This window comes from Stenella coeruleoalba (assembly GCF_951394435.1).
Source record: "Stenella coeruleoalba genome assembly, chromosome: 11".
NCBI lineage: Eukaryota > Metazoa > Chordata > Mammalia > Artiodactyla > Delphinidae > Stenella > Stenella coeruleoalba.
Genome location: NC_137157.1, coordinates 19296332 through 19440510, shown reverse-complemented (window position 1 = coordinate 19440510; position 144179 = coordinate 19296332). Strand labels below are relative to the sequence as shown.

Sequence of the window (144179 nt, the reverse complement as noted above, 5' to 3'; positions counted from 1 at the left end):
AAAGGCATTCCAACCGCAGAATCATGCCAGTGCACTGGTTATCAATTACTTCGTTGATCCTTTAGCAAATCCTCAAACTGATTTTTCTGCCCTCCTGGGACACAAGTCACAAGGCTGACCTTAACCGCTTTGGCATCCCCCCTCCACTCCCAAGGCACACAAAAGAGCAATGTGGGGCTGGTGATTTATTTTTTTCCCACGCAGGTCATGCTTGAGCCCAGACAGATAGAGAAGATCTGTCTTTAATGAGAGAAATGTACCATTACTTGGTCATAAATTCAACTTAATGGTAATTTTGGTAGGGCAGCTTGCCCAGGGTTTGTAGAAACACAAATCAAAATTCCCAAATTCCAGGCATATCCTCCTAGAAACTCTTTTGGCAACTCCATTCCCTTTGCTTTTTAAGGAAATCAGTTTCCCTAGTTATGGTCCCTAGTTGCTTAGGGTAGATTTGCACAAGGTCTAGAATCACTGTGGCAGCAGAGAATAGAGTGAGTGGCATGCTGCTCAAATTATTTTTGCCAAGCATTAGGCCTTGACTTCAGTCGTCAAGGAGGCACAAATGAATTGACACACAGATTCGGTATACAGCCCAGAAAAGTAGTTTGCAGTAAGAACATTCAGACAGCTCCGTCTAAGGAAAGGTTTTATTATTTTTTTCAAATCCTCATGTCCTTGGCCAATTCTAAACCGATTAATAATGGCCATTACCACTATCAGATCTCAGAATAAGTTTTTAATCCCTGCAGAGTTGACTTTGAGTTGCTGGGTTAGAAGGATATGCAGAGTATATTCAGGCACAATGCTACCAGATACCCCGTCAAACTCTTAGAAATAGACTTGAATGTACCCTCTTGTCTTGTATCATATCCTGTGCTCACTTCCATCATAGCAACTAGCATCTCCTTTTGGGCTTAATTATTCGTATGTGATGCCTTCTACTAAACTGTGTGCTCCCAGGTGTAGGGTGATATCACATCTGAGTGTGTTTCTCTAGTTTCTTACCCCATGCCTGACATGTGACAGATGCACAGTTGACATTTGTTGAATGAACAGAAGTGTGAATGAATGGAGTTCATGCTGTTCTGATAAGGTCTGACTTTTTTTTTTTTTTGGCCGCACCGAGCAGCTTGTGGGATCTTAGTTCCCGGACCAGGGACTGAACCCTTGCCCTCAGGAGTGAAAGTGAGCAGTCCTAACCACTGGACCACCAGGGAATTCCCAAGGTCTGACTTTTAAGTCAGGGAACCTGGTAATGGCCATTTCTTTCTATTTGGTATGGCATACATGGCTAGGTGAGACAGTGCTCTGGAAGACAGCAGAGAGAAAACAGAAGTGAAGGTAACTGCCTTTCATGGTAGAGCAACTGGAGTCTGTTAAAAATATCATTTCATTCATTTGAACAAATATATGTAGATTGCCAATACAGCCAAAGCATTAGTGCCAGGTACTGAAGAATATTCAAGACGACTAGAAATCAAAGAGCTTGCAATTTAATTCTAAGATCCAATGTATAATCTTACCATAAATTATTTTTTCCTAATAACATAGATCTACCCGGATAAAAGACATGAAATTCTAGTTCTCCTCTCTGATTTGGTTTTATAGGTGGGCCTACCTGCACTGCTCTCTTCAGGTGTAGAGGGGAGTTTAACTGGCACTTTCTTTGTGTTGTTATCCACACATTTGGCATGTGGGAACGTCAGGTTTAGAGCAGGAAGGGAGGCCTGGAACACCCAGGGGTTGGTATGTTTGGATCCTTATAATCCTGTAGCAAAAGTGGAGGGCTATCACACCTCACCTTCAACTAACACAGTATTATATGTCAATTTTATCTCAATAAAACTAGAAAAAACAAGAAGTTAACAATAATAACCAACAGGCAGTGGCTTTCAAGCTTGAACAGGTATGAGAATCACCAAGAGGCCTTATTAAGACACGTATTTCTGGCCCCCACCTCCAGAGCTCCTGTGTCAGTAGGCCGGGGTTAGGATTCTGGAAGTTGCATTTCTAACAGCTTCCCAAACAATGCAGATGCTTCTGGTCCAGGACCAGCTGATCTAAGGTGAGCCCTAACAATTACCTGCTACCAAATCTTATTCTCCCATTCTCTTATATAACCCCACAGAGTGATTCTATTTGTATGGTTTTTGTCAGGGCAGCCTTGGACTGGGGTAGAAAATCAGTTTGAATTATTTTGTAGCCATTTGTTAGTGACTGGGCAGATTTTTCATGTTGGATATCTTCCTTTTACCATTTAGCCCATTATTTATGGGCTGCATCTCCTACCATTAACTGGGAATAAGAATAATGATAATATGAATGAATGAAAGCAACATGTAAATGTTTTGTTAACAGAGGGATGCATACACGTGAAGTATTTTACTCTTGCCATTGGCCTTGCGTGAATAACTATGTGAAATGATGAATTTAACATTAGCCCTTGGGTTCTTGCTTCTTTCCTTCACCTGCTCTGACTAGGAAAATAATTGTAGCTTCAGTCTGAATGGGGATATATCAGCCAGGTCTTTCTGACTTCTAGATAGCTCATGTAGTCCGGCCAAACTATCTGGCTTTCTGATTACACAGCTTTTATAAAGAGAAAAAAATATTTTCCTAAGAATCATTTTAAATTATTTTCTCCTCTCATAATGAAAGGTTTATCTAAAACCCCGAACTTCATTCAGGATTCTTCCCCACTCTTTGTCGTTCCCCATCCTTTCCTGACCCCACCCACCCCTCAGACAGCCAGGGATTTAAAAATATGTTGGAAGATTTTGATGGTGTCTGCACAGTAGGATTACACTCTTCTATGTAACGTTCGGACACCAAACAGAAAGATAGCACAGTCTGTCTAGCTCTTTGTAATTAGCTTCACGATACTGTTTTAATTGTGGCGCAGCTTAATCACTGGCTGTGCACAGATTATGCCATATAGTTAAAACAATTATGGAGATTTGATAAGATAATGCTTTGAATTCATGTAATGCTTCTTTTCCAACAGGCTCCACAATTTAAAAGGAGAGAGAGCAAAAAGGACAAAGGACAGGCATTCGATGCCACCTTTGGTCATTTTCTGCAACTTGTCAAGGCTGGCCAGGGTAACACACACACACACACACACACACACACACACACATATTTATTTCAGGTCATCTTCCACCTGCCCAAGGAAGCATTTTATCCAGTACTCAAAGATGCTGAAGATAGTGTGAAATAATACATACCTTGTTTGCCAGCAAATACTTAATACGGACTATACAACTAGTAACCTAGGCAAGCCTGTGTGGATGCATTAGTTCTAAATCTAATTGTTTACATAACTGATGGCTACTGGCTCCATTAGCAGTTCTTTACCTTCAAAAGAGTGCAATCTGGTCATAAACCTTTCTTAGAACTACTATACAATTTGTATGGTTTATTGAACATTCATTCATTCATTCAAAGTAGCATGCCTACTATGTGCCAAATGCTGTTCTAAACTCTTACAGTAAGTTAAGCAAAATTCCTACCCTCATGGCCCTGACATTCTAGATATAGGGGAACTGACAATACACAAACAATAAAATAATGATTTCAGGTATGATTAGTCCTGTGAATAAAATAACACAGGGTTGGGGAACAGAGTGGGGAAATTTTAGACAGATTAGGAAATACCTTTTTCAGAAGATGACATTGAAGAGGGTCCTGATGGTGAGAAGGAATCAGGTGAAGATACGGGGAAGGGAATTCTAGGTGTAAGGAAGAGAAAGTGTAAGTGGCTGAGTCTATGATGAGGTTAGTGGTTCTGGGAAAAACAGGTGGGGCAGAGGGGCTGGAGGAGAGTGAGTAAAGGGTAGAGTTGTTGGAGCTGAGACAAGGCAGAGGCCAGGTCAGAGGACTGTGCCCCATGGCATAAAGATTAAATTTTAAGGTGATGGTAGGTCGTAGAGGGTTCACATTGCCCGATTCACATTTTAGAAAGATCATGCTAGTTGAGATTAGACTTTATAGGCAAAAATTGAGATGGGAAATACTAAGGGATGCAAGACTTTTTTAGACATGTTGAGTTTGAGTTAGGTATTACACATACAAGTGTGGCGTCTAATACCTGAAAATGTAAATCTAGAGCTCAGGGGATAGGTCAGAGTTGGAGATGTCTATGTGGGAGTCCTCACTGTATACATATAGTATTTATTGCCTAAGCTGGATCTTGGGCAAGTGGGGAGATGAGGTGATATAAAGGAAGTATACATCGTAGTCCTACCCTAAAAGAGATTTTTAAAATGTTATCTTTCTTATGATGTGCATGATGAATAATAGAAGGTAACACAGAGTGTGACTTTAACACAATTTTTTTGCTCATTTGTTTGTTTAATAGCAAACAGACCAAAAATTAGATATTCAAATAAGTCTTATCTTTCAAAGGAGCCACATGGGAGGGCTAGCCAGTTGGGCCAACAATGCTGCCATTGCTTAGAACTTTCTTGAAGTGATTGGGGCTCCCTTTTATTTTATTTTTTTTAATTAAAAATATTTTTTAATTGGAGTATAGTTGATTTACAATGTTGTGTTAGTTTCAGGTGTACAGCAAAGTGAATCAGTTATACATATACATATATCCACTCTTTTGGGGGGCTCCCTTTTAGATTTGCTTTCACCACACAAGAAAGTCAGCCTAAATTTTTTGTAAAATTATATCTCATTTTTGGATAAAAAAATGAAACTAGCTTGAAAATTCATCTGCTATTGTACTTATAACAAAAAAAACACACAAGAAGTCCTAAATATTTCACCAGAGGGAGATGACTTGACACCACTGATGATTTTAAAATGACTTTGTCATTTGCTTTGGCAATTCTCAGAATGGTGTCTGGATATGTTTAGAGCAATATGGAGATGACTGGAATAAGTACACAACCTCCCACGTGATAACTTTGAAGGAAATACTATTTATTTCGATTTGAAGTTTTAGTTTTATTCATTCATGAAAAAAAATTTATTATCTGCCATGTTCCAGGTGGTTTTCTAGGCAGTGAAAAGGCAGTTACAAACAATAAAAAGAATAAAACAATGCTAGCTTTCAGGACTTCATCTTTGACCTGAAGAATATCTTAGCCATCAAAAATCCCACTTTTGCAAATGGCTCAATTAATCAATTTACTGAAACTAAAACATTCAAATGAAGGAATAAAATTTAACTTTGCCTTTACCTTCCTCATCTGTTTCTTCTTCCTGTCATGTTTCCAGAAACCTAGCTCTCAATCTCTGATTTTTAAGTCTAAAGTGATCTGTTCCTGTATGCTATAAAATTCCCCTCAGACATGGAGAACACTTTTATTTTTCTTTCTCCCCCATTTTGTTACTAGAAGGTGTTGACAAATCTCTGGGATAAGATTCTAATATGTTAATTCGTAAGAAGGTGTAAATGATTTGATGCTGATTTACTACAGCCTGAATTTTTATTTTAACAACAGAACAAAACAGATCAAAGAAATACATCTGTCATAATGGAAATTAAAGCATTTGCAAGTAATAAAGTGATATATTTCTTGGCTGAGAACCTTCTCCCTGTTTCTGAAGTCACAGCTATACAGCTTACTTATATTGCCAATCATAATCTCTAGGAACAAGAAACTTTCAATTTCCTTCGATGCTACTATTTCTTTTTCTTTTTAAGGGATATTCTGCAGCTCTCCTGTTCCATGTAACATACTAGCAAGAGATCATAATAGTTTTGCTAGAGCAAAGGGCCAAATTTTTCCTTGGCCTTTGTTTAGCTGGAAGGTGCCTACCACTGAACTGGGGCTCTCCACCACCATAGCTCCTTCAGCCTTGTGCAACATATTATTACAATCAGCTTCACTTGTTCCCAGTTCTTTCAGCATCTGTAGTGGCAGCTGGCACATCTCCCACTTCATCAGGAAGTGCATTCAAGGGTATCCGGCTAGAAAGTTCCCCCAGCAAGCATTTCTTCATATTGCAAAATGAAGAAGCAAGGTTTCAGTTGGAGGTATTCATATCTGGGGTCAAGTAAGGTAGAGTAAAGTGGGGAGATCTTCCATCATCAAAATATCTTTATCATGGATGAGACCAGTAAAAAAAAATCCATTCTTTTTTTCTAGTAGACTGGCATTCCTTTGACCCTGGTTTTAATCAGAAAGGCAATGAGCAGAATTATGCGATTGGCACTGCCCTTGTTTGTTTTCTAAATTCTCAGAGAGAATTGTTCTCATACCATAGGTTTCCCTCAAGATCTACAATTCTGATTTCCATGGTTCAGTTTTATGTGGAGTTTTCTGTGTTTTGCCTTTGGATACCCATATTTCTCTTTCCAGCAATTAATAGGAAAATTTCATTGTGCCAATTGTGGTTTTTTCCTGTGAAAACAACCTCTATTGTCTTCCACCTCTTTTTACCTCCAGTATTCTGCACTAATATGTAATTGCATGTCAAAGAGGGTGGTGACGATGACCAGCATATGTCGCAAATGTTTGAAAACTGTTCTGGTTAACATAGAAAGAGCTATGGTTTAGGAGATTTAGCTCATGTGAAAATAACTGTGGTCCAGAGATCTAACTCCCTTCAACATTTACTCCCTTTGAGAAGAAGCACTTTGGGGCAGTATCTCTCAAGGTCATTCATTTTTATCTTTTAATCTATTAGTATGCCTGGTGTCTTGGTAATCAGCATTAGAGCCAGAAATATTGCTAGACTTAAGCAGTCTTTGGGAGGTATTGAAATAGATGTGTCTCTTGGAGAAAAATTAATTGAAGTCTGGTATGTGTAAGGAAGCTAACAATTACTGAGTGCTTACTGTGTGCCAGGCAATATGCTAAGAATTTTTGAATGTATTATCTCATGTCATAAAGTCTCAATTTTTCTGTTTATTACAGTCATCCTTTGGTATCTGTGGGGGATTGGTTCCAAGACCCCCACCTTCCCCAGCGATACCAAAATCTGCAGATGCTCAAGTCCCTTGTGTAAAATGGCATAATATTTGCTTATAACCACACAATCCTCCAGTATACTTTAAATCATCTCTAGACTACTTATAATACCCAATAAAATGTAAATACTGTGTAAACAGTTGTGAATTCAATTTAAATTGCTATGTAAATAGTTGCCTATGTGTGGCAAATTCAAATTTTGCTTTTTGGAACTTTCTGGAATTTTGGAGGGGGAACGTTTTTGATCTGCAGTTGGTTTAATCCACGGATGTGGAACCTACAGAAACGGAGGACGATTGTAATTGGAATATAGATTTTATTTAGTTTTATTCAAATCTTACTTTTATTACTTTGGTCTAAAATATTACCTATGTAGTTTTGTGCTTGAGGGAAAGTGTATTTAGTGTTCTAGAAGAGCAACAGCGGTAGTAAATAATTTGGAATTAAACTTGTTCATGACGTACACAAATAAATTTAAAGTACACCCACAAATGTAAATTACAAAATTAGGGCTGGTCAATACAACCAGAGTGAAGTAAGCTCACAGGGTAGTTTCATGGATTTGGTACTATTGTAGTCATTGGGATTATTCCTCAATATTTCCAGGCAGTGCTCTTCTGCCATATAATGCGTTAGCAAGCAATCCTTGTAGTTAGACTGTATTTTCCCACATCTTTAAAATTATGTGTGGCCATGTAACTTGCTTCAGCTAATGAAATGTGAGCAGAATTGATGAGCATCACCTTCAGGTAAAAGCCTGTAAGGACAGTGCACAAGTCCCCATCTTCCCATTCTCTAGCCATAGTGACCAACACTATTTCAGATGGGGAGGCTCTGCCAGCCTGAGTCCTGAGTAAGGATCACGTGAAACCAAATTCAGTACTGACTTAATATAGCATGAGTGAGAAATAAATTTCTGTTGTTATAAGACATTGAGATGTGGGGATTGTTTGTTACTGTAGCACAACCTAGATTATTCTAACTAATGTAGAATGGTTCTAACATTCATCCAGAAAGTAGAAACCCAAAAAGTCCTTCCTAAATGTACCTTCTTTCATTATCTGCATAGTTTAACCAGAGGTTGAATTGACCAGACCCTTGTAATAATGAGATAACGTAGAGGTTAAGAGATCTGCGCAGTCAGGCTGTTTCTATTCAAATACTGACCTTGCTGCTTTCTACCTGTAAAGATTTGAATGAGTTACTTAATCTCTCTGAGTATCAATTTCCTCATTTGGAAAATAAGGATAATAGTAATACCTACCTTACAGGACTATTGTGAGATGAAATAAAATAATGTATAAAAAACACTTAGCAGGGAGGATAATACTTTGTCAGGTCTTGAGGAGAGGAGAATATGGACAGTTCCTAATCAACAGGCATAAAGTTTCAGTCAGGCAAGATGAATACGCTCCAGGATCTGCTGTACACCATCACACCTAATAATACATTGTATACATAAGCATTGATTAAGAGGATAGATCTCAGGTTAAATATTCTTTCTACATAATAATTAAACAATAAATGTTAGGTATCATTCTATTATTATCCAGTACATTTGACAATGACTATGGAGCTTATCTTTTTCAGTCTAATTGTTTGGATAACTGATTGTGAAAGTCCCTTCCAGCTCCAAAACTCTATGCTTCCATGAAATACCTTGCTTTCTGGTCCCTACCTTTCCTTAGAGTAGCTGTAGTTGTGGTTTGAATTTTGTGGTGCATATGAGAACTGATGCTAGCTTAGCTGGCTTAGTGAGAAATGTATCTACAAAAAATCAATTTATTCTGCCTCGACTTTCTCCTCCTTCTCCTACTCCATCATTCTTGAAGTTGTCCCAGAACTCTGTTTGACTTTGTAGTTTCTTGCTTCTTTCTCATTCTGAAATATATTTTTCTTTTTGGCTTTTGACACTGGACAACATAAATTTTCCTTTTAATAGACTTGCTCATGTATATAGTAAATAAGACCAGGACTGTGTCAGGGAAATTTCCCCAAGAGATCAGGCAGGTTTTTGATGGTAAGTGTATTAGATATGCTAGAGACACTGAAGAAGGGAGAGGAGAAAAACTTGTTAGACACGTATAGACCTTCACATCATACCAAAATATTTTATATGCACATATTTGCAGGAGTATTTCTGATTTACTCTGTTTATTTACCAGTGTTCTCTCTAGGAAAGAATGCATTGTCCCCTGAAAAACTAGTCGTCTTTGGCTAAAACTCTTTTGTCAAATATAAAAGTGCAGTCTTAAGAATTTTATTAGTGTGGTTGGGATCAATGACTATTGCTTCGAAATGCAGATGTGGATTGTGAAGCCGGTGAACGGGACTGTGCAAGGAAAATGGCATTGTCGAGGATGGAGGAAAAGGCCAAGACCTGTGCCAAATGTGAGCAGGTAATGCCAAGATTATTTGTAAAAAAGATGATGGTGGGGAGGATGGCTGAATTCCTGGGACAATAGCCTGAGAGATCAGGGACTGGAAAGAGTAGAGGCAGGAAAAGTGAGCCGGGGGTGGGGGAGGGGAGAAAAACTGAGGCAGGAAGAGGGACAAGATCCGAGAGGATACAGAATAAAGGCAGGGCAGCAGACAAAGCCCTCAGGACCAAAAGCCAGAGAGAATCCCAGTTTGTTTAGCCCAGAGACAGGAAAAAGGACATCCTCTCAAAGGACCTAGGTTATGGGCTGGATGGAGAAGATAGATAACAGGAAAGAACCCGGCTTCTCTAGGGACCCAAAGAACAAGGCCTGTCCCTCCTTCCCCCCTCCCTTCATCCCTGCCCTAACCCTTCTCATAAGATAATAGCTTAACTTGAGGCTAGAAGGTGGAAATGGGACAAACTGTCTGAAAGGAGATAGAACTGAATCCCCATGGCAGGAGACTGCCAGGGAAGGCCTGGCAGGAAGGCCAGCATACTAATGGGGCCTGCAGGGACAGGCCATTGTCTCATACTTTAAAAGCATTCTTTTATCAAGTAAGTGAGCATGTGGAGTGGGAAGCATTGAACTTGAGCTGGGCTTACCAGCAGCATGGCATTCGACTTCAACGCTAAAAGCTGAGATCCTGAAATTCCCTCCCAGGTGGAAAAGTGCCTTGTCTGGATTTGGTGCCCAATGGATACCATGTGCGGGAGACAACTCGGAAGCTGAGTCAGATGTGAGTGGGGCTGGAGAGAAGGGGCAGAAGAGGTACTGGTATCCTGCGCTGAAAAGCAAGTGGAAGTGGGGCAGTTCCCTCTTTGCTTTCCTGCATCTCTCAGATCAGGTGAGTAATAGGGAACCCCGGTAAATCCATTACACTAAGTAGGTTGCTTTCACATGATGATGTTGTGTAATTCACTGTAACATTTAAATTGTTTAGTCTACATTAGGGGGTCACTGAGAATCCAAAGCAGATACAGGAAGCGTTTTGAAAACGACCAATGCTAGACAAGGCTCCAGAATCCTCTGTCAGTCCAGTGTTATGAGTCCTTACCTGTTTTTCCCTTGCAATCTTTATGAATCCCAAGTGAATCACATCTAATTTAGTCTTTGGGAATTTGATTCCCCCAGTTTGGGTAGCTAGACCCCAAGAATCCCTTGACTTGCCTCGTTCCTTCTGAGGGGGGCTTCTCAAATACTTTCTGGGAGTATGGCCTCGGGTGCTGTTACCTCAAACTCTGGTTCTCCACTCATTAGTTACATGTCCTTAGGAATTTGCCTTGCTTACCTGAGTTTCAGTTTCCTCACCTATAAATGGGAGAACCACCACTACCACATAGGGCTGTTGTGTGAACCGATGATATGGTACATTTGAAAGGTGCCAAGGCTGGATGCGGCGTACAGAAGTCCTCCAATAGATGTTTTCCTTTTTCTCTCAAAATGCCAGGCATCTAGCTCATCTTCTTTGTCCCAGTAATCTTGGGGGATCTTGCCCCAGAAAAAAAAGCAAGCCAAAGTTTTGTGAGAGTCTTAAAGACTGCTTCAAAAAGAGAAGCTTTCTCTTAAGTAGCCAAATGGGCTTGAGCAACAGACAATCCCCTGTTACTTTCATCCCCCAGCTGCAGACTTCTTCTTGGAACTCTGGCTGCCTGAAGGACTGAGCCACTAACCCTTCCATAAGTCCATCAGAGGACTGGGTATGAGAATTTGTGAAAGTGAGCACCAGTTCACATACATTTTATGTGAGTTCTACTATACTGAAGGTCAATTTGAAGGAAACAGGTCTCAGCAAGCCTAGGGATGATATCAAATAGGGGCATTTGCCTAGTATGGCTTCTCAGGAACCCACAAATCCTAACAAAAGATACATTTAGGTACGTCTCTGACCCTCAACCCCATCAGCCCAGAACTCAGTGTGGTCACCTCATGGTTGTACCAGCATTGCATTTCTATTTTAGCCACAGGTTGTAAAATAATCACTAGGAGTCAAACAAGTGCATCTATAATGATGACTCACCTTCTAGCCATAAGGTCTAGGAGAGATTGAGCACCTCCTGTCTGGCTGTGACCTTCTCAGGCCTACAGAATTGGTACTGTCAGAGGGTAGAGCCCCACAGTTTGCCTTGTGTGGACTACCTTTTGGTGGGCTGCTCGAAGAGCTCATGTCATCTGCATTGCAGGGAACTACATTTCCCAGGTTCCCTTACCAACTGGCTTTCAAGTAGGTTTGGCCAATGGGTGGTACTGGTGGTACTGGAGGGCAGGATGAACCAGAGTATTTCTCTTCCTTTTTGCTTCCAATGAGGCTTCCAGCGCTGTCTGCTTTAGTTTGCTTGCTTGTTTATGCAGTTTCAGGTCCTGCTGGTCAAGCCCATCCTCTGGGTTCCCAGCTCCTGTGGAGCAGCCCCTGCCACAGTTCTAACTCTCAACCAATGGCTTCAGGTTCTGGCTCTGGTAATATAACATCCTCCCTGGGTCCTTACAGCCCTAGGGGTGGTGGTGGCTTTCTGCTCTTGCTAATATCTGGGTTGCCTCACTATCCTTCTCTTGGCTTTTTAGCTCTTTCATTACCTATGTAAACAATTCCCTATATTAAGTTGGTTCTGTTTAAAATGCCTTGGGTGGACTCTGTTTTCCTGATGAGCTTCTCACGGCTACACCTCCTTCAGTCAGTGATATTTTACCTTCATGTTGGACCTAAGTCTCTCATGTGAGGTTTGTCATCTCCCAGGCCATCCACTGGGAAACTGAGCAATAGTTCCTTCAGCCTTCAGGTTTCCCTGAACATATCCTGGGGTCACTTACCTCTGTGGGCTTTTGAACCTACGAGGGAGACAGGGTGCTTGTCATTTCTTAGTGACCTACTTTATATAAACGCCAGTCAAGCTTCCTCAGGTTGTCTTTGGCTTCCCACCCATTGGTTAAACTAATTTCTTTTAGAGTCCAAAACTACTCTCAGTTCATCATCTATTCTCCTCTTTTCTTTGGCTTATGTTATAAACTCTATGTCATCCCCATAGACTTTGCTGTTGGGAGACAAGCCTCTAAATAAAACAAATAAACACAAAAACAAGCTAGAGAGCATCGAGGACCCCACAGATCCATTAAAGTGATTGGCAGCTACATCCAGCTTCTAGAGACAGTAGTGGTGCAGGGCTGTCAGCAATGTCCAGTGATAGGGGTGTGGGTCACCTACTGTTTTTGGTTGTGGCAGTGGTGTCTTCACCAACCGGGTTCTGTAGCATGATTTTGAACACAATCCCTGAATGTGTAGCCTCTGAGCTTGGTGTGCTGACTTTCCTAGAGATTTTGTGAGCTACCCAATATCATTTTTTCCCATAAGTCATTAAAAATTAGTTTCTGATGCTTATAACTAAATAATAGGTATAGAAATTGGAACCATGCACAGTGTTTTCTGATCCACAAAATCATACCTTCTGGTGTGCCCAGGTGCACTCTAATCTGATATGTTCTCAGAATGGGTCCACAATATCTGAGTTCCATGTAAATATTCACAAAAAGGGCCTGTAATACTTAGGTGATCAATAGAGTCAGCCATTTGAATGCCAGTAGCTCTTTAACCTCAGCTGTGCCAGTGGTGCTCAGTGGGCTCACTAGTTAAGTGACCATGGTGGCAGGAACTGACATACTAGCTCAATTATGTGGACTTCTCTTCACCTAGGCTTTCCCAGCATCACCAACTTGCCAGCTCTAGTGACCAACTCTGACCTTCCCAACTGATAGCACTCCAAGGAGACCAGTCATTCACACGATGGCAGGTTCATAGCATTTAATTCCTTCCTTTGTGGAGGGAGAAGCAGTATGTCCTTACTAAAATAGACATGATTTAGATTTACTTCTCTTCCCTCAGTGCTTCTGCCAAAGCCATCACCTGTAGGTATTCTGAATGTCTTTTTTCACTATCACAGTATCCCACTCAATGTTGCTTCTCAACAAGAAGCTCACACTTTAGGAGAGGAAGACAATGTGCTGATGGCCATGGAAATTCATGGTCTTATCGTAAACTGTGTCCTAGAAGCAGCTGGCTTTAAAAAACAGTGAAATGACTGAAGTAAGAATCAGTTATGGTGCCAACTGAAACTCAGCATCTTGAAAGGTTGGAGTGCCATCTTAGAGGTGAGACTTGTGTCTACCTGTGTTTGATATATGGTGCAGGCCCTTGCGGAAAACGTGGATCCAGGGACCAAGGTGAGAAATGGGAATGCCACTTCTCACAATTACATTTCATATTATACCTATGACTTTGGGTAATGCTTGTATAGGAGCTTTAGTATTGTACTTGGAGAAGAAATGCTTCCACCAGAGGAAACAACAGAGACTGCTACCCTGACACTCCAGGCTCCTTTTAACACCAGGTAGGGAAAATATAGGCTATAGTTGATCCTGGTTATCAAAGGTTCTGATACGTAGTGTAGTCAGAGAAGAATATGAATAAAATCCAGAGGAACCTCCTAGGTCTTCCCTGCCCAGTCATAAATTAAGGGAAGGCTATAGCAATTCTTTAAAACCGGGAACCCCTGAAAGCTCAGATCCCTCTGGAATAAAGTTTTGGGTCACTCCACAGTAGGAACACTGGCCATCTGAAGAGAAAGTAAAGGGAACATATGATGAGTAGTGGAGAGTGGAAATAATAAATATTCACTGTGGCCTTCTTACCAGGGAAGTCATGGTTTGAGAGTAGACATGAAAAGAGCAGGAAATACCTGCACTTGCAAGAATATAAAGGAAACCCTCCAAAGGTTGTCTTTTGCAACCAGAATGAAATCCAAAGTTTGTTCTGATTTACAAAAGCCTACGTGAGTTGGCTGCTACCTACCTCTCCCACTTCATTTCATTCCACTCATCCCATTGCCCATCATGTTAAAGCCTATAGGTGAAGCTCATTCTAGCCTCCAGGATTTGTATTAGCTGTTTCCCTAACCTGGAATGCTTTTCCCCTAGATATCCACATGGCTTAACCCCTCACTTCACTTGGACCTCTGCTCAAACACCCTTACCAGTGGACTTTCCCTGTCTACCTTATATAGACAGTACTACCCTGCTCCCCATTCTCTCTTTCCCTTGCCTTAAACATGCTTTAGCTCCCATTACAGAACTAGTAACTATATTGCATAGTAAATATTAGACATATATGTGTTTATCGTCTGTCCCTCTCCAACGGAATATAATCTCCATGAGGACAGAGACTTTTTTTGTTTATTATTGTACCCATAGAACCTAGAGTAGTGGAAGTCCTCAAATATTTGTTGAATAAGTGTTTTAATTATTCATGTAATGACAAAGATAAGATTTATTAACAGGAAATGGAAAGCCTTAGAAATCAGATGAGATATTTGAACCTCTCAAAGTTCAGACAGCATAATAAGGCATAAAATAGAAGATGTTTTAGAGAGTTTTTGAAATTGCTCAGGGACTTTTGCTATCTTCCAAATTCTTTAGCTGTTCAGAATTGTGCCAATCGCTTATTCCTGAGAATGCTTTTATGTTGATACCTATTCTTCAGTAACTACCCCCAAATCTCCCTCTGAGTACCCTCGTTTCCTTTTCTAGCAAACTACTGACTTCTATTTTTAAAAAACCTTTTCTTCTCCAAGTGGTATATCTTGATTATTCAGCAGCTGCTTCATAAAGATGGTGGGAAAGGGCCTTATATCTTTGTTATGGCCCGGCATCCTGACTAATGTGCCATTTGCTTCTGTGTATAAGTTTTGCAAGATATTCTGAAGCTCTTGCTAGATACTTTCATTATCAGAAAGTACACGCTGCTACTCAGATGGCTGGCTGTAGTGAAATAGATGTAGTATTGAGTTAGCTTTTTACTGTCCATCAAGGCAGTGAAAGTGGGTTTCTTTTTCCACTTGTTCTGTCCAAAGTATCTGCTACTTCAAGATTTGTCCAGAAACTCCTGCTGCTCTTCCAGGTCTCACTGGTTTTCCCTTTGAGCTCATTTCACATACAGAGTTTCTACCTGACATTTAAGCCCTTAATAATATACTGTTAAACATTCTATTCCAGTGGAGTTTCCAGCTCTTTTCTGCCTCCACATAGTTATTAGCCCACACATTCCAGTCATCAACATATCTCTCCTGTCAGTGATCATCAGTATTGGAGAGTTTCACATGCCCCATTACATTCTATATAAAAACCTCTGCCTATTTCAGTATTTTGACTTACCTTACTCAACCGGCTTTTAACTTCTGTGATCCTTGACTGTATCTCATGTTTCTATAGTATTCCCCAAAATAGTAGCTTAACATCTGGGATAGTGTTGGGCACATAGTAAGCACAGTTTTCAACAAAAAGCAATTGATTGATAGATTTTTTTTTAGAGTTTGTTGATAGATTTACTCCTCTTCTAGTAATGTTCTGAGTACACCCAGGAAGGCCAGATACAACACAAAAACCATAGGTTTAAAGCATTAGTTTGCTGGTGAAACAATGAGGGTCAGAGTGTTCAAGAATCTGCAAAGGGTGGCACTGTTGAAGAGATTGCTGATTGTAGGTAGTTAATTTTACCCTCAAGGACATTTTCATATTCCTGGCTGGGATTTTTGACTGATGTCTAAGGGTTTCACTGAAATTTAGGTGAGTCATTATGTGTATATATGTGAATATCTTTACCTCTATTCCAAACCTTTAGTAAAGCTATACTAGTTCTAATCTGTTCTTTGATTGATCCCATGACTATGCAATGTGGATGAGGGCCTTACAGCTTCACAGAAAATCCACTTTTGATTCTGCAACATCCACTCCATTTCACATATGGCCAAGAGCAGGCACCCTCTCCCCTTCAGGCGTCTAGCCCAACCTCTGGGGAAGGGGAAGTGCCACCAGAGACTGAGTTCAATAATGTAGGCAATCAATCAGTCAGTCAATCAATCATGTCTATGTAATGAAGTTCCAATAAAAACTCTGGACACGGAGGCCGAGTTTCCCAAGTTGGCAATTCTCTGTTTGTATTGTCACACATGGATGCTGGGAGGGTAACGTGTCCTGAGAACAACAGAAGCTTTGCCTTTGGAAGCCTCCTAACCTCGGCCCTTTGTGAATTTTTCTTTTGTTGGTCCTAATCCCTTCTCTATAATAAAGCATGACTGTATAGATAATAGCTTTCAGTGAGTTCTGTGAATCTTACTAGTGAATGATCAAACCTGGGGTGGTTTTGGGAATCCCCCAGACTAGCAGCTAGTGTCAGAAGTAAGGGCAGTCTGGGAGACTGTGCCCTGAGACTGTAGTTTGGCTAACTCTGGTAATGACAACCCTCATCCCAGCTCTTTCTCTGAGCTTGGAACATGGCTGGAATAATAATTTTACATTATTGTAGTTTGGGAGAGATAGGGCTGTACTTTGCTTGTGTTCTGATTTATTCTTCTGCCTACTCTGCTGGCTTCATTTCTACAGCCTTTTCCAGATTCTGGTTCCTCTCTTCATAACGTCCCTCACCTTGTACTCAGACTTGCCCAACTCCAGGGCTTCAGGGAGGTAGGATAGATAAGAAGAGCTGCCTCTCAGCTGGTGCAGCCCACATTAAGGTTCTCTAAAGGTCTCTGGCCTCCTGGGACCCAGCGATGATCCTTGGCCCCTGTTTTTTAAACTTCAAACTTCCCTTGCTCCCCGTAATATATGGACTTAATGCCACCACGGCAAGTCATTATGTGCCTGGGGATGCTGCCTTTCCTTTGCATTAAAAACTTTTTCTACCCATTCTCAGCACTTCCTGAAGTTTCTTAGCCAGGTGTTTCATAAACCTGAGGGATCATGAGGCTCTCTTGGGGCTCTTGTTAAATGTTCAGGTTCTCCACACGTCTCATGGAGATATTTATTGTAGGTCTGGACTCTGGCTCAGATGTTTGTGTTCTTTTAATATAAATGCTAGGTACCCCAATCATTCTTAGGGTCACCAACCATATGCATGAGCTTGGACTTCTGCTTCATATCTACTTCTAACTTGCAATTACCATCCTAAGTATTTTTCTTGTCCCTCCTGATGTTAGCAAGCAAACCTGAACCTGTCTGTATGCCCTCTGTTCTGGAGGAGTCATGCCCTAGCCCTGGTCCCAGGGCTGGCATTTCTCCAACCTTGCATTTGCAACCTTGCAACCTGGCATTTCTTGGCCTTGTTATGGCTGGCTCTCCTCTCTGGCACTAGCATCTTTCTTCCTGTGCCCTATCACAGCATCTGTAGTCTTGCCACACATAGATGGATGGATATCTAATATGATGACCAACTCCACAAACAACTTCATTAATTCAATAAACATTTACTGACTTGAGTTATGTCCCAGGCACTGTGCTAGGTCCTGGCGAGATGAAAAAAGGAAAATACTCGTAGTTTAAATGGTGTGACAGACACATAAGGAAACAGCCATAATATCGTGTGATAAATGCTTTAGCAGAAGCATGTACCAAGTGCTATGGAAACTTATACAGGGGAGTAATTAATTCCTCCTGGGAAGGGTCAGGAAAAGTCACAGAGAAGAGTTTACATTTGGAAGGTGACTGAAAGTTCTCTCAGAGGTCAGGGGGAGGGGAGGGCATTCCAGGCAGAGAGCAAAGCCTATTCAAAGCCAAGGAGAGTGAGAGTGCTCACTGGACTCAGACAACTTGGACGGGGAGTCTGATGGACCAAGAGCAATGTTTTTTCCAAGTGTGGTTCTCAGATATCTGCACTGTAATTCCCCTAGGAGCCTATTGAAAATGCACATTTCAAGGCCCCCCACCTTGTACTTAACTGATTTAGAATCTCAGGGGTGGGGGCCTAAGCAATCTTTATTCTTGACATCCCCCCCCCGATGATTCTTAAACCAATTAAAGCAGTGATTCTCCACATCAGTACACTATAATCACCAAGGGGGCTTTAAGAAAATACTGATGCCTCAGCCTCACCCTCAGAGATTCTCATTTAATGGGTCTGGAGTGTGGCCTGGGCATCTGAATTTTTAAAGTTCCCTGGTGATTCTAATGTGGAGAACTACTTCACCCAACTTGAGAACCACAGAAACAGAGCATCAGAAGGTGAAGCAGACACATGGAGAATGGCTACAAATGATGAAGAAGATGTAAGAAATTCATGAAGGGCTTTCCATGCCAGTTTGGGGAGTTTGGTTTTGATTTTGTAGGAGGTGGACAGAGATTGGGAGAGGTGGCTCCTACAAACTCATACTTCTGTTTAGCTCTTATGAAATAGTGTTTTTAGGAAACAAGACCCAATCTGGTTTGTACATCTTTTGTGTTTGGGAAGGGATACTCTCCTGGGAACTTGTCCCCATAAAGTGTCTCAGCTGTGCCCTCAGGAGAACTGTTCTTTCCTGATACTTGGGCACTGAGTATTCCTGTTACTTTTTTTTTTAAATTAGTTAATTAATTTATTTTGGCTGCTTTGGGTCTTCGTTGCTGCACGCGGGCTTTTCTCTAGTTGCGGTGAGCAGGAGCTACTCTTCATTGCGGTGCACAGGCTCTAGGCACCCGGGCTTCAGTAGCTGTGGTACGTGGGCTTCAGTAGTTGTGGCTCACGGACTCTAGAGTGCAGGCTCAGCAGTTGTGGCACACGGGCTTGGTTGCTCCGCGGCACATGGGATCTTCCCGGACCAGGGCTCGAACCCATGTCCCCTGCATTGGCAGGAGGTTTCTTAACCACTGCACCACCAGGGAAGCCCTTTTTTTTTCTTTTTTAAAGGTTACTCTTCTTCATTCAGAGAAATTAACAACTGCTTCCAACACAGGGGAATGGGTGGGCGGGGAAGGTAGGAATGGTCTGGGCAGGGCTGCGAGTCCTCAGAACCCCTGTTACTTTCTTCAGAGATGCATTGAGCCCCTATTCTGTGCCCGTGGTTGAAAAATCCCCATCTGTACCCCAGGTGAATTCTGAGCCATGCCAAGTTCAAGGAGGCAAGACTGCAAGAGTGCAGGGAGATTGGTAGTAGAGGTTACACATTCACATAGTTTCCATTAGGCTCAGAGGTTAGAGGTATAAACTTCAACCAAGTCCCTAAGTTTCATGAATGGAAAGAAAAGTGTTGTATGGGTTATGGTGACTTTGGAGTGCAGAGAAGTTTTGGAATGGATCACAATGGGATAGAAGAGGGAGAGGTGGGAGGGGAGGGAGAAAGTCTAGGAAAACAGCCAGTCATCACCCCAGGCTGAGGTTTGGGGACTTAGTGGGCCAATTTGATCAAGATAGAATCAGAAATTTTGTGAGTACCAGTGTGAAGAAAAAGGAAAGGAGGTCAGAAGTCCAGTGCAAGAGCCACCTGAAGGCCCTTTGTAGCAAATGGTCATGAGATCCTCAATGAAAGTCTCTCCCTCTTATAGTCCTCTCAGTTTCCTCTCATTTCCCTCTTGTATTTTCTTCACCCTTTTCCCTCTTGTTTAACCCTCTGCCTCTTCACTACCAACAGTCCTCTTAGGGACAACCAGCAAAACCCACAAAACTCCGAAGTTTTTTCATGAGCCCATGAGTCACAGCTCTTTTTCTCAGAGCTGAGAAAAATGTGTTCAGTTCTTTGGTCCAATCCCTTCCATTTGTAAATGAAGAAACAGAGGCTCAGAGAGGTGGAGTGATTGCCCAGAGAGGCAAAGATCACATAGCTAGTCAGTGGTACAATTACGACAGACCCATGTCCCTGGCTTACTCTCTGAGCCTGTGTCTACTTTACTAAGCTGTTGTCACAATGGTGAATTCTTGTGTTTTGCATGCTTTGAGTGGTGAATTTCACATTCATCATGTTGGGTTCCTACAGCCACTTTGTAAGAAGGCTAGAGCAATTACTTCCTCATGTTTGCTAAATCAACTGAAGGAGAATAGAACTTTGCTTAAAGGTACAAGCTTCACCAGAAAGGAAGTAGAAGTTTATAAAATAGGGAAGTTCAGGTTCACAGGATGTTAAGCCATATGACCAGAATTTTCATATAATAGACTCCAGAATTATAGCTTACCATTATGATGATTTAGAGTCCCAGAACCACTACTCTGGGACAAGGAGAGACTTTGATAGTTCTGTGATTGAGTACAGGAAAGGACATTATATGGTTACATTACTTTGGCGCTTTGACCTTTGTCTTGCTTCCTTTTGAAGTCTTCTAAATTTTTCTGCTGGTGCTCTCACGCTAGGTTGTGGGAAATGAGCTCACTGCTTCCCTCACAAAACAACACAATGCCACCTTTAGCTGTGGCTTTATGGAACCTCAGAGCCCAATGTGGTGTCTGACTCAGTGCCTGGCACATAGCAGGCACTCAACGGATGTTTGTTGACCTGAGTTGAGATGAAGTCAGCAGAGCTGTGCTGAATTACTATCAGGGAAACCTTAGGCAAGTCATTTCCATTTTCTAAGCTCATTCTTTTCTCCTAAAAAATTACAGACAAGAACCAGACAGCTCTGATGTTCCTTTCCACTCAGAGATATATTTTGGCATCTCTTTTTCCAAAAATCCCAGAAATCTGGACCTAGGAGTGACTCTGAAGGTCAGTTAGCCCAACCCACAGCTTGTTCAAGGCAGAGCCAGACTATTCAAAGAAGTAGAGATTTGGCAGCTTTCTGGTTTGTGTAATAGTGAAAGTCAGCCAAGAAGAATAATTCAGATTAAAAATCATTTGAGGGCCAGAATTATTCTCTTTTGCTCAATATCCATCAAGTTAATGAGAAATAGTTAAGTCTCTGCTTTGGTTTTCTTCTTTGTTTTCTACTAATGTATAACTTACACACAGCAAAATGCACATATCTTTTTTTTAACATCTTTATTGGAGTATAATTGCTTTACAATGTTGCATTAATTTCTGCTGTACAACAAAATGAATCAGCTATACATATACATATGTCCCCATATCCCCTCCCTGTTGCACCTCCCTCCCACCCTCCCTATCCACCACTCTAGGTGGTCACAAAGCACTGAGCTGATCTCCCTGAAAATGCACATATCTTAAATGTACAGTTTAATGATTTTTTTCATTTGTAGCCATCCATGCAATTACCTCCCACATCAAGACATAGAACATTTCGACACCCAGAGAAGGTCCCTCACGGCCTCTTCCAGTCACTATCCTCTCCCAAGGAATAGAGATTTAATTTCTACCACCATAGGTTGGTTTTGCCTAGTTTTGAGCTAGATGTGAATGGAATCACACAGTATATAGCTTATTATGTCTGACTTTTTCACTTAACATTATATCTGAGATTTATCCATGTTGTTTCATATGTCAGTAGATGGTTTTTATTTTTAATTACTATATGTGAATTATATGAGTATATCACACTGTATGACTACAACAACTTAAGAATTCACCAGGATCAAGATGGAGGAATAGAAGAACGTGTGCTCACTCCCTCTTGCGAGAGCACCGGAATCACAGCTAACTGCTGAACAATCATCGACAGGAAGACACTGGAACTCACCAAAAAAGATACCCCACATCCAAAGACAAAGGAGAAGCCACAATGAGACGGTAGGAGGGGCACAATCACAGTAAAATCAAATCCCATAACTGCTGGGTGGGTGACTCACAGACTGGAGAACACTTATACCACAGAAGTCCACCCACTGGAGTGAAGGTTCTGAGCTCCATGTCAGGCTTCCCAACCTGGGGGGTCCGGAAACAGGAGGAGGAATCCCTAGAGAATCAGACTTTGAAGGCTCGTGGGATTTGATTGCAGGACTTCGACAGGACTGGGGGAAACGGAGACTCCACTCTTGGAGGGCACACACAAAGTAGTGTGTAATTGGGACCCAGGGGAAGGAGCAGTGACCCCATAGAAGACTGAACCAGACCTACCTGCTAGTGCTGGAGGGCCTTCTGCAGAGGTGGGGGTGGCTGTGGCTTACCATGAGGACAAAAACACTGGCAGCAGAAGTTCTGGGAAGTATTCCTTGGTGTGAGCCATCCCAGAGTCCGCCATTAGCCCCACCAAAGAGCCAGGTAGACTCCAGTGTTGGGTTGCCTCAGGCCAAACAACCAACAGGGAGGGAACCCAGCCCCACCCATCAGCAGACAAGCAGATTAAAGTTTTACTGAGCTCTGCCCACCAGAGCAACAGCCAGCTCTACCCACCACCAGTCCCTCCCATCAGGAAACTTGCACAAGCCTCTTAGATAGCCTGATCCACCAGAGGGCAGACGGCAGAAGCAAGAAGAACTACAATCCTGCAGCCTGTGGAACAAAAACCACATTCACATAGAGATAGACAAGATGAAAAGGCAGAGGGCTATGCACCAGATGACAGAACAAGATAAAACCCCAGAAAAAACAACTAAGTGAAGTGGAGATAGGAAACCTTCCAGAAAAAGAATTCAGAATAATGACAGTGAAGATGATTCAGGACCTCAGAAAAAGAATGGAGGCAAAGATTGAGAAGATGCAAGAAATGTTTAACAAAGACCTAGAGGAATTAAAGAACAAACACCTAGAAGAATTAAAGAACAAACAAACAGAGATGAACAACACAATAACTGAAATGAAAAATACACTAGAAGGAATCAATAGCAGAATAACTGAGGCAGAAGAACGGATAAGTGATCTGGAAGACAGAATGGTGGAATTCACTGCCACACAGCAGAATAAAGAAAAAAGAATGAAAAGGAATGAAGACAGTGTAAGAGACCTCTAGGACAACATTAAATGCAGCAAGGTTCGCATTATAGGGGTCCCAGAAGGAGAAGACAGAGAGAAAGGACCTGAAAAAATATTTGAAGAGGTTATAATCGAAAACTTCCCTAACACAGGAAAGGAAATAGCCACCTGAGTCCAGGAAGCAAAAAGAGTCCCAGGCAGGATAAACCCAAGGAGAAACATGCCATGACACATAGTAATCAAACTGACAAAAATTAAAGGCAAAGAAAATTTATTGAAAGCAACAAGGGAAAAACAACAAATAATATGCAAGGGAACTCCCATAAGTTTAACAGCTGATTTCTCAGCAGAAACTCTACAAGCCAGAAGGGAGTAGCATGATATATTTAAAGTGATGGAAGGAAGAACCAAAACCAAGATTACTCTACCCGGCAAGGATCTCATTCAGATTCGATGGAGAAATCAAAAGCTTTACTGACAAGCAAAAGCTAAGAGAATTCAGCATCACCAAACCAGCTCTACAACAAGTGCTAAAGGATCTTCTCTAAGTGGGAAACACAAGAGAAGAAAAGGACCTACAAAAACAAACCCATAACAATTAAGAAAATGGTAATAGGAACACACATATCAATAATTACCTTAAACGTGAATGGATTAAATGCTCCAAGCAAAAGACACAGGCTCACTGAATGGATACGAAAACAAGACCCATCTATATGCTGTCTACAAGAGACCCACTTCAGACCTAGGGACACATCCAGACTGAAAGTGAGGGGATGGAAAAAGATATTCCATGCAAATGGAAATCAAAAGGAAGCTGGAGTAACAATACTCATATCAGATAAAACAGACTTTAAAATAAAGAATGTTACAAGAAAAAAAGGAAGGACACTACATAATGATCAAGGAATCAATCCAAGAAGAAGATATAACAATTATAAATATATACGCACCCAACATAGGAGCACCTCAATACATAAGGCAACTGCTAACAGCTATAAAAGAGGAGATCTACAGTAACACAATAATAGTGGGGGACTTTAACACCTCACTTACACCAATGGACAGATCATCCAGACAGAAAATTAATACGGAAACACAAGCTTTAAATGACACAATAGACCAGATAGATTTAATTGATATTTATAGGATATCCCATCCAAAAACAGCAGATTACACTTTCTTCTCATATGCGCATGGACATTCTCCAGGATAGATCACATCTTGGGTCACAAATCAAGCCTCAGGAAATTTAACAAAACAAATTATATCAAGCATCTTTTCTGACCACAGCACTATGAGATTAGAAATGAATTACAGGGAAAAAACCGTAAAAAACACAAACAAATGGAGGCTAAACAATACGTTATTAAATAACCAAGAGATCACTGATGAAATGAAAGAGGAAATCAAAAACTATCTAGAGACAAATTACAATGAAAACACGATGATCCAAAACCTATGGGATGCAGCAAAAGCAGTTCTAAGAGGGAAGTTTATAGCAACACAAGGCTACCTCAAGAAACAAGAAAAATCTCAAATAAACAATCTAACCTTACACCTAAAGGAACTAGAGAAAGAAGAACAAACAAAACCCAAAGTTACTAGAAGTAAAGAAATCATAAAGATCATATCAGAAATAAATGAAATAGAAACAAAAAAATCAATAGCAAAGATTAATAAATTAAAAGCTGGTCTTTGAGAAGATAAACAAAAGTGATAAACCATTAGCCAGACTCATCAAGAAAAAGAGGGAGAGGACTCAAATCAATAAAATTAGAAATGAAAAAGGAGAAGTTACAACAGACACTGCAGAAACACAAAGCATCCTAAGAGACTACTACAAGCAACTCTATGCCAATAAAATGGACAACCTGGAAGAAATGGACAAATTCTTAGAAAGGTATAACCATCCAAGACTGAACCAGAAAGAAATAGAAAATATGAACAGACTAATCACAAGTAATGAAATGGAAACTGTGATTAAAAATCTTCCAACAAACAAAAGTCCAGGACCAGATGGCTTCACAGGTAAATTCTATCAAACATTTAGAGAAGAGCTAACACCCATCCTTCTCAAACTCTTCCAAAAAATTGCAGAGGAAGGAACACTTCCAAACTCATTCTATGAGGCCACCATCACCCTGATACCAAAACCAGACAAAGATACTACAAAAAAAGAAAATTACCAATATCACTGATGAATATAGATGCAAAAATCATCAACAAAATATTAGCAAACAGAATCCAACAGCACATTAAAGGATCATACACCATGATCAAGTGGGATTTATCCCAGGGATGCAAGGATTCTTCAATATATGCAAATCAATCAAGGTGATACACCATATTAGACTGAAGACAAAATCCCATATGATCATCTCAATAGATGCAGAAAAAGCTTTTGACAAAATTCAACACCTATTTATGATAAAAACTCTCCAGAAAGTGGGCATAGAGGGAACCTACCTCAACATAATAAAGGCCATATATGACAAACCCACAGCAAACATCATTGTCAATGGTGAAAAACTGAAAGCATCTCCTCTAAGATCAGGAACAAGACAAGGATGTCCACTCTCACCACTATAATTCAACATGGTTTTGGAAGTCCTAGCCACAGCAATCAGAGAAGAAAAAGAAATAAGAGGAATACAAACTGGAAAAGAAGAAATAAAACTGTCACTGTTTGCAAATAACACGACACTATACATAGAGAATCCTAAAGATGCCACCAGAAAACTACTAGAACTAATCAATGAATTTGGTAAAGTTGCAGGTTACAAAATTAATGCACAGAAATCTCTTGCATTCCTATACACTAATGATGAAAAATCTGAAAGAGAAATTAAGGAAACACGCCCATTTACCACTGCAACAAAAGGAATAAAAAACCTAGGAATAAGCTTACCTAGAGAGACAAAACACCTGTATGCAAAAAACTATAAGACACTGATGAAAGAAATTAAAGATGATACAAACAGATGGAGAGATATACCATGTTCTTGGATTGGAAGAATCAATATTGTATAAATGACTGTACTACCCAAAGCAATCTACAGAGTCAATGCAATCTCTATCAAATTACCAATGGCATTTTTTACAGAACTAGAACAAAAAAATCTTAAAATTTGTATGGAGACACAAAAGACCCTGAATAGCCAAAGTAGTCTTGAGGGAAAAAACGGAGCTGGAGGAATCAAACTCCCTGACTTGAGACTATACTACAAAGCTACAGTAACCAAGACAGTATGGTACTGGCACAAAAACAGAAATATAGATCAATGGAATAGGATAGAAAGGCCAGAGATAAAGCCACGCACCTATAGTCAACTAATCTGTGACAAAGGAGGCAAGGATATACAATGGAGAAAAGACAGTCTCTTCAGTAATGGTGCTGGGAAAACTGGGCAGCTACATGTAAAAGAATGAAATTAGAACACTCCCTAACACCATACACAAAAGTAAACTCAAAATGGATTAGAGACCTAAATGCAAGACCGGACACTATAAAACTCTTACAGGAAAACATAGGAAGAACACTCTTTGACATAAATCACAGCAAGATCTTTTTTGATCCACCTGCTAGAGTAATGAAAATTAAAACAAAAATAAACAAATGGGACCTAATGAAGCTTAAAAGCTTTTGCACAGCAGAGGAAACTACAAACAAGACGAAAAGACAATCCTCAGAACGGGAGAAAATATTTGCAAACGAAACAACGGACAAAAGATTAATCTCCAAAATATATAAACAGCTCATGCAGCTCAATATTAAAAAAACAAACAACCGAATCCAAAAATGTGCAGAAGACCTAAATAGACTTTTCTCCAAAGAAGACATACAGATGGCCAAGAAGCCCATGAAAAGCTGCTCAACATCACTAATTATTAGAGAAATGCAAATCAAAACTACAATGAGGTATCACCTCACACCAGTTAGAATGGGCATCATCAGAAAATCTACAAACAACAAATGCTGGTGAGGGTGTGGAGAAAAGGGAACGCTCTTGCACTGTTGGTGGGGGTGTAAATTGATACAGCCACTATGGAGAACAGTATGGAGCTTCCCTAAAAAACTAAAAATAGAATTACCATATGACCCAGCAATCCCACTACTGGGCATATACCCATAGAAAAGCATAATTCAAAATATACATGCACCCCAATATTCATTGCAGCACTATTTAGAATATCCAGGTCATGGAAGCAACCTAAATGCCCATCGACAGACGAATGGATAAAGAAGATGTGGTACATGTATACAATGGAATATTACTCAGCCATAAAACGGAACGAAATTGGGTTATTTGTAGAGACATGGTTGGATCTAGAGACTCTCACACAGAGTGAAGTAAGTCAGAAAGAGAGAAACAAATATCGTATATTAGCGCATATATGTGGAACCTAGAAAAATGGTACAGATGAACTGGTTTGCAGGTCAGAAATAGAGACACAGATGTAGAGAACAAATATTTGGACACCAAGGGGGGAAAGTGGCAGCGGTGGGGGGGTGGGATCAATTGGGAGATTGGGATTGACATGTATACACTAATATGTATAAAATGGATAACTAATAAGAACCTGCTGTATAAAAAAATAAATAAAATTTTTTTAAAAAAGGAATTCACCAATGTAGAATATTAGCTATAGCCCAGGAGAAAAGGTGAGAAGACTTGGGTTCTAATCTTATTTTTTACCACTAAGTAGCTATGTGAAAACGTCACTCTGGGACAGTTTTCCTTATCTGTGGATGAAGAAGTTGGACTAAAGCAATTTTTCTAACTGTAAAGTTCAACCAATAGTGTGCTAATCACAGACTCAATAAGCAATTGGAAGAGAGTAACAATCTTATATGTGACAAAGAACTCATATCAAGAATGTATAAGGGACTCCTATAAATCATTAAGCAAAAAAGATATACACTCAGTTAAGAACAGGAAATATGCTTTGTGTGTGTGTGTGTGTGTGTGTGTTACTGTTGTTACAATGGAGAAGAAATTTGTTGAGTGGGAAATCTTGGGGTGCTATGACTATGTAAAAAATATATTTAGACACTCAAACATTTGGTCATCTACATGTTGCAGAGGGTGATTTTTCAAAAAAAGTATCTTTTTGTATTGTTTTCTATAAGGGAGTCACCATGTTTAATTTTATGAATGCATGAAATGCACATGAAGGCTTCATGAACTGTAAAGCTTTCTGCAAATGAAAGGCATTATTATTATTCCAGATACAATATGAATGCAGCTGACATCAATCCCATTCTTCCCAGTTGCAGGTGTAACGACCAACACGGGTATTTTCCTTTGTTCCTTTGCCATGGCCATGGGAGAATGTCTGAACCCAATACACAAATAACAGCTGCGATTTTAATTGAGAGTTTTGAGTGGATAAGCAAGGTGTACACTGAATGCATAGCAACAGATAGATTTTCACTTGGGCAGCCACATTATTATTTCCTCAGACTTTGAAAAGGGAAAGTTTTAACAGACCTCTTGGAAGTGACCCTTGTTTTTCCCCCCAACCTGTTCACAGTTACTGTCACAGAATGCGTCATCTCTCTCCCACGCACACAGTGGGAAAACAGCTTTGCCATCCAGAGCAAAGACAGTGTTTTGCTGTGTCAGGGATACAAGAGTCTGCATATGGTTCATTGTCCTTTTCCCAATTAGGCTCCCTCCCTAAGCACTGGAGTTTCCTGCCCAGAGAGCCTGCCGGGGATCCTTATCATTTCAGCAGAAATAAGTCAGCATGAGAGGCCACGGCAAACCAGAATTTTGCCAGAATGCTTGTGGTCTTTGCCTTGCCCTTTTTTAAGATTTTGTAACTCTGGTCTTGCCTTAGCAGGGTGAGAAACTGTCCCAACAACATAATCAACCTAGATTGGTCAACCAAAGGGAATTTGCTTGTTCATTCACGTTTGATGCCTGTATCTTCTTGGACCAGGATATCCCCATGGCTCTGCCACTTGACTCGGGTGACCAACTATTGGTATTCCCTTTCCAGTATTATGCATAAATGTATTTCAGACTTTGTATTTTCCCATTAACATTTCCTCTGCGATAGACTTAGCAGCTCTGTAGTAACACACACACACACACACACACACACACACGAACACCCCTAATCTAAACTAAAAATAGAACTACCATACGACCCAGCAATCCCACTATTGGGCATATACCCTGAGAAAACCATAATTCAAAAAGAGTCATGTACCACAATGTTCATTGCAGCTCTATTAACAATAGCCAGGGCATGGAAGCAACCTAAGTGTCCATCGACAGATGAATGGATGAAGAAGATGTGCACATACATACAATGGAATATTACTCAGCCGTAAAAAGCAACGAAATTGAGTTATTTGTATTGAGGTGGATGGACTCAGAGTCTGTCATACAGAGTGAAGTAAGTCAGAAAGAGAAAAACAAATACTATATGCTAACACATATATATGGTATCTAAAAAAAAAACCAAAAAGGTTCTGAAGAACCTAGGGGCAGAACAGGAATAAAGACGCAGATGTAGAGAATGGACTTGAGGACATGGAGAGGGGGAAGGGTAAGCTAGGACAAAGTGAGAGAGTGGCATGGCCATATATACACTACCAAATGTAAAATAGATCGCTAGTGGGAAGCAGCCACATAGCACAGGGAGATCAGCTTGGTGCTTTGTGACCACCTAGAGGGGTGGGATAAGGAGGGTGGGAGAGAGACGCAAGAGGGAGGAGATATGGGGATGTATGTCTATGTATGGCTGATTTACTTTGTTATAAAGCAGAAACTAACACACCACTGTAGAGCAATTATACTCCAATAAAGATGTTAATAAAATAAAATAAAATAAAATGCTATAGTTGTAGAGTGAAAAGGGTTTCAGAGTCCCGAAAACCTGGGTTTGAATCCTGGATTTATCACTATACCTGGATGATAAGCCTCAGCTGCCTTGTCTGTGACATGGGGATAAAAATACCTTCCTTGCTCCCAGGATTCTTGTGAAGTCAAAAGAGGCAATGCATGGACACCTTCCCAGAGAGGTCTTGTCCACAATAATTGCCTCATAAACAGTGGGTGAAATGATTGTTACGTAGTTGGTGCAACTGAGACAGTCACCGAGTGCAGAGAAGTGGCCAGCCCAAGTTTTGCAGTAAATTAATGACAGACTCAGGACAAAAGCTAAGGCCCAGAGCTCTTTTCCACTCTGGAGCAAAGGGAGCCATGTCCAAGAATTGCTTCTGCAGGTTTGGGGAGGAGACAAAACAAAACAAAAGAACAAAATGAAAATGAAATACAACACTTCAATGAGGTGAGCTCTTAAGCTTTGGTGATTTCTTTTCTTTTAAAAAATAAATTTATTTATTTATTTTTTGCTCCATTGGATCTTCGTTCTGCGCACAGGCTCTCTCTAGTTGCAGCAAGTGGGAGCCACTCTTCGTTGTGGTGCGCGGGCTTCTCATTGCAGTGGCTTCTCTTGTTGCAGAGCACAGGCTCTAGGCGCGCAGGTTCAGTAGTTGTGGCTCGCGGGCTCTAGAGCGCAGGCTCAGTAGTTGTGGCACACAGGCTTAGTTGCTCCATGGCATGTGGGACCTTCCTGGACCAGGGCTCGAACCCATGTCCCCGGCATGGGCAATCAGATTCTTAACCACTGCGCCACCAGGGAAGTCCCAAGCTTTGGTGATTTCTTAAACTTAGTTGACTGGCTTGAAAGAAAGGTTTTTGGTTTTGTTTTTGAAATAAAATCTCTCTTTATGTTTCAGTATTTCTTCCCTGTTCAGCCAGAGGCATCTGTATTGATTTGAGGAGAGTTAGGATTGTTAGCTCAGGAAAGCAAAAAGGAAGGAACCAATAAAATAGGTTCTTGCAGCCCACAATAGAAGCATGGATTCCAATGCCAGAACTTTTGATTTGAAGAGCCAGGTTTTGAGAGAGGAGAGAGCCCTTGAGAATCCAAAAGGAAGGTTCTTAAGGAAGCAGGCTACAGAATCTATGACATAAAATTAGGTGACAAAGAGAATAGGGAGGGCTTCCCTGGTGGCTAAGTGGTTAAGAATCCGCCTGCCAATGCAGGGGACACGAGTTCGAGCCCTGGTCCGAGAAGATCCCATATGCCGCAGAGCAACTAAGCCCGTGAGCCACAACTACTGAAGCCCGTGTGCCACAACTACTGAAGCCCACGCACCTAGAGCCGGTGCTCCGCAACAAGAGAAGCCACCGCAATGAGAAGCCCCTGCACCACAACAAAGAGTAGCCCCCGCTCATGGCAACTAGAGAAAGCCTGCATGCAGCAACGAAGACCCAATGCAGCCAAAAATAAATAAATAAAATTAATAAATTAAAAAAAAAAGAGAATAGGGAAAGAACCAGGTTACTGAGCCCCCTTTCTGGGCTAGCAGGTGGTGGTCATCTCATTAGAAGAGGGAGAGGTGAAGTGGGAGGCTGAGGGTTGGGATGAGCAGGCCAGGCCTGAGGGGACCGGGTGAAAGGGAGCTGATGAGCATAGAGGGATGGGGTGCCCTGCAGACTATGCACTGCTATTTAGAGGAGGGCCATGTTGGCTGTTTCTTTCAGCCTTTTCTTTTGAGGACCTTCTGTAAACAGCTGCCTGCATGTTATCCATGGATTGTCATCAGAAGTGATACCCCACAATGTCCCAAGATTTTGCTAAACTCCATAGGAGCTACCTATTTGGATACTTCTCTTTTTAATGGCCAAGGACACTAGTAAATGCCATGAAACACAGACACAGTCCCCAGAAGATGGATGGAAAAGTAGAGGGAAAGCCCCTAGCACTCATACCGAACCATTTTTGTTACTTAGGTTTAATTTCAATTTTGAGGACTTAATAGAGCATAGTTATTAGGATTGTAGTCTCTTGAGTCGGGCTGCCTGCTTTATATCCTGGTTCTATCCCTCTATTAGCTGGGAAACTGAAGAAGTTTATGAAACTCTTGGCTTCCTCATCTGCCAGAGGGCATAATCACAGTATCTGCCACATAGGTTTTCAGTGAGTAAATGAATTAACACACATGGAAGACTTGGTTAGAACAATGCCCGATACATAGTAGAGTTCAATAATTGTCACTTATGGTTGCTCTTACTGTCCATGTTTAGCTTAGCGTGTGTGTGTGTTATAGAGCTGAGAAGCTCTGATAGTTTTTTACAATAACCAAGAGAGAACTTACATCTTCACTCTCTCAGCTTTCTGGGGTTGTTCACTTGAGTTTTCTATTCATTCACTTCAATATGCTTTCCAAGAAATATTTATTAAGCCCCTTCTATATGCCCATCAGGCACTATGCAAGGTACTGAGGACAAAATGACATATCAAACAGACATATCCCCGTCCTCCTGTAGTTTGCCACCCCAGCTGTTCTCTTTCAATAACCCCTTTCCCTTCAACTGATCTGGGGGCCAGGGCCAATCTCCTGAGTGCATTTCCTAGTGCTGGCAATCTGGGGTCCTGCAACAGGCCATAAAATGCATGGTATATGGGTTTAATAATGTCAGGGGAAATTTTCAGTTAATCCCTTAGACTGTGGGTACACTCAGGATTCAAAGACCAGACCAAAACGGCACGAAGAGAAACAGAGAACTGGTAATTATCTGGTGAATTTGGGTCATGTGGAAAGCCAAACCAAATTACTTTAGCCAAGGAAAAAATGATCTTTTTCTCTTTGCATGGATTAGTAGTTTTGGTAAGATTTTGCTGGGGTCTCCCTTCCCCTTTTTGCTTTATTCCATCAGGTAGTTCCTAGAAACCAACATATTGTGGGAAAGCCACAAAGACAAGGATTTTGAGGGAAATGACCACCATCCATTCATGGGGAATTATTTGGGGAGCCTTGGTTTGTTTGTTTTTTTTAAAGAAGATGTTGGGGGGTATGAGTTTATTAATTAATTAATTTTTGCTGTGTTGGGTCTTTGTTTCTGTGCGAGGGCTTTCTCTAGTTGTGGCAAGCGGAGGCCACTCTTCATCACGGTGCACGGGCCTCTCACTATCGCGGCCTCTCTTGTTGCGGAGCACAGGTTCCAGACGCACAGGCTCAGTAGTTGTGGCTCACGGGCCTAGTTGCTCCGCAGCATGTGGGATCCTCCCAGACCAGGGCCCGAACCCATGTCCCCTGCATTAGCAGGCAGATTCTCAACCACTGCACCACCAGGGAAGCCCTAGGGAGCCCTGATATTATTTCTAGTACACATGTGGAATATAGAAGCAGGGTTCTAGGTCGTACTAAGTTCTAAGTTGGCGGTGCTATCATAAATACAATCAACTCTTAGGTGCTCTAATTTTGAACTAAATCTGACAGCTTCTCTTAATTTTTGAAACAAATGTTTTAGTTAGATGCTCTCTTATGTCTATATTAGTTCCAAATTATATTATATTATGAATTTGTATTTCTAAGGCAAAAGCAAATAAAGAGTACATGTTTTAATGTTTACATTTTAAGTCATTTTTTATCCTTTTAATAGAAGATATCAATGTAATTCCCATCCAGGAAATGGTAATGGAAATTGCCTACTTCAATGTATAATCTATAAAATCTCGTTAAGTAGTGTAAAGAGAATTTGTCATTTTGTCACCTAACTGACCTTTTACAACGCTGCGGCCCACCGTGAAGTGATACCCTCCCAACTCGGATGAAATGCCCACATATTTTACTGCATTCTTACCAAGAAAAGCCTTCAGCCAAAATTTTAGCTAGTCCAAGTCAATTTTTAAGCAAAGTACATAACCAGAAATTGGCACAAACATTTGTGTATCATCCTTTCCATATTCAAAAGCTGTCTGAGACTCATTTGATTAAGCATAAAAATAACTCTGTGAATGTCATTAGAAAGGCTGATGAACATTCCATGTCTGGTCCCTTGAATTTGTATTCTGGAGACATATTATTAAGTCACCGCTAAATAGTTTCTCTTGTAAGAACCTGATCATGCTCTCTAGAGTCTGAAGGAATCATTTTCATATTGAGTTTAGAAGGTTTAATTTTTCTATTTCCATTCAACAGAAAGGAAACAGCTGGTAAATTAAGGAAGGCCGCTACAGTTTATTTGGCTGTGTAGCCTCTACTGGCTTCTTTGGTTAATAGAGTATCTTTATTCCAACCAGGGTCCCCTCCCTGCCAAATCTCCTCATTAAACTGAGTTGTGATTAGAAAAGAATAAATGACATTTTATTTCATATGTGGCTCCTTCCAAGCTTCGATACTCCTCTTTAAGTTTTCCTCTTACACAACTTTTCCTTGGCCTGACATTTCTTCTCCCTGGCAGCTCTTCAAAACAGAATGTGCAAAGTTCTTGTCCAGTCTTGTAGACTACTACAAAATGCAGCATCGCCTCACCCCCACCTTGGGTTCAATTGTTATCCAGTCATTTATTCCTTCCACAAACATTAATCCTTACACACAATATGGCCTTGTGTACTTTACACTCAAGCAGTCATCTCTGAGGATAATTTATTGGTTCAGAAATGGAAATTCCATTTCACTTCCTCAGATTTATTTCTGAGTGGTTACGTGGTGGCGGGTGCTTCTTTTCAAAGTCAGGAAACACCAAAATACACCTTGCATACGGGAGAGTGTGTTCCAAATGTGGGCTGAGGTGGACTGAAAAGGTACCTCACAAGGAACTTGTTAAAAATGGAGATTTTAGGGTCATGATTTCCAGAAGTTCTGAACCAGTTTAGGTAGAGCTCTGAGAATTCTCATGTGTAACTGGCTTTGGCCACACTACTGTGCAGACTAGAGCGATAGCAGTGGTTATGGAACAAGAGGACACATTGAAGAGGGATGGACCTGGAAGACCGAATGGGAGGGCTTGACAGCTACAGGTGGCAAAAGGAATGAAGGAGAGAGCAGAGTCAAAGATAACACGTTTATATATATTGTTCTCAGTTCATTTATAAAAACAAAAAGAATACTGCTCATTTAAGTGATGGGGAGGCTTCCAGAACCGTTTTTTTTTTTTTAATTAAAATTTTTTTTTTTTTTTTTTGGGCTGCATTGGGTCTTCGTTGTTGAGCGCAGACTTTCTCTAGTTGCGGCGAGCAGGGGCTACTCTTTGTTGCGTTGCACGGGCTTCTCATTGCGGCAGCTTCTCTTGTTGCAGAGCACGGGCTCTAGGCATGTGGGTTTCAGTAGTTGTGGTCTGCGGGCTCAGTAGTTGTGACTCACGGGCTCTAGAGCGCAGGCTCAGTAGTTGTGGCGCATGGGCTTAGTTGCTCTGTGGCATGTGGGATCTTTCTACACCAGGGCTTGAACCCATGTCCCCTGCATTGGCAGGCAGATTCTGAACCACTGCGCCACCAGGGAAGTCCCCAGAACTGTTTTAATGAACCAACACTAGACAATATTCCCCAAATAATTCTTTGATCTTAAAAAAATACCAGATAGAATGCACACTTTTTGACTGACTGTAAGGAGTTTACTGGTGGTTGAAAGAAAGTAAAATTTAATGCTGTATTTAACAAAGACCTTGACCTTTTTCTCTAGTACACGCAACCTATAGCCACAGAGACAAGCGGTCATACTGGCATCACTATGTATTTGTAACCCTCAACCTCAAATAGACATTCTCTGCTAATACATTTCTCTACTGTATGTACTTCTACCCACTGGAACAAATAGATATCCCCCAATTACCAACCACAATGAATATATTTTATACCTTTTATTACCCTCTCAAACTTCCACCTACCCTGTCCCTCTCTCCGCATCCCATGCTGCCCTCAATTTTAATGATGACCTTGAATCCTACTTCATGGAGAATGTAAGCATCCTCAAATAGGCACACCCTCCTTTCTTTTTTGCTACCAAGTTTACAAACCTACCTGCACTTCTATCTTTCTTTTTCCCTCCATTGTTACAATTGGGCAAGTACCCTTTCTCTAGTCAAAAACCATTTTTTTTTCCTGTTGGGGTCTGGATATTCTCATCTTCTCAGGGACTTTGTTCTTCAAGTTTTCCCTTTTCTCTCTTTTTCATTTTCTTTTTTATAAATTTATTTATTTATTTATTTATTTTTGGCTGCATTGGGTCTTTGTTGCTGCAGGCAGGCTTTCTCTAGTTGCAGCGAGCAGGGGCTACTCTTCGTTGCGGTGTGCAGGCTTCTCACTGCAGTGGCTTCTCTTGTGGAGCATGAGCTCAGGCATGCCGGCTTCAGTAGTTGTGGCACGTGGGCTCAGTAGTTGTGGCCCGTGGGCTCTAGAGCGCAGGCTCAGTAGTTGTGGCACACAGGCTTAGTTGCTCCGTGGCATGTGGGATCTTCCCGGACCAGGGCTCGAACCCATGTCCCCTGCGTTGGCAGGGGATTCTTAACCACTGAGCCACCAGGGAAGTCCCCTTCTCTTTTTCATTTTTAATCTTTACCTTTTTACTGGGTCATTTCTATTAGCATACATACCTTCTCCAGTATCTTTCATTAAAAATAACTCTTGGGCCCACATTCCCCTGTGTCTTTGACCTTTTCTTGGTCAAAAGTTTTCTATACCTTTTTCTTCATTTCCTCACTTCTCATTCATTCTTTACTTCAGCCTTAGTGTGGTGTTTGCTCTCTCTAATCCGCCAAAACTACTCAAGAAAAACCACTAATATATGCTATGCCGCAAAAGTAATTTTACTAAACATTTTAACACCTTTCAATATAGTAAAACATCTCCTTTTAACACTGTCATTCTGACTCAGTGGCACCACAGTGTTCTTGCCTTTGTGATTGCAACATCTCAGAATCCCCTTCTTTTACCCAAACTCTGAGTAATGGAGTTCTTTCAGGTTTAGACCTGGGCCCTCCACTCTTTTCTTTCCAAACTCTCCCCTTACATGATATCATCCATTTCCTTGCTCTAAATTATCTTCCTTTTTCCCTCTCTCCCTTCTTCCCTCACTTCCTCCTATCTATCATCTATCTATCTATCTATCTATCTACCGATTTATCAATCATCTATCTATAGCTATTGCTATGGTCTAAATGTTTGTGTCTGCCCCAAATTCATATGATGAAATCTTAATGTCCAATGTGATGGTATTAGGAGGTGGGGAATTTAGTAGGTGCTTAGGTCATGAAGCCCTCATTGGTGGGATTAGTGCTCTTATAAAAGGGACTCCACAGAACTCCCTACTCCCTTCTGCCACGTGAGGACACAATGAGAAGTGTGCAACCTGGAAGAGATCCCTCACCTGACCTTGCTGGCACTCTGATCTCAGACTTCCAGCCTCCATAACCATGAAAAACAAATTTCTGTTGTTTGGAAGCCACTCAGTCTATGGTATTTTCTTATAGCAGCTCAAATGAGCTCGGATATCTGTCTGTCTATCTATATGTCTATCTATCTATCATCTATCAATCATTTCCATAGAAAATGTATTGTTTTGCTATTGCATACATGATGTTATTACACATATCATTCTAAATCTTGCTTTTTTATTTAACATTGTAAATCTGATCATATAGTTCATAGAGATCTACCCCATTATTTTTAACTGTTTCATAGTGTTCATTACCATGAATACACTCACTGTTATGAAACTGTTCCCCCTACTGTGGACACTGATGTTATTTACAGGTTTCTGCTCTAACAGACAATACTGCAATGAATATCCTTGTTCTTTCTTTCATGTACATATGTGTGAGGACTTTTCTAGGGCAGAAGCAAAATTGATGGATCACAGGATACAGGCATTTAAAATTTTAATTATTATTTCCCCCTTGCCCTCCAATGAACCAGGGTATACATCCATAAGCAGGATATGAGAATACCTGTTTTCCCACACTGTAGTCAATACTTGGTATTACCAAATTTAAAATTTTGCCAATATTATGAGTAAAAATTCTGTTTCATGCTTAATTTTTTATTTTTCTGATTATAAATGGAATTGAGCACTTTTTTTCAAATGACTATCAGCCATTCATATGTTAATTTCCACGAGTTCTCTGTTCATATCTTTGCCCATTTTTCTATTGGGTTATTTGTATTTTTATATTGAATTGTAAGAATTATATATAAAGCTATTTAACCTTTCTAAGCTCAGTTTACTCAGTAGCTAATTATGATTACCTAATAGAATTGTTTTGAGGATTAATTGGGATAAGATATTTAAAACCCTTCATGCAGTGCCTGGCACATAGAAATCCCTCAAGAAATGGTTACTGCTGCTATTGATTATATTTTTATTACCCTGACTTAAAATACTTGGCCCATAAGTCGATCATACTAAATTTTCCTTAGGTTCCAACTCAAGTGTTCATTCATTTATTCGTGCATTACATGAATCTTTAGAGAGCCTTTATGTATCATAGACCATGGTAGGTGCTGGGGATGCATCAGTGAGGCTGATAGACAGTAAGGAAACCAATACAAAAGTACATGTATAATATTGATTCAGTGGGAAGCGCTTTGAGGCAGGGTAAGGGGATCAAAAGGCCAGGACAGGGTATGCTATTTTAGGTAGGTTGGCCAGGGATGGCCTTTCTTTTTAGCAGAAACCTGTATGAAGCAAGGAGATCCATGAGAAGAGCTGGGGGAAGAGCCTTCCAGACAGAAAACAACAAGTGCAGAGGTAATGATGTGGGAATATACTTTTGCCTTTGAGGAACAGTGAGAGTCCAGAGAGACTGGAGCAGAGTGAGTGGACTTGACAGGAGTAGGTCTACAAGTAGCTAGAGACAGGTTCATATCTGATATGGAAGGCCATGGGCAGGACTTTGGATAGTATTCTGAGTGTGATGAAAAACTACAGAAGGGAGGATTGCAAGCAGGGGGGGCCTTGATCTGATTTTCAGTCAAATGAATGACTCTTGGTCTCTATGTTAAGAATAGACTAAAGAAGATGAAAGGGCAGTATATTAGGGCTGCAACAGCAAATTGCCACAAATTAAGTGGCTTAAAACAACAGAAATTTTATTCTTTCACAGTTCTGGAGGCCAGAAGTCCCAAATCAATGTACTGACAGGGCCATGCTCCCTCTGATGGTTCTAGGGAAGAATCTTTCCTTGTTTCTTCTAGCCTTGGTGGCTCCTGGCATTTCTTAGTTTGTGGCACCGTAACCCCAGTCTCTGGCTCCATCTTCACATGGCCTTTTCTAATCTGTGTCTCTGTGTCCAAATTGCCCTCTCCTTTCTCTTAGAAAGACATCAGTCATTGGATTTAGGGCACACCCTAGATCCAGGGTGATTTCATTGTGGATCCTTAACTAATCACATCTGCAAAGACTATTTCCAAATAGAGTACCAACATTCATAGCTACTGGGGGTGGGTGGGTTAGGAATCAAACATATCTTTTTAAGGGACACAATTCAATCCACTACAGCAGTAAGGAACCAAATTAGAATTTTTAAGTGAGCAATGACAGGGCTTATGATAAGGATACATGTATGCAGATAGTGGGAAGGCAAACTTGGGATATATTTTTAATAGAGAGTTAATGGGGTTTGATGATGGATTTGATTGGAATGTGGAGAAAGACATCAAGAATGACTCAGGTTTTTTACTTGAGCCCCTGGGTGAATAGTGATATCATTTACTGATCTGGATAGAATAGCAAGTCTTGGGGGACAGGATTATGAAGACTTTTCCCATTCACTCTGATAATATAGCATAGAAGTTAAGAGTAAGGCCTCTGGGGTCAGATAGACGTGGGCTGACAACTGGTGTTGTGCCTTTGGGGCATGTTACTTAATATGCCTGGACCTTGGGATTCCTATCTGCAAAATGAGTATATTAATAATATCTTCCTCATAAGGTTGTTGGGATGATTAAATGTGATTATATATGTGAGATACTTAAGAGTCAGTGGCAAACAGGCAGCACCCCCCCTATAAATCTTATCTATTCATTTCATTGTTTTGAAAAGATTCCACAAGGATACCCAATGTTCCTTCAATTGTACCATTCTTTGATTCTGGTATTGTTGTGTTGGATTAGGAAGGCTGATGTAGCAGTAGCATACAGATTAGACTGGAGTGGGGAGATATGAAAGCAGAGATCTTACTAAATTGTTCTTTGAGAGATATCGAGGACAGTGGTATGAGAACAGAAGGGAGGGAGGAAATAGAGATCGTGCTACAGAGGAAACTCTACAAGACTTGGCAAATGATGAACACTGAAAAAAAGATAAAGATGTCTGATTTTGTAACTCTGGAAAGTTGGAACAGAATCATTGACAAAGGTAGGAAAGCCAAAATATAGAGTAGCCTTGGGAGGAGAAAAGACATCTTCAGTTTGAATTGAAGTAATAGCAATCCTAGAAGTTGGGCATCAAGTAGAATCATGCCTGGTATACAGTAAGTGCTCAAAACTTCTGGGTCAGCACTGTCTGATAGAAATATAATGAGTGCCACAAATGTAAGCCATGTGTAATTTAAAATTTTTCTGGCAGTCGCATTTAAAAAAGAGAAACAGATGAAACTAATTTTAATTATATATTTTACTTAATGCCAAAATATTATCATGCCAACATGTGGTCAATATAAAAATACCAATTATGTTATATCCTTTTTCTTCATGCTAAGTCTTTGAAATCCAGTACATATTTTCCACCTACAGCATATCCCAATTTCGACCAGCTGTCCAGTGGCTGCTGTATTGGACAGTGCAATTCTAGGTGGAGGTGATTGTCAGGTGGTGGATTATAATGACTGAATTTCAGAAGAGAGAGATCAGTTTGGCATCATCTTCATGGAGGAGAAAGCCAGATGACAGGATGGAATTTGTAAGAGAGAGAATGCTAGAGGAAGAGCGAACCCAAGGCAGAATGGGGTAATAATTCATTTTATAAGGGTTTGACTTCCCCATTGGACTGCCTGGCCTCAGAAAAGAGATGAATTAATAATAGTGATTCAATTCATGTTTTCTTATGTTGCCCTTTTGTTTTCTCTACTATTTGCAGGTACCTTGTTTATGTATTTGTCTACTGTCCATCTCCTTCTTACTACAATGTAAGTCTGTTTCATTCATTATTATATTCCCAGAATAGTATCGCTCACACATTAGGGCTCAAAAATACCCATGGGATAAAAGCCAAGTCTCTGCCTTCAGAGAATTTACAATATGATTGTAAAGTGTTACATAGAGCAAAAAATAAAGTAGTGATAGATTATTAGAGAATCAGATTCCTAGTATTGCTAATGTGGGGTCCAGGAGTTCAAAAGAGAAAGATTCAAAGGGTTTGAAGTAGCCTAGAAAAACAGAATTGAAATATGGTCTGTGTCTTAAATGGTGGCTAGTCTTTGGACATCTAGAAAAAAAGGGCTTATGCAAAGGTGGGGATGAATATGAACAGTTTAGTTGTAATAGATTCTGGGAAAATGTAAGCTATCAAGTTGGAACAGTAGCCACTGAAGTTTTTGAGAAGATGTGCAAAGCAGAATTTTAAGAATGGTATACAAAATGGATCGGAGAGGCGAAAACTGGTAGGCAGTTATCATAATATCCAGAAGGTGATGAGGTTTGGACTGTGGTGATGCTTTTGGGCATAGGCAGGAGAGATATGAGAGATGTCTGAGTAAAGTCCTCAGTGAATTTTGTTTTTGGACTAAATATGCATTGGATTGTCAAATGTGTTGCTAAGGTCAACTCCAAGGTTCTGAACTTGGTTGACTGAGTGATGGTGCCATAAACTGAAAGTTCCAAATGGTAAATTCCTTTCAGGGGTGGGGGCTGAGAGAGGAAAATGGCTGAAGCCAAAATGATGGAAGATATCCAAGTGGAAATTTCCAGTAAGCCTTCAGATGACTAAGGGATTCAGAGAATGTAGGCTCTTTCCAAATCTTCTGTTCTTTTTGCCTATATAGAAAGTGTTTACTTTATGTGTTTCCCTGTGGCTCTGTTGATTACATTCTTATGTGTGGTTTGAAGCTCCTCTGGCTTCAAACCTGTATTTGTTTTGGGTATGGTTGGAGTAGAGTGCTAATGAGCCCAGGGTCATGGGTTTGGTCCCCAGAAGGGCCAGTTAGTTTCATGGAGAGGAAAATTGTGTTCCGTGGTTCACAGACTTCACCCTTAATCCTGTCTGCTTGTCTCTAAACTATGTAGTGTTGGTCCCAAGGGGGCCTGGCGAGAAAGTGTGAGTGGTTGTGTGCAATCCATTAAAACTACTGGAAGAATGGCTTCAAGTGGGTTTATCTGGGTTTTTTCTTCAAGAAGTTTGTCTTCCTTCCTCCCTCAGTTCATGAGACAGAGATCACATTTTCAGAGATAATATCCTGACCAAATGCACATGGGACTGTCCTGTTGATGGCGACCCACAACTGTTTCCCACATTCATTTACTTCTTAGGTAAAAAGCAGTGTGCTGATCCAGGAGTATGTGGTTCTTTGGTGCAAGAGTCTACGTACAAGTTTTGGAGTATTATCTGTTTGACTTTTAGAATTGGCTTATTAATACTGTACACATAAACCCTGGAGAGCATGAACATGCCCCAAAGACTCTAAGCAAACCTTTCACTGACTGATTTTCCTTATCTCATCCGGCTGCTTTTAGCTTGAGGCATACTCTTTCTGGGAAATACAAGTCTACGTTCATAATTCTTGTGATGGTCATGCAAGGATACAGCATAGAATGTGCTGTGTTTAAAAGAGTGATGGTCTCCATAGAACAGCAGTTGGACAAACCCACAGAAGCCACCTTCTACACAAGCGTAGAATTGCCAGCATTTGCTGGGATAGCGTCTGAAGAGTGTTTCTGTGGATACTGCATTTTCAAAAATCAGTCCTAGAGGTTCTCAAATTGCTCTTCCAGTGACTGATACACCCCTGGGTCCTGCAGGAGCAACCCCAAAGAGAATTTGGAATAATGTAATGCACACATTGAAAGATTAAAAATAAATCCTCACAGCTTAAGAAGGACTTGAAAATAGGTTCACTTTTCTTTCAGGGACATGTTTGCCTCATCAGGGATACTTCTATTATTTGACATTATGGAAAATTTAAAAGGCTGAGGAGTAAGAGGCCAGACCATCAAATATCATTTAATAGCAATTGCTAAGAATAACAGTGATGACTTAGAAGAATATGGTGTGGAACAAATATGACTAAAAGTAAAAGGTGGAATAACTGAAGTTATGTGCTGAGGAAGCCAGTAAAACTGGTTGAAAAATTATTGGTGTTCAGGTTGTGCATAATGACAAACAACTGACTTATTTGCATTGTTTCCATGAATTAATTAGAATAATTATTTCAGTACTATATAGGGAGGGCCTGAAAATATCATATAAACAGTTCGAAATCATTATATGGAAAATTTGTAGCTCTGCTGGCTGGGCTGGGATGAGGTGAAGAAAGAGGAAGGATTATAGTGACATAGCAAGAAAATGCTGGACTTGAACTTTTACGTTTGCTTTTGTGGTATAAGGATTTTTTAGGCTCAAACAGTACTTTTTCCCTGATTTTGCTAAGTCAGAGTCAAATTAAGGGAAGAGGTGGTCACTTGCTCAGAAAAGTTGGGGCCATGAATCAGAGTGTACGTAGAAAAGAGAAAAGAGTGTACGTAGAAAAGAGTGTGACAAAGCCAATGGAGAGAATTTTGCCTTGGATATCTTAGATCCTTAATGAGTACTCTCATTCCTAATAGTAACAATAGAAGTAGTAACAACAAAAGTATCATAAACAAGAGCTGAGAAGCAGACCAGTGCAGGACTGTGCCCGTGTTTTCATCTAGCCATAGAGAAACTAAAAAGATGAAAGGGATAAATTAAGACAATGTGATGAGTTTTTCATAAAGCTTAATTTATTAAATTTAAGAAACTGCCCTTTATTCTGAGATTATATCCATGCCATGTTATTAAAATGAATTCCCTTTTAATGACATGATGTTATGATAGGTTTTTTAAAATGTCCTTATTTTAGCCCAATAAAGATTTTGCCACCCTATCTCAATTTCTTGAAAATTCTACTTTTATTTTTAGAAATTTTACAATTTTGAGAAATCTAGAAATTTAGGAACCATTACATGATAATGTTTAATCCTCAAATACCAATATGAGGTAGATATTATTGTTGTGGTGGTTGTTGTTATTGTCATTAATATCATTTTACAAAAGAGGAAGCTGAGCCTCACAGAAGTTTTTTTTTTTTTTTTTTTTTCTGCGGTACGTGGGCCTCTCACTGTTGTGGCCTCTCCCGTTGAGGAGCACAGGCTCCGGACGCGCAGGCTCAGCGGCCATGGCTCACGGGCCTAGCAGCTCCGTGGCATGTGGAATCTTCCCGGACCGGGGCACGAACCCGCGTCCCCTGCATCAGCAGGCATACTCTCAACCACTGCACCACAGGAAGCCCCAGAAGTTGTTTTAATTTGTCTAAAGAACACAGCCAGAAGTGTCAGAGCCACAACACACACCAACATCTGCTTGATTTCAGCACTCACGTTTCTTACCACTATGTTATTCCTGTGGGTATTAGTTAAGGTCCAGAGAGGGCAGCAGAAACTATTCTAGGTATTTTAAACAGAGGGGATTTAGTACAGGTGATGGAAAAGATGAGTAGCCAAATAAGAGATGGGAGTCAACCCAGAGATTAACATCATCAGGAAGTCACTACCATCCCTAGAACTCGAGAGACACAGAGAGGAAGTAGTGTTCCCATCTGAGAAGAACGATCTGGATGGATCTAGGTCCACGGAGGGGACAGGGTGCCGCTTCAAGTGGGGGGGCAGGAACAGCAATTACTGCTGAAGATGCTGCTTGAAGCAGAGAGAAAAGGCAGGAATACCCTGGCTTCTACTTTCTTCCTGCCCTCCATTTTTGTTAGTGTCTCCTACAGCCAAGCCTACCTGGAAATCAGAAAAAAAATAGGGGGGGGTGGCTGGAAAATGTAGAATGTTGGGAAATGGATATGAGAGCAAACAGATAAACATCCAGTACATTCTAGCATAAATATGTATTTAATTATTTCACTGTATCTTTTACTACTGCAGTGAGGGCTAGAGATACCAGAAGAGACTTTTCAATATTAACTAAGAGAATTTACTTGGCTATAGGAGAGGAATGGAAACGTTTCCATTCCCAAAGCCCTTTGAAGAAGAGAGAGACAGAAAAAATAGGGAGAGAATATTGGTCTTGGAGTAACCTATCTTTGAATATTTTAGGTTCTAGGATGGTGGCTGAATTAGAAGATCTGGGCCAAATAAGGTGGAGAGTACAATACTAGGTATCATTTCTGCCTCTATTACTGCTGTCTCCTTCTCTCTCTAGGGGAGCACTTTCTCCATCTCTGTCTGTCTATCTGTCTGTCTCTCTATCACATCTTTTAGACATTTGGGGTTGGGAAAGAGAGTTCCCTGTTTGTGGGGTGGACTGATGGATTCAACCACAGCACTTATATAGAGAAGTTGCCGTGAATAGAGACTATGAACCCCCCAGATTTCCGTTTGGAGAGACTCCCACTGTTCCCCCTGGAGTAGGTTGGAGGCTAAGGTGGAGCCACTGATTTCAATAAACAAAGTATAGTTAGGAAGTTATGGGACAGTTACTTAATCTTTAACTTTCCTGGTAGTAACCATTAAAATGAGAAACCTCCCTTCTAGGCCACATTTCCAACCTTGCTTGAAATCCAAGGTCAAATTTTACTTTTGATGTACTGATGGTATTGTCTCAAATCCAATTTACATCTGTTTCTGATTTTAGTGATTGCTTTATTCTTTTCAAAATCATCTCATCCCATCACAGGGTGAAGGAAAGAACATTTAGAAACCAGATGTTGTATTAACCATAACCATTATCCTTTATTGGATCCCAAAGAGGTTTAATCTCTATCCATAAACAGGTGAGGAAGATACAAGCTTTTGGCCCAGCTTTACACTTTAAATGCCTCACTGGGAAGAGGGCAAAGGCTCTGCCATCCATCTGGCATTATTACTCAGGCAGGATCATAATTGTTGTGTTCATCCCTATCAGACCCAAAGCTCCCCTTTTCATAGCAAACATGTTATGATATACCCTTTAATATCCCAAAGTGAAATTCATAGATAATACACAATTTCAACAAAAATCAAAATGATGCCTGAACTGTAATATAAAGTATAATGAAAACAGTTCATAGTAAAATAACATGCATTACAAGATAGAAATGCTAAGGCCCAACTCTATTGGAAAGCATAGGGAAGTGGTCAGCTAATTTACCCCTATGTGGAGAATTATGAATGTGACAGCTACTGATACAGGTGGCAAGTAGAGAGATTCAAATAGTACAATTAGCATTGCTATAAGTGATGTTTTTTCTAGAACAGTGGACAATGCTTGGTAAAGTTCCAAACGAAATAAAGTACCACCTTTATACTGTGGTATATATACCGACTACAGTGGTAGTCAGTACTACCACTGACTGACAGTGGTAGCATTCCTGGAAAATTCAGCTTATATAAAAATCATGCAAAAATACTTTGAGTTTATAAACAAAATTGGAGTTATATTCTAGGCTTAGGTAATTATAAGTAGGTTTATCATCTACATGAAGTGTCTGGAGCTCTAACCTCTGCCCAATAAATACCTTATAACACCCCCCCCCCTCAGTCATTGTGATTGACAACTGCAGATGTCCCTGCATGTTTCCAAAATGCCATCTAGGGTTAGAACTGTACCCATTGGGAATCCCTAGAGTGGGATAACTAAGGGCTTTTTGAGGGACAGGGATATAGGAACATGGACTCTGTGAGTCCACATTTTTGTCCGTGGAAGCCTTGCTTCAACCACATTCCTTGAGACCACAGTGACTTTGACAAACTGTCAGGAGAACAATAGGTGTAGTGTTGCCAGAGCTCTTGGCAAGATTCTTTATGATCAACTTCTAGTTTTACTTATGCATAAATGGTTTATTTCTGGACTGTATAAGGGCTTAAGACATACCCTTTCTCACTGAGATTGACTTACCATTGGGTATTACATATGTGATACGAAGGACTATCACGAAATGACATTGCGATGTGAACAGTAGAGGAATGGCAGTAGGTAAGGTTAAAAGCCCAGTTAGATATATTGATTATTGAGCAGAAATTCTAATTTATCTTAATAATACCATATTCAAAAATATTTTATCACTCAAAGTTAGCTATATTTCTGCTTCTAGCATGTACAACCAAATTTGAACAAGAAGGTGACTGTCGGTACCTGGAATTGTCCTTGTGTCTGGATTGAGGCATGAATGGTGAAGTAGTGAAAACACAGGTTTGATGTCTTCAAACCCAGATTGAAGCCTACCCTGCCTGGCTGTGACCTTCAGTACGTTAAATAATGTCTTTGAGCCTCCATTTCTTCATCTGTAAAATAGGGTTCATAGCAGTGCCTGACACATAGGGTTTTCATAAGGACTAATGAGATAACATAGGTGAACCATTTGATATAGTGACTGACCCATGGTAAGTTCTCAGCAAATATTAACCATTGTTGGGGTGGTGGTAATTATCACTCACACAGATCTTACAGGAAGGAAAAATAGCATTTTCAAAAAGAGGCTGTAATGTGGCCTAGATGATCTTAAAGGAAGACAGAATTCCTTAGGGACAGAATTGCTCTTCTGTTTAGGGAAAAACAACTTTCGGCCATATACAATGATAAAAGGTGAGCGGGCCTGCCCCCATCCCCACTACGGGCAAAGCTGTGATGGAGGAAGTAGCAGAATTTTCTTGCCAGTTCTTTCTAAGAGAGAGGATGAAGGGTTGGATAGGAAGTAATTCCTGGGAAAGTATGCAGAAGAGAGGAAGGGAATCTTACTAAGATGAAAGTGATGATTGAGATCTTTCTGCCCTCTTACTTCAACGTCCACAAAACCTTTAGTGAAAAGGCTGTCCCCAGGCTAGCCATGGGCATGCGCAGGCGTGCACGCCCTGCTGTTAGAAGCTTTTGGCCCCGGGAGGTCCGATGCAGAGCACAAACAGAACGAGGAGATTAGTCCTCTTGTTGGGCCTAGGGAGAACCATGGATACTTTGAGTGAGTGAAGTTGGGCGTGATGGTGAGCCCCACGTGGGAAAATGATACAGGAAACTTTAGTAATATTATTAGTTCCTTAAAATCAAGTACAAAATCTCATGAGCCTTTTTTACATTTAGGTAGCTTTCCAAATAACTCATGGACGGTTTAAGAAAAGGGAAATAGAATGAGATGCTTTCAAATAACAAGAGGGAAATCACTAATCTTTCCACTTTGTGCTTCCACAAATGCTACTGTGAGTTTGATATTCACAGTATCTATTCAGTAAAGGATTAGAAAGATTTATTGAAACAGAAATTCAGTGTTGAGAGATCACATTCTTATAACATTTCTCGATATTGGGAGTGTATTAAATGCTACTTGTATATTATGTACCCTACGTGATAGAAAACCTTTTCCCAAATGCTTTGTCATGGATTATAACTCACTGTTGGGTTATGGTAAGTGGGGATGGGTTATTTAAACCTGCTTTATTGTTAATGCATCTACTGTACAATTCATACATCTCTTACAGAGTTTGTCCAAGTTCTTTGAAACATTTATTTTTAAATATAATCTGTAAATTCTATAAGATATCTCCATTCTGGTGTATGATTAGTTTTATTTTCTGGGTAAGTTTTCATGTTTATTTGTTGCAATGACCTTAATTAATAAAAATGCTACATGACAATAGAATTCTTAAGGAATGACACATTACACCAACATTGTCCAAAAGAACTAATTAATCAAACATGATTAATTTTAATGTAATTACTAAAGAAAGATATATCATTTTATTATGACGCTCTAGCCATACATTTTCAAAATATGCTTATTAAACAGTAAATGTCAGATAATGATTCAGTTAGTTACATTTTTAGAAGTCGTTAGGATTGATATTCCTCTGCCATAAATGAATTGAATAATAATTTCAAATACAATCAGAGTTAATTTAATAAAAAATATGCTTTTGAACTAAGACAGATAAAATCAATGACCAATGATTATTTTCTGGTTTCAAAGTAGCAGGGAAGATTAATTCAGTGTCTGTAAGTTTATTTATCACACTTGGCCTAAATGTGATAAAAACAAATGAAGCAAAACACATGATGTAATCCCAGTTTTCACACTTCATTAGCTCTCTCAGCAAAAAAGAGATCTGACATAGTATTTGGGGCCTTTGTATAAACTGAATACAAGCTACATGATGTTTGAAAGTTTTTGATATTTGAATAGACATTTTAATAATACACAGACACAGATAAGAGATGTGAGTAGGTGGCTTGAGGTTTCAGAGTCCCTCCTGCAGTGTGTTTAGCAGCAGGTACAAGATAAATATCCAAACAAAATCAGATTAAGGGATTAACAGTAGTGACCTTGCTATGGGTAGGTGAGTGGGGCCAATGGGTGGTTTGGAAGGGATTTTCGAGTTCTTTTTTCATTTTTCCTACTTTTACATCAGTGCATTTTGGGCAAAAGAAAATGAGTAATGTTTAATTTTTAGATACAGTAGGGCTGGACAATTAAAAAAAGGAATATTCTAAGGATTGTGAAGGTCATTTGGAAGGTGACAGGTGATTCAGCAGGGGTTAAATGGGAGAAACTATCTCTATCTTAACTTACATTTCAATTGGGCAGTAACATTTGAACTTTTGTGTTCTCTTTTTAAGTTGTATTTTCTTGAAAGACCTTATCAATGACAGCTGAAGAATGGGGAGAAACGGTGACCGTCTTTAAGATCAATGTGGCATCATAAATTAAGAAGGAACATGTGAAATGTATGCTTTAAAAGAGCCCCCTTTAATTCTAGGGTTTCAGCTTGGTCAGCCCTCTACAAAATTTTGAGGCAGATACTAAATGAACAAGGACTAAGAGGAAAAAAGACAGTTTCAAAAACTCCCTGGGCCTCTGTCTCATCTGTGAGAGGTTTCCTACAAAAAGTATTGTTCCAGATAGGATTTGGTTATTTAAATTTGTATCTTTATCCTGTACCATACGCACTTAAAGCTCAGACAGTCTTCTCATCTCCTTTTTTTTTTTAAATAGAAATCACAAAAAAAGATATCTATGTATCAGTTTCTAATACCTAACAGGAAAGTCTTTTAGAATATTAACATAGCAATAAGCAAATATGTACTATAGGATTAAACACTAGCATTGAAAACAAACAAACAAACCAAAAACAAAGAATCAACAAAATTTTCCTCTTGTTTTAGCCCCTTCAGATTCTGGACTTTATGAGCATTGCAGGAGAGGGGCATAAAGAATCGCGCTTAGTTTATTTTAAAATTTCAAAATAAATGATGCCATAATGATGCATAAATCAGATTTATCTTTCGAAAACATTGATGGGAAAGCCCAGGTGATTTGAGTGGGAATGCTCTTTCTTATGAAGAGAACCAAATAGGATGTCTCTAATAAATTAGTACAATCTTTTAAGATTAAAAATAGCAAAAACGTTTTAAATAGTCTGATTATAGCTTCAACAAGTCAAACATACATTTCTATCTAGCCTATAGTTTTAAAGAGTCTATGTGGGTTTAACTTATCATCCCTCATTCCAATATAAAAAAAGAAGAAAAAGAACAAGTCATTTTTGAACATTAAGATATTCATAAAGACTGTATAAAGTAAAAAACAAAACAAAACAAAAACAAAAAAATCTTCACAGATTGTTAGCCATCTCTTTCAACGGTTTCTCATAAATTCTTCTCTTTCCTTATCAGTAGATAACCCCCATCTCAGAAGGAAATACTTGCCAACACTTCCCAATGAGATCAGTGATTGCTTTTTATGAGAGCTACTGCTCTTTGAGATGTTTAGGTGAAGGGAGAATATCTTCTATAAACCAGTAAACTCCAAAGAATTACTCAAGGGGGATGTGGCAGAAGCTATTTTTAGAAGATGAATCTATGCATTTTTCTTTTTGTTTTTATTTTCTCCACTTGCTGAATACCTGTTTTAGAGCAGAGAGCGCACGCACACACATGCGCACACACACAATCAATGAGTAACTTAATCATCTTTTCAGTTCTGCCATTTGCCTATAAGGTCTTTTTTTTTTTCTTTCCCATTTATACTCCATGCTCTTGAATCAAGGTGTTCATATTGGATAATATATTGCTAATTTTATTGAGTTTGAGAGCCAACAAAATAATGGAGCCTTCTAACTTAAAAAAATTTCCTTCTTCTGCCCTTGCACCCCCAAACTCACAATTTGGTGAACAGTACACTACTTGTGAGTGATATAAAGTTGAAAGGTGGTGGTGACTAGACCTAATGCTATTTTCTTAAGCCATCTATCTAAAGAATTGTTTTTTTCATACTTTAAAAAAATATGTCTATGCTTTCTTTTTTTTTCTTTTTTCTTTTTTTTTTTTTAGTCAAGTACTTTCTTAAAGAAACAATAGCACCACATTGGCATAGCTGGCCAAACAATAAATGGGAAAGCAAAATGTGCTACATCTTCCATTTTAAGCATTCTCCCAAGTGCATAAACTAATAACAGAAACCCTGAAGTCATAGTGCATGAGATGGTTTCATCTACACAAACACTGACATTCCAAGGAGGGGAAGGATTCTCAAGGGAGGCCAGGCTTTTTTTTTTTTTTTTTTTTTTTTTAAGATTTTTCAAGGAAGTGATTTCTTCTCAGTATTCCATTGGACTCTTAGGATGAGTGTGTGTGTGCACGTGTCTGTGTGTGTGTGTGTGTGTGTGTGTGTGTGTGTGTGTGTGTGTGTAGGGTGGGTATTGGGAGAGTTTTTCTTTATCTCTAGAAGAGTGGATTCTGATGGAAAGATGCTTTAACTTTTTCAGTGGAGCTTCCTCATCTTAAAATGTTCGAATAATACAATTATACTATTTGGGGAAGTGGGAATGGAAATTTGACCTAGGTATTCAGTGTTGTCAATTAAACTGGAAATCAACCCATAAATTAAAAGCTCATTCTTACCAGTATTTATAGCTCTTTCATAAACGTCTTGATATTGCCTCATCTCAAAATTCTAAAGCAAAGCTTATAAAGTTTTGAGTTGTAAGATTTTATGTGCTTCCTTCTGTCAGTACCAGGTCGTTCTGCTGTAGAATATAGTGATCAGCTGACTTCTGGAGTTGACAGCAATTTGTCTTCTAGTTTTAAATCATTTGAAAATAAGATAGTGGGTTAGTATAATTAGTTAATTTTTAATTAGCTAATTTATGATACAGTTAGAAAGGACTATGTACTAGAAAAAGTTAAGAAGGGTAATATGACTTCACATATGTAAGCTTTCCTCACTGGGGTATTTTTTGCTGTGAACGGAATTATTAAGTGAATGAAATAAGTCATAGACACTCTTAGAATTACCGTATTCAACTATGTCTGGAAACTTACAGGTCTGCAGAAGGTTGCATGTAAAGCGTTGTTTATAGTAATTTTAAAAGGTACACACTAGGAATAAGAAATAAAAATCAGAGTGCCATTTTGGGAAAATGGGTCTAGCATCTCATTCCATAGAACCCATATGTCTAGAAGACAGATGAAGGGCAAAATTACCTATGGTTTCTTTTACATCTGTCCACAGTGATCAGAACATAGCTCTGCACGCCAGGGGTGCTAAATTCAAATAACACTGTGGACTAAGGTTAAAATACTAGTTGGCTGACCAGAGGTGTCCATTAAATAGGCTTTCTTTTTGCATATGTTCGGAGATCCAGGAAATCTTGTTTTTTTCTGGCGTCTGAACCTTGAGGTGAACCAGTGGGATGAAGACTAAAGATGTTATTTTTGTTTTGCATGTACACTCTCCAAGAATAAAAGGGATATAGTTTGCATGGAATAATCAAGCCTGGTTGCTTTTCACCAAAAAGTTCTAAGGCAGATAAAAAGATCTGAATGATGGATGATTCATTGTTTTAATAAGAAAATCTTGATATGTAGACAGGAAATATTTTCTAGGTCAGCATGGACCTGTCCTCATCATTGGATTTTCTTGATACCAGTTTTCAGTTGAATGGATAAGACACATCCACAGAGGACTAGAGGCCACTCTTCTAAGCAGACATGAGGGAAAATTTCTAGCTGTGAAGGAAATGTTTGTCTTTCAACTAGCAATTCTAGTCAAGCATACTTTAACCAAAAATATATGTATATATCAGTATCTCCAAGGATAAGAACAAAATTCATTAAAGAAAGTAAATTTGTGACATTTTATTAGTTATTATTTCAATATTTGAAATCTTGGGACTTTTTTTAGATTACTTGAAAAGCGGAAAGAACTGTTTTTCAAAATGAATAGAGTATCATTTATAATATTAAAAGAAGTATTATTAGGTTATTAGTAACTTCCCGGCAGAGTCAGTAAGTGCTAGCAAATGGAATAATCATCCTTTCGCTGATAGAAATCTTTGTTTTTCTCCTTTTTTCTTTTCCTCTCTTTTCACTTTGTATTCATAAATCCAAATGCAGAATTCAAAATCAAATTGCAGATCAAATGTTTCTAGGTTATTTTGAAAAGTGTTTTAAAAGAGATTGAGCTGTTAGCTTTTAACAACTAGTTAGTTGGATAGTTAGTTGGATAGCTTCACTGACAAGAACTGGCATGTCAGGAGCATTCAGCTTATCAATTTTCTAGCTATGCTGTGAATGAGTTGTTCATAGAATTCCTTGCATCCCAGCAACTCAAGGGCTCTGATCTTGACGCCCTCATAGCAACTCAGGATAAAAATCTGGAGCTTTATCTTTTTAATCCTCATACCACCCCTGTGAGGTAGGTAGATGACATATTGCCCCCATTTTGCAGATGAGGAAACTGAGGCACAGAGAGGTGAAGTGACTTGCCCAAGGTCACAGAGTGGTGAGTCCGTGACAGAGTCGGCAGATGTTTGTTTCTTCAGCGAGAATAAGAAACCAGGACTGTTAAAATTCCTAGCCTTCTGCTTCTTCTACTCCTCTCTGGACTCGCCAATCAAATTTGCATCAGTGGACTTTGTGTCTTATTTCTTCTGGAAGGCGTAATTGGGGAACTTTTCTTTCCCAAATGGTTAAATTTTGAGTACCCTTCCCCTCTGTGTCACCTTTGGCTCCAGGCTTCCTCTTTGAATTTGCTTTCACCTTTTACCGTTTTGGCCAGACTCTTTCATATAACAAACTACAAAATAGCACCATTGTACTAAAAAAACAGAGTTTTACATACTGTTTGATACATCCTGTATTATTGACATGCTAAATTTACATAGTGCTTTATATGGAAAAAATAAAAAGAGAGAAGTACTGATTAGGTCGCACACTCACTCATCATTTGAAGGAACCATTCAGAGTTTGAGACTTTCTATGCTTAAAACATATGCCTAAAATGATTGGCCTCAAAGTTGCAACTACTTGCAATTTTTTTTAGCAAGATGTGGAAATAATAAAGCTTTGTGTCTAAAATAAATGCATCCAACTTATGTTTGGTACAAATGCCACAGATGGAATCTTGTGGGTTAAAAATTGGTGTTCTATCTGACTGCTTGCTGCTGCTATTGAGGAGGCCAAATTTGGCAAATTAAAAGGTGATGAAGGGGGGAGGGGGACAGACGAACAAGATTACCAGACACTGTAAAACAAACAGCCTGTGTTGCGTAGAAAGAAGTGCAAATAAAAAAATTAATAAACCACTTAGATAAGGCTGCTGAATGAATGTCTCTAGCAGCCAAGATTCAGAGACAAATGTAGTGCAACTGGATCTATATAACACCCATGCATTTGTGGCTCTTGAGAGGCAGGGACTAAGATCTCTATATATATTTTCTCTATAGAACATTATTGATAAAGGATCAACAGCAATCTACCAACTCCAGGACCATTTTGCAAGGTGCAAAGCTTTTAACAATCACTCCTAAAGACATTGTTGGAATGTTTACTTGCGTATTTCATTGGGGGGAATGCCCATCTTTTGAAATGTTATCAAACTTATTTTTTTGGTAGGTCTTCTGGTGTTTAACAGGTAACTCGTGCAGAGCAAAGGATCCTGCCAGTGGCATGTCATTCTTCACTCTTCAGGAAGGTCTTCCTACATTCTGTAGTTCTTGCTTCCTGCACTCCCTCTACTTGTGTTCTTCAAATGTACTTCCTAAAAATAAGGGAGAAAAAGTGATTACTTTGATGAAGTTTTTTGTATGCTACCTATCTATTTCTAACATTGGCTCTCAACCTTTCATATCTATGCCTCACCACTCAATTTAACAGACAGCTTGGGCCAAGTTTTCCTGAGAAAGACATATAGGTAGATGGGCCTGTAGTTTTTAGTTTAGCCAAACCTCACTCAGGCTTCTCTTTATCCTTGATGGCATGGGAACCACAGATTGCTTTATAATTACACAAAAATGTGTTTTTATTCATCAGCTACTATCACAGATTCCTTGACAGGAAGGAGATCCTTTAAAATTCTGTCTTCTGGACTGGAACATCTTTTCCTAGTGAGGAAAAAAAATCACATTTTGGGACCATCCTCTGTTGTTTTATTGCATTTTGTTCTGTTTTAGTTTTTGTAAAAAGGAGCTATTTCTTTTTCATTTTTTCTTTATCTCCTTTGGAGAGAGGCAGAGCTTTAGAAGATTGGGAATTTTTGTAGTTGATTTAGAATCTATAAAGTCACAGACATTCTAAGCTGTGCTCAAATCCAGCTCTTCCATTTTCTAGCTATGTGAACTTGTGCAAGTGACAATCTCTTGTGTCTCAATTTCATCCATAAACTAGGATAATAATAGTTTCTACATTGTAGGATTAAGGATTAAAGAATTAGAACATAAAAGCACTTATAATAGGCCTGGCACATGGTAAGCACTATGTAAGTATTACCAATTGTTATTTACTCTTCTTATTATTATTTCATCTTTATTGGAAAGTAACCATTCTTGGATTAAAAATTCTGGATTCCTTGCTTTGGTGCTACCATTCACCTATCAACAAGCAATTCTGTTATCCAAGGAATATTGAGGTTTGCTTAGAAGCCCTATGATAGTAGGGAGTTGTCTCTGTTCACTGTTACAGCCCCATGTCTAGAGCAGTGCCCAGAACATTTCAGGTGCTCCATAAATAGCTGCAGAATGAATTGAATGAATGAATGAATATAATGGGCCTCTGATAATGTGAAGAATCAAGTCATTATACTTTTTCTGTAATTATTATTTTATCCTTGAATATACTTAAATAGCAACATTAATTTAGACAAATAAGATGTAACATAAAATCTGGGAGGAAATAACATTTGCATGCATAAACATCAGGTGCTGCTTGTCTTGGTTTCACTTCTAGTCAGGAGGCCCTTAGAGAAGGATGTAGTAGATAATTATTGGTACAGAGTGAGGTTCAAGGATTCAGTGTCCTTTTTCCTGGGAACATTTTCCATCCAGACCAAAACCAAGAATTCTCACCATGGTGACTGGAATCTCCAAATTCTTCCTTCTGGCTAAGGAAATGATCAATCACCCAATCGTTGTTAGAAGTTTAGAGATCAGTGTAAGGGACCTTGGAGATCACTTAAGCCCTGAGAACTGGAGAGGGTGAGAAGGTGGGGCAGTATCAACTACCAGTCCCTGGAAGTTGTACCTGTTGACGAAGACCCATAGGGATTTGATAATTTTTCTTACACATGTTTTTCGGCTCTACCTGGAACATTAGAGTTATCACCAAGACCTTTATAAAAGCAAGTTAGCACTTTGTGAGTTGACGGTCAAAATATCTTGTACCTACTGAATAGAAGGAAGATCATTGTGTAAAGATGTTTAGTAAAATATCTAGCTCAGTGGCCACTGAAAAAAACTTTGTGGGGAGAAATTGGGCACTTGTATAGGATAGCTTGAAATGCTGTCATTTAACATCCTGCCACTTTCCCCCCAAATATCGTACAACTTCTACGCATTTGTTGCTCCGCTGTTAAGCTAACAGTAAAGTATCTGCTGTTAAGCTAACAGTAAAGTTTGTATTCCTTCCTAATCTTACCTTTTAATCTGCTTCCTTAAAGGAGTTCTCCAGAAAATGGAAGAAAGACATATGGGGCTACAGAGTAGAGACACTGTTGTCCCAAACTCCTTGAAACATTCCTGTTCAGTTCTCAGTAGACCCTGCTGATTTTATATGGCTCATCAAAACCCCACAATCGCTATTATTAAGGACACTATCAGTCTATCAAACTAGTAACCAAATTTACCAACAGGTCTAAAAATACCCTAATTTGGGTTTTACCTCTTTTTCTGTTTAAGAGGCATGCCAGCTTAGAAAAAGAAGATTTTTAAGAATCTGGATAAAGCCCCAACTAGGAAAATGCTCCAGAATGAGATGGTAACAAGTAAAAAGAAAGCACATGAGGTATTTAATCTCCAGTCTTCCTCTCAAGCCAAAGTAATCTCAGATTTCCAGAAGAAAAAATTCAGGTATCTTCTGTGCTTCCCTCTTCAAATTCGTGAGGGCTGTAGCAAAAAGGATTGGGGTTAGCTTGGCCAACCATATAGATCTTATTCTTCTCCCCAACAGAGAGATTCTTTTTCCCTGAAAGCAGAAGTGTAAAGTGCAAAGTCTGAGTGGAGGGATCTTCTGGCCTATTTCTTCTGGGTCTGTTTCGGCATCGCGGCAAAGTCATGGGCAGAAACTCACTCACTTGTTAAAGCTGACACTGCTCCAGGCAGCATGGTTCCCATGCACACAGGCGTACGGTGGAGGCCATTCAAAACCAGCTGGGATGTCGTCTGGTTTGCATTGGCTCTCTTCCCGGGCTCTCACATGTGACTTCTTTGTTGCAGACAATGACAGTGACAAAACAAAGGCACTCAGGGATTTAGTCTCAGTTGCATCTGTTGCTTTGCTCATTGTCTTAATTTAATGACGCGGGCCACCTGACAATGGGTGGCAAGTGGAGGCATGTCAGAAGCAGCCGTCGGGGCTGGCGCCCACCTTCAACGCACTTCTTGAAGGGGTTAGGAAACTGTCCCACATTCAGCCAAGCAAAAACGTTTCACTTCAACAGCTTGTCCAAGACAAACAAACCAGCTGAAACTGTTTCTAGTATGTAACTAGACAGATTTTTGAAAGGAAAACAGTAGTGAGTAAATACTGTTTCCTATTGACACCAGGGAAGGTAAGATTATTTACAAAAAAAATGCTGGTCCTTTAGCTCACTGGGGTTGGTTGAGGAAATATACCCTCTGAAGGAAGGGTTAACCAACTCACGAGGAAATAGGTTTGATAGGGGTTAATTTGTGATATACTTTATTACACAGTGTGTACCGTACACAGGTATTTAGGAAGCTGGAAAATGCCCTGAAGGGGTCATTCATATTCCTCCTTATCTCTTAGCACATCCTAGCTCTTGGTTTTTTCCAAAGGAAAGCTATCCACAAACTTTTGGATTAAGATTGCTGAGAGCTAATGACAATGGCAATACTAGTAATCTTGATTAAAATTTGCACACGCTTTACAGTTTACACAGTAGTCAGTGAACCCTCCCAACAACCTTGTGAGATGATGTTGTTTGCATCTGTCTCATTCACAATCTGAGGTTCCCTAAGATTTAATGACTTGCTTGAGGTCCCATAGGAACAAATCAATAGACCTAGATCTAATAGTAAAATAATTTATTATTTTAATAAAAGGATAACAATTCTATCACTTGAACATTTGTATGTTCTGGACACTGTGTTATAAGGTGCTAATTGTATACATTCTCTTATTTAATTCTCATAGTTCTCTTGGAGATGGGTACTAGTGCCTTGCCCATTTTACCTTTATGGAATATGAAGCTTATAAAAGCTAAACAACTTTCCTAGTTTCTTACAGTGAAGATGTGACCACGGTTGGAATTTGTATCAGTCCCTTCTGATTCTGGAGCTCACCAGTTAGCCACTCTGCCATACTGCCTCTCTAAGAGGTAAGACAATATCTAGTGCCTCAAAATCCAATTCTCTTTCCAGTAACGATAACTGATAATGTCATGAGCTGCCCGTGATCCCAAATGGTGGTAGATGCTGGTTTGGAGGGTAAGGCAAGACTCTAGGGAAGTGGATGCCCTCCCTTATCACATGTGAGCTGACTCCTGTTTTTATGGTTAGTGATAGAGGTCTAGTAGCACAGCATTCATTTAACAAAAGCTAACCCTGCAGATGTTATAAGCCCTTATTTTCTCCCTGCCTATCTTTATGAGATTTTGCCCAAGAGACAGAATCTAAAAGAAGGATGATAATAGGCCCTTTACATTTTAGGGAGGGAGCAGTGATGTTTTCAGTAGACTCTGTTTCCATCTCCACCCACTGCAAACAAGTTAGGTATTGTATGACATAAAGTCTAAGAAAAGACTGGCACCGTATAAAAAAGGCTAGGCAAATACCATCCATCATGGAATGTTAGCAGCCTACTGCACAGCATAAAGTTCTAACTGAGCATTGACCTTCTCCTTAACAGGGCAAAATGGAAAAAAGAAAGAGCAGTGTATGATTGAAGAGATGGCCCAGATGTCAGCTCTTTACCTGTTGAAAAGGATGTGCTCTAGCTTTTTCTGGCTTGGTCTGGAGACACGTGAAATGAGAGGATGATTTAGATGTCTCAACATCAACTTTGATGTCTTGTTATTTTGGGGGATTACAAGTTCAAATTCCAGGAGAGTGAGGTCAGTCTTTCATCTCTGGGAGCCAAGCAGAGTGAGTGTCATGCAATCAACTCAGTGCTTTGGGATGTGACTTTTAAAACCAAAGGACAAAGTGCACTTTTCAAGAGATGTATGCTCCTGGTGGAGTAACTGCCTCTTTAACAAAGTGAGAGATGTATAGTCTGGGCACAGTGTTGGTCTGCTCAGCCTCTTATTTACTTATTTTTTCTGGAAAGACCTCATCCTATCTTTTATGCGGTTATAGTGGGAATGCACATTTTTTCCAATATGATTGTCTCCTCTGGCCATAGTGGATGGGCCTGGCATGCCCCTCCCATAGCTCAAGAAGAGTATGGTGGGGAAACCAAGGCAGACCCAATTTCTGGGAAACACAAGATTCTTTTATTGGCCAGCTTTGGCTCCAGGGCTCCTCAGTGGCTTTGCTGAACTTTGCTTAGACTGTTCAGCAGTCTAGGATGCTTCCACCCAACTGTCTCTCTTCCTCTGCTTCATTGGGGTCAGACTTGCATTGCATTCTGATGGCTTGTTCAGGCTTCCCTGATCCTCTCCTATTGCTTTTCACACGGGCATTTCCCCTAATGAAATCCTTGCTCCTTTAACCTAGTCTCATTTATGTTTCTCAGAGGTCCTGGACTTACATACCTAAGCTCCCAGCTCCCAGCACAGAATTGTGTGACCTTTGACAATCACTACATTCTTCTCTCCTTCTGTTTCCTGTTTTGTAAAATGAATGTGTAAGGGTGATTGCATGTGATCACCCTTACACATTTACCTGGCAGAGTTGTATGCAAGAGAGCCTACTGTTTCAAGGGCCCTTGGTTTAGATCTATTTTGTGAACTTGATGGCAACACCAGTCTGTTCTGGCTTCTGTGCTGTCAGAATACACTCTGGGTCTACCTTTGTTAGAGCATTGATGTGCTGTGGCATAAATTATGTAAGTGTTCACTTCCCCACTAACAAGTAAGCTCCTTGAGGGCAAGTAGCATTGTTCCTGCACCTCTGTCTCCTCCCTGGATGCATGTTGCTTTGAGCAAAGTGGCAAACCAGGAAATGCTTGTTAAATTGATTTAACTCTCCTGCAGGAGTGGTGGGATAGAGTTCAGGTCATAGCAAGCCTTGCATGGCTTCCTACTTCCTGCTGTGCACAGAGCCCACTCCGGTCTCAGAACTTACAACTGGCGGGTTGCAGTACAGTAATATATCAGTGAAGAAATGCAGAAGAGAGAGCACAATGCATGATTAAAACGCTAGAGTCTGTCTTGAGTTTGGATTCTGGTCTGACCACTTGTTAGGGCAAGATCTTGGCAAGACATTTAGCTGCCCTTAGCCCAAGTTTTCTAATCTGTGCCATGCGGGTAATTATAGCATTTACCTCACAGGCTAACACTGAAGATTGAATGAGGTGATTCGTGATAGTGCTTACCACAGAGCATATGCCTAATAAATAACAGCTATTATTATTGCCTTTTAAAAAATAGTTACTGTTGTCAAAGCACGCCCCATGCTTGGGTGCTGCCCTTTCTCTGGCTGGTGAAAGAGTAGTTATTTACTGGGTGCCCAGGGCTCCCTTGAGTGCTGGGATAGCAGATGTATAGCTCTTTTTTCTAGTGACTGGTACATCCCTAGGAATCCCCAGGTTTAGGGAGTGTATTTATCCCATAATTATTCACAGATTATCCTGTCTTGGCAACTTTCTTATTTTTCAAGGGACACCACCTGACTCTGTTTCAAGTATTTCTATCTGTGATGTAAGAAATCACTACCAGCAGAAACTAACACACCATTGTAAAGCAATTATACTCCAATAAAGATGTTTAAAAAATAATAATAATAAATGCAATTCCAAGCGTATAACTTACTCAAAAAAAAAAAAAGAAAGAAATAGCTACCAAAATGGTTTAAAAGCCTGAAAAAGAAAAAAAAAAAGAAGAAACGAAAGGGAGGGACTTCCCTGGTGGCGCAGTGGTTAAGAATCTGCCTGCCAATGCAGGGGACGTGGGTTTGAGCCCTGGTCCGGGAAGATCCCACATGCCACAGAGAAACTAAGCCCGTGTGCCACAACTACTGAGCCTGCACTCTAGAGCCCACGAACCACAACTACTGAGCCCGCGTGCCACACCTACGGAAGCCCACACACCTAGTGCCCATGCTCCGCAACAAGAGAAGCCACCGCAGTGAGACGCCCACGCACTGCAACAAAGAGTAGCTCCCGCTCACCACAACTAGAGAAAGCCCGCCCGCAGCAACAAAGACCCAATGCAGCCAAAAAAAAAAAGGAAAGGGAAAAAAAAGCTGAAGGGTATTTTCCCTTGCTGGCAATAGTTATTTATGTTGCCTTTAATAGTCTTGAAGGATGTTGTAAAATACTTCAGGGCTGCTTAGACTGTTGATTATATGGGCAGCCTGTTTAGTTAGCTGTTTGTGTTTGTTTTACATTTTTAAATTAAGAAAAAAAACTTTAAGCACAGTATGTTTCCCAGGGGGAGTTGATTTTGGAATTGCTGAAAGGTTCAAATGTTGTGGTATTTAAAAAAGTGGAACACCAGATTCTAGCAATTTCACTGATATGTACTAAAGATTCAGCACATTTTTACCTAAAAACTGGATTTGATTATTCTTTTTCTCTTAAGCCTCCAAAATGGCATTGTTTCATCTGACATACAACATATGCTGGAGTACTTAAACTCATGTATGTGGTAATTTATATTATAATATTCTGGGGAGATGCAAGGCTCAGGGTTGTTACCTTTTAGTGTCATTTCAACGCAATAGTGATGAGTTCAGAGGATTAGTAGGAAAGGGTGTTGCCCTCTTCCACTCATTCTTTGTGTGTGTGACAAATCTGGGCAGAACATTCAAATACTGTGTTCTGAATTTTCCTCCTCACTGAATTGAGAGAAATTTTGCAAGTTTGGAAGGCTCTTCTGAACTTTTAGGATGAACAAAATAACACAATGACAAGTTAAAGTGATTTGCATCTGTTTGAGGTTGATGGGAGCCTTCAGCATATAAGAGTAAACATGCATGGTGCCAGCCAGTGCTTTTCCAAGACAGAAAATGGTGCAAGAATAATTCATGCGTGTATACAGTTTTAAAAAAATCAGAATCATTGCATTGTGCCAAAAGTACTTTTACTTCCATACAAGCGTTTTTTGAAGAAGGAAACAAATATCATTATTGACAGAGACAAACCGGAGCCATCCAATCGTGGCCTTGGTCAACCAATACTGACAAAATAATGCTATATATTTATTGATTCCTTTATACTTTTCATTTTTTCTAGTCCTCCAATGCCTCATGAATGATTCAAGCTTGCCACACTCATACCATGACATAAATATCACATGTTCCCAAGTCTACAATCGTCAACTGATTAGGAATCTTTACCGAACCCTCAACCTGCCATGGTCTTACTTGTAATCATTTAGAATTTTTGTCTTTCCATAATTGTTACCTACAGCTGTGAAAATAGTGCATCATATTTTCATGGATGGCGGAGCTGGTTGGTCTTTGATTACATGACCTCTTGGAGCTGTCCAGACAGAAAGCTCCACGTGAATGTTTATATATTTTACACAGAATTTTGTAAGAATTTTGGCATGTGAATCCCAGCGTGCACGCACGCACACACACACACACACACACACACACGCGCACAGAGAAAAAGCAAAAAAGAGAAAATAATCTCCTTCCCTTCAAAAGTATTTGCTGTAGTTAACTACAGATTGTAAATTACCACAAGGGTATTTAGAATTAAAATTAGTTGGATGGACTTTTAGCATTCTTATTTCTATCAAACCTCTACTTTTTCAAAAGAGTTAGTTTTCTGACCAATGGGTCTTAAAACTGTAACCACATTAGTGAATAAAATATAGATGGAAATTTTGGAAAATGTTTTCTAGCTCTTGTTACTTATCTAGCAATGGCCCATTGAGCTATGATTGAGTTCCTAGTGCGGTGAGACGTTTCTTCTCTCTAGAAGTACCAGACATGGACTCATAGACCCGTTGTCCCACATCTCTCATAATTTCCATGCTGTTCTCAATTTCCATTTCTCTCTACTTGAGTTTAAATGTGAGTATATATTTCTAAACCATCTCTTTTGGTTGCTAGATAAAAATGAGGTAGCACTAAGGCTGTTGAAGGAGTCCCATTAAAGAAGGAGTCCCAAATAGATGGGTATCAGGGAAAGGTACTCAGATTTCAGTTAGGCCTCTGAGGATGGAGAAGCTGATTTTGACCTTGCAGGTCTGGAAGTTTAGTGGCCACTGAAGAACCTTTGCTAACCTTGCCTGTTCCTTCTTTAAAAGTGAACTTATCTTGCCTAGGTCAATACATATTGTCACTGATTTTCCAAGGATTCAGTAGCTGGGCTTTTAATCACTGAGGAATTCTATAGTGGATATTTCAAACCTCATAAACGGCATTCTGCTTCCTCTAAAATGATTTACCTTTTCCTTGCTACCAAAGGCTTCCACTTTAACTCCAGACTATCAACTTTGCCCTTGGATTAAAAGTCAGCTCGTTGTTTTCTAGTAAATATTGCCAAAAGCCCTATTCCCTTCACATAGGCAAGCAAAGACAATAGACCTCATCCTCCCCCATGGATGCAAGTGGACTTGAGAAATTGCAAAGTTTACTTAAGAAAACATTGTTTCCTGTTGGTGATCTTGGGAGGGAGACAGGAGATGGAGGAGAGAGTAGGGGAGGGGCTCTTCGGGAGCTCATTTCTTTTCCACCCTTACATCCTAAGAGCACGCACATTACAAGCTATATGAGGTTTTGTTTGTTTTCAAGAGATGTTTGAAAGAAGATCAAATGTTTGTGAGAGGCACCGGATCGGCAGCCCTAGAAACTGAAATGTCCCGGAAGCTGTGTGAGCCCGGAAATATCCCACATTTTTATTTATTTTGGCAATTTTACTTTAAACTAGTAAGAGCTGGAGTTCATGCTACAATTAAATTTTCCTCAGGCACCATGAAATGAAAACACATATTACATTTGATTTTAGCTGGTTGAGAAAAATAGTGGTTTTCTGAAAGTTCATTCTATGACCTCAAAATAAAAGTTAACGGTTCTTCACGTGGGACAGCCGAGCTTCCACCGAAGCTGGAATAATTCACAGAACTGGGGTTCTCTGGGTTGGAAGGATTCTTAGGTCATCGAGTTGTCTTTTCCTATCATATGCTCGAAACACACTACCATGTCACTAGAAAGGGTTGGTAAGCTTGAGCTTGAAGTTTTTGTTAATAGGAGCCTCGCTCCTACTTGAGGAGACCTATTTCTTTTTCAGATGGCTCTAATTTTAAGAACTAAGTAACATAATATCAACTAAAAATTTAATAGTGCTTACTATGTGCCAGGCACCATTTTAAACACTATAATATATATTTGTATGCACACACACACACAATCTCAATAAATCCTCACAACTCTATGAGGTAGATTCAATGATTACTCCCATTTGGCAGATGAGGAAACTGAGGCACAGGTAAATTACATGATTCTCCCAAGGCCATCCAGCTATTAAGTGAAATAGCCAGAATTTGAACCCAGGCAGTCTGGTTCTGTACTCTTGACCACTATGTTTTATTGTCTCTGTACCACTAGATTCTGTACTCTTGACCACTATGTTTTATTGTCTCTCCAATCTTTATAATTCTCCTTCCTGCCTTGTACAGAGGTTTGCACATCATAGGTACTAAATAAAAATATTTTCAATAATTTAAGGATCATGATTCCTTACATATTCCTGATAGTTTTACACACAATCATCAATTTGCCCTAAAAGAAACATTTGAAACAGTGGGCTTTTAAATGGTGATTAATACTCTGCTCACTTCAAGAAAGCATTGAGGGGATGAATAGGAACGTAACATTCACTATAAAGTACTCAACCAGTTGCCACCTTTAGCAGTAGGTTCTTGAATGATTTCAATTTTGGCTAGAGTAGGAAATTCCAAATATGCAAGACTTGTGCAAGCACAATTCCTCTGCCTTCCCTTTTTTACGCTGCACTTGCCTCACTGTCTTATGCAAGGACAAAAAGAATTATTTCATCTCAGCAGTGCTACTTACTTTTATGGTCTATGTCTCTAAGACTATTCCCCTCCCTATATCACTCACATGTCCATCCATCCTTTCATCCATCATTATATGCCATGTATCACTAGGTGCTTAGTACTGATTCTAGAAGGGGTAAGATGGAAAGACAACAATAGATTCTTCCTGTTTACTTAATTCATATTATTGAGAAATCACATGTAGGCATTCAATATGACTGCCTTAGAGTTGATAAAACCCATTGCAAAAAGAAGTGGGTTTTAACTAATAGTCTGGTAGTTAAGCATTCTTTAACTAGAAAGTTCTATTCCTTTTTTTTCTTTTAAAGTCTTTGCCTTACATTTTCTTGAATGAAGTTCATCATTGGGTATAACTATAGTTTATCCAAAGCCCTGTGTTATAACTGACATTGATTCAGTCATCAAGGAAAAAGGGAAGGGATAATCTTCTAAGAAATCTTTCCATAGGACATGAACTGTTAATTCTTCTACCAAACTGTGGTCCCTTGAAAAGCCATCGCTGTTTGTGGGGTTACTCTCAGGTGGTAGAAACAGTAGGTATTGGCTTATGCCTGAGGCTGGTTCCAAAGCATGTATGTATCAGAAGGAGAACTGGGCATCTCCTGAATAAGGTGGGTGGCCAGATGGGCTCAGGCAGCAGCCTGGCTTTTGTCTGTTCTAATAAGCCAGGACCTACTTTGCAACCATAACAGCAGTGTCTTGGCTCCCATGTGGCGCTTTGACATGCTTGTGATCAGACCTTTTCCTCCTTCCTGGCTTGAGCCTTGGGCATCTCCATATATTATATATCCTGGGTTTTCAGTGACCCATGGAGGAAGGATGATCCTGAAGTAGAAAGCATGGCTGGGGCATGAAGGACAGGTAGAATGAATGTTCCTTTATACCATGACATCTTCAAAGTAGGCTACTTCGATGAAATGCTTCACTTCTTGGTTGTCATCCTCTTACTCCAAGTGTCATCATTTGCTTGGCTGAGCACTTCTCTCTTGTACCCTCTCTCACCTCTTATAATTCACAATTTGCATGATCTTGAGGCTTTTTGCTTTATTATCTATGAAGACCCTAACCCTACTGTTTAAATCAAGGAAGCTGAAGGAGAAAATCTCTAAGACTCAAATTCTGTGATTCTACTTGACTTTTCTTTACCCTCAGGAAAATCTACTGCTCTTACTCTCTTTCATCCCCTTCCTTCTGATGGAAAATATTAAATTAGTAGCGGACTTCATGTGGCCATTTCCACCCTATCTTTTCCTTTTGGAATTCTTTCTTAGTCCCTGTTGATTGTATGCTGTTCTCTGTTGGCCAGAGGAGGGTGGCTTAGAACCCAAGCCTGTCTTTACCCATTTCTGGATCTCAGTATCCTTATCTTCAAAATGAAGGGATTGAAGCAAATGATTTTTGCAGCTCTAACATAACATGGCCCTAGTATTTCCATGGAGCAGAAACTCATAGGACTTCAAGTCTAAAAATCTAGATTTGTGTGTGTGTGTGTGTGTGTGTGTGTGTGTGTGTGTGCATGCATGAGAGAGAGGGTGGGGGGAGGGAGAGAATTTTATAGGTGATGGAATCACAAGGCAGTAGTCAAACATCAGAAGTCTTTGGTTTGGGGCTGAATTGTGTCCCCCACCAAATTCATATGTTGAAGTCCTAACCCCCAGTACCTCAGAATGTGATTGTATTTGGAGATAGGGTCTTTACACAGATACTTAAGTGAAAATAAGGTCATTATGATGGGTCCTACTCCAATATAACTGGTGTCCTTATGAGAAGAGGAAATCTGGGTACAGAGATTTGTATAGAGGGAAGATGATGTGCAAACACAGAGAAAAGAAGGCCAATTCCAAACCAAGGAAAGACACTTGAAACAGATGCTTCCCTCCCAGGTCCCTGGAGGAACTGACCCTGACAACACCTTGATCTTGGACTTCCAGCCTCCAGAAATGTGTGAAAATGTCTGTGGCACTTTATTATGGCAGCCCTATCACACTAATACATCTTTTATGTCTGATTCCAAAGTGCACACAGAAAAGTTCAGTGACCTCCTCTCATAGGTAAGCTCTCAGGCCTCATGGGCCTTTAGGCAAATACTGGGTGCCCTTTGGCCCGAGCTTGACTAAGAAATGCAGCCTCCAATGACACTGTAGGAAAGGAAATCTGGGAACTTTTATGACACAATTCACTCTTGCTGAGAATTTGGGGCTAATATTTAACTCTGGATATATATTGACATGGAAATTCTTGTAAAATTCACACAAAATTTTAAAATGCATATAAAAGCCTTGATTTTTATTTTAATTATTTTACTTGTTTTTTTGGTGGGGAGGGGAATTGTTTTATTTGCCTCTTTCATAATTTTTGTTTTTTCATTCTTGCCACTGTCTTTCTTTGCACTTTCTTGGGCATGACATTTTCCTTTTCCATTTCTCCACGTTTATTAGTTTCTCCACATTTCTCCGTTTCTCCTCCTTCTGTCACATGAGCTCTCTAGCTCCAGCGGGCCTACTTTTCTTCATTTCCTCTATAGCATCTCCCACTTGCTTCTCGCTGTCTGCTTTTCTCTCATCCTCCTTGCCTCTGTCTTAGTCCTTCTCTCCTCCGTTTTCCTTTCTTGCCTGTGTTCAGTTTCTAGCTCCAGTCTCCCTCCTCTGCTCTTTCTTCTTTCCTTTCATCTGCTTGCTGACTTGCTTCCGTCCCCTCCTTCTGTTCCCCTCCTGGATGTTTCTTTGGCCCACCTTTCCTTCTCCTCTGAGACTTCTTTTTCTTGTTGGTGGATGGGGGCTGATACTGTAAACATCACAAAAATAATTGCATTGAGAACAGGTGGTCCCCTTGGTGTCCCGGGAGACAGAGCCTTTGAGTCAGCCCAGAATGTCTGGGCTCCATAGATGCAGAAGACATCATTGGTGCTGGAGAGGTGTCTGGACCTCAGTCACTAGACCTGATATTCCAGAACTTTGAGACTCATCTCTGACACCACCCACCCCCTCCCCAACTAGAAACTGAGAGGCACTGTGTCACCTGGAAAGAGAAAGAATTAACCTGCCTTCATCCCCTCAAGCACACCTTCCAGCCACATTCACCTAAACGTTATTTCTGTGGCACTTGTTCCTGACTCATCCTCTGGCTACTGTGTTCTCTGTGAACCAGGTTTTGCCTAGTCCCTTTGCATCACTCAAGGTGGCTCCCTGGGGTCGCATCTCTGCTAAGCCCCCTGTTCCAGCCTCAGCTGCAAATTAGGACCAGGAAGCAGCAAAGGTGTTATTATGTACTTCCAGGTCTCTCATCTTGTGCCTTCTGTCTGATACCAAAGTTTTGACTCCAAAGATTAGAACCTCAAGTTGTTTTCTTTCTTTGTCAACAGAGTCCCCAAGGAGACCTGAGAACTTTTTACTTTCCTTATTCATCCTTCCTCATTTTCTTCACCTTCTCTTTAGTTCTCATTCTTTCTACTTAAATCACTAAAATGTAGTCACGTATATTCATTTGTTCACTTGTTCATTCACTCATTCAACAAAAATGTATTAAGTTATCAATGTGCATCAGATGATTTATGTACTTTTGATGGCATAGATAGTACCTCTAAGGCTTGTTTAAAGTCTAGCTCTTAGTAAGAGACACCTGCAGATTTTGATCATTAGAAATTTTTTGGTGTTCTTAGAGCCAAACAGAAGTTTCTATTTGTTTTTATATTCTTTCTATTTTGTTTTTATTTTCTTTTATGTTTGCCACTGGATGTGAATTTCTATTAGTTCCCATTTTAGAGTGTTTTTTTTTTCTTTGCACCTTTGCAGAATACCAGGACTTGAAAGGTCACATACTTTATTCATGCAGTTATGACAGAAGTTAACACTTGTCCAACAGTTACTTTGTGCAGGCATGTGAAAAGCATTGCATGCACATTAACGACCTGATGAGGTAGATAGTACCGTTATCCCAACTTTACTGATGAAACTAGGGCTTGAGAGGTTACATTATTTTGCCTAGGGCTCTCCACTGGTGATTGGCGAACCTAGGATGTCAGTTTTGTCTGATACCAAAGCCCAAGTTTAATCACTCTTCTCCACCGTCTTCTGATGATCAGATAGTCCAGAGCAGTGGAAGGGAGAGTTTACAATGTGGAATAGTGTAAGGGATGGACCTCTCAGTTGAGAATGGAGCTTTTTTGACCTGTGAGCCAGGAGACTACGGGACCTAGTTACTGTTTGGCTCACCCACATGGATAGGATACAGATCTTGCAGGGGTGGCCATCCCCCCCCAGGTTGGCTTACCTTCTGAGCCTTGGGCATGTCGGTGTGGCGCTGGGCACGGACAGAGCGGGCTGACTTGGCAGGCTTGAGAGGCGCGCAGTACATCTCCAGCCTCCTCAGATCACAGCTCCGGAAGCAGCATTCATCCACGATTCCTGTCTGAGGCGCCCTCCGACTGCTCGAGCCATACCCCGTGGGCTTGTCTGTTCCAATCAAACGCAGAGAGGCCTGGCTTTAGAGTGGGATAATATGCTATCTCCACAGTTCCACCCAGCCCCTGAAGACTCTCCTCTCCCCACACCTCATCAACCCACACTTTTGTGAGTCAACCTCTTCTTGAAGCTCCTCCAACAATTCCTGACCCCCTAGATCTTTCTGGACTCCAGTATGTCTCCTGGAGTTGGTGCCACACTCGTTGGCAATACCTCACTCATCGTGCATTTATTTGTGTTAATTCTCCTCAAGTTCTTAGCCACCTGTAGTCAAGGATCTTGTCTATACCCAATCCTCACCTTTCCTTATATGTTGACTTAATTGGGAGGCTGCTAGGAATATTAATTAAAAGAGCATGTTTTATGTTTTCTTAATCTTGTTAGCAAATCTGCATGGTTTTTGTTTGCAGGATGGCTCAGATGTTTGCTCTTTGGCTTAACTGCTTCTGTTATAACATCAGACTGAGAATTAAAGGGGTTTTAAGTCTGGAAAGTTCTCCTCACTTAACTGATGCAGAAACCGAGACTTGGAAACCGAAACTCAGAGTTGGGAATGACTCACTCAGGGTCATTCATGCAGTGGTGGAGCCAGGATTCAAACTCGGGTCTACTCCTGGCAAAGCCCAAGTGCCTCATAGAGCCTGGGAGACCTGTTGTGTGACTCTGGACAAGTCATTTAAGTCATTCCTGGGCCTCAGTTTACCCATTTGTAAAGTGGGGTTAATAAGATTTTCCTTGTACTGATTGCTTGAGGATTATATGACATACTGTATGAAAAGTACTTAGCATATCACCTGACACCTAGCAGGTCCTAAATAAATGTTGGTTTGTTTCCTCAGAACATCGCTTTCCAGGATCATATAGGGTCTGTGAAGAGACAGGCTCTCTATTGACTGCATCCAGAAGCTTTGGAACTTGGAACTGATGACAATACCAATGTGATAGGGCCCTTCTCCTATCACCCTAGAGAGGCCAGAACCATCATTTCTGTTTTCTTATAGAATAACCACTAGACTGAGACAGAATGAACTAAATGTCCATTTTTCATTCTGATTGCCCAGAGGGAACACCAGGAATCAAATTTCTTTTGATATTTGCAAATCAATTAGGCCTCTTTACTTGGCAAGTAGGTTTTAGTTTGATTCTATTTTGTTTTGTTTTGATTTGGACACACTTTTCTTGGCTCTAGAAGTAAAAAGGAGGCAAAACAAGTTTACATGGAACTTAAAACGTACTTGAATTCTTTGTAAACTTTTTGTCATAGTAGAACTTTCGTTACACCAAATCTTGCTTATATACCCATATATAAAACAGACAAAAGTGAAACTGCTGTGGCTTGGGCAAGGGCAGGGGACTGGATCTTGGCTTTCTCTGTCTCCCTTACCTCCCTTGGGAGGTGGAGGGCCTGAGTCTTCTCCACTGATGTCCAAGCGTCATGGAAGAAAATTTGTGAACTATTGAGCCAGAAGGATCCAATTAATCAATGTGACATATGTTCAATTTAAATTCCTGACACAGAAGACAGCATTATATGTTAAATAAAAAGTCTTACGTTCACATAATAATGATACTGTACTTTAGGATGGAGTTTTGAAAGTCAAAATCTCCATGTATATTTTGAACTCTCTAGTTGGGGGAGATCAGACCCATGGTCATGGCCTGCTACCAAACTAGTTTGGCTGCCTTGCGGCTCGAGGGGCCAGCTGTTCATGGCATCCTCTAAGAATCCAAATGTTTTCCTGATGCTTGGCACAGGAACCTGGGGATGCTTCCTCCCTGTAAGGAAGGTTTATTGTCCTTCTTCGGGCAGCTAGGGGTAGAAACTTAGCAAGGGTTCAATTGTGGTCTCTTTGGGTGGGGTGTGCTGCTTTCGTTCAGGGCGAACCCTGTGGGTTCCTCATGGTTGAGGGATTTGGAAGGGACCGGGCAGCTGGTCTCAGTTGGAGCCTCAACGGTGCTTTCACTTGCCATTGGAGGATCAACCAGTGCAGAAGACTCTCTGCTTCTGCTCGCCAGCTGGGCCCTGGCAAGCCAGGACTTATCTGGTCCCTTGGGCAATGTAAACAATATTTTTTGTTTTTTTTTGTTTTTATAATCTTTTCCTGGAACTATAAATTAGAATAAAGACACAAATAGGCTTACATGGCTCTTTGTAATCCACAAAGGACTTCTGCATACTTTTTGCTAAGTGGCTATTTCAAGAGGCTGAAGGGGTCAGCCAGTGGAGAGTGGCTGATACACTTTGGTTTTCTCTTGGGGTGGGGAGAGAGAGGAAGGTGACTCAGCCTACTTTGAGGTAAGTGTCCCTGTCATCCACCGCAGGTAATGATTGCTCTTTGCCAAAACGATGCATTTCTTGATGGGACATGATTGCGATTCATTTGTTGAATTTGGAATAGTAATTTGATGTTTGGAGGTAATGTGGCAGGAGTAGTTCCAGAAACCTTCACACTCGGCTAACTTAGAAACAACTAATTTCATCCTTATGGGTTGAAGATGGAGAGGGATAGGCTCTGTGATTCCGGGACCTATTTAGCACCTCTGTTTCAAGCATCTCTAAAGTTATCTTCCTTCTGAGACTCCATAGGTTCTGGAGCTTCTTGCTTGCCACTGGAGAAGGACACTAACCTTCATCTCAGAACAGCATCAAACATTGTATGTATACATATTCCCTTCTTGGTGACTGTCAACAGCCATGAAACTCACCACAGGACTATTTCCTCTTGAGAGATAGAAAGTAATCATCAGCACAGCAAACAATAATAGCACACACCAGGCATCTGCTTTGTCACCTCTTAGATGAGCTCAGAGTTTGCCATGGTTCAGTCTATAAAATAGCTGTGCTTTTTTTAGTCCATAGATCAATGACTTTAGGAACAGAGAAATTTAGGACTCTTCCATAATGCTCTAAAAAGAAAGTTTACCTTATGTCTATATCTGTTTTTTTTAATGTTGTCAAAATATTACAGACTTGGATTTTGTCAAAAATGTAACTACCGGTTATTTCTAACCACCACAATCCTAGAAAGATGTTCTTTGTCTATTCATGATGTCTACAATGGACTAATTGTACTTCATTGAAAATATATGAATATAACAAGTATTTACCTTGCCTTTTAAAGTTTAATTGACCCTTTGAAGTGTATTATAGACTTGACTTCTGGTTCTACATAAAGATATTTAACAACAAAAAAATCATTTCTCAACAATTGAGAGGCCAGAGTTGAAGGTCAAAGTTTTTCCCTTTATCTTCAAATGCCTCATATTTCTTATTTTTCAAGAACCAAAATAAAGATATTTCTTGCTATGGGCTAAAACTAGGAGCATGATGCAATGTGGTTTACCAGGAAAACAGTAAAATAATTTGCTACAGTATCAATTTTGAGAAAAATAGGAATTTTTAATGACCTCAGAATTGCAGCTATTGTCATTATGAGTAATTTTTAAATGAGATGGAGTGAACTGTTCCATCCTTGCCTTTAAAAACTCCTCATTAAGCACTAGGTAATTATGCTCCAGTGGGCAGAGTCGGAGTTGGTAGGTGAAAAAGAAACAAATGTTGGACTAATATAAGCAAAAATTTCTAACAATTTGAACTTAAGAGTGTTAAAGATGGGACTGACTTCTTTTAAATGTAATGAACTTCCCATTGCTGGAAGCAGTTAAGTAAAGGCTATATGAACACCTGTCAGAGATCCTAAGAGCATATTCCTGTATTGAACACAGTGTCTGACTGCTATGGTCCTTTCTATTCCAAATAATCTGCAATAAGTAAAGAAATGAAGAAGAAAACTCACCTAGGCCAACCAAATATTCACTATGGTTGGAAACCACTTTTACACTGTCTTCAAGAAAGAAAACCAAATATTTTCTAACTTAGAAGGTTAAAATTTGTTTTCTGTTTATCACTTGAGTTCCCCAAGACGCTCAAAATATTTTTCTGTACTCAATTCTATGACAAAAGACAGGTGACTGGGTTAGTCCTTTCTACAACTAGGTATAGTCCCAGAGTTCTGTCATACCAATTATGAAGTATCCATATACTCACTCAACTGTTAGGGTGAACTGTTAGGCATGGGTATAATTTCACAGAATTTTCCTTGCTGACAAAGTCTTGACATTGGAAATTTATATATTTGTGTATTTATTTTTCAGTAGGTTTGCTCCAGAGCATGCAAACCAAAGATTGCTTAGCAGACAAGTTGGCTACCACCTAACCTAGGCCTTGAGTCCTCTATGAGCAGACATAAAGTGTCATCACGGTATCTTGAAAGTTGTACGGCTGTATCTTGAAAGTTGGCCAACAGACAGAATTCCAATGATTAAACAGCTGGCTTCTATAATAATAGCACTTCCCTTTAAATAATGCATGGTCAGTGGAGTAATTCAATAATCTTCAGGGCAAACTTGCTAGTTATAAGGGTTTGGGGCAGACGTTTGGCATCATTAAAACCATGCCAATTAGCTGAGTCTCACATTTTGTCATGGATGCAAGCAACTTGCTTCCCTCCATCTCTGAAGGAAAAGGCATAATAATGAGATTTAACTGGGGTCATCACTTCTAGAGCAAAGAGCTCTGGTCATTCATCATTGGTAAATATGTACTACCTTTATTGGTGCCACATAAGCTTGTGTTTCTTTATAGATTTCTGGGGATACAGTGGGGACATTGTACTCAACTTTAATCTCCTTTGAAACTTCCCCTCTTGCTTATTGAGAAAGCTTCCCTTTAATTATTTTAACTCTATTGTTGGAAACAGGAGACATTGATTTGAAGAATCAGTATTTAAATAATAAAAAATGCAAAACATTTTCCAAATAGGGAAATATCCAGTTCTGAAGATATACACTTGTTACTCTTTGTGTTCCAAGGGCTAAAAGTTCTCTAGAAATTGCTAACGGGGGAGGTTCTAAAGTTGATCGTGTTTTGAAAGCAGGGAAAAAGAAGTAAGACAGTTCTAGTTGTATTTCCAGGGCTATTTCTAGAAAATACACAATTATGTGTCTGGTAGAAAACGCAAATGGATTATTAACTAATAAAAAACGAAGTTGCATTTAACTTTGATTAACTTAAGATTGATCACACAATCAAATACCATAGTTAATATCTGTAGAAGCCAGTTAGGTTTCCTACACCAGCTATCTGTCCATAACTTCCAGACCTGTTGACAATTTAGAATAACTCAGAATGGTTAGTTTCTTAGGCAGCAGTGCTCCATGGACCACCTTATCTAATAAAAATGCATTCAGTTGACATAATTTTGCATGGGATACTAGTAGGAAAGTTGAGTAGAATGTGAGTAATCTTAAATTTGTGTCCATTTTAGTGAGAATCACTTCTCACTTTCCCTATTTATGGCTTTATGTGGAAAACTGGACTCCTATCATGAATTCCTAATATAAGGAAAATTGTGATAGGACCATTACCTAGACCCCAAATGTAATACATTGAATGGTTGATATTTCCTGAATTCATAGGATTTGCATTAACTTAAAGCCTTTTGATGAATCGATATTTTACCTTTAAAAATTTCTATGGAAATCAACTTGCATTAAAACAAATATTGAGATATATGTGTTCATGTGCTTAGTAAAGATATGGAAAGATGCCTTCACTACTGTAAGACCATCCACATCACTATGCATTTAGAATAACGAGAGTATGTACACACACATACTCGAACACATATCGGGGAATGAAGTGCTTGACTGTCAGTATCAAAACTATTGTCAAAACATTTTAAAAATAGGATTGTTTGTGAAGAACTTTTTCGAAAATATATACCTATTGCCTGCCTTATATGTTGCTAGTGGACTCTGCACATTTCTGCTTTTCTGCAGAAGATCTTTCCAAGTAGGACTGGCCTTTGGCATTTATAAAAGTGAACACAGAAAATGTCCTCTCTTCTATGAACGGCATGTCATAAACTTTTCTTGAAAACCTATCAAATTCAGTCATCAGTTTCACTTCAGCCTGTGTTAATTTTTAATTTCCAGTGTCTGCTGGTTCCACTACTTCTCAGTTGAACGAGGTCATCTTTTCTAGGAATCGCGGCTCTGTTTGACCTGCCGCCACCCCCATCACTCGGCAACTCTTTCTCAGCTTCTAAATCCCCATCACCCAAAGACCAAAGTCTTCCTGTTACCCAATCAAGTCAATGTTTGTGTATCTCTGGGCCTAAAAGGAATGAAGCAGTGCTCTGTGGGGCTGCCCCTTTCTTCAAATATGCCATTTTTTTTTTGGAAGCCCCAACTCAAGGGCAGGTGTGAAACTAGTGCTATTCGGTCTGCCTCTGTCCCAAAGGCCAGGGAGCTAAAGCGCAAGGCTTATGAGCAAGAAAACTAGAGATTCAGAGGAGAAACATTACCGTTTTAGGGCTCTTTGGAGAAATGGGCCGACAGAGTGGGAAGCAACGTGATGTATTACTTTAGCCTGATACAATGCCCTGGAGGGCGAGCGTCTTGCCAGGTCAGCACAATTTACTAGTTTAGGTTTGATTCCAGGCCTTGGAGGAGATAGATGTAGCCAACAAAATTATACTTTGGCAAGAGAAATGCTTTGCTGGACAGAAATGTTGTCCTGAGGGAATGGTTTGGTTTATCAACGTCTAAGGTAAAAGATAATCAAATGCCAGGAGGTCATTTTTATGTTTGAATTATTTCAGTTGAGCCTGCTATATAAGTTAGCTACCATTTTCCAGTTATATAGTTTCGATTAGTTAGAACATACTGCAGGATTTGAGTATGATCTGCCTGTGACATCTGTCATACCAGTGAAGGAGGCAATGTGTGGAGTGGCTAAAAGCACATGTTTTGGAGTGCTTAAATTTGTGTCCATTTTAGTGAGAATCACTTCTCACTTTCCCTATTTATGGGAAATAAATCCCAGAATCCAGGTCTGGATTCTGCCACTTATTCACTATTCACCTTGGGCAAGGCACCAACTCTTCTAAGACTCAGATCCTGTTATGTAAAATGGACATAAGAGTATCTCCCAAGACTGTTGTGAAGGTTAAGTGAGAATGCATATAAAGTGTTTTGCACAATGTCTGGTATGCAATAAACTCTAAATAAATGTTAGCTCTTATAATTGTTATGGAGTTAGCTGGCCAGCAAGGCTAGCTGGGCAGGTCTCCTCCTTTTCTTCTCTTCCTCTTAAAAATGCATCCTTTCCAAAGTTTGGTTGAAAAGATGGCCTTTCTAGATAAAGGAGGACTGTTCTCTATGAAAATAATGAATATGTGTTCCTTTGAAAGAATATCCAAACTTTATGTTGTATAGACTGTCCTAAATATTTTTAATCTGGAATAGGAACTCTATGAGAACAGATCCTCCAATTAAGTCACACAAGTGATATGGGCTTATCTTGAACTCTTGTTACCTTTGATTTCTCCCAAATAATCCACTGGCTAAAATAATTGGCTTTTCAGCATTAGTATCTATTCACTTATTTCAAAACAATGCTGCAAGGCATGGGAGGGATGTGGGCAAAATACATGGTCAGGGTGGTTCCCCAATCACTTTCCACCAGCATACGTATTTCTCTCCTCTTTCTTTTCTCTTCTTCCTCTATATCTGCTTGTCTCCTGTTATTGACAGCCATTGACATTCTTTTTGTTCACTGATGCACTTTAGGGCACAAGCTCATATTATGCAGAGTTCATGGTAGGCTAAGAATTAGAGTTTAGTTCCTTCTCTGGGATGACTGAAATCTAAGGCTCCCTTTCCTGCCAACCATGCTTTGGAAATAAACAGCCACCAAGTATACAATGTCACCAGGCCCACTAATCACTACTCCATCTTGGACCCACGCCTGAATGAGATGAAGACAGACAAAACAAGAGAGAATAAGAAGGGATGTTGAGGAATCGCACATATGGACCTGAGTTATCTCATTTTTTTGAGAAAGGCTGTGACGGAAATTGTAAGATGAGTCCGGCTCCAATGTGGAGATTGTAGCCATGCCACCAGCATTATCTCCTATACTTACACTGTTACTGTCAGTTTACTCTTTCAGATGTGGGAAGAGAGGTCTTGTAGGCAAAACATAAGGCATTCATGAATAGGGGGTAACGCCCCTCTTTCTGGTGCCACAGAAAGATGAATCAGCCAAAGGGGTATTAAAACACATTCTCTTTATTTTTAGTTTCACTCTAAAGTCTATCATTTCTCTTTTCTTTGCAACTTGGCACCTGCCCTGTGTTCTCAGGGGCCCTGCTCCCCGTCAGTCTCCTCACTCAGGCCTCTGTGTTTTGCTCAGGGTGCATCTGGAGATTTTCCCAGGGGTGGGTGTGACACGGTCAGGATCCAGGTGAAGGGGTGACAGCTGCCAGGGCCGTCTGGCATGTCTGAAGGGAGAGTGTCGGGAGGTGTAGGCCCCATAAGGAGAGGCATCCGGGCCTGCATCAGGGAGTGAGGCGTTGGAGGGCAGCCTCCACAGCAGCAGAGACAGCCCTTGGCATTAGTGCAGAGAAGCAACAGCCAGAGTCAGCGACAGGTTGAACACAGGAGAGGAGGGAGGGAGGGAGAAGGGGGTTAGAGCGCTACATGGTATAAATAACTGCAGAGTGTGCACATCAGTGCCAGTTGGGTTGTGTGTGAGGTACCTTTCATGCTGGTGTGTCAACAGCGTTGTTCCTGAATTGAAAGGTCCTGGGGAGTGTTTCTATAGCACCTAGCACAGTGCCATATGCAGAGAGGAAGTAAAAAAGAAGGCAATATGGTATACTGAAAACAACATTGGATTCCAGCCCAGATCCTTTGTGCAAACTCACAAGTCACCCAAACTCTCTGAGATTCAGTTTTCTCACATAGACAAAGTACTGGATAACATCAAGCACTCCTTCTAACAACGCGACTCTAAGCATTATCGAAATGGCTAGGGGACCCACTTTCTAATCAACAATGCATATAGGGCACATCAGTGTTTTTCCCCAATAATAGGGAAAAATACAGTGAAGAGAAGTTTGATGAGAGAGCCAGGTCTTTCCTCTTTGTCAGATTTAATTTTATATGAAAACAAGATTGATACATCAGATTGAATTTAAGAAAAGCAGGGATCAACATTGGGTTTGATGGAGGAAAATAGGGAAAATGACCAGTATGGAGGTGGGTTTGAGTACAGGCAGGGGACAAGACCATTCGTTAGGACTGCAGAAGCCAGATCAAGGCAGGATACAGGTGTGAATTAGGAGGATAAGAAAGATAAGAGAGTCATTTGCTGGAGCTGTTGAAATACTAGAAAGAATCCAACTTCATTTTGCAAACGGATCCTAAAGGCTTTGAGGAATGAGGAAGTGGCCTCATTTGTGTGGGCACCCAGAAGTGAGAATGAGGATGAGAAGGGTCTTTCTAGAAACTCCTGGGCATGGTCTTTTTTTTTTTTTTTTTAACGTTTTTATTGGATGCCCCATACATCTCTGAAGCTCTGTTCATTTCTTCTCCATCCTTCTTTGTGTTATTTGGATTGCATAATCACTATCAATTTATCTTTAAGTTTGCCGATTCCCTCTTCTTCCAGTTCAAATTTACTATTGAGCCCCTCTGGTGACTTTTTTTTTTTAACATCTTTATTGGAGTATAATTACTTTACAATGATGTGTTAGTTTCTGCTTTAAAACAAAGTGAATCGGCTATACATATACATATATTCCCATATCTCCTCCTTCTTGCATCTCCCTCCCACCTTCCCTATCCCACCCCTCTAGGTGGTCACAAAGCACCGAGCTGGTCTCCCTGTGCTATGCAGCTGCTTCCCACTAGCTATCTGTTTTACATTTGGTAGTATATATAAGTCCATGCCACTCTCTCACTTCATCCCAGCTTACCCTTCCCCCTCCCCATGTCCTCAAGTCCATTCTCTACGTCTGCGTCTTTATTCCTGTCCTGCCCCTAGATTCATCAGAACCTTTTTTTTTCTTAGATTCCATATATATGTGTTAGCATATGGTATTTGTTTTTCTATTTCCGACTTACTTCACTCTGTATGACAGACTCTAGGTCCATCCACCTCGCTAAAAATAACTCAGTTTCGTTTCTTTTTATGGCTGAGTAATACTCCATTGTATACATGTGCCACATCTTTATCCATTCATCTTTCGATGGACACTTAGGTTGCTTCCATGTCCTGGCTATTGTAAATAGAGCTGCAATGAACATTGTGGTACATGACTCTTTTTGAATTATGGTTTTCTCAGGGTGTATGCCCAGTAGTGGGATTGCTGGGTCATGTGGTAGTTCTATTTTTAGTTTTTTAAGGAACCTCCATACTGTTCGCCATAGTGGCTGTATCAATTTACATTCCCACCAACAGTGTATGAGGGTTCCCTTTTCTCCACACCCTCTCCAGCATTTATTGTTTGTAAATTTTTTGATGATGGTCATTCTGGGGGCATGGTCTTTTAACATTACTCTTTGCAAAGCCACATCTTCAAAAGATAAGTGACCAGTCCCAGGAGGGTTGTTAACATTGTTGACCAGAATGCTGAATTTCCTAGTATTCAATGTGGGCAACATTTTATTTCACTAGCTTCCTAAGTGTCGGTCAATGGTATCTGAATCCTCTGTGTGATAGTCAGCTTCTTCCTGGGGGACTGGTACATAGTTTCCCCAGAAAATTCCATCTACAATTACATGTTACCCATCTCTGATAATGTGAATGGGCTTCCAGACAGGTCATCATCTCTACCATTGGGAACCAACATCTGCCCAGAGGACAAAATTAGAAGACCATTATATACATGTTTTTTTCAAATGCTACACCTTTTTTTGGTAAGATAAACTAATGTTAAGGTTATGAAAATTTTTAAATCTGTACAAGGAGTTCTCAAGCAAGTGGTAGTATGGTTCCTCAAAATATTAAGCCGACTGAGGCTAAATGGTTCATTTAGACAGAGATTATATTGTCTCAGGAACTTTCAGCTAAAATCTGGACTTGTCTAACCATCCTTTATCTCTTTTTTCTCTATAGAATTTTGCTACATAATTTTCTCCCTTTCCCCTTAATATTTAATTGCTTAAACATGACCAAGAGACTTTAGGGCTTTCCTCAAATTATTAAATTTTAGAATTTCATAAAGCTTTGGACCTGAGAGCAAATTCAAGGTCAGCTAAGAAGTCTCTTAGTAATCTGGAAAAATCACCGAGCCTGTTAGTTTTAGCCACCCCCAAATATTATTTTTCTGAATTGAGCAAGTGAAGTATGAATAAGGAGAGAGAGGTGTGGCTGGGTTGCAGCTCGTCTCCAAGCTAAATCCTGTTCTCATCTTTATTTCATCTGGGACAGATATCATGTCTACATCTCCAAACCTCATTAAATGCTTTTAGCAAATATTATTATCAATCAAGAAAAATCTCTGATTCCTTTATTTATTTTACTAAAGGAAAATATTTTCAGCTTGTGATGTTGGCTGGAGAAATCAAACTCTTCTTTATTTTTATTTTTTGTCACATACTCAAACACACTGTGAATGACCACATTGCTCTGCTCTGGGACCCCACTCTGAGGCAATGGTTTCTTGGCCTTTTAGCCAATCACTCACTTCTATGAATTTTCTTTCTGAGAACTGGAGACAGTTGCCCCAGAAGTCGTTTTCCAATTTATCACGAAACCTGTCCGTGGTTGCAGAATTAGTTGACCTCATTAGAAGCAAGCAACGTGAGGCCTGATGTGTCCTATAGCTGCGGAGGCTCCTTCGTGCAGGGACACTGGGCCAGGATAACTGCTTGTGGGATATTTTATTTCCCTCAACACTTACCTTCTGTTTGCTCTCTTTGGCTCAGATCTGGGTTTGGGAAGCCTGCATGACGGCACTGCTGATGTTAATACTTAGGCATAATTAGCTCTGTCCTAACTATAGTAGGAAGTCAGGGCCCAGGTTCAGGGGCTAAATGCTCTCTTCTGATGCAGTTGTTGAACAGGGAAGCCTCCATTCTCTCTTTCCAGCCTTCCAGCAAGTACCTGCTTCCTTGTAACCCCACACCTAGCCTGTCACACCTGCGAGAAAGGAGAATATAAAATCCATTGATCTCTTAATGGGTATGGTCTCCATAATCCCCACTATGTCAATTAGATGCATATTTATATGAAAACTGCATGTATAAACCTTTAGGTTGATGAGAGGAAATGACTGTCAAGGTCTTGCAGCGGCTTCTGTATAATAGGGATAGGAGGAGAAGTGAAGCTTTTTAACCCGTAGTAAGGGTTCTGATAAGAGAATGTGGAGAGAGCTACAAACATTCTCATTTCTGAGCTGTCAGTTCAAGTCACTGACAATGACTTTTACAAAGAAGAGTGACAGGGAGAAGGGGGCTGTTGGTTTAGAAATATTTTAATCTACGTCTAACGACTTGCTAATTTATTTATTTTTCTCCTCAAGCAACTTCTTGTCCTCTTCCTCCTCCTTTGCTTCCGGTTCAGGACGGTACTCTGGTAAAGGTACTCGCGACATCGTAGTCTTTCCGTATCTTCTCATCGAACCAGTGCTCCCACGGTCCACCGAGATCTGCCCTCAGCAGGCATTTCCTGCAGTCAGACTATGACCCGTCATAAATTCCTTGCATTCTTCAGAACATCTGGGCCTTCTTTGGCCACATCTTTTTTCCTGGTACTCAACAGGCCACAAATCACCCTGGACTTCCCCTTCCAGGCTGTTGATGTCTTAACACTCTCCTTTCAAACCAGATTCTTCTCTCACCCTTGGCTGTGGCTCTTGGCTTTCCAACCTTCTCATCTCCCCCGTCCGGGTTAGTCATCTGTGGCATCACCAACTGGGGCTCTTTCTCCGAGCCTTCTATCTGGCCTGAAATGATGCATTTCTTCAAGTGTCAGAGTTACTATGCAGACTGTACTACCTGGTTTGATGCTTAGTTAAGCTCCCTTACGTTGATTTAAACACAGTAGTGCAGACGACACCTTCATGCCTCAAGAACGTTTGAGAAGACTCAAACCTAGAGGATATTGATTAGCTAGTGAGAAAGAAGGAACTAGAATAAGACCTAAAGGTGTAATCAAATGAGGTTTGAAGCTTTTCCATTAAACGCAAGTTTCTCTGGAGATTGAAAAGGGGCATTTCATTCTCCAGTTCATTTTATGTTTAAACTAATTTCTTTGACATTTAGAACAAATGCGTGCCTTTGCAGTAATATATTACCAATAGCTTCCCTTTGTTGAGTGCTTTCTATTAAGCTAGTATGGTAAATGTTACTTTTCATGTCATCTCATTTACAGCAACTGCATGGAGTAGGCATTATTACTATACCCATTTTACACATGAGGAAACTGAAGTTTAGCAAGGTTAAGTAACTTGACCCAAATCATATAGCTAGTAGGTTGCCAAGAGAGTTCACTTCAACTGGGGACACCTTGAAAGTGGGAGAATTCTCAGGTGAGGAAAAATTCTGAAGTTGATACCACTACTGGGATTCTTAAAGTCACATAATGCTAAAATCCATGAAGGCTATGGGGGAGGTTATCTAAGTCAGCCAAACAACCCCAGGTTTTGAGCACGTGCAGTAGACACAGTTGTAGCCTAGGTATTCCAGAGACTGCCAGAAGGAATGTCATGCATGGCTTTTGCCCTCGAGAGAAAAGTCTGGGCAGTCCTGCAGCTTAAGGCATGGCTGGTGTTGGATGTTCACATCTCACCCAGTACACTGTGATTCTTTCCACTTTCAAAAGGGGCAGTCAGCTCTGTAGTGCAGCCAGACCATCTCGTTTCCAATCCCTTTGAATTGCACAAAATTATGACAACTTCAGCAGAAATTGAAAAATGAAATTTTACCCATAATCTCGCTACCCCAACACATTATAATATCATCATTTTTCTATATTTTTTTCTAGTTCTCACCCAGATGCATCATCATTTTGACACAGGTACAGTCACAGCCTGAATTTCAGGTAGTATTTTTGTGTTTTTTCACTTAACATTATATTGGGAGCATTTTCCATATTGCTCCATAATCTTTATAATTATAATTTTAAAGCTGAAGAATCTTTTATTGAGTAGATTTGCCACCATTTATTTTTTAAACTATTTTCCTGTTATTAGACGCTTAGTCTAGTTCCAGCTTTATCATTATTTTAACTAATGCACCAATAAGTGTCTTTGTGCACATAACTTTCTACTTCTAGATCATTTGTAAGAATAAATTCCCAGGAATGGAATTACTGAGTCAAATAATATTATCAGACAATCCTATTTTGGTGAAAGTCTACAATTTTTCATAAGGACCAAAGCAGAGAATTATATCTAGATTTTCTCCCAGGATTAGAAAAGCGAGAGCCAAGGTAGAGCACAAACAGGAATCTTACCTGCGTCCCATGAATTAGAGAAAAGAACCAATTTCTGTTTTCAATTACTAGTGCAGTTTCCTCTGAAGGAAACATGGGATGTAACCAAGAATTGGGCTTGGTGTCCAAAAGTTTACTAAGTAGAAGAAAAACCAGGAAAAATGAAATTGATGACAAGAGACCCTAGTTCTCAATTTTCAAAATCACCAAGTACCTACAAGTTTTCTTCTCCAGGGTGGGGAGAGGGGATCCCCAGGAGCATAGCTGCCAACAGCATCACACCTCCTGTAGGGAGATGGGGAGTTTGTGTTCTAAATAGCAAAGGCTCTGCTTTTGTGCTCCTTCTGGACTCAGGACCTCCCTGGAATACCTGACTCTTGCCCAGCCTGGGGTCTCTCAGCCTTCTTTCAGGGAGTAATATCCCTGACAACCTACCTCCCCATCTAACCCCAAATTTGGCCACATCTGCCCCTCTTTGACCACGTTATTCCTTCCCTGCTTATAATCATTCAATCACAAATGTTCATTGAGCACCTACTATATTCTAGATACTGCTCTCAGTACTGAGGACGAGGTGTGAACAAAACAGACAAAAATGGGATAACAGGTCACCATGCCCTCCATGCCCCTGGTTCCTATGACAACCTTATAGGAAACGGTAGTGTGGCGATGCTGAAATCAACGTTTCAATGACTATTGCCCAGAGCGATTGGAGTCTGAGTCCAGCAAGGGAGTTTCTTCCTTCAGGCTCCTGTGAGAATTCTTGTCTGAGGATTTCATTCCCACTAACCTCTCTGAAGGTGCAAAATGATTATTTTGTGCATCACAAACTAACACTTAATCTATATATTAGGCTTTTGTTTTCTGTTTTATGAGGACCAATCCATTTCCCCAACTTGATTTGAAGCATTTTAAGGGTGGAAATGGTGTCTCATATTTCTGTGTCTAGAAGCACAGCACTGGGCACTTATCAGGCAGTTTATAAATGATCACTGATTAGTGGATTGATGTCAAGTGCACCAACAGTACACAGAGAGGCACAGTATGAAGAAAGTTTTACATTGGAAAGAAGAAACCCCAAATCAGGGTCCATGTCTGTGTCTCTGTTTCCTTTCTTGTTAAAGCTGAACGATGCTAGCAGTGGTTACCTAACAGTTCCCTCTGTGGGGTTGTGGTGAGTTAAGGCACATAGAGAGATTGGGACAGTGAGTGACATAGAACAAGCATTCATGAAATGTCACCTCATATCACCGTCCTCAGCATCACCATTAATGAATTAATTGTGAGGCTGTACAGCGAACTAGTGAAAACAAAGGCTCTGGAGCCAATTTGCCTGAGTTCAGACGCTGGCTCCGTTTCTAATTTTGTGCCTGTGGGTAAGTTGCTTAACCTCTCGGGTCTCATCCAAAAGTGGGGGTGTGAATAGTATCCACCTCACAGGGTACTTGTGACAACAGCACGAGTGAATACTTAGTTCCAAGATTTCAGCAAAGAGTCAGTGAATGGCCACTATGTACTTGGACTCGGGGTTCAGAATACAGATGAGGACAGAAGACATGCAGTCCCTTCCCCAGCCAGGAGACTGCAGTTCACAATGCATGTTGGTGTTATTGATCCATAGAGCTAACTCCAGAGCTCACTGCAGACAGCACCTGGCCATTTCCACATCACTTTCACACACATTCTGTCCTTCAGCCATTTCGACAACCCTGCGAGACAGATGGAATTACCCTCATTTTATAGATGAGAAAACTGAGAGCTTAAGTGACTCACAAATCTGGAAGTTCCTTTGATTTCAAATGGTAAAACTTCTCCACCCACATACCTGCCTCCTAACCCCCATGGAAAGACAAACTTCAGGTTCACAAACCTGTGGGAGCTCCTGAGGCAGCCGGGGCCCAAGGTGACTCACACGTCATGCAGTGGGTGGTTACACAATGATAAGCATCAGTGCTTCTCAAACCTGAGCCTGTATCAGTGCCACCCAGAGGGCTGGTTAAAACATCGTTGGGTCCCGCCCTCAGTTTCTGTATTAGTAAGTCTGAGATGGTGCCTGATAATTTGCAATTCCAAGTTCTCAGATGATGCCCATGTCTCTGGCCTCTGTGTGATATAGACATCCAACATTTGGATATAATATATGGCTAAGTGGTGGAGTACTGGCCAGGAGGAAAGGGCCAGTGAGGACAGGCATCCTGGGAAGGACCCCTTACACTTGAAAAACTCCAGAAAGACTTCCTGTCTCTTTTGATAATTGCCTAATAAAGGTAACTGTATGTCAGTCTAGTAGCAGAACCAGTTTTATTGCAAAAAGGAAAAAAAAATCATAACCCTCCAAAGTAAGAAACTACACTGAAACGAAAAACACATGTTGACCTTTTTTCCTTCCCTGCCTTTTTTATTTGCACAGTCTGTGTCGTTCTGACTTGCAGCTAGCACCTGAACACAAGAAGCCAGGTCACAGGGAGGGAAATTAGAGCCTTAATAAATTCCCCGGCCAAATGGAAAACTAGAAACACAGGGATGTCCTCTGATACTGAAAGCTGCCTTTTCTAAGTACCAGGTTCAATTTATTTTTAGGCTTTCAAAATTGTCAGGTGGGTATTCAAGCCAATCTGCTCAGTTGTAAAACTTAGTTCTAGAAGACCGACTTCCCAAGGACCCAAATCTATCTTTTCTATGCCCTCACCCTTTATAACCTCCCAGGCTAATGCAGAGAAGCCAAACAGGTGGGGTGGGTTTTGGGCACACCCTCAGGACCACATCATCAAAACACCTTTTCACAGAGCATTCAAAACTCATGGCAAAGGAGAGTGAAAGGGAAATATGCCACTGAGGATCGCTTATAGAACCAGGTGGTTATATAAACTAGAGGACATTCAATTTTGCAAACAGGAAAATCATAATTTGTTATTTGTCAGTCAGGCTACACATAAGCATCAAAGTTTCTTGAGCAAGTGTCGGGATCAATCCTGCTGAGGAAACAGGGTTAATTAATCCAACTGCTCCCATGCAGAAGTGGCAGGAAGAGGGCAAACGCTGTTCTATTTCTTTGCCGAGCCCTTCTCATGAGAATGTCTGTGAGGCTCCCATAGCTTTAAATCAAATGGTGCCCCGCAGGCAGGAAATCCATATTGGGAGCAGGGGGAGGAAAGCAGGGGCCACTGCTGGCTTGGCAATTATAACCGTCCTCCAGGTCCCCGTTTCCATTTCCCTTTAAAGAAGAAGTTGGATTTTTAATGATTCCCTTTCTAGTCACTTCCTTCCCGTTGCCTCACTAGGTCATTTCAGTGCACGCCTTCTTCACAGATCTATTTCTGGAAAACATCAGAGGGAAAATGACCTCATTCACTAATTGGGAAGCCAATTGGGTATCCCCAGGGTTGGCTGGTACTTCTGTGTTGAGGGGTCTCCCCACCCTCCCTGGCTGTTACTTATTAGCATCCTTTGTGTACTGAGCACTTCACCGAGGCTGAAGGAGCTTGAGAAGATGTAAAACACTTGGTCTGGTCCCAAGAAACCCATAAGTTAATAAAAAACACGGACCAAGAGATCAACATAACCTGAGGGCAGAAACTTAGTAGAACTTTAGCACTGAACAGGTCCTTAGAAATCCTGTAGCCCATAGATGAGTTTTGATAAGAAGCCTGTGAATCCTCTGTGTGGTGTGTAATTATGTGTGTTTGTGGATCAGACACTCAAAAGATTCCCAAAATGTTCCACGATCTGAGGAAAGCAGAGAAGTCCAGGCCCAGGCTTGCAGAGAAGCCAGTTTTGTTCCTATCTTACATTTCACAAACATCCAGCTGGCCTGTACATCATATCCCAAATGCCACATCCAATGTCAAAAGACACCAAAGGATCCAAGATACCTCCTCAGCCCAGTGTTCACCAAAGAGTGTTTCTCAAGAGGTTCCATGCAAAAAACTTAGGAAACAGCTGTACATGTTATCCCATTTTAGAGAGTCTGAAATTTCACCAGCCTATTCAAGTTTGTAAGAAGTTCTGTAGTGAAGAAATCTATCTGATGGTACTGAAGTCCAGTCTCCCCAGATTTAATGGGCCACTGGACTCCTGTTACCCAGGAATGTCTATTAACTTCCTAAGGAACTAAGGCAACCGTATCCCGAAATTCCTTCCGTTTATCACTTCTTTTGATTAAAGTACATGAAAGAGTCCTTTGGAAATGTCCATAATTTACTAAGGAACAGTGCATTGTCAGCCATCAACATCCCAGTAAAAGTGAAGTCTAGGTCTGGGAGAATAGACTATAAAGAAGGTTGGTTTGCTAAAGGGCATTGGTTCAGAATAGCAATAGACCCCTGCCAAGAATAGAATAGACCCCTGCTAAGCTGTAAGGTCTTCAGAGACCCCTCGTTGGGGAAGCTTTCTCCACATCTAAGATAGCCACTGCCCTGATATCTATCATTCCATTGTTTCTTTGAAAACATTTATCAAGATAGACTCGGTTCCGCTTATTTATTGGTTGACTTGTACCTTGTCTCCCTCCTCCCCACCCCATTGGAACGTGAGATCCATGAGATCCTGTTCACTGCTCTAGCCCCAACACCAACCGCAGGTCTGCAAAGAGTAAGAGCTTAATGAATACCTCTTGTGGTCTACATCGTATGGACGTGCTACTTAATGGATAGAGAAATTGTGATTTGTTCACTGTTGTATCCCCAGTGCCTGTCATTAGTGCTCAGAAAGATGCTTGTTGAATAAATGAATGGAGAGGGGTGGTCTGCATTGTTTTTCATGCTCAAACCATGCTTGTGGGTATTGGGAGAAATGAGTGGTATTCAGACTCTTATAGGATTGATATAAATTGAGATTCCTTTCTCAGGGACTGAGGTAATAGACTAGAATGTTTTTCAGATTGCACTAAGGCAGGAAAAGATCTTCAAGCATTAGGAGGTAGGATTCGAATTGAAAGTGACCTTTAACAGTTTAGAAGGGGGTGGTCATTAAAAACAGGAAGATGTTTAAAATGGACAGAAATGGGCTCCAACTGGCAGAGACAAGTATTATAGCAAGATAGCTGTGGGCCCTAAGTGAGTGAGAAAGGGCTACAACAAAATTGTAATATGATGCGGCCGTATGTCGAGAATTATGAAATGAAAGCCTGGAGAGTAATCTTTCCACAAAACTTGGCATTGCTGAGGTTTTAATTAGACTGGGAACTCAGATTTCATCCTCCTATTTTAAGACTCATTTGGAGAAGCTGGAATGGATCCAGATAGGACTAAAAAAATGATGAACTGGGTGGAAAATAGAGTGAAGATTTAGCCCAGAAAAGAAAAGACGAAGAGGCGACTTAATCTTCGCCGCCAGGTATAATAAGTGTTATCATTACACAGAGTATTCATTCTCATCTCCACTGAGGACTACACGAGGGTAAACAGACTTGTGCTACATTGAAAGTGTTTCCACTTAAGCATCAGGAAGAATTTCTTGATTGTAAGGGGGAAACATGCTGACCCAGGGCACTGTGGGAAGCTGCCCTGGAGATCTTTAAATGTAGGATGACAACCATGTGCCTTGGAAGGCTTAGATAGAGGCAGGGGACTGGACCTAAGGACCTCTTGGCTTTCCTTCCATCTTTGATGCTGTGTTCAGAATCCCGGCTGCTAAGCACCCCATTCTCCACTAATCCTCCGTTCCCGTCACAAGACAGACCCCACACTGTCAAAATCCGAAAGGCTTCCCCTGGGAGGAGCTCGATTGTTCTCTCCTGAATAGGAAGGAAGCTGATAGTGTTGCTTCAGCTGCTTCCCTTCTCCAGCCCCCACAGAGAGAGGCCAGCTCTTGTCCTGATGGACCTCCCCAAATACTGGGATGGGCCTGCTCTCCATCTTGTGTGGGATTGGAAGACGTGCATCCAGTTGGAGACAGTCGATACCTCCAAGAATCAAGGAACCTCAGAGCTGCAAGGCATTTCAGAGCTAATCCAGATCAATCCCTTGCTGCTTAAATGAGGAAACTGAGACCCTGAGAGATTCAATGACTGTCTTCAGGGCGTGCAGCCAGTTCTTTCTGCTTGGGACTAAAATCTACGCCTTCTGGCTCCTCATTCCGCAGTGTCTCCTCGCTACCTGTGTCTGTACTTTAGTTAGAAGGAACGTCTCAAATGCAGATAGAATGTCCAAGACCATAGCTTCAGGAGCTAAACTGTAGGTGAAAAGATGTGCAAGGAAGAGCAGAAATTCCTCTGGCAGGTTCTGGGTACCTGGGAGCATCATGCAACTTAAGTATGTACAGGTCACCTGTACTCTCTAGTAGGTCAGTTTCCCCTGTGTCAGTGAGGCATTTGGACCAGGAACATTTTAAGGCTTATTACAACCGCAGTGTGTTATGATTCTGTGATTTTAAATTTTTGTTACAAAAATAATAGTGAATAGAAACTCAGTTGCTGGGCTAAAGGAATGAGATTATTTGGGGTGTAATTGGTTGCTGTGCAGTTTATTTGAGACTCCAAAATGGCAATTTTCTTTCCTTTCTTTTTGTTTTAAAATATAACTTAAAGTTTTAATGTCAGAGCTTGGGAGGGTGTTGTACTTCAGCGGTCATCTGTACGAAGAGACTTCCAAACCTATTGCTCTGGACTGCCCTCTCCCAGAGCTTTGGACCACCACCATTCATGAGCCATGGGGGTTATCTTCTGAATCCTCCATTATTATTCAGTATCTCTAAAACCACAGTCAGTTAACTAAAGTCATTAGTTAATTAACCAATGCTATTAACTAAAGTCAACTAAAGTCAAATACTCTTCTGGTCTTGCCCATGTCTGCGCCATCATCTTCTTGCTTATCTAGACTCGAAATCTTACAATCGTCTTTGACTCCTTTCTCCTCCTCTTTCCCTTTATCCAGGCAGGCAGCGTTTTGTATCAAGTCTTCCTTTATCATAGCTGCCAGGTCTCCCTATTCCTGCCCGTTCCTGCTGCTCCTGCAAAATTCCAGGCACTCATGACTATTCTGCTTCCAGCATTTTCCTACCCTTATTTATCTCTCAGGTGAGCTAGAGCCAAGGAGGCAGGTGACAGAGGAGAGCAGTTTCAGGAGTCAAGAGTGACAAGTGGGTGTGGGAAATAGTTGGAAAACAGACTACGGAGTGAACTAACTTGGGAGAAGCATGGCACCCCAAATCTTCAGAGCTTTTGGAAAGTACATGGATTTCCCATGGAATGTGGAAAGGGGGTCACAAGACATTTTATATAGATATTGGATAAAACTGTGACCCAAGTGGATTGGAAGACTTGGGGACATCTGGTTTACATATACACTTTATCATTTAATTCTTAAGACAATTCAATGAGATGGACACTATTATCCCCGTCTTACCATTAAAATATTGAGCATTAGAAAGCTTAATTAATTTGTCTCAAGATCACTCACCTATTAAGTGGGCAAGCCAGGATTCAGACTCAGGTCTTCCCAAGCACTAAATCATTCTACCACAGTAATTCTCAACTTGAGTAGAAACTCCCTGCCTAGACAGAAGCCAATGGGAAGAGCTGAGTGCATCTTAGAGCATCTTCAAAGAGGAAGTGTGTATGAAACAATAGAAAATAAAGCCCAGTATACCTCTTAATCGATTTACTTGATAGGGCATGGTAGACAGTGCCAAAAGAGATCTAGTTTTCTTTACCCTTTTCCAGAGTGACTTCTCACACTACTTTGCTTGGCCTGATAAATAAAGCGATGTGAAAATGAATGATCTTTGCATTCTGAAAAATTTACTCGCCCCTCCATTATTTTGGGCTTCCTTTTTTTTTGCGGTACGCAGGCCTCTCACTGTTGTGGCCTCTCCCGTTGCGGAGCACAGGCTCCGGACGCGCAGGCTCAGTGGCCATGGCTCACGGGCCCAGCCGCTCCGAGGCATGTGGGATCCTCCCGGACCGGGGCACGAACCCGTGTCCCCTGCATCGGCAGGTGGACTCTCAACCACTGCACCACCAGGGAAGCCCTGGGCTTCCTTTTCAAGTTCTGCTGATTCTAATTGTCATCTCTTAAGCTGCTGAGAAGTTTGTTAATTGCTTTTGTCTTTGTTTGACATCATCCAACAAAGACAGAAAGGAAAGGGCAACTGAGGATAAAGACATTCTTTTGGGCAGCCATTCATTTGCTCTAATGCAACTGGTTAGTGGAATAGCATATGAAATTGCTCAAGAAACATGGCTACTGGGAATTTTGTTAATGTTTTTATGCCCAAGTTTGTCTACAATCAGGAGCAGAGCCAGCCTCATATGTAGGCAGAATGATAAAAATAATAATAAATGTTAGCTGAGCATCTACTATGTGCCAGGCACTATGTTAGGCACTGCTGGTCATCTCACATCATCTTATAGGAACCAAAGAGGGAGGCACTATACCTGTTTTTGATAGCATCACACAGCTCATCAAGTAATGCTGCCAGGATTGGCATCTGGATGTGGCTGACACTAGATCAACCTTTGATTTTATAGTGCATAGGTGAGCACCTAAGTGATATGACTTACATTCTGGGATGGTCCTTCTGGCAGGGATTCCTACTCATTGTTCAATATCCATTTTCCCTCTTTCCGTAATAACAGAAACACTGATTTTCAGCTGACCATATTTCTCAGCCTCCCTTACAACTACGTGTGACCCTTTGCTGAAATTCTAGACAATGGAATACAAGCGCAAGCGTAACATGACAGCTTCTAGGATCCTTCCTTAAAAGACAACCCGCATACTTCCTTTACTTTTTAAAAATCTTCTTGCTGACTGGAATGTTGTTCCTCGATGCTCCAGCAGCTATCTTGGGCCATACAGATGAGGGCCAAAATATAAGGATGATGAGGTAGAAAGCTAGAAGAAGCCTGGATCCCTGAGGACTCTGTGGAACAGAACTGATGTTCAGCAGCCCTGATCTATGTATCTTGGGATGTCTACATGAGAGAGAAATAAACTTCTATGTTGTTTAAGCCAATGTAAACCTAGAACTCTGTTACTTGGAGACTCTCTTAATGACAACCACTTCTTGAATGAACAAAGTTCACTGAAGTTCAGTGAATGGTTACTGGGGCCTTGAATGTCCCCATTATAGCTTTGTTCCATTGGATTAGGGTATACTTATACAGAGCTTCTGGGAAGGAAGTAACATAACACCCAGGGTGCATGAATGGAGCAGGACGAGGCATAAAGCAGGGAAGCTTAAGGGGCCTATTATTTTGTGCAAGGCCTTGGTAGGTGCTACTGTGGGAGTTGAGGGGCTGCGATGGAAGGGGCAGAGCAGAGTTAGCGCCTTCCTCGCTCTTGACAATATGGAAGAGGCCCAATTTGTGTTTTGTCTACTTAACAGTTTAGTTCAGGGGCTGTTCTCTTCTAGGAAATTCACCCAGAGCCATGATTACACAGAGCAAAAGTTCAGGTTACATCAATATTGGATAAGCAGTGATGATGACACCATTGTATCAGCAATACTAGACTGAAACAGGAGAGTTATGTTCAGACAGTAAAACATTCTCCCAATACGGCCTCAACCTCACAGGGAAAAAGGGAGAGCACCCTCTGCAAGCAGTTGTTCATTGATGGATTCACTCATAAATTCATGCAACGAACATATTTACTGGCTACTGTGTGGCAGGCATACTTTCTATAGATCAAATATAAGGAAATTTAAATCTGTGGTGACAAAATAATTTCTAATCTGAGTAGTCTTCTGCAGAGCAAAGCTGAAATTCAGTTTAAAAACAAATCACGTTAAAAAGCAAACAAAACTATTGATTACCTGCCATATTTAAGGCACTGTCCTAAGTGTTGTGGAGTATGTGAAAATGGTTGGGTAAGGCAAAGCTCTGGCCTTCAAGGAGTTTATGACCCAGCAGGGAGATGAGATAACCCATAAATAACCATAATATAAAGCAGAGTGAGGTCAAGTGCCTTAGCAGGTACAGATACAATGAAAGTTCAGGGAAGGAACCCTGCTGAGTTACCAAGGGGTGACCTCCACTCATGAAAGAGATGACTATCTCATGGGCTCGTATAATACCCCATTGCTATGGTCTTCTGCTTGCAGAATAGGGGAGGCAGTGGAGTTGTTCTACCACTGATGTCCTTATCGTTTGGGGGGATTTCAGCAGAGGCCTTCTGTCAGGACATTGAAGAAGGGATTGCCTTCTCAGCAGAGAGATTTTAGGAGTTTGAAGGTCTTTTCCAACCCTGTAAGTCCATGGTTCTTCTGCCTCCATTCTTAACAGAAACTCTCCCCTCTGGACTACCTAGGGTTTCTAAGACTTGTCATATTATATGTACTTGGCAGAGCAAAGCACAAACATGGGTAGGCACAGAGACCTCCAAGGGAACCTACCTCATGGATTCTCCTTTTCATCTCTTCCAGCTGAGTAGCTAGAGAGGTGTCCAAAAGAAAATGTTCAACCACGTTGAATGTGAGGTCATGAGATGAAGACTTAAAAAGCATTTTGGTAAAATGATGGACTCTTCAGAACTGAGAAAATCCATCCAGAGTATAACTGTTTTACAGGCATGGATTTTCACATAGTAGATTCTTTAAAGAGGAAGCACTATTTTCCAGGAAGCACTATTCTCCTATCACTCTTTCTTTCCCTCACTAAATTTCATGCTTTCCTTGCCCAGTTCTCTCATTTGCTGCTCAAAGCTAAAGATCTCCTTGTTTTTACACAACTCTCATAGAAATTGCTCCATTACAAAGAGTAAGAGAGGAGCACAAAGAGCTAAGTGAACCATTTTGGCTGTGACAGGAACCTTATTTGCCTTTTGGCCCTGCTTTCTGACTTTCTTTGTGAAGTTTCCCTTGCTCTGATGGCCCCAGCAGCTTTCTGCCATGAACGGAAACACAGCCACCAGGCAATGCTCCATTTGGAGACAAATGGACTCCTGATAGCTCTAGGACTAAATTAGACCTGATAAAATACTGAGGTTTTTGGACTTCTCAATTTATTTTCACCCTTCATTTGAAGGCCAAGGGTATGCACCATCTAATTTGGAGACTATGGCTATTACTCTGTGTTGGCAAATACAGATAAAGGACACATTTGCTTTCTTTTAAACTCATTTGGTGCCCTTAAATTCTCTTGCTATTTTAAATTTCATTTTCTCAAGATCTACATGCTGTTTGTCAATACTACATTCTTCTATCTGTGGATCTAATTTTGATTCATTCTTTCCAATGCGAATAAGACTCCAATAATAAATTGGGTAGATTTTCAGGAGAAGGGTCTTGGGTCATTTCTCCTAAACCCCTGTTAATTGCAGGATTTGGGATCTAGGGATACAAAATCACAGCGGTTTAGCCATAAGAGAGGCTTCAGATGATCTCGTTATAGAAAGTTAATCTGCTAACGTCAGAGGAAAGCAAGGAAAAGGATTTTGGAAAATCAGAGATGTTACTGGCAAGAAAATAAGCTAATGTCAAAATATATATTCTAATGCCATATCAAGTCACAGTTTCATATCTGGAGTTTGATCAATGGTTCCCCACACATAGTCTAGCTTGTATATTCCCAGAACACTTCCAGGTAGACCAGTTGGCTCCTAGATAGTGTATTGAGTTCATCAACGAAGTTGTGACTTCCTTATGGATTTGATCTTCAAGGATCAGAGGAACCATTGCTTTCCCTTCTACAGAGCACTTGTGTATTTCTCAAGCAAGTAATTGGAGAACTGCCTTTTTTTTTTTTTTTTTTTTTTTTTTTTTTTTACCATTTTCTATTTTGTTTGTTTACAGAGTGAGTAATAAATTTCTAGGAAGCACCAACTTCCTAGGCCCATAGATATTTTATGGTGTCTTTTTTTTTAACACCTCAGGAATTGTGGGCCTTCCCAGGACAAGAGACTCCAGTGTACCTGGAATTTCTCAATATGTGTAGGAAAACAGAGAGTACCAATGAGTCTGACTCCAGATGGAGACCAACAAGTCACACAATTCAAGTTGCCTCCCTTGGTTGGCTGGGTTAAGAGGAAAGATTAAGAGCTCACACTGAACCTAATAGTGAGACTTCCTCACCAGAAGGAATCTAAAACCAGTGACTATAACAGTGGCTATGCAACAATGCATGCTGTAGAGAGAAATAAGAAGAAGAAAAGGGGGAAGGAAGATGGGAGATTGCTTAGAAAGATATTCCCACAGTTGGGAAGGAAAGAAAACTTGGAGAATGTACTGTATAGTCTCTTCCCAGACAAGTCCAGGGCACAAGGGTCTCACCAAGCCTCGTTCTCTCTTAGCACTAGCTGTCTGTAGCTTTCTGGCAAAACGTAAGCACGTAAGGCAGAAGCCCTGTCACTTTGGTTCAACACTGTATTCCCAGAACCTGCTACAGAGCCTGGTGTGTAATAGGTACTCAGGAAATATATACGCACAGACTGATCACATTTTATTTTAGCACTCGAATTTGCAGAAATATAACGCTCAATCTGTGTAACGGTCTTGCCAATTAGAAAATTGTAGACCATTCCACATGCTTGTTTGACATCTTTCCAGAAGGCAGAGTGCTGTGCTTACTGTTGTTATTGACTATCTGAGTTTCAAGGTAACTAAAGACAAACATTAAAAATATACTTTAAAAAAAAAAAGAGGTAAGAATTCTCTTCCTATTGGCTAATCTTGCCTATGGGAGAAAGAAATCTTGCAGGCCAGAAAAGAGCTGGGTGAAGGAGGAAGAGCTTGGGCTGGAGTCTGCCAGAGCAATTTGGCCCTCAGAGATATCTAAGCAGCAAAGCAGTTTAAGGACATGGGCCCTAGAAAGAAAACAGCACCTGCCTTGCTGAACAGTCTAGTCTGGGAATTGCTGGGTTAGCAACACGTTGCACCCTGTGAAAACTTGACTTCAATGTGAAAAGAAAAAGAGGTTTTAATTAAATTGGGTGTTTTTGAGTCTCCTGCAGGGAGTTGGGATTGGGAGGTCGAGAAGCTCAGAACTTTATTAGGATAGAAGGAGCCTTCTCAGAAATCCTGGAACCCCCAGCCCTTGGTGAGAGACTTCATCCACATGTGGCTGCGTTTTTGCCTTTAGAAGCCCTGTTACCATTAGCCTTTTCTTTTGCAGCCAAGCAGGACTGAACCTGGAATGGTGTTCTTGGCCTGTGGCCTGAGATTGTCCATGTTGTGCTTTTCCAAATGGTTTTTTAATGGGTTGTAGGTTTTCAGGAGTGGGAGAGTTCCCTGTGTGTTCTAAGATTTCTTTGGTTTTTTGTTGTTGTTGTTGTTGTTTTGTTTTTGTTTGTTTTGAATTTGGAAAGATGGTCTTAAAGAGGTGTGGTGGGATGATTAGGGGACATTCTGTGCCTCAACCAGTGGACTCTGGTATTCAGTTCAATTCAGGCAATGTGAATTGAGCACTTGATACATGCAAAGCACTGTCCCAGGTTCTGAGGATATAAAAGGGAATACGATGTTAATTCTGGCCTGAAGAAGTTTGCAAATGAACACATACTGAACTCTAACATAGGTAAGTTTGGAAAAGTTACTGTAGGTAAAATAGAGGAGCCAGGAATAGGGAAAGATAAATTCTTGCTGACAAAGCTAGAAGAGGTCTCACTAAGGAAGGAACATATGAACTTGTCCTCAGAGGTTAGACAGTACTTCCACAGCTAGGGAAGAGGGAATGAGAAAAAAAAAAGCAAAGAATAAAGGCATGCTGTGGGCAGGGGCTGTCAGGACAGCCAGGGACCATGGGCACTGGAAATGGCTGCCTGGGTGAGAACCTTGGTTTTGTCCTACTCAAAAGCTATGTGCCCTTAGGCACGTTATGTACTTCTCTGTGCCTCAGTGGCCTCACTTGTAAAGTGAGGATAATGACAGAACTCACTTCACAGGTTTGTTGTGAGGATTAAAATAGTTAAAACATATCGGCGCTCAGAACAGGACCGTGCATGTAATTAGAGTTCAGAAAGTGCTAGCTCTTATCACTCTTCAATATAAATGTTGCTCTCACCTATCTTTTTGGGCTTATCTTGCATGACTCTCCACTAGCCTGTGACACCCAACAACTGGCTGGATGGTGTCTGCTCCTGCAAACATACTCTACATTCTGCTCTCTATGTACTTTTCCACTGAGTTGGTTTCTCTTCCTAGACTTTCTCCATCTATCAAAATCCCATCTATTCAAGGTCTATGTTAAACACTAGATATGACTTCCAGACAAATGAGAGTAGCCTCATTACACTTTACAGACATTGTGGCCAATTTTTGGAAGCTCCCTTTCTGAAACTTGCCATTAACCAAGGCTACTACTGACCCTCTGGAGTGATTCATGGGGTCTAGGGAATGTCAGGGTTTTCCCTCCCTTCTCCCTAGAGGAAATGCATGCACCAGGGGGAAGGACGGTTCATTCTTCTACTATTCCTAGGTTTCCCTGAAAGGTGACAGCCTCACAGAAGGAACAAGATAAAGCTGGCCACCTGCATGTGCAAGGGTTTCACTTAACCCAATCTGAAGGCCATTGCCACCTTTGTGAATAAGCCAGGACTCAGAGCTCTTCATGAGGCGCCCAAGAACATTCTGGGCCAGCCTGTTTTAGAATAGAAAAGTCTCACCTCCTCAACTTTGAAAATTGTTCCATAGGTTGAATCCAAGAAATAATCCAACTGGTGAAAAGAGTCCCCATCAAGGGGTCAACGGAGTCATAGGTCAACATTAGCTATAGAATTGGGCTGTTGGACAGAACCCCAAATATTTGATTGGGAATGCAAGGATACATGGGAAGAAGCCCCTTCTGTTTTCTGTTTACCTATCAGTCTGGGAACAAATTGATGTTCAGGCTCATGTTTCCACATCCCACTGTGTCAGAGTCCAGTACGACGCAGTGCTCGGCAGAGAGGTTCAGGACTGAGAGCTTCTCTCCTATTTAGTTTTCTCGAGCCTGAAGAATCTTGGCTGAGGGGGTGGGGGAAGGGAACGAGAGGAAGGGAGAACATGGCCCCAGCCACCCACCGTGCCATTCCTGAGTTTTGATTAAAGAAGAAATGATTGGCTCTGACATTCTTGATTCGCAGATCCAAATGTATTTTGACTTTTTAGAAGAACCGAGGGCTCAGGTTTCACGGGAATGATCTTACTCAGAACTTCTGACTTAAAACCTAAAGCCGCTTGGCTTCTCAGTAGTGAACGCACAGCAAGCGCCGTGAGCAAAGTCACATTGCGATGGCTGGGAGTTGCACAACAGCATGATGTCAGCCTTCTGATGGGAGCTGGGCTGTTGAGCAACGCCACTTGGAAGAGGGCGGTCACACGCAGAAACCTGTCCAACGGTTCTAAGAATTGTATATCTTTAAAAATATTCAATATATTTCTTTACGTGTTGGGAACCAAACTTTCAAAATCCCTGATTAGTGTTTTTCCAGAAATCTCCGCCTGAATCTCGGGTCAGGCAGTGAATTTCCAGTTGACAAGCTAAGTTCATTTTAAAATATCCCACAATGAAACCAGAATTGGGCATTTAACGTAGGGGAGGAATTTCTCAGACCGGTCCCTACTGATTGCATCTGCCCTTTCCTCCCAATTACCTCTACCTACAGCCTCTTCCTTAATGCTGAGTCTGGGGTGGCTGGAATCAAGACCTTGCATGAAGCAAGGTGGGTGGACTCAGGTGAGATTTTCCATCACCTCATCCTAGCAGGCGTGAGACACGCATTCTATTGCATTCCATCGCGCCTGGTACAGAACTGAGGCACCCTGCTGCTCCATCCACAAACCCTCGTCCCAGGATGAACCTAGCAGACAGCTTGGATGGGAAGCTGCCATTTCTCTCCCTGGCCCTGGGAAGAGATGAGTCATGAACACGAGTAGAGGACAAGGAGTTGGCTAACCAGGCCTACAGAGCTGGGATCCCCCGGATAATGTTCCCTCCAGAATGAAAGGGAAAAGGCTGCATATCTTACCACGTGCTCAGTAACCGCAGCCTGTGGGATGTGGCCCTTCATTTACTGACCTTTTACTTTATCCCTTTGGTCATTACGTTCACTGCTAATATGTTAATTGCTAAGGATCTACATGTACATAGTAATTTGGTAAAGAATCACCTTCATGAAAAGGAGAACTTTTGTAATAGGTCATGGTGACCATCTTGGGAGCATCTGAGGGGAAAGTTTTCCCCTTTTTGAATTCCTAACACCGATATTCAATTTTTCCATTTTAAAAAGGTGTGTGTGTGTGTGTGTGTGTTCTAATCTGGAGGGTAAGGAGAGATCTTGAGGAGCTGGTAAGTATGAGCAAATGTACTTCAAAGACTAACAACTAAATGCTAAACTCAAATGAGAAGAGAGTCTTCATTTAGGGAAAATCAGAGAAAATACCACAGGGAGGAAGAGATATCAGATTTAACTGTTAGCATGTCATAATATTTTGTCAGGAGTTTTTCCCTCGTTTCTGTTCAACTACTGGCTTTCAGGTAGCATTAATCTTCTAATCAAAAGGGAACAAATCTATTTATAATTGACATAAATGATAGTCCTATTTATAGTTCTCTTTCGTGTTCCATGTTTCTCTGTGGGAGATTTTCCCTGAAACAAAAGCCTACTTTTTGAAGCAACTGTGTTCCAGGGACAGCCTTGATCATTTCTGTTGCCCAAGAGATGTATTTAATTAACCTCTTATCCTTACTCACGGGACGGTGGATTATGGGAAGCACTGACCAATAATACAGCTACTTCTGCCTTCGCCCTTGTAATTCCAGTCCACAGAAAGCATACACGACCCAGAAAGGAATGGCTGTGGAGGAAGATCTCAAGGAAGACGCAGGAATTGAGTACCATCTTGGCTAACCCCCTTGCAAGTTCAGAATGTACCCCGCCCTAGCACTCCCTCAATTCAAACAATGCCTCATTCAAATTATCTCTAGAAGTCTGTAGCTGGCCTTGATTCCCTGAGAATTTTGTGATGACTCCCTGGGTATTATCTCACCTGATACTTACAAAAAATCCTTTTGGGAAGCAGGGCAGGGCTGATTGTACCCATTTTACAAGCGAGAGAACTGCCCAAAGGTACCCAGCTTATAATCAACAAAGCCAAGTCTCCTCAGGGTGTTAAGTCTCCTCACCTCATATTCAGAGCTCCTTCAGATACCTAACAACTCTTTGGTAACAAAATAAATATTTTTCAAATATACCCAGGCACTCATAGTTGGATTTCCATTTAATTCAGAAAAATCTCTGTTTTGAGGATTTCTTGTGCTGAAAGAAAAGAAAACAATGATGCCCATGTTCTTTGCGTCAGATCCTGTCTGGACTGGGAGATACAGAGGATCAGGTGGGAGGGGAACCATGTAACTCCAGGTAGGATTTACATTGAACTTGAACTGGAATTGTCATTGGATTGTCAATGAACTTCAGTTGGAAAGATTGGCCTGGCAACTTCACAAAAGGAAGGATTCTTTCATGAGCTTTCCATCAACTCAAAGTCAAAGTACCTTGTTTATACAGTATTTCTGGCCTCTCTCTGGCAACAGAACCCATCCATACCTCTACCTAGTCAAGGACCCAGGCAGACAGAAGGTACATGAAGGTGACAAATTCCACCTTACTTCTAAACATCAGTGGAAAACCTCACAAGATAATAGATAGGGAGAGGAAAATGAAAATCCCTGGTCTTCATTTGTAGACATGTATTGAGATCTGCCATGTCCCAGAGGAATAGAAAAAAAGAATGCCATATTTATATATTATTATCTATTTGATTGCTGTCAGATTGCTTTGATGACAATTCCTACACATGGGTAAGGGTTGCATTCTTAACCAGGTTGAAGGCAACCTTAAGACAGGTTTGATGTCACACTTTGAGAATGTGGTAGGTGCCCATTAATATTAGCTGTCTCCACTGGCTTTCTTATTTCAGTTTTCTCTTGATTTCTAGCACTATTTCTAGCTCTTGATTTCTAGCACTATCCCGGGTGCACAGTTGTCCATAAGACATTGCTGAATTAAAGTACATTTAAGAAGAGTGGCTTTCTCCTTTTTAGTCCATAGTTTACAACTGGTTATTTCGATCAAAATCTAATAAGTTGGATCCATTTCTGAAGTCACTGAGTCTTGGTTCCATAACCTTGTAACTTGTTGACAGCTCTTCCGCCAGGGCAAGCAGGAATGAGAGCTCCTTTCTGGGCATGCGGTAACTTTAGAAATAGACATTTCTGAAAGCAGTGTGCAGAGCTCCTTCTGTTTCATTTTTTTCTGGGGTACTTGTGCTCTACCTGGTGCTGGCTCAATTCAATATTTCAGCTGGGCCCCCCAGGAATGGATTGACTCCTGTAATTCTGACTAAAGGGTTTGCTGATGCTTCTTGTGAGATGTGCGATAATGATTTAATCTGAAGATCACAGCCAGCTTCCAACCAAAAGGATCGTGTTCTGTTTACCTAAATTCCCTCAGTAGTTTCCTTTAGATCCAGCATTTCTCACTCCCTACTTGAAAATGCCTGAAAGTCCACGGGCGCCTTCTGACTCAGCCATGTCTGCATTTCAGATGAGTTACTGCCTTCTTATGGGTACACACAACTAATCTAGGCCTGAAGGCCAAAGGAAAATGGATAACTTAATTAATTTCATACAAACAGACTGTACCGTCTGTGTGCAAGGGAGTGTGTGGGACCTTACAGCCCTCACCTTTAAGGAGCTTCTAGTCAGCCAGATGGTATAAAGCAAGAACGCTGAATAAAAGAACACAATATAGGTTAGATGGTAAGTGTGGTTAGAGGAATATTATTGCTACTCAGAGGAGAGACAGTTAACATCTGGTAGAAGATTTTACAGAGGAGGTGACATTTGAGAGAAGAACAGAAGGAAAGGCCCTGGAAAATAAAGCATGTAGTAGTAAGACATCTAGGTCAGATATTAGAATATGTAGGGGGCATATGAAAACTCGGATGCCTATCGGAGCCAAGCAAGTCATATAAAGGAGTAAAGTGGACCAGAGTAAGGTAATAGGGAGTGGTGAGGATTTCGGGAAAGCATGTGCCAATCTGGTGAGCACTGCTGTAGGGAAACGTTAGTTAGACGTTAGAAACAAAACATTACAAACAAAAATACAATTGGAAAGTTAGATAGAGGCCTTGTATAAAATGCTTTACTGTCAAATTGGGGAGTTTGGATTCAATTTACTTAGCCACGGATGGTCACTGGAAATTGTTTAGAAGAGGGATAAAGTGATTAGGACTGTGCTTTAGGAAGATTAATCTCATGGGTGGGATGGCTGGTGTCAAGCAATATTGGACACAGGGCCATCATTGAGGAAGCTGTTGCAATAGTTTTGGTGAGTGATGAGGACCTAAATAATGATGGGAATGGAAGGAGGGACACATGTGTAATCTTCCAGCGAATTGGTAACAGCTGTTCTGGATCTTGGTGCAAAACAAACTACAATGCTACAACTCGCTTTGTCTGAAGAGTTGGGTTTGATGGTCTCCACTGTCCTAAACACTCAGAGTGATTGCATAACTTGTCCATTGCTCTGGCTGGGAACCTGGCCTTTCCTGCTTTACAAGGTCACTGACCAAAAACTTCACTTGCTCTTGAAGAAATATCTCTTTGATAATCTCTAAATTATTGAATTCAGTTCAGTTTTTTAGATTTGGGCTTTTCCTTTACCAGGAGGACTTGGTTGCCTTTTAAATTCTACCTGAACTGTACTCTTGCTATGTTTGAGGAGAGCCGTGGAGTTCCTTAAAGATAAGATTTGTGTCTTTCTCGTGTGCATTGGCAGTGGCTGGCCTAGTGCCTGGGTGATAGTACAAAGGCAATAAATGAGTGTCGAACTGAATAAGAGAGGAGGGTGTATGATTAATATCCAAAGAGATCTTGCATATCTGGGACATGAGTGGCATAGATCAATGTATGCTGAGGCCATATGGGTACATAAATGAATAAAGAAAGCCTGTAAGTCACTGTGGTGAGCTGGAGGGGCACATAAAAGGCTTTAGCCAATAGCTGCTATTCAGGAATGCCAGCTAGCAATGTTAGATCACCCAATTTTTCAAGAGAAGCTGTTAATCTTTGTCTTGATTTAAAAACCTCTTGATTTTTAAAACTTCAAAATTAAAAAAACTCTTTGAGTGGGTCAAACAAAACATGTTTGCTGGCTAGCTTCAGGTGGGGTGGGGGTAGGGCCTGGCACCATTTTGTGACATCTGCTCTAGAGTATTAACTCCATGAGGGTAGGGGCTGTGCTTTACTCATTCCTTTCATCATTAGTGCCCTGCTCACCAGAAGGGACTCAATGCATGGTGTGGACTGGAATAAAATGGAGGAGAATTATTCCTGTCTGAGTCAAGCTTGGGGTTGTCTGATTGATATTTAATGGGTCCTTAATTGCTATTATGAAACCTCTTTAAAGGCGTGGCTACATCCTCCCTTGGGTATTGCTTAGCACAGAGCACATGACTAGCCGATGATGTTACAATTAAATTGGTTAGTTGGTGCTATAATTTTACTTCCGTATATTTTACTAAAGCACTGAACAAAAGTAATGAAAGAAAAATGCTAATAAAGAAAAGAAACATACATTAAGCTCCACATCCAGTTAGATTTCTTAAAGGATTTTAGAGATTTCCATGGAACAACAATAAATGTTAGTTCTGGAAAGGTCTTAGAAATTATCTTGTCAACATTCTGTCAATGGGTAGAGTGCCAAAGAGTCAGGGGTATTGTATTAAAATGCAGTGGATTAAGTCTAAACAAATTCAATATATATTGTGAGCTAAGTCCAATACTACCTTATCTTTGAGTTGAATACAATTAAGAGGTGGCAAGTACTTAAAGTTTAAGAAAAATGTATGTGAAAAAAATATGAAAACTCTATCTGTGGCTTATTCCCCTCCCCCGCCCCTGGAAAATTGTGAAAACAGACCCCAATAATCCCATTTTGGAAGTGGAACATCTTAGTTCATCTTAATGTCATTGTTCCAATGGAAACAGGTTTGGAGACCCATGAGACTAATCACCCAGTTTACCAAGTTATTTAGTAGAAGAGCTCTGAGTAAATCTGAGATTCCCTAACTCCCCAGTTCAAATCCCCCCTTTTTTTCTAGTGTCATTCAAAGAAGAGAAGTTACAAACTGGCCTTCTCTCACTTCTACCTACCCTGCTATAGGATAATGTCTTTCTGAGGAAGCCATGTCTTTCAAATGACCAGACCTTCTTTAATGGGTTCAGCCTGGGGAAATCACCCAGTTCTAGAATGGGCTCTAGTGAAGGCTATCAACTGGGGAACCAGATGTCTCTGAAAAGCAGATTTAAAGTTTACCCTTTACGTTCCAGTAGGTGACAGAAACCCACTTTTTCTTAGTTTAAAACCATTTCTCTTAAATCCCAATAGGAGTCCTAATGGAACTAATCAACTCAGAGTTATAAGAAATAATACTAGAACCTGGCTGAGGATGACAAAGGAAGCAATTTGATATGAGTAAAATGCGCATTTCTCCACTCAATGCAATTAGAAATAATTTTTTTAAGGACTCTTGCTTGGCTGTTCTTGAAAAATGTAACTATTGAAAAAGAAACTGGCAAGATCTTAAGGCCTGGATCTCAGTTCCTGGCCCCAGTGATGGGTTTGGAAACTGCAGCCACAGCAATTAGGAGTTCCAATTTCCAGTTCACAGAAGGTCAGGCCATGGGGTTATGCTTGGAGCAGTTCTATACTTCCTCTGAGGAAAAACTCCACCAACTTGAGAGAATCAGGATTTGATACTGTCGAATCAGCATATATATTGTTAATGACCACAAGCAGGTTTGGCCCCAACACCATTTTTCAAATCTTTAGTGAAAAGTTCAGCTCTGACTGTTTTGCGTTCTCTCTGTTAACAGATGAGAGACACCGATCAGCAGGTACCTGCTATCTCCTGCGATTCCCTAGACCAGGGCTCCTCAAACCCTCATGTGCATGCAAATCTCCTGGGTATCTGTTAAAATGCAGGTTTTGTTTTAATTAGTTGAGAGTAGGGCCCCTGATTCTGCATTTCTAACAAGCTCTCAGCTGGCTTTGAGTAGCAGGGCTCTAGATCCATCTACACTAACCTGGATTTTTACTATGTGACATTGATGGGTGTCCCTTGTAACGTTTGTTAATCAAATCCAATTTTCCCATTATTAATAAGAGATTATTTCTTGCCACAAAACACTTTCCTGGCCTTCAGTAAAATCTGGCTTCTTCTAAGAGAGAGACTTCTCTGTTCTTTTTTTTTTTTTTGTGGTACGCGGGCCTCTCACTGTTGTGGCCTCTCCCGTTGTGGAGCACAGGCTCCAGACGTGCAGGCTCAGCGGCCATGGCTCACAGGCCCAGCCGCTCCGCGGCATGTGGGATCTTCCCGGACCGGGGCACAAACCCGCATCCCCTGCATCGGCAGGTGGACTCTCAACCACTGCGCCACCAGGGAAGCCCCTCTCTGTTCTTTATTATTGCTAATTTTTTTATGGGGGAGCATTGAAATCATTTTTATTGATTGAAACCAATTACCCACTGAATGACCTTGAAGCTAAATGATCAGTGTCTACTTCAGAACCAGCCAGAAGTAAGTCCTTCAGTGTCTATAACTTACATATGATGGTGTTTTTGTGCAATGTTACTGAATCTTCGTCTGATTTCTCTGGTAAGGGAGCTCTCCATAATTGCATGCAAAGCACTTAGTAATCTCCAGAAATGCCAGCCAGATTTGTGGCATTAATACCTTTTACAAGTCTTACGATTCTTATGTCTCAGGGCCCACAGGCTGTCTATCTTAAAGTAAACCTGAAACAGTGCCTACCGTAGGTGTATGTCATTGATCTTCTCAGAATCTATCCCCGAATATCTGTTCCATAGTGAGAGGCAAGGATCAGAGAAGAGGGAATCTTTGGAGAGCCAAAAACATCTCCTCTATACCAAATTGAGTGGAATTATAAGGTGAATGCAATTAGCTGGCAGTGGCGTCTATGCCGAAAACATAATCATCCCTTTAATAAGGAACATTTGCTGTGCTTGACAAACTCAGAGTGAAATGGTTGGATCCATAGGAAGGAACATGCTGAAAATGGTTTCAATATGATCCTGCTTTTTCACTCAATAGCCATTGATTGAGGGTGTCCAGCCAAAAACAATGAGAAAATGAGCCAACAATAGTCTTACCCTTTGACCAAATTTGATATAGTTGCAGCTGAAATTTGTTACATGTTTCAGGAATAACAAAGCATCCATATGGAACAAATATTTGGCAGTATGGCAGCTGATGAAACCAGGAAAAATTAGACAAATTATCAATCGCTCGCTCCCAAATTACCCCAAAAAGAAATTAGATCCATTTTCAGTAGCTTTGCTTTCAAATTTCTTCATTCCATGAGTCACCACTACCTTCTGCCAAACTAAATATGTCTATGAACGGCTGGAAACTTTAATGGAAAGAAACATAAAACTCAAAATACGTAGGAAAATTTAAGCTTCTTCATGGAAGGCCTTCATGGAAGACTAGTCAGTCAGGAATGTTTAGAGACAGAAATAATGCATCGACAATATCTTTTGTTTTGGGTAGCTTCTTGAGTTAACAAGCAATACAAAACGCATCAAGCGGTCAACCAGCTGACATGACTTTAAATTAAAATGGCCTCTAAAAGGAATTAGTCCTTTCCTTCTTTGTTTTAAATCTCCAAACCATCAAACTACTAGAGTCTATGAAGATCTACAGTCCTGCCGTCAGGTTGGTCAGATTTGGGATAAAGAGACTTGATGAAATTATCGAATGGGTGATAAAAATTGGAATGGAAAAAAAGTTCTTATGAACGGTTAAGGGCTTAAATTTTCAAAGACTGTTCCGATGCATGACACCAGAAGAATATGACATAGCTGTTCACTTTGAGTTTATGGACTGTGGTTGCTATGCTACCTTCCTATGAGTTTATCAAGGTTAAGTTTAAAATGTCCTGCTATGCAAAGAGCCCTAGACAGAGGGTGAGGTGACTGAATTACGGTCCTGGCTTTCCCACCAGCATGCTTTGTGACCTCATGCACATCATGTTTTTCTCTGGACTACGCTTCCCTCATCTGGGAAGGGAGAACACTGGACCATATTGCTCTATATGGTTCTTTCTAGCTCTCCAATTCTTCAATTTTACTTTGGCAAATAGAAACTACCTGTGTTCTCTGAGGGCTGGTGCTCTGGTTGTTATACCTACCTTGGGGCTTATTTACCAGGGATGTACCATTTGTTATGTACCTTCCTTTGCCTACCACTTTTCCTTTTAGTGTGAGTGCCTCAGATGAAATAAGAGAGGAATTGAGTGGAGGTTCTGTTCTCAAAACCATTTTCATAGGTGGAATCTATTGTGTGGGCTCGTGTAATAGCTCTTGAAGACTCCCTGTTGACTAGAATTAGCTTATTGTTGATCTAGGATAAGTTTTCACTGGGGCCACAGTGAAGGAGTCCCAAGGGATGACACCTCAAATAGACATTTTTCTTCTATACCTTCAATCTCAGATCCACAACGGTGGCAGTAGCAAATGGATAGTCATGGGGTATATCCTGGGGACCAGTAGAAGGAAATAGCTTTTGGAATGCCTTTTTTAACATCAAGTCAAGAAGTTTTATTAAGTGCCCAACACTGGATGCTGTGGAGGACAGAAAACAACTTTTAAAACTTAGTCTCTGTTTTTCTGAAAGAGCTCAAAAGAGAGAGGATGAAAATTCATGGTGGCAGTAACTGGTATTTGATTGTGGTTTCTATGTCAAATGTATCTCTGGGAGCCGTTGGATGTGAAGCCTGTGGGATAGAAGAACCACATGGTCATGGGTGCATATGGTGATGAAACTCACAATTTTGATTTCATTAAGGCCATGCTCAAACAAAAAAATTCAATTCCCCTAAGTCAGGCTGTGATTAAGGAAGCAGTTTAGATGGGCAACCTGAGAGTACAAAGAGACTTTTCTGATTAGTGAGTACATTCCCTCTGCTGAACACTGCTTTTTTGAGGGTAAGCAAAAATCACCAATAGCTGACTTGGGAGAATGGAAATCTTTTGCTTATGTGTGATAACCTCAGTGACTATCTCACCACTGTGTGGAAACTAACTCTTTAAGCAAGCTCATTGTGGTAAAGTGATAGGTCCCATCTATTTTCTGCTTCCTCCAATGAGGACATAAACAGTAATACTGAGTAAGCATTCTGAAGATCCATTAATAGACTCTTGGGTGGTCTAAATGCAAAGTGATAGGTGAATAGAAGATACCAGCATTCTTTTATTTTTAGTTAATAAGGTTCAGAAGATACACTGCCAAAGTAGCTTTTCTAGATTAAAATTATTGCAGAACCATTGAACTAATGGTTCAATGTCACTAAAAGTTGAAGTCAAACCACTGAACTAACTTGTGGATGGTGATTAGAGGGGCAAGGCAGGGTGAGTATTCAATTCAGTCCACTAATAGCCACATTTGGTTGCCCTTTCAGTTTCCAAGCCCCTCTATAGTTGAGCCTTAACAAACCCTTGAGGTATAATACTTGTATTCCTATTTTACAGATGAGGAATGTAAGACCCAAGGAAATTAAGTGGCTTCTCCAAGGTCATAGAGCTGTTGAGGGAGCTGGGCGAGGCCCAAATGTGGAACCTCCGATTTCCAAGCTAATAACTTCATTGATCTTCTCTTTCTACTTTCTGGTGGGACTGTTTATAGACAATAAAATGACTGTGATGATACTCAGATAGGAAAGACACAAGAAGGGAAAAGAAAAACTGTGGCCCTTTCCTCTGAACCAGGCTTTTTCACTCTGAATTGAGAGCTTATTTATTATATGACCAAGAAGGGAACAGCCGCAAATACTGAGGTCAGAGAGAACCAGCTTTTTTTTGTTTTTGTTTTTCATTTGTTCCAGGTGGTCACAATCAAACTTCTAAGCACACAGCTTTGCTCTACGTCATGTCTGCCTTCCCTTACTGCTGTTACTAAAATAAATGAGTTCCACAGCTATCAGATGAAAGGGAGGGCCCACAAACACCTTTTTTGATGGCCTAGAGGAAGAGCTTTTTATTTTCATAGAGAAGGCTTCAAAACCCTAGTAACTCTTCTCATTGCTTTACTCTGGGCAATGGACCATAGACCCCATTAACCAGTGACTGATAATTAGTTTGTGTGTCACCTTCACTCATGGCTTTCCCATCTCTCTAGCTGCTTTTCCTCTGGAGTCCAGTAGTTCTCAATGAAGCGTGATTTTGCACCCCACTCCCCAGGAGAATTTGGCAATGTCTGGAGATGTTTTTGATTGTCACACTGGGAGGAGGGGACTACTGGCCTCTAGAAGGTAGAAGCCAAATATTTTACAATACACAGGACAGTCCTTCTCCCCCACCAAAAAATTATCTGGCCTAAAATGTCAATAGTGCTGAGGTTGAGAAGTCCCAATGCCAATGGCACTGCTGGGGGACATGAGGGGTGAATAGAAGAATAAAGTAGAATTTTAAAACATGCCACTTGGTCTCACAAAAGGACTGGTGCTGGGGGCAGGGAGGAAGGAGGAATGAGGAGGCTGAAATGTACAGTGTCCCCAAATCAGCTGAACCCAGAATTCTCACCCTTGGTGTTCCTTTCCCCAGTTTCACAGATAATCAGGAGCTGATTGCATGTGGGTTGGCTCAGTACAGACTTCCTTCATCACTCGCCTCTGACGAAAGACCCATTTCATCAAGGTAAATGGCACAGAGGTAGGACCATCTTCCCAGAAATACTCACAGAATTGACTCCATGACTAACAGATTCTCAAAGTTTAAAAGCGCCTTCCAACAGCCTCTCTACTACCTCAAAAAGACCACAGGTGAAAGAGGAAAATCTGAGGAGATTCACAGAGTATTTGCTTGGACATCTGCAAAAAAATCAGGTGTAAATTTCTTTTGGCTTAGGGCTGTCAGAGAAATCTCCAGTAAAAAAGCTGATCCAACGACTTGTCAGGCTGTTTCAGATTTTCCAGGAGCACAGCTTTGCTAAGTCATTCCAAAGCAGTTCTACCCAAGTTGACATTGGAGAGAATGACCAAAGAGTCAGAATAATATAACATACAATAATAGTCTAAATCATGACCTGAAGTGGACTTGCAATGCCCAAAGCATATGGAAAGGCCTAGCGCATTGTATGGGAAGCGGGCAGGGAATCCCCTTAGTTTGTACAAATTTCTACAGCAGGGGAACAACGGTGTCAGCTTCAGTCTCAGGTGAATTTATCGGAATGAGAGCACCACCAAGATCTACGTTCATTTGGATGAGCATGACTGGAGGCCTCCCCTGATCATTTAAATTTACCAGGTAACTTAGACATAGGCATGGTCCATTGAAGCTCAAGGTGGAGCACCACATGGAATCAGGAAACAGAATCAAGAGTATCTCCTACTTCTGCCACTAATTAGAAGCATGGCCTTGGACATGTCCCTTCTCTCTCAGTTTCGCTCTTGATGTTTGACTAGGTTATTTTTCCAGGGCTTCCAAGCTTACAACAATCTTCAATTTTACTTCCTTTAAACAATTAGGTAGTTTTATTAGAGAGATGTATACTTAATCAAGAATCAGCTTCTTGGGTGTCTTCCCAGGGGCTTCAGCTTGCCCATTTTTGTTGTTGTTGTTGTTATTGTTGCTGTTTGGGGGGGGCATGGAAACCCTTATCCCCACAGAACGCCTGAGCATTTAATGCAAAAGGTTTCCATTTAAAAGACCGTGTGGTCTCTGCTGGTTGCACAACTTCTCTTTGTGTCCATGCTGTTGCTGATCAAATATTGCAAAGCCATTAATTACCTTAGGACAAATGCAGAGGGCCACGTGCAAAAGTTCTGGCCAATTGCATAGAGCAACATGCCAGATGTAAAGTAAGCGAACGGTTTTTCTTGGTATTTAAGGTTCAGTGAAAAAGTAAGAGGGGCAGCTATGCCAAGAATGAAGAGCCAGAGCTTGCCAAGTGCTTCTTTAAGTGGCTTTAGCCAATGTGAGACTAAACAATGCATTAAATAGGCATACGACTTGCTGCAGTTAAGGAATCGCATGTCAAATAACAGCTCTTTGCTATGTTTTAAACATGATCTCGCATATAGATAAAGACAAGTGAAATGCTCTGTTGTCATCTCCTTAGTCTAACAGCTAATAAGGCCTGGGGATTTGAACTTTCCAGGCAACCAAAAGTAATTCTTTGTGATGTAAGAGCTTTTGCTGATGTTTCATGGAGAGGTGTAGGATGGAGCTCTGCCAGGGCAACAGCTCAGTGCAGAAACAATTTTTTTGCTACTCTGGTTGTCAAAGACTCTGGCTGCATAAAAGAGGAAAGGCTTTGTAGCCCATTATTGAGAACAATGAGAAATCTCCTTGGGAGAGATCTCGTGCCTGTTTGCAGTGTGTCTAATTCTTTGGTATGGGCTGTGAAATCAGAAGAAAGTCTGCTAGAGGGATGAGGTCGGCTCTTTACAGAGGTCCTGAGGAATGCTGGCATGGTGCGTGATGTCTGGACTAGGTATATGGAGGCCCAGAGGGTTTGGAGAACACCAACACTATCTTTTGGATCCAAAATGGAGATATGCCCCTGCCAACCACTGAAGATCTGAGAACTTCTGATACCATTGGTCTTCAAGCAACTGGTTGAGGGGCACCTGCACAGATGGGAGCCTCCCATCCAAACCCCTGGCTGCTCCCACAGCTCCTTTCATGGCCAAGTTGGGGAAGACTCTTCCTGCCTGGCTCACTCTCAGGCTTCTGGTGCCTTGTGACCACCTCTCCTTTACCACCTCTCTTATAGCACCCAGAGAACGATCCTTGGTCCAATAAACAGCCTTTCTTCAGTAGGTCTTTGAGAAAAACCAGCAGAACTCATAGATGCTAGAATTAAAGCACTTGAGGTTTACTGGCAGAGAAAGAAGAAAACTTGATGTTGGCCAGAGGAGAGGGTCCCACAGACCACAGGCATAACCTCCTCCTCACAGGTGAGCTGCAGTGTTCTGTCTGAGGGCAGCCCAGTCTGTGAAGGGTCTTGAACAGCAGCAGCCTCTACTCCAAGAAGCTTTTCTTGTGCACCCTGAGGAAATTCTATTAGTATTTTCTAAGTTTTTCTAGAAGGTAAAATGTAGCGTCATTACATGGATGTCTCCCTCAAGCCTCCTTTCAAAGAAGTGTTCAGAATTCACCCTGAACTGAGGGGTTCTTGCTCTTGATCTCTTAGAGAAGCCTGGGATTTTGGGAAGCATCTCCCTGTGCTATAACACTTTGGACCTTTAAACAATGTGAATGGCCAGATGAACATGCATCTTGGAGACAAGAGACCTTGACTTTGGTTCTGGATCCATCCAGTGAGGTGAGTCACAAAATCTCAGTGTCTCACATTTCTCATTTGTCCGATTAAGCAATAATTCTTGCCGTCTAAGACTGGAGTAAAGACAAAGGGAGAGAGCTGATACAGCTGGATTTTGAAAAAGTGAATATACTAGTCAAACATAAGGCATCCTTTGTGTTACTGAAACTACTATGTAACTGCTACTACTAGCAACAGGTTTTATCAGCTGCCCCTGTAGAGGGAAATGAGTGTATAATGAATTGGGCTGCCCAGATACCTCTACCTTTGCAATAGACTCTGCAAATGATCCCAGAAGAGAGTAAATAAATATAATTGCTAATGTGTTTATGATGGTTACTATGTGCCAGGCAGAATTCTAATTTAATATGTTCTAATATATTAACCAGTTTTATGAGGTAGGCCCCGTTTTATAGATGAGCAAATTGAGGAAAAAAGAGGTTAAGTTACTTGCTCAGTGCCACCCACCAAGTAAGTTTCAGAGCTGGGATTCAAACCCTGGATTCTTTGCAACAGAGACCATGCTTGGTCTTGAATCCTTCCCTCTCCTGCTTCTTGTAATTATCCATCAGAGAGAACATGGTCTCAAAGAGCATTACAATGTCAGGAAAATGCAAATTATTTTCTGAATTTGCACAGAAATCATCACTTTCGTAGCAGTCCCTTGGTTGCCCAGACTGGTCCCCTTGGGCATTTTTAAATAGTAGCAAAGCACTTAGGGTCAATAAAAAAACTCATTGTTTTTCTTTAAGAATATCTGTGGCCTATTAGCTTAGTGGTGCTAATGAGGCCAGGGCCAAGGTCAAATCCCACATGTTCCAGTTAGTTTCAAAGCGAAAAGCTTGACCAGCTGTCATACAAGTGCACGGCTGGCTGTCTAAGGGGTGCCAAGCCAAGGAATGCACATGGTGCAGCTCAAATCCAGCCCCACTGACAGCAATGCTAATGGTGGGTGAGTGTGTCTTTGGGTGTCCCCAGTGGTGCACTCTCCTTTAATGGAAAGGCAGTCTCAATAGGCTTGGAAAAGGCTTCTCCTCAAGGTTTAGAAGCCTATAGATTCTAATCTGCCCCCTCTAATTTAATAAAGGGCAGCTAAAAAATGACCTACTTACCATCCTCACGTCCAGGAGAGTGAGAAAATGTAAAGATGAAAACTGTCAGCTCGTCTTTCCTAGTAAGGAAAAATGGCAATCTGTTTTCATGAGGTGTGTGCTCCTTTGGCCAGATGACTTGCGTGTATTTGGTCATGTCTGAGCTTCTATTTCATCCCTGAGGGGTTGGAACCCAGCTTACAACAAAATAAAACAAAGAAGCTGGCTCCTCTTTCTTTAAGTAGGTGGGATCTCCTATCTTTGGGGAGGAAAAGAAACTATGTGGAGAAGATAAAGGAGTCTAAATGTTCTTCGGTCGCTGTTTAAATCCAAGGTTCTCCTTTCTTGAATAGCACCAAATCCTTGTTAATTACAACCTAGACTATGAGTCTGTTAAAGTTAGAAGAGGTCATTTACTTTAACAAAATCCCCTTGTTTTATAGACAAGGACATTTTGGCTCAGGAAGTTTAAATGCCTGCCAAAGTCATACAGCTAATGAATGACAGGTCTGGGAGTAGTTTTCTGAGCACTATATTTCAAATGAAAGAAGCTTGAGTTAATAATAATAACTTCGATCTAGGAAGGTTGTTGCAATCAATAACAATGAAATTCATTGCAAAGTTTTACTTAAACTCTTCATAAAACAGTATGTTCTAACACATGAAGAATGCCATTCATTTACTCAGACCTGTTCTTAATAACTATGCATTAGAGGTATGTTTTACAAAAGCTATAAATCTGGAATAGCCAAAAGGGCATCCAACTTTCCTTTCTAATTGATTTACTTCTCCTTTTTCCCAGACCGCCGAGGTAAAGCATATACAGTTTATTTAAGGGACTGTTTATAGACTCTTAAAACTAAAAAGGACCCCAGAAACTCACTTTCTTTTGGTTGCTCTTAATTGAAACCATCCAAGGTGGTTGGTTGTCCGTCATTTTTTAAAGTATCTTCAAGGAGAGAAATTCCACAAGCCTCTAAAGCGCATGTTAAAATGGTTAATCACCGTGACTGTCAAAAATTATATCTATGGCAAGCTTAGCTTCTCCTATTTCACTTGAAGCTCTTTTCCTCTTGCTTTGTTCCATGCACAGCGAGGTTATAACAAGCTGCTCTCTATGACGGTTCCATCAATCTGGTAAGATAATAGCTAGCTCTTTCCCAGTGTGCCAGCTCCATTATGCCACCATTTTTCTCCCAAGACTATGAAAGTATGAAACTGGTTGATATGCTCTCTTGCTATGATACATAGGGAAGAATCAGTAGTTAGCTCTTCTTTGCAAATTTCATTGCATAAAATGTCTGGGGAAGCTGCATTTATTATAGAGGAACTATTTCACTTATGCTGGGAAGATGTTCACAAAACAAATAATCCGGAAGGTGGCTTCCGCTGTGCTCTAGTGGAACTTGGGCTTGTAGAGAAATAGGAACTCATTTACAACACTGGGTCAATCTATGCAAATTAAGCATTACAAAAAAAATATTATTCAGAACAGTTCTGTCTCTAATAGGGTTAAAAACTCTCCTTGTTAAATGTTCCAGCCCAATAAAAAAGATAGATATGGAGGCAATTTTCTTTTAGATGTTTGTGTTTCAAACTAAGATCAGAAACCCCCTTCCACTATGAAAAAAATCCATACATTCAAAATGGATTTGAAGTGTCTTAAAACGAAACACACAGCCGCAATAAAACTTTGAAAACAAGGGTAAAAAATATAATAAGAGTCGATTGGCAGAGGACAGAGGTAGGGAAGACTGCTTTCCTCTAAAAAGTATTTCAAAGGCTGTAAATGCTTAGAGCTGACTTCTCCACACACAGTAAATCTCAGGGGACAAAAAGGAAACTCAATAAAATTTGTTGACAACAGTTAATGCCTGTAAGAATAATTGGCTCAGACACAAAACAGACCATCAGCGTAGCTTGGGGAGGACCAAAATGCCGCCTCTAAGTCATTGTTAGTATACACTGTATTCAGTTGAGAAAAGATAAAGTTTTATCAGATAGGTGGGTAAATATGAGGTGAGAATTGTCCAAAGTGCCTGACGAACCTCATTCTTGATGATTCTGAAGACTAAGGTCCCAAACAAGTCATGCCATCCCATTCAGCTGGATTCCGTTCAGTTCAGTCCTGCCAGTCCAGCAATCAAATTAGAGCTGCAGCTATATCAGCCAGGCATTGAGCTCGATACTGGGATTCAATGGTAAATAAATATGGCCTTTGGTATCAAGGAGCCCATTGAGAGGGCAGATCCGGGTTAGGTGATTTCAAAAACTGGGAAAAAGTATTCAGGAAAAGCAGAAAGGACTATAATCTATTCTTCCATGATGAGTTTTCTCTATGACGCTTGCTAATATTGATACTTATTTTTTTTAATCTCCCAACTAGACTGTGAGTTCCTTGAAGGCAAAGTTAATCTCTCATTCATTTCTAGGTATCTCATTCATGCTTGTACTGTGTCTTACACATAGCAGATGCTCCAGCAATGTTTTGAATTAAAGAATTTAAAGGGGTTAACTTCTCTTGGGCAAAAAGGCTAGTCCGGTTGACTAGAAAGTTAATAAGAATACTTTGGTGCATGAGGGTTTATGTCAGACAAATAATTTACATTAAGTCATGGAGTTCTATAAGGCAGAACTTATGAAACCTAGACTCTCAATAATAATAAAACACAATTTATAAAACCACTTTCTATCCAAAGTCATACTCTAAACATTAAGAGTTGCCGTGTAGAACCTTCCCCTTTCAAGTTACTAAAATGGAATTAAAACACATTTGCTAAACTTTGATCCTTGGAGTAACAGAACGCCTTTCAGTGCATTGAAATCAGTTTCCATCACAGTTGTCCAATACTCTTAACTATCTGTGTGAACATATATAAGTATCATATGGTTACTTGGGACCAAGTTATTTCTTTCCATTCTCATTTTCAATCATTTAATGCAAGCATCACAGTCATAAAAGATCCAGTTTCCATGCACTGTGCATGGAAATCCTGGAGCATGTCACACTGAACATCACAATTCAACCTGGCACATAACACAAGACACTTGGGGGCTTGGCAATCACTTAGTGAACTGGGTAAAAGGAAATGGCACAAATGGATTATCAAGACAAAAAAATCCTCTTGGGCATAATAAGTGAGAAACACTTATCCATCTTTTAAAATGGGGATCAGTAGTAGAAAAGTAAAGAATAATGACAGCCCATCGTTGGGTGACGTTGATGTGACACATTTGCTTTCCTCAAGATATTCTGAAGGTAAAACAAGCCTGCTATTTGAAAAGCACTCACCCAATGAAGGCTTTCATCTGCATAGCAACAGAGAATGGGATAGAATCACTTTATTGCCAGAAAAATAAATGAATTCACTCAAAGCATTGGCTGGAAACAGAGAGTGGGAATTTGCCCATTCAAAGAGTAGAAAGCACTTCTCACTTTCTGTCACTAGTTGTTGAAAAGCTATTTGTCACCAAATCTACAATGAGTACAGACCATCAACACGCCTATCAGCCTCTTCCTTCCCATGCTCCGTACTCATCCCGGACTGCTACACACAGACCCCTCCTTCCAGTCTCACACACACACACACACACACACACACACACACACACACACCCCTTCCTGGGAAGGAGATGAGAGAGACTTGAAGTTTGTGAGTCATCACAGGAGCTATTCAAAGCCTAGTGGGTAACTGAGGTGAGCTGTCTACACTTAAGAGATATGAACCTCTAAGAATGATTCATGGTCCTGAGGACCTGAGAGTCAGTTTCCTGAAACTCTCTAAACTTCCAAAGAATTACACAGAAGGAGCGTCTGGCTTCCCATCAGTGTCCTGTAGTATACAATGAGACAGATGCCTCTGAGGTAGGTTCTTTAAATGATCTGTTCCCTCAGGTAGCACAGACTCTTGTTGGTGTTTATTATTTATTTGCAAGCGTGGACTTGGCTGTCTACTTTTTATTGACTGTTTAATCACCTGAGACCTACTTATGGGATAAGTGACCTTGCACTTGTCAGAAACCCTTTTCCAGATGGAGACATCACTGGAGAGCCCCAGAGAAGAGCGATGTCAAAGGAAGGCAATAACAGAGACTCAAGGTCAGTTTGAATGGAGGGCGAATTAATTCAACATTTCAGTTTGCATTGAGTGAGAGCCTGTGTATTTGCAAACGTGCCTTTCAGCAAGGTTCACCTTCTGTGTGTTCCTGGTGATTTCATATGGCATGGAGACATCTGGGAAGGGCCCCTCCATTCTTTGCCCAAGTCCACCTTCCTAGTTTCCTCCAAATAACCTAGCGCTTAAAACAGCCCTACACGTTCACATATGTGGCTACGTGCACTCACAGATCTCAAAAACTGAAACCTTAATCCTCCAGGGCCATTTTGTCACACCTTTCCACTGGAAGGAATGGAAGAGTGAGGGTAGAGCAGCATAGTTGCAGGAAAGCTCAGTGGGAAGTCGTTAAAAGACAAACTGCTAAGGAGGAAAATTCCATCTGAAATCTGCAAAACGTGCCACAGCCCCACTGAAACACTAGGCTCGCTTTAAGGTGAGGAATCTCGGAGGCTGAGGACGGCTGCCAGCCGTGGGCAGTCATTCAGTTCTTCACATACTCCCTGCGGTTGCAAATCCACAGAGCAGTGAGAAGGAGGCTACTTACTGAAATAAAAGCCCCTGTCTCCGCACACGAACTGAAGGGCGTCCACCAGCTCAGCCCCACAGAGGGTCTCGGGTCCAGCCGTGGCAGAGCTGGTGAAGGTAAGCAAGAACACGGCCACGTAGAAGAGATGCGAGGAGGACGTGATGTGCATCTTCACCTGCCGAAGAAGCAGAAGGAGGGTCATGCTTCCTCCTGGGTCCTTGCCAGGAGATGGGGGTGAGGCAGGGGCGCCTTTACCCTCAGCTCTCCATTCCTGTCATTCATCAAAACTACCCGCTCCGAAGGGCAACAAGGTGTGTGAGTGACCGCAGGGCAGCGAGGGCTGAGCGGGTCTTGGCATCAAGCAACCTGAGTTTAATCCTCTTGCTACTGTGGAACCTTGGGGAAGTCCTTCCTGAACCCCTTCTCTATGGGTTCCTATTACAATTCAGTGAGATAAAATATCTAGAAACATTTACTATGTGAACGTGAAAGATGCTATTATTGCAGTGGGATCCCACACCGCTCAGAGATCCTGGTAAACCTTTGGAATCATCAAAGGTTAAATTGTGCTCAGTCCAGATCTGGGGCCAAATATGTTTTATTCATTTAAGTTCTCTCAAGATTGGCCATCCACAGATAGCATGTGCATTCATTATCGACCAGAATATTAAATTAACCAGAACATCATTCCCCAGCTACTGATTAAAGAGAATTTACTGCAGCTGAAAAAGAACTTGTGAAAATACTATATATCATCACAGTTTTTTTTTTTTTTTTTTTCACTTGAGAGAGAGACAGAGACAGAGAGAAACACAGGCAGAGAAAGAGAGACTGAGATTTCTTACCTGGGGAAGATCAGCAGTTAATAACTACAAGTAGAAGTATAAAATCAGGAACGGGAAAAATGTGAGGAAATTTAGGAAGGAAATTGGCTTATGCTAAGTAGACCCCACGCCTTCTTTATTCTAAAGCCCCTCGTGTAAGCTTAATATCAGATCAACACACATGTGGACTGTGCCCTCCATGAACAGGGCACTGGGCTCAAAACCTGCAAAAGCCTTTTTTTTTTTTTTAAGTCACAGGAATTCATCTCTTGGAGGGACTTATGTGTCACTGTAACCATCTTATAGCAGGAACCCCTGGTTGGCTTGACTTAGCAAATGATAGACATCCAAATGGCAGCCCCGCCAGAAGCAGGATTCCTGTGGCTCAGGTCTCCATCCTCACTCTCAGCAGTAGAAACAATGCGAAGGTGAGCATTAAGTTTTTCCATATTGCTACTTGTGGCACCAAGATATGGTTTCTTCTAGGAAGCCTCCCAAGGTGAGTAGCTTCACCCCCTCAGATGCATTCGCTCTCAGCAGCATCAGCGGAGTCAGTGACAGGATGTTAAGCGAGGGACCCTATCAAAAGGTCATGTAGTTAAGCTGGAAGCTATCATTATGAAAAGAGGCTTTTCTGAACCTCCCAGTCATGGCAGGTCCATTTAACTCCATCACTTTTGGAGAAACAGACTCAGTCATTTATTTTCCAACCACCTTCCTTGCCCTCCATGGACTCTTAACTTAATGGCTGTCTACATCAGTGGCAAAGTTTGCTCCATCATTGTAATTAAGATTTCCATTTTTGTGGCCAGACTTTCAGCTCAGCAATTGAGAAAAAAAAAACCCTAAACCCCTGACTCTTGTTAACACAATGTAAATATTTAGTTAATGCTTGTAAAACTGTGGAAGATGAAAAGCCTCCTCTATTTGCAAATCCTCATAAATAATGGACATAAAATAGAAGAGGAGGTGAAAGCTTGATGGAACATTTCTTCCATTTTCTCCATAGGACCTGTTCATGGAAACCCTCCACCCCCATGTAGCCAAAGCCACGGAGACGGCTAGAAACAAGTCATCCTATCCTTATCTTTCTTATGTATAAAATAATAATTGGTGGGAGTTTTCCCTTTCAATATTTCCAGTGGAAATCTCAGCCAGTCTAACCCCACTGGACTTCCTTGCCCTTTTCAAAAGAGAAAATTCATAACTGATCTTACTGAACATACCCCACACTCTGGCAATGGGTCAGTTCTAGAATGTATGTTATTTTGCCAATCCTATTTCTCCATCCCTCCTTCTCTGTTGATTTAATAGTGATGCTTAAGGCCAAGCACCTGCAGCTGTAGATGCCTTCAAGTTCTTCAGTTCTCGTGAAATCCAGGGGAAAAGGTACTCAGCTTATAGCCTTAGTGAATTGAGAACTTCATTAGAGGTCAAAATTATATTTTAGTAGTTATTTATTTCATATGACACATTTAAACCCAGCAATACATAAAAATCTCTAGCATTTAAGAATTTAAGATTTATTTTTTACAGATTTTTCCTTTCTTTTTCTTTCTTTTTCTTTTTCTTTTTTTTTTTTTTTTTTTTTGCTGAGTTATGTTCTAAGATAAATACCAGCACTTACAGTTCTAGGACAAGATAGAACCTCTAGTGCATTCGCCTTTAGTTCAGGGAACAGTCCAGTACAGCCACAGAGAACCAGAGAATTTATCACATTATGTTCCCCGGAAAGAAAACAATAAGGAACTGGCTTAGGAGTTAAAAGTTCGAAACAAGTGGCCCCATATGTTCATCATTTCCTGGGCCTTTTATTTTTCCAAACACAAAAGAAATGAAGAGAGAGAAAGGAAAGATCTGAGAGAGAGAAAGGAAGGAAGAAGGAGAAAGAGAAGAGAAAAGAGAAAAAACTTGCAGAGCACTCTTTCCCAAAAATCATTCACAAATCCAAAATTTAAAAGACCTTTCTTTTTATCTTAAATAAATGGAATATCAATTGATTCCAGATGTTTGGGCTACGATAAAAATGCCCAGCAAAATTTGAGGGCAATAGTCATAAGAAAATACTCACTGTAGGTGTAACCATTTTTGTTTGTTCCAGATCTTTTACAGCAGGTCAGGGTGGGTATTATGAGACTGATGTGAATAAACTGAGGACTTAAAAGCATGTGCTGCTTTGTGGGTGGGGTTTGTGAAAGCATCTAGTTACATTTGGACACCCAGGCAGGTATGCTATGAGCCTGGGTAAACTGCCTTTTGTCCATTCCGACAATGAACAAATTGCACGGCTGGGATTCAAGTCAATCTTTTCCTCCAAATCAAGCCACCAATTTCCACTGTGTGCCTATAGTAGCCGCCCTGGACAGTGACCCAAGCTTCAGTCCTCTCCTGTGCCCTCTTCCTTCTGATTCAAACACTTGGAAATATCTTGAGACTCAGAGTACAATCAGCTTGCTCGTTCTGCCTGGCAGACACCTTTACTCATTGAATTACGTTTGAAAGACCACGTAGCTCCCTCAAACCACTTCCTGCTCCAAGTACAGGAAAAAGCAACAACTTACGGCTAGCTCTACTTCTGAACAGTTCAGCATACACAACATGGAAAGTTCATTTGGAGTTTTCCAAACTTGTAGTTAATGCAGAGATAACACTCCACAGCCTCTTTTAAGATCATCTAAGCAGGGAGACAAAGCCCCCAGCTATCAGACCACATAGCATATGTGTATACTGACTTCATTTCTTTTAAAAGCAAGGTAGCCGGCATGCATCTTGGCATCTCAAGTGCAGCAGAATCAGGTGCCTGACAAGGATGTATCCTTAACTCCTAAGCCACTTACTTGACTAAGAAAAGTCCTAGTGGTGGAGTATTTGAAAGCAGCAAATGATTACCGTACTAAGTGGTAGGGACGTTTTATGAATTGAGCCCTCAGGCAATTGCATCGGGGAGCCAGTGACAGCGGCTTAAAAGTGCTTGCAAATTGGAAAAACACAAGTCTTGAGAGATATAATTTTGCTGAGAATGGAAACTTGAACTAGGGCCAGTGATTGGAAACGAGAAGTCAGTGCATTGACAACGCCAGCCAAATTTACCTAAAGAGACTTTACAACACCGAGTATAAAATCAGAGTTTTACAACACAAAACCCCAAGTCCAAACTTCGCCCCTGAGAATCCTCTTCAAAAGAAAAAACTTGGAATAGCAGTTGCTAGAAAGTTTCCGCTTTCCATATACAGTATGCATTTGTTTAAATTATACGAATGTGCAAGGTCAGCAAGAGTTCTTAAGGAGTTCTTTTTCAGAAGAGCAAAGTAAACTTCACTCTAACTTTGACTCTCTGGGCGTAAGTGCAGAGAGTTCCGGGACCTTCGCTCCAAAGATCACATTTAAAGCTTTAATATCATTTAAAATGTAACTCTTTATATGTGGCATGCCTTGTAATAAAAGTCCTGACAAGTTACACACACACAGATACATACACACACAGTCCTACATACACACGAACATGGTCTTAAAAATAAAACATCTGCACCTGCAAAAAAAAATCCAAAAGTTCATATCCATGCTCTATAGCCCTTAACCATAGACAGGATTTAAAGGAATCTTCTATAATGACACCACTCAAGCCCTGCAGAAGTGGAGGATTTAGCATAAGTACCTTGCAATAGTTTTTACTCATACAGATATCTGTGCAAAGGCATTTATCTCCCGGAGCTATTTTTTCAGATCCCACAGAATTGCATATTCAGCAATTTATAAATAACTCCCAGTGCCGAAACAATGAAAATTCTAAAGTGAAGAACATCTCTAAGCAGAAGCAAACAGTACACAGTTTAAAGAAAATTCCCCAATGACTTCAAAGAGTAAGAAATATTTACCTTCAAGAAATCACAAAAGCAGCACTTAAATAATTGGGTTGGAAGACTGCTGATTTTTCCCATTGCTTCTGAAGTGCAAAGTCTGGAAATGAATTGGTTAGCAGGAATAATGAGGCAGAAAGAAATCCAGGGAGATGGGAGATGTTGAGAGCAATGTCACATTTCAATTTTGAGGACTTTATTCCATTGCGCAGGCTCTATCTGCTCTGAATTTAGCAGTGACAGTGAGATTTAGCAAACAGAAGAGGGATTTAGAGAAAATCCTCACATTTATCTACAAAACACAGACACTGTAGACAGGAAACAGCTGGGGGAACGCTTGCCTTCTCTCTCTCTCCCTCTTCTGGCAAAGTTATCGAGTAAGGACTTTTTTGGGCATGGTGACAAATAACATCATACCTTTGCATTTTAAAACTAGAGCACAGAAGCATTTTTTCCCTTAAAAGAATGCGTGTTAGTGACAGGGTGAGCAGACATTAAAATACCAGTGCTGTCCTCTGATTAACTTTCTACTGGGCAGGAAGACACACACATCTGCTAATACACCTTACCAGTATGAAAGGAATACACTTGGAGGATGGGCAAGCAATTTTATATTCCAGAGCCAACGCAAAATTAAAAAAAAAAAAAAAAGAAATGAAAAAAAGACCATCTCAAACATACCCTACAATTTTAACCCTCAAATGACTGGGGTAAACTAGATTGGAAGACAGCGCTGGGATGACCCCTCGTCCTAGTTGCCAAGTGAGGGGAATGATCTCATTTCCTAGAACCTGGAAAGGGGCGGGCAGCTTTGCAGTTGGCTCCCTTTAGGACACTGTCTAATGCTTTCTGCCCACGACAGGGCAAAGATTTTGCTGAGCTGTAAAGCCAACTGAAATAATAAAACAAAATCTTTTTCTTCCTTCCTCTACTCTGCTGCTTATCACCCCCAGCCTCACCCCAGGGGAAGGGCACCTGAGGGGAAAATGATTTTCCTGTCGTTCATATTTTTCTGCATAACTTGAACCTGAGTGTGTGTGTGTATGTGTGTGTGTGTGTGTGCGCGCGCGTGTGTGTGCGTGCGCGCGTGCGCACGTGAGTGCATTTTATTTCTCCAGTTTTTGTGTATTCTAAATAACACCAGCTGGCTAGCAATACCCTCTCAAGGGTTATGATGTCATTCAAATCTCTCAACTGGATGAGTGGCCGGCAACATGGTCCAAGCCAGCTGTTTTGCTATTTATAATGTATACTTGCCTTTGCCATTGAGAATCAAGTTCTGATCTTTTGTCGATATAGTTTGCACCAATTTCTCTTCGGTTTTGCGAAGTAGGAGATAAGAAAGTAGATTATGAAATAAGGTTGCAAAAGCCCAGGTCAGACATCCCACTTTCCCTAGAGGTCTGTCGGGGCATGATTCCCCAGGGACGGTGGAAATAGTCTGGACCTTGCCTCTCTCTCTTGTGATTCTCAGGAGACCCAGTGATATTGACGCATCGACTCAAAACAGAGGTCTGCTGGAAACCCTTGTCTGGGTCTTTATGTTGTCCTGTGGCCAGGAAGTTGTTTGCAGAGGTGAGTGCCCTTGAAGGAAAACCCAATTGGTTTTGAAAGGGGGTTGAGTTTGCTCAAGGCTTCTCTGTGATTCATAACTTGTGGCAGTGTTTACCTTCGAGAAAGACAAGTTAGACGTTCGGAGTGATGCCATTTTAATGGTGCAGTATATTCAGCATCAGTTAGTGAGGGCCTACTGTGTGCCCGGCTACATGCGTCACGGTCAAGGCCCCACAGGGGCTTTCAGCTAAGTGGCAGAGACAGAGAGGAAAACTGCTGTCATATGGAGGGTATGTGCTCTTTTAAAAATACGAAAAGTGCACACTTTCTCTGGAAAGACAGGGAAGTGAAACCCTGTTGAGAATCCAGGATGGGGGAGGAGGGGTGTGTCATGAGAGGCTCTGGGGTGCAAAGTTGGGAAGTTTCAGTGGATGCGATTTGACCTGAAGAGTCTACAAATATGCATCATCAAGAGGTGGCCAGGGAGGCATCTGTAGGTGTGTGGGCAATTCCTGTACTTCTAAAATAATCCAAGACTTCCTTTAATTATCTCCCCTTCACACATTTAACTTAGGACCTGATTTACCGAAGATCTGTTTTTTTTCCCCCACAGCTTTGGCAGATCACATCCTTCGTGGAAAAAAAAAAAAAGTCCAACTTCCTCTCACGGACTTTGATAACGTAGATTGTCTCACATGTAGAAAGACCTGCCATTTCCACGTGTGCAGAGTCAGGTACCCGCTGAGTCTTGGTGCTGGGTGCCTGGGTCCACCGCTGGGCACCTTCACAGGTAAAGGCCGTGACTTTCCCATTGCAGTTTTCCCTTGTTTTAATCGTTCCAAGATGTCCTAGGAGCTCACTGCCCTCTCCAAGGCTGTACCCCAGTTTGATGGGCTCTTTTGGCATGCCGTGTGAACAGATCACCTTATCCCCAACCATTTCATGTAAAAGGCTGCTTCGGGAGACAGAATGCACCGTTCCGTCCGACAGTGGGCTCCTGCACTATCGACACACTGATTCACAGTCTCTTGGTTTTATAACCCCAATTACCCTTAAAGGATAATTGGGTTTTAATTTATGTCCCAGTTTTTATGTCACAATCAAAGAAAACTGAAATTTCAGTGAGTCGTAATTATCATCAGCTGTGCTGTGGAAACATTCCGATGTGAGCTCTCAGTTTCCAACAGGGAAAGCAATTTCCTGAAGTGATTACTGTATACTTCAATATGGAGAATGGTCTAGATTTCTGGGTAGGGTGAGCCAGCAACAGAGCAATAATTCCTAGGGAAATGGCCGTTTTCTTGGCTAATTCCAGGAGTCAACATGAAAGCCAAAGGGCAATAAATGTGCCACACGATGACTTTTTAATGACTGAATCCTGCACCTGTTTAGGAGAAAAAGAGTTGGATGCGCCTATTACTAGAGGGTCCAAGGTGGTAGTAAATCTAATCCCTAGGAAAAGTTCAGGTCAAGAAGCCCCATTGGAGAGAAGCATACAGGGTCATTCTAAAATGACTGAATGATTATGTAGTCTCCTGCCTGGAACAACCTGACAGGTAGATATGGGAGTTGTGTGCCACCAAAGTAGCAAGGATGTGCTCATCATGAGAACATCCACTCCTGGAAATGCAGAGATTCACAGTTTCACCTTTTGCATGTGTAATGCCTGAGGGATATAAATAACTCTCCCCTAAAGCCTTCTTCTTGAGTAGCGTATTTGCATAAAGCTGCAGTCTCAGAAGACTTCTGACACCTTTCTTAAAAAAAAAAAAAAGTCGTTCATCTCCTTAAAGAGCAGGCTGATTGAGATTCACAGAAAGGGGTGGGCAAGACCCTGTCCCCCACTTTTTTCTTTTTTTTTTTGCAGTACGCGGGCCTCTCACTGTTGTGGCCTCTCCCGTTGCGGAGCACAGGCTCCGGACGCGCAGGCTCAGCGGCCATGGCTCACGGGCGCAGCCGCTCCGCGGCTTGTGGGATCTTCCCAGACCGGGGCACGAACCCGTGTCCCCTGCATCGGCAGGCGGACTCTCAACCACTGCGCCACCAGGTAAGCCCCCCCCCCCACTCTTTTTGCTCGAGCCACATTCCCAGTCCTCCCCATGTCAACTGCAGAGTTGCTCATTCAAAAGCTCATCTCATATCCATGTGCAGTGGGGCAGACTTACAATTTATTTCATTAATGTCAGTGCTGACTCCTACGAAAAGCTTAGGATGGATATCTGGGGGTAAGAGGACTTTGGAACCAAATAACGGGTGAGGTTTAAGGCTTTGGGGCCACCCACCAGGCAAAGAACTTGGGGTAAACTACTGGGCCTGTCTCCTGGCTCACGGTTTGTGAGGAGGGTTGGTCTGGGAGTGTATTCTCCAATGTCTGAGATCAAGGTCTGGTCAATTCAGAATGTAAAACTCAGAGGAAAAGGCTGGGCCTCAAAAATACAACAGGCTGCTTAACAAGGGGACCAATGTCAGCTCCAAAAGATCTGCTCAGAAGCAGCTCTGTTAGTCCTCAGAAAGATCTTTAGCTCAAAGGAGCTGCTTTAAATCCTTAGAGGCGCTTTTTCCCCACAGCTAGGGAAAACAGTAATAGGGAGAAGAAATCCTCCCACTAAAGAAATCAATGCTTTCTTTTCAACATCAAACTCGGATCTTATTTCTTCTAAAATGTCAAAAGGGCAAATGCTGAGAACAGTCAGAAGCAAAACTTTTGTGGTTTGGGTAGCAAAAGAATTCTTCGCAATGGCAGATGAGGAGTCACTGCATGGGGCGAGGATGGCGTGGTGGAGTGAGAGAGCCTAAGGGCTCACCACAATTGCCCCAAGTTGAAAAGAAAGTGAGGAAAGAGACACCAATTCCGAATGTCAGGGGCAAGTACCCAGAGAACGCTTGCTTTCGGAATCGAAAAATGTGCGCGCCCTCTAGTGGCCGTCGGGGAAACTGCCACCGCAATCTTCACCGTTGATGTGTGGAATTTGGGAGGTGTGGGGAGTTTTGCAAAGCTCGGGATTCAAATATACTTTAAATTGCACTTATCTTTTGAAACAAATAAGCTAGGTATTTAATTCACTCTAGTTTTAAAAAAGGGAAGAGTACTAAGGGGAGAAAGGAAGATGATAAACTTTACGAGAGCAGGGATGGCGTCTCCACGGCTCTACTCCCAGGGCTTACCTTGATATGGGCTCCAAACATTTTGTTGGTTGAATCAAAGTCTGGAAGATAAATGACGATAAAGGTAAACTATTTCACATAAAAAAGATAATAAACTCTCTGAGAGTGAAATGACCAACTTCTTCATTTTATAAATAAGAAAAATGAGGGGTGAGGGAGGGGTGGATAGAAAAGTGACTTGTTTTAATGTAACAAATTGAGGTGCTTGCAAACCAAGCTCAAATTCAGTCCCCCTGTCCGTTCTACACTCTTTCTTCCACATCAGTGTTCAAAATTTGGGCTTTAACACTGATGGTCAAAGACATGGCATTAAAGAATCATGTAGGAGTGGAAGGGATTCCATTTTTAATTCTCTTTAAAGCCAGTAAAGGCTAACCAGGCAGAGGGAACAGCATGGACAAAATTCTATGGGAATGAAGAGGTTCCCAGTGTTGTGATGTGGGAGATAATGCTGCAGCCATGCTCTCAGACTCCTGCACTGTGGAGGCCCTTTAGTCTCTCCTTTCCCCATCAGTAGCCTTCACAGAGCTGTAAGACCTGAGAACAGTCTAATTCCCTCACGATTCTCTTGTAAACAAAGATTTGTATGTAACTGAATCTGTGATTAATTCTGGGAATGGCATAGTGCCTCAAGGTAAATGTGCAACAGCAGACCTGGGTTACATTATAACCTAGGCCAATCTGAGTAGTGCTGGGTAAGAAGAACGGAGGTGGAGATTGATCACGCAATGATCTTGCCAGAGATTCCATTCTGAAAGATTTAATTGTAGTGTTTATACTTCGTTAAGTAAATTTTAATGGAAAAACGAAATGATTACGCTTGATAAAGATTTTCCACAATAATGGCTGAAGCAAAAAGATCTTATTTCTGGTGAGCCCTGAACTTTCTGGAAAAACTGGTTCATCAGAACATCCCATGCTTCCTGTGGGTCAACTGAGGCAGTTTGATTGTGCTCTTTGAGAGCAGGGCACATAGCCTCCAGCCTCGATTCCTTACTTGAAGGTGGCTGCTAAGAAACAGTTCAGACTGCTTCCTGTGAGGGTTCCCTGCATAAACAGAAGTTTGAGTAATCAACCGAGGAGGAGAAACAGAATCTAGGGGAACCCTTGGTAATGATCCGTTTGGGAAGCATATATCCTTGGAGACTGTACCTCATCCTATGCCCAACATAGTCCCTTGAGGGTGGAATGAAGGTCTGCCGTGGAAACACGCACTCTGCTCCTTTTTACAACACCTTGGTAAAGGCCTCAGCTTCTTTCAGAGCTCAGAATAACTATTTAAACTCAGTTGTATTAGTCAGAGTTCTCCAGAACAATGGAACAAACAGGATCTATTGCCTATCTGTCTCCTCTCTCTCTTTTTTTTAAATTTAATTTTTATTTAAAAATTAAATAAATTTTTAAAATTTATATCGGAGCATAGTTGATTTACACTGTTGTGTTAGTTTCAGGTGTACAGCAAAGGGATTCAGTTATACATATACATATATCCACTCTTTTTCAGATTCTTTTCCCATATAGGTTACTGCAGAATACTGAGTAGAGTTCCCTGTGCTATGCAGTAGGTCCTTGTTGATGATCTGTTTTATATATAGTAGTGGGTATATGTTAATCCCTCTCTTGATCAATATGCTTTAAGGAGTTGGCTCATGTAATTGTGGAGGTTTAGCAAGTCCAAAATCTGAGGAGTAGGCCGGTAGGCTGGAGACTCAGGAAAGAACTGCAATTTGAGTCCAAAGACGCTATGCTGGCAGAATTCCCTCTTCTTCCAGGGAGACCAGTCTTTTCCTGTTAAGTGACTCGACTGACTGGATGAGGCCCACCTTCTTTATGGAGGGAGATCTGCTTTACTCAAAGTCTACTGATTTAAATGTTAATCTCACCTAAAAAATACCTTCTCAGAAACATCTAGAAAGTTTGACCACATATCTGGGTACTGTGGCGTAGCCAGGTTGACACATACAACCACACTAGTGGTTCTCAAAAGGTGCACTCACTGGTCCTCCCTCACGAAAGGAAACTCAAGTTAATGGATTACATTTCCCAATTCTGTTTTCCTCTCATACGTTAAACTTTGGCTCCTGAACTTATGTTCCTTGGTCGTTGCCAAAAGGAAGCCACAGCACACTTGCCTTGACAATATCATTAATATTTTATGAAAATTCTGTTCATTGGTGACAAGAAGGTAAACAGTGCTTCATTTTTTTTCCTTCCACTAAGGAGAACAAGTGTGCATATGACACACACACACACAGCCACACTCATACCACTCAAATGTATGCACACAATCAGACATGTAAACATCTGTGCTTAATTTCTCCAGATAAAAAGTGTGTTCATTCCCTTATTTTAAAAATTGCAGTTTTGATCAATGGGAAGAAGTTTCAGGCATAAGGTAGTGTTTGGGGTAGGGTGATGTCCTGCCCTTTGGCAAAATGGAGAGAGAGATGTCCCATATGCTTCTGTCCCCAGAGACTGACTCTATGCCTGGATTAATGGGGGTCCTGTGACCCTCTGGGTAGCAGGATGACAAGTGATTTTAACTTTCTCCTCAATACTTTTCTGCACTTTCTAGATATTATTATTATTTACTTTCAGCAGGTATTACTTTTATAGTTAACAGTTGTTGAAAACACCATTGAATAGTGTTCTCTGTACTCAGTATTGACTGAAAATGTAGCTTATACCTATATGTCACTTTATTCTTCACAGCTTGAGGCTGTATGCTTCCTGTCTCAGTCTAGGCTTGTTCACGTGACATTTCTATGCACTCACTCATCACACCTCACCCTCATTATCCCCTCCTTCCTTTATCATGCCTTTGAAGTTCAGTCTCTTCCTCTCAATTTGCTCAGTGTTGTTCTAGATTGGATTGATGAATTCGTGGGTTATTGGATGGGCTTCTAACCAGTTTTCCCTCATGGCAATCTAGCCAACTCTGGTTGCTGGAATCCTCTTCTTCAAACGCCATGTTCATGTTACACCTCCCGAGAGTTCCTTGGTCACATCTAAGTCCTCTCCTGTCACTCAAAACCCTCCCTTCCTCAGCAGTCTTCTCTCTTGCTAATGCCCGTCATGGCTTCTTCATAGCCTGTTACTGTTCACCTGTCCATCCCTGGCCCCCGCCTAGTGATTGGTTTTTAATAGGTTCTCAATAAATATTTGCTAATTAATAATGATAATAACCACGAACATTATTGAGTATATATTATATTCAATTCTTTATTTCATATTATTTTAATTATCTCACTTAATTCTCACATACCTTAATGAAATAGATACTTTACTTCCACTTTTGTTTCAAAGTGCCTGGCGCTGTTTTGGGAACATACCAGATTCTCAAAAATATTTGTTAGATGAATGAAGAGAAAATCGAGCCAGGAAAAGTTAAATGACGTCCGATGGCTAGTAAATGACAGAGCCAGGATTCAAGTTCAGGTTGGTCTAACACACGCCACTACGTGGTTTACGCATCTTTGGTAGATGGATGATCTCTTACTACCCCTACATTCCCCCCAGTACAATGTTGGACTTTTACTGGTACTCAGTAAAGGAATAATTAATTCTAAACATGAGTTTAGAATAATTGTAATAGCCTTTTCCAAAATAACCAGTCTGAAAAGTTCAAAGATGAACACTTAGGCTGGAGTCTGGTTACAGCCATGTTTGGAGCATTTTAGGGGAAACTAACAATGAGAGATTATGTTTACTGGTCCTCATTCCCACCACTTCTAGCCTTAGCTACTGCCTCAGAATACACAGAGAGGAAACCAAGTCCCTGCAGATTTTTCTCTATATCATGTTGCTTCTAATAAAACAAAACAAGCAACCAAAGCGGCAGAGACAATTACTCTCCAGAAACAAGATGTACAAGCCAGGAGCTCAGGCAAGGCCTGCCTCATACTGAAAGCCACTTATACTCTTCTAATTACAGTAAGAACAGAGGATAGACTTTCTAGGGAGTAGTCTTCCTGGAGCTTTCCCTGTGGGCAACTGAAGTAAAGCAACTCACACTGGCAAACATTTGTCAACTGAATCCATTATGGAGAACGGTATGGAGGTTCCTTAAAAAACTAAAAATAGCACCACCATATGATCCTGCAATTCCACTCCTGGGCATGTATCCAGAGAAAACCATAATTCAGAAAGATACATGCACCCCAATGTTCACTGCAGCACTATTTACAATAGCCAAGACATGGAAGCAACCTAAGTGTCCACTGACAGATAAATGGATAAAGAAGATGTGGCACATATATATGATGGAATACTACTCAGCCATAAAAAAGAATGAAATAATGTCATTTGCAGCAACATGGATGGACCTAGAGATTGTCATACTGAGTGAAGCAAGTCAGACAGAGAAAGACCAATATCATATGATATCGCTTATATGTGGAATCGAAAAAAATGGTACAAATTAACTTATTTACAAAACAGAAATAGAGTCATAGGTGTAGAAAACAAACTTATGGTTACCAGGGGGAAGGGAAGGGTAAATTGGGAGATTGGGACTGACATATACACACTACTATATATAAAATAGTTAACTAATAATGACCTATTGTATAGCACAGGGAACTCTTCTCAGTACTCTGTAATGACCTATATGGGAAAAGGATTTTAAAAAGAGTGGATATATGTATATGTATAGCTGATTCACTTTGCTGTACAGCAGAAACTAACACAACATTTTAAGTCAACTATATTCCAATAAAAAATTTTAAAAATAAATAAATAAACTGTTCTGTTGAGACATAAAGGCCTTAACATTTCCCACTCAATGACAGTTTATGCTGTACTTCTTAGCGTCCTAGAGGCTGGTGCAAACTCAGTCTTTAGTGTCTATACTTCCTTAGATTAGGGAAGAATCTACAGATTGTTGTGGAATAGATGACATAGCAAATCCCGCTCAACCTGCCTTAGAATTGGTGCAACTTGGGGGTTCTCAGAAAGCTATTGCTTTTCCTGTCTGGCAAGTCCCAAATGGAGCTTATGATGGATTAGGAACAGTTCCTAAAGTCTTACTGACTTTCCTGCAATTCAAGATAGGATGGTTTGACCAGATCGTATTCTCACTGACTCGTATTTTAGCCTTTTGCTCCCAGTTATTCTTTGTGTGTGTGTGTGTGTGTGTGTGTGTGTGTGTGTGTGTGTGTGTGTACCCCCTTCTTTCCCTGGTTATTGAATCTTAGCTGAACTATTTCCTTTTAATCAACTGCTCTCTGGCTTTACATCCCTGATTCTTCACAAGGAAAACAGTGATTTAAAATTTGGATCTTGCTGGGGCTAGAGCACTGTCAATCCAACTGGCAGGCTCCTCCCTAGCTTGAGTTCCCATCAAGGTAGCAATCCCACATCCTGGACTGGCTAGCTTCTCTGCTTTGGAGAGCAAGAGACACCCAGTAGCATTTGCGAAGTTTGGAGACAGTTTGGGACTGCTAAGTAAGGACATCTGTTTTTCCCAAGGGGCTATCTAGGTCAAGTCTTCCAATATCTGGACTCTTCTGACCCAGTAACTTTTGTGGATTTTGCAGATAAAGCAAAGGTTTTCAAACTACAGACAATTAGCCAGGTGTTGCCCCTATGGACAGCCTCAATGGGACAGGGGACTCTTGTGATCCAAACCCAGCCAACTCGCAGGACCCAGACACAAAACAGACAAAACGTAAACCCCGAAACCCTGGGGAATGAAAGGAATCTTTGCAGTGGGAGAGAAGAACCGAGAACAGACAATAAGTGCAGTCAGGAATAACCAGACAATAGCAATCATCAGCAGTTAGCATCAGTGGTGATAAATCTGCATTTTTACGGTTTATAAATAACAATTCCACAGGATCTTCATTGAGCCCTTTTGAAAAATTTCACAGCAACCATGTCCTGAGCATGCCAAGCCCAGGGCTGTGTTATCCTACACAAGAGGGACTTTCTTTGTGGAGGGAAACCATTTCTGAAACACATGACGAAAAGACGCAACTCATCAGTTGGGGCAGTCCAAGTACCCACACTAAAGCTGGGGTCACCCCGAACTAGAAAAAACATCATTCTCTTGGAACTACTAAACTCTGCTGACTGGAAAGTAAGTTTACACAGCTCAGTGTCAAGCAATTTGGTTAAGTCCAGAAAATGGGCAGGAAATGCCAGGGCTGGGCTGACACGGGTGCCCTGAGCTACAGCATCACTTTGAATGGGACTATTATTTACTTTCTTAAGTAAATATCATGTGGCAAAATCATGCCTTATACAAACCAGCTGAAGTGTGTGATGTAACCATGTTAACACGTTTTTATAGTCCTGGAAGAATGCGATGGGATTGGGTCTATCAGTAATCATGTAAAGAAGCCGAGTATACATTCCAGATGTTCATTATGTCCCAATCATTCGCTGGGAGCAGAGTGGAGGCTTTCTCCTTGCCCAGGAAGCCTGATTTTAGTAATTGAGACAGAGACACACTTGAAATCTGAAACACTTGGAATTATAATGCTAAATCCTACAGTTCCAGTTAGGTAAGTGTATGTGTGCAAAACAAAACAAACATGTGAAAACGAGTGGAAAGAAAGAAAGAGGAAAAGAAAAAGAGCAAGCCGAGGCAATACTATAGGACCTTTCCATCTGAGGTCTTTCTTTCCTTGTTTAAGCCTCACAGCGCTATGCTCATTTCTACTGTCAAACAACCTTTGCCGGAAAGGTCTAGGGGCACAGAACGTAAATGCAGCTGTATATCAGCTCGAATGGATCACTGAGTAACTGACCTTTGTAAAATCAGACCATTCAATGTCCTGCACAATCAGAAAAAGATGCTTTTATTCATCGAGTTGCTTACATTTCAGTATCTCCTCCAAAAGGAATTAGTTCCAAGCAACCTCTACTGACCCTCTTAAAAACTGTTCAGACTTTTAGACTGTAGCTTTCTGCTTCACAGTGTTCTTTATCCTGGAGGGTAGCGTACTGAATCACACCAACTTTTTGGTTGAAGTTATTGTGGAACTAGTACAATTCCCAAGCCCTTTATAATTCAGCTTGAACTGATCTTTTCAAACAAATGTACCTCGTCACATAACTTAATTGGCCCCTCTGGCCAAATTGGGACTACTTACCACACTGTTGACATGCTTTGCCCTGTTTGACCCTTTAGTTCCTGATGAAGTATCTTCGCCCCCCACCTCAACCCCAGCTCTTTGGGTTGAAAATTTCAGCACGTTTTCCACCTGCCCTTCCTCAGCCCTCCTGCTCTCTCTTCACCCCTCCATTCCTGCACCAGCTAGAAATGATGTGTCATCCTCGTCAACTCGCATATCACTTTGTTCATGCCTTCTCCTCTTGTAGGCACTTATGTACATATGTAGATTTTTATTCATATATTTATTCCTTCATTCATAAAATAGCTGCTGAGCATAATAGGCAACATGCTAAGAACTAGAAATACAACCTATGTTCTTCTACCTGTGTTCTTCTACCCAGTACCTGCATTAATTAATTGTGGCCTTGACCCACTTTGAAAAAAGGCCTCCTAGAAACACAAAGGGTAAGAGTGTTGTGGCTACTAACTGTGGGCTTTAACCAAATAACATGAGCCCTAAGTAACTTTTTTTAATGTAGGTTGACTTGAGAGATGGTAGTACATTTAATGTTGAAATAAGACTAGAAATATAAGAATCTAGAGGTCATTCTTTAAAAAAAAAATGAGCATGTAAAAATTACCTGATATAGCCATCATGGTTTAAAGAAGCAATAATAAAAACTAAAATCTCAGGTTGCTTCAAACCTCTTAGCTGGCAGAACAAGCTTAGCGTTATAAGCCGAATCAAATCTTCTCCACATTAAAATTGTAGTTTCCATAAATTGAAAGCACAGAGGTAGGAAACAAATATCCACATGTTCTTGGAAAATGAGGAAGCAAATGGATTAAGAATAAATCTCAGTTAACTCATCTAAATGCTACAGATAAAGATTTTACTATAGTTGCCTTGGGCTGGATAAGCTTTCACCATGCCTGCCTGGCAACATTATGATCAACACAAGCAAGTCTTCCAAAGTGACCTCTGTGGTCTTAAGTCTACACAGAGCAGACGACTCTCCAGTGTGGATATTTGTATCTCAGTCGGTGCCCTCCTAGCCTATGATCTGCGCCCCGCCCCGCCCGCCCTCCCCCCACCCCTCCCCCACCCCAAGCCCAAATCTCCAAGTTAAAAAGGTCAAGGAGCTGCAAATCAACAGTCCTGAAGCACATTCACTTTCTGTGCTGGCATCAGGCTTGTAAGCTCTGCTATACCACGGCAGTTTCTGATTCTAGACAGGTAGCAGATCCCGTTCTAACTGAATGCAGTGAGTATTCACGGAACCTCTGCTATGTGTCCAGCTCCCTTGGGAGTCGCTATAAGGACACAGAGAAATGCAAGACATGATCTATGACCTTGAGAAATTTGCTGTCTTGCTTTAGAAACTAAACACACACGCACAAAGTCAAATATGATATAGTCATGAAGTGTTAAATTAAGCACATGATCAATTTCCAAATTATATGATTATTGTTACATGTGTATTGCTATGGTGGGCAGAGAGCGGAGAATGGGCCCTTGACCTTGCCTGACAATCATACTCCATTTCCCTTGTCTGTTCACTCACCTCCTTTTGTAGATAACTCTTTCAGATCTTCTCTTCTTGCCCCAATTCTCTACCACCTTTACCACCATCCTCACTCTTGGTTGAAGACCTTACTTCTTGTTTCATCAAAGAGATAGAAACAACCATAAGAGACTTTCTGCAAGCTCTTCCCATAATACTCAACTACTCACTCATTTTTTTGTCACATACTGTCTTCTTTCCTATTAGTAGACATAAAGGTCCATGCTCCTAGTTGAGGCCAACCGCCACTTGTGTCCCCTCTCTCCTATCAAGGACCTCACTCCAGAAATTCTTCCCCCCGTCCTGTATTCTCAGCTCTCTCTCTCCTGCATCGTTCTCATCAGCACATAAATATTCTGGCCCTTCTCCCATTTTGATTCTACTTCCCCATGTAGCTGCCACCTCGTTTCTCTCCCTCCTTTTACCACAAGCATTATTTTGTTGAACTTTTCCCCACTTAACTTATTTTTTTTTAATTATTGTTATGGGGTGGTGGGACGAAGGGGGAGATTGGGATTGACATATATACACTAATATGTATAAAATAGATAAGTAATAAGAACCTGCTGTATAAATAAATAAAAAGTATTGTTATGGAGAGCAGGGAAAATCACAGTTTATTAGTACTGAGGATTCCTAAGGGTCTGGTTCCAACTGGATACAAATAAAAGGTTTTCTTTCGGAAAAAAAGAAGGCACCACTTAAAATTAGGTACAGTAAAAAGAGACTTGGGATAAAAGCAAGCACTTGTGTACTGTGAGACATCACAGCCAATAGTCTAGCAAGTGGATTAATGCCCCTGAGCCTCAATTCTTCATGCAGCTCTGATTTCTTGGAGTGGATGCATATTGAGAACACAAATCATTTGTGAATCAGGTATTACTATCTATAAAACTGAATTATAACTATGATAATTTTAGTCTATTGGCAGGGAATAATTTATCTTGTAGAACTGCACCAAAATTATGTTACATGTAGGTGGAGAGCTACTTGAGAAAAATCATGGAAAGTCAGAAACAGCAATAGACAAAGGTCAACTGGTAAATTGCCAAGACAGTTTCTAAAACAGTTGATCTGTAGACATCTAGATGAACATGAACTATCTGATAAATACATATCTATCCCCAGCATCAAAGATAAAGGCAATCAGGGTCACCTTTTCCTCTTACTACTGGGTACTGGAATTTTGGATGGCAAATACAGAAAACCATGACCATCTTCCCTCTTCACGATCAAACCTTGTTACTTGACATCATAGAAGAAGCTACAGAAATGCAAATCCAACATTTAAAATAATCACTGTGCATATTTTTGCTGGGGGGGATAGGGGAATGCCAACAAAACTACATATCTGCTACTAGTGCTTAATGGACCATGTTTCAAGACAAGAATCAGAAGTACAGTATTGACAGACTCATGGAACTTTAGAATTGGAGGGGACCCTAGAGGCCATCTCAGGTCCAACTGCCTATTCATTTGATATCTCATTGAAATGGAGAATGGGAGATCTGATGAGGGATAGTATACAGAATAATGGGTACAGTGATCCCAACTGGGCAAGAGAACAAGAAGGAAAAAATGTGTATTTTTGCTACATATGTTCTCTAATGTGGCACTTTGTAGAAAAGGCACGTGGTAAACAGAATGGCTTCTTGGACACATAGATGGGCACCTGCTGGGGAAAAGCATTTCTTCTAGATTTGTGTGCCTCAGAAAAGAGGGACGACACTAAAAGAAAGGAAGTTTAGAAACAGATTTTTGGATGGATAGGCCAAGCTTCAAGACGGTCCAGATGGGGAAATAGAAGCATCATGTGAGAAAGAGTAAATAACTGTCCCCCAAAGTAAGTGTCACAGAAATTGAGACAAGACCTGGGTTTAAATCCCAGGAGTATCACCAAATAGTTCTATGACCTTGGGCAAGTTACTCATTCTCCCCGAATGTCCCTATCTACAATCCTAGGATGTGACAGACTGGGATGGAAATCCCAACAGCATCACTGACTGTGTGTGACCTTGGACAAATTATTCATTCTCTAGGAAACTACTTACTTATAAAATTGGGATATTAATACCTACCTCACAGATTGAGCACACAAAAAGTGCTAATAGAGTAGACGTTATTAGTACAAGGATGTTTGTATATATTTAGTATAAACGTCTGGCCTATAAAGTTCTTCAATTTGGAAACTGTCATGTGTTATCTGCATACAGAGCTGTCTGATGGCCTCTCCTTAGTAGAAAATTTGGGTCAAAATTAACGTGACCTCTTTCAAACTGATTTTAGGTAGTCCTAAATTTATTTAAGCCTTGAGAAATAATTCAGCTCACATGAATGATTGCAAAGCCCTTAGGAAGTTTCACCTACTATGAAATTTATCATCAGTCCATAGTGGAAACCAAATCTAAAGGTTCAACCCAGAAGAATTTCTGATTTTAACATTTTATTCAAACTACAAGTGGTCACATTGATCTTCCTGTCATATTTACCTGCTGTGATTTCGAGAGACATGACATCAAATGTTAGTATTTATCTGATTTTAGTGATTAATGATGGGAAAGGTGCAGCTATAATCTTTGTTCTGCCATATGAACTCTCTGGACGATTAGCTGAGGTGAAGTGGGGAGCATACATAGAGGTGGGTCAGAGGAGGCAAGGTGTAGGGGCTCAAAATCCCTGTCCTCCATCTGCTAGACTGGACAACATCTTCCCTTAAAGATACGAACAGCCCCTGGAAAGGTTCCGGTTTACCCAGAGCTTAATAGGAATTGCTTTGGGGTTCCATATAAGACTAATGGAGGTTCTCATACTTTTTATCAAGGACATGTTGCTTTCCAACACTTCCTAAGTCATCCCTGAAAACTGCTTCAGAGACAAGTCTTAGAAAGGAGGCTACAGTCAGAGCTGGTTACTAACTTTCTTCTTTTAAAAAAAAAAATTTATCTATTTATTTTTGGCTGCCTTGGGTCTTCCTTGCTGCGCACGGGCTTTTCTTTAGTTGCGGTGAGCGGAGGCTACTCTTTGTTGCGTTGCACGTGCTTCTCACTGCAGTGGCTTCTCTTGTTGCAGAGCATGGGCTCTAGGCGCGTGGGCTTCAGTAGTTGCGGCACACGGGCTCAGTAGTTGTGGCTCGAGGGCTCTAGATCGCAGGCTCAGTAGCTGTGGTGCACGGGCTTAGTTGCTCCGAGGCATGTGGGATCTTCCTGGACCAGAGCTCGAACCCGTGTCCCCTGCATTGGCAGGCGGATTCTTAATCAGTGCGCCACCAGGGAAGTCCCTAACTTTCTTCTAAAAGACCACATGGACTAACTTCTTTATGCTTTTGATCCCTCTTTACAGGTCACATGTCACCATGGGGACTCTCTATACTGCTCTGCCCATCCCTCAATGTGACTTACTCTCTGTACCCCTTCTGCAAACTTTTCTGCTGTGTCCTCTGGAACTCATGACATGTCATCAGCAAAATCTCCCATTTCTTCATCTTCTTTGCTTCCCCTTTTTGCTCTAACAGAAACTCATCTGCCTCTCCAGGACAGTGATTTTTCCCAGCCTTCTCTTGTGACTTTTTTCCTTTTTCTTCTTGTATTTCATGCACAACCGGGTCTGGAGTTGATGGATGGGTGTCCCTGTGACTACTTTATTATTTTTGCTCTCTCTTCCCTAAGCTACTGCACTTCCAGCTCCTTTGAAGTACAAGCTGTCAGAATATGCCACCTTCTTTCCCACCTCCTTGCTGTTACCCATTGTCTTCCTGATCATTCCCTTTCATTTGCTGAAGATTTATTGTCTATATTATTGACTTCCTTTCCACCATTGTTCTTGCACCATTCTTGAGGTCAGCATCCATACGGACAGGCTATTTGACAACGTGACCTCTGAACTCCTTGACTTCCTTACATCCAGTCATCTGTTCCTCCACTCCAGCTATCACTCCCCATGTTCATACCTTAGTCATTGTTAACTGAATGTCTTCTAGCCTGGATAGCTCAGTCCATAGAACAGTAGACTTTCAATCTGAGGATCCAGGGTTCAAGTCCTGTTTGGCAGTCATTTGTGGGTTTTGCCCCTTACTTAGGTTATTAAATATTATCACACGAAAAGCCCAGTGCCTAAGTGTGCTTAAACCTTAAACCAAGTTCAGTTCATTTTCCACTGATTTCAGAATAGGCTAGATAAACATCTTCTCAGGGAAGAAAAAAAAGAATTATCTCCAAAATCTTCATTCCACATACCCCACTCCCTGCAAACCATCTTGTATCTTTCCAGCTCACTTATTTTGGTAGTTTTACTCTAACCATTCTTAGCCCCATTGGGATCTCCAGTCCTTTGATTCTACCATATTTTCCTGTCTATTGTCTCCTCATGCCTTTGCTTCCCTCTTTACTCAACTTAGATTCCATGACGCACCGCTATAATCCATCCTCTTGTGTTCCTGTACCTCATCCATCTATCCTCCCATCGTACTTGTCAGACAAAGCCCCAACTCTGAACCTCTGTCAACTCCATGCCTGCACCTGGACAGCTGAATGTGGCTGAAGAAAACACAAAATCGGGTGAGAGGGCTCACTTAGATTTTTGACCACAAACATAAAGTCAACCTTCAGAACTGCTTGGAAATCCATGACACTTCCAGAAATAATGTGGAGAATATTGGGGGATGGGACAAGACTACAAGCAAGAAGACTGGGTAGAATTTGGATGAGAGATTCAGAAAAGAGATGATTGACTTGTGGGCTAAGGAAGTGGTCACAGGCATGTAGGTCAGAGAATGCTGTCCAGAAACATTTAGGAGGCAGTATTGGCATGATTTGGGGAGTGAAACTGAGCTTGGGCAATTGGATAACCAGCTTTGCTTATATCATGAACTGCTGGGTAGAAGCTAGAAACAATGGACAAATGAAGTCATTTTAAATTTAAGAATTTTACTCAGATGCTTCATTGGGGTATTGGAGGGGACTTCTTAAGAAGGTCACTCATATCTTTCTACCTTAACTGTGTTTCCACAAGCTTCCTACCTCAGACTTCTCAAAAATGGTCTTTGTAGCTTCTCTCTACTCCTATTTTTGTGGCTTCTAGCCTACTACCCTTTACTATTTATTATCTCCAATACAAGGGGGTGGAGAGAAGATATTGAACTCTATTCATTTAAAAATTATTTATTTAAAAAGAAAAATCAATTAAAATAAAACTGAGTAGGAGGTTAAAAATAGGGAATAGGCTAATTTCAGTTTGGAACATTTCAATTTCCTTATTGAGTGACAGGGTCAATAGGTAATTGGATATAACGGTTAAAGATGTAGACCTAGGTATTGTATCTATTGTTTTTGTCTGCCTAGAATATGTTAATCCTTCTGTTAACAACATTCTGATATTCTCTGAGAAGTTACCCGTGTCCTGCCCCAGCAGCCTCATCACTCTTCATGTCTTTTATCTTCCTATGCTTATCTTTGTTTATTGGTTTGTTTTATTTGCTTACTGCCTATATCCGCCTCTGGAATATAAACTCCATGAGCCTAGGCACTTTGACTCTGTTGTTCACTGTTTCATTCCCAGAACCAAGAGCAGCACTTGGCAAGTAATAGGTGTTCAATGTATGTTAAACAAATCAGTGTCAATTTGGTTAAGGTTGGCCTGACTTCTCTCTTTAGGGGTGATGATGTGCCTAAAGCTTAAGAAAACCATCATATTCTACTTTATTGGTGACAACGATTGGTTTAGAATGGGCACATAAACCACCATGGCCCTAGAACTGTGAGCATGTACTTTTGGAGCTTCAAGGGGCTTCACAGAAGAAGCTGGACTGGAAACAAAACCAGCTCAGAGGTTTTGTTTCCAGTCTCAATGCAGTGCTGAGAGACAAAAAGAATGAGACCAAATCCTGATGACATTATTTAAGATCCTGGATCAAGACGAGCATGTAACATTGAGCCAATAAATTCTATCTTTTGTTTAATTTTGTTCACCTTCACCTAAGTTGAATTGCATTTTCTGCCATTTATAACCAAAAGTCCTGATGAATACAGGTTGTAACTGAAGTGTTGTAAATAGATGACATCACATGGACAGAAGAGATAGTGTGAGAATAGAGCACTGAGAATACCGTATTTATGGATGACCAGGAGAAGGAGACTAGAAAGAAACAGCTTAAAATGCAAAAGCAGAACCAGCAATATCAAGTTCACAGAAACCAAATAAAGAAAGAATTTTGAAAAGGAAGAGGAGAGGTTAGCAGTATTGAGCTCAAACCTCAGCATGTACACGAGAGTCACCTGGAGGGCTTGCTAAAGCACAGATGGCTGAACCCCAACCCAGAGTTTCAATTCAGTAAGTTTGGGTGGGGCCCAAGAGTTTAAGTCTTTAACAAGTTCCCAGGTAATTTTTTTTTTTTTTGGCTGGTCTAGGGACCAGCTTTGAGAAACACTGCTATAGAGGTTTTGAATAAGGCAAGATTTGAAGAGGGGAAAGGAGAACAGTGTCTGTGTCTGTGTTATGGCGGGCACAAGAAGATGCAGGGAATTAGAAATGATTGGGAGAAGTGGAGGCAGTAAGGTAGATAATATTTTCAAGGCATTAAATTATCAAAGAAATGAGAGAAGGAGCCAGCTAGAGGGAGTGACAGGGGAAGCCTTTTTATTTAAAGATGGGAGAGATTTGGGCATGTTTATTTGCTGAAGACAAAAGGTTGTAATGAAGCCTGGAGAAGCTGAAGATACAGGTGGTAAGCCCTAGAGTAATGAGTTGGAGGGGACCAGAGAAAAGAGTTGAGGTCCTCGGGTGGAGAGGCCAGTAACTGAGAAAAGAGGATGGAAGCATATGTGGAGAGGTTTGTGGAGGCAGGAGCCCATGTTTGGATTGCCTGCTTTTCCACTTAAA

At 40.9% G+C, this 144179-nt stretch overlaps 1 protein-coding gene across 3 annotated transcripts; it reads right to left on the bottom strand.

Moving 5' to 3' along the window:
- Positions 1-48408: 48408 nt before the first annotated feature.
- IGF1 (insulin like growth factor 1) lies at positions 48409-124206 on the bottom strand. Of its 3 annotated transcripts, XM_079938123.1 has the most exons (5): positions 123981-124206; positions 119300-119456; positions 69801-69982; positions 68264-68315; positions 48409-54920 (listed from the first exon to the last, which is right to left on the bottom strand). In XM_079938123.1, the coding sequence occupies exons 1-5, from the start codon at positions 124041-124043 to the stop codon at positions 54895-54897; spliced, it is 480 nt and encodes a 159-aa protein (XP_079794249.1). In that variant the 5' UTR covers positions 124044-124206; the 3' UTR covers positions 48409-54894. The 3 variants fall into 3 exon arrangements, with proteins under 3 accessions (XP_079794249.1, XP_079794250.1, XP_079794248.1); XM_079938124.1 differs by lacking the exon at positions 68264-68315; XM_079938122.1 differs by lacking the exon at positions 48409-54920 and having other exon boundaries at positions 67464-68315.
- Between the last annotated feature and the right edge of the window lie 19973 nt (positions 124207-144179).

Bases quoted from the DNA above. Each gene is read 5' to 3' on its own strand.
- IGF1 (XM_079938122.1), bottom strand. From the start codon at position 124,043: ATGGGAAAAATCAGCAGTCTTCCAACCCAATTATTTAAGTGCTGCTTT. The intron at 119,457-123,980 runs GTAAATATTTCT...CTTCTTCGGCAG, and splicing joins GCTTTTGTGATTTCTTGAAG to GTGAAGATGCACATCACGTC. The intron at 69,983-119,299 runs GTAAGTAGCCTC...TGATTGGAACAG, and splicing joins AGACAGGGGCTTTTATTTCA to ACAAGCCCACGGGGTATGGC.